Source organism: Ictidomys tridecemlineatus, chromosome 15 (genome assembly GCF_052094955.1).
Source record: "Ictidomys tridecemlineatus isolate mIctTri1 chromosome 15, mIctTri1.hap1, whole genome shotgun sequence".
Classification (NCBI taxonomy): domain Eukaryota; kingdom Metazoa; phylum Chordata; class Mammalia; order Rodentia; family Sciuridae; genus Ictidomys; species Ictidomys tridecemlineatus.
Genome location: NC_135491.1, coordinates 3,712 through 145,912, shown reverse-complemented (window position 1 = coordinate 145,912; position 142,201 = coordinate 3,712). Strand labels below are relative to the sequence as shown.

Genomic DNA, 142,201 nt, shown 5'->3' with positions numbered 1-142,201 from the left:
TGTTAGCCATCCCTTGAGGGAGTACTTTCCATTCATATCTCTGATCAGGACCTTCATGATTTAGTGTAGGGATAGTAAATGCAAAACGTGGACTATCCTCAGGATGAATTGGAATTGAAAAAAAACAATCTTTAATATCTATAACTAAAACATACCAAGTTTTTGGCAAAGCAGACAATTGAGGAATCCCTGATTGAGCAGGTCCCATAATGACCATTTCATTGTTAATGGCTCTTAAATCTTGCAGTAATCTCCATTTACCAGATTTTTTTTGATGACAAAAATGGGAGTATTATGGGGAGATACAGAAGGTTGTATATGTCCTTCCGCTAATTGTTGTTTGACCAGATCATGGGCTACTTGTGTCTTTTCTTTAGTCAAGGGCCACTGAGGAACCCATACTGGTCTTTCTGATTTCCATGTAATTTTTATTGTCTCAGTGGCCCTTTGTGAAAATCCAACCCATGTCTGTCTGTTCCTTGATCTATTTGTATTGGTGCTGCTATACATTGTTCTTGTCTTTCTAATCTTTTTCCTTTCCTAAAACCTTGTCTAGCCATAATAGTGGGTGCATTTTGATTGATATTATTTGTTAATGTCAAACCTAATTGATCTAAGACATCTCGTCCCCATAAATTTACGGGAAGATGATCCAATACATATGGCTGTATAGTTCCTTCACATCCTTCAGGATCCTTCCAATCTAATAGCATTGCACTTCTATCGGGATTAGTCGCCACTCCTAGGCCTCGAAGCGATTGAGTGGCTTGTTGTAATGGCCAATGTTTTGGCCATTCTTGACGAGAGATGATGCTAAGGTCTGCACCTGTATCCAGTAGCCCATTAAATTCATGTCCTTGAATATTTAGTTTTAGCATGGGGCGAGAATCTAAATTTAAAGAAAGCATAGCCCAATCTACACCTGTGGAGCCTAATCCCTTGGAACCTCTTTCTACAGCATGATTGGAAAATTTATCATGTAGGCTTGGTATTATTAGTAACTGTGCTATTCTATCTCCTGGTGAAATTACTGATATACCCTTTGGAGAACTGGCTATAATTTTTATTTCACCTTCATAATCGGAATCAATTACCCCAGGACTTATCAAAAGTCCTTTTAGAGTAGAAGAGCTGCGTCCCAATAATAAGCCTACTGTTCCTTTGGGAAGAGGTCCTTTTACCCCTGTGGGAATGATTTGAACTCCCATCTCTGGAGTTAGTACTGATTTGGTGGAGGCGCAGATGTCCAACCCTGCGCTCCCTCTGGTTTGTCTGATGAGGGATCTGATGTGCTGGGCACTACCTTGATGGGGTTGCTGGGGTTGCTGGGTTCCTCCAGTGCTCCGTATATTTGTGGTTTGGGGCCCCGGAGCATTGGGGCCCCCTGTCCATTTTTTGGCAACGGAGCCCGATGCCTTTGTCCACGATATTGTGGATAAACACCTTGTCCTTGTTCGTTTTTTGATAATGGAGTACCCTCTATGGTGGTTTGAGGATGGCATTCATTAGCCCAATGTCTCCCTCTACGGCATCGTGGGCAAATACCCAGTATTCTACTTGTTTGATACCTAGTTTTGTTAAACCCTCCTCCTATGGGGCAATTCCTTTTAAAATGTCCTGTTTGTTGACAATTGTAGCATGTTCTTGGCCTGGCATCTAAAGCCTGTTTTACTGCAGCTGCCACAATTTGCCCTTGTTCATTAATGTCTCTGGCATCTAAAACCTGTTTTACTGCAGCTGCCACAATTTGCCCTTGTTCATTAATGTCTCTGGCATCTAAAGCTTGTTTTACTGCAGCTGCCACAATTTGCCCTTGTTCATTAATGTCTCTACATAATTTAATATATGTGTTTAAATCTTCCTGTTTCCATGGTCTAATGATATCTCTACACCAACGATTCGCTTGGTCATAAGCCAGTTGTTTTATTAATGGCATTGCTTGTTCTGTATTCCCAAAAACTCTGGTAGCTGTTTGAATAAGCCTATCTACAAATTCAGCATAAGGTTCATTAGCTCCTTGTATTATCTTAGATAATTGACCTTGTAAACCTCCATGTCCTTGTGAAGTCTTCCATGCCCTAACTGCATCTACAGCAATTTGTGAATATACACCAGGATCATATGCATTTTGTTGCTGCCGATCCTCATAAGGTCCCTTTCCTAACAACATATCTAGATTTCTCTGAGGATAACCAGCTGCTGCATTTCGACTAGCCGTCTCCTTGCAAAATTCCTCATTGGCAACCTTCCATAACAGGTATTGTCCTCCATTTAGCACAGCTTTACACATACTAGCCCAATCTGCTGGCGTCATGCTTAAGTTGGTAATGGATTCGACCAAGCTTACAGTGAAGGGTGCTTGAGGACCATAGGTTGTTACAGCCTCTTTTAGCTCCTTCACTGATTTGAAATTTAAACCCTGGTAAGTTCGCTGCCCTCCTACCTCAAATACAGGGCATACTTGAGATCCTGTCTCAGGATCCCAACTATCAACTGCGGGGGTTGGGAGTCTCCTAGCATATGGAGGTGGTGCTGTTGATTGGACACTTATGCCCTCTGGTGATAGAGTGCTGTTAGTAGCAGTCTCCAGTAGAGGTGGCGCTGTTGGTTGAACACTTACGCCCTCTGGTGATAGAATGCTGTTAGTAGCAGTCTCCTGTAGAGGTGGTGCTGTTGGTTGGACACTTACGCTCTCTAATAAAAAGGTCTTATTAGCAGTCTCCTGTTTTAACCTTTCTCCTGATAGATTTTTCTGCTCTAAACTTCCTTCCTCTGTCTCACTATCTCGAAAGACCTTCTCTTTTACTTGAATCTTTTCCTCTTTCTGACTAACTTGAGAGACTTCCTCTTCTACTTGAATCAATATGTCTTCTTCTTCCTCTACCTCTGTCTGAACTGAAGGCTTTGGACTAAGCAAACCAGATACCAATGTCCACAATGACAATGTGCCAACTGGCAGAGTCCCTGGGTTGTTCTTTTCTATTCTTTTTAAATCTTCACCATGATGGTTCCATTGTGATATATCTAACAACTCCTCCTTAAAAAGCCATGGGCTATATTCTTGTATTACATCAACGTATGCTCTGACTGCTCTTGATTTTACTGGGAAGCTTCCTTCCTCTAACAATTTACTTAACACTCTTTCGGTTTGTTTTTTACTAATTGCTGATCCCGTATTTCTACTATAATACAACCCAGCAAGATAACACCAAACCAAACCAAGACAGAATCCAATAACAATGGAACCACACAAAATCATTATAACAGCCTTTCTATCCTCCTGACATATGCATCCGTCCTTTCTCCCTATCTGTTCCTCAGACGCAAATAGTTTTTCCTCAGATGTGAGTGGTTTTTCTTCCCTCTTACTCATCTCCAGGGACAGGAAAGTTAAAACAAAAACAAAGCAAAACAAAAGAGGACACTTAAAATGGCTACCCATCCTCTCGCCCTGCCCTCAGGGGCGAGCAGTTTACTTACCCTCAGTTGCTCCCCGTGGGAGCCACCAAATGCCGAAGTCTGGCTTGGCACAAATCAGGAGCCACTTGTCAAAAAGAAACTAACTTTATTTTTAGAACTACAAACGCCAAACAAAACAGCTCCAGGGAAAAACCCTCAGAGCCCAACTGCCACCACCAGCTTCCACAAGCCTCTCTCCCCCACACCAGCCTCTCAACCTCCCACAATCCTCCTGCTCTTGAGGCCGATTGGCTGGGTTGCGTGGGCAGAGCCAAAGAAGTCACCCAATGAGCAGCTCCGTGGAGGAGCCAATCAGCTAGATGTTGCTGGGGCCGCTGTGAGCCAATCATCAGCTGGCAGTCTGAAGGGCAGGGAAACAGCCCAATGAACATCACCGCAGAGGAGCCAATCAGCTAGATGTTGCTGGGGCCACTGTGAGCCAATCATCAGCCGGCAACTGGAAGTTTGCTGGCAGCTGGATCATCAGCCGGCAGCTGGAAGTTTGCTGGGGCCCCTTTGGCTGTGGCTGTCAACAGCTGCACATATACTGAATGAATCCATAATGTTCAGAAAAGCAAGTTTAAGGCTATGCCATGTCCCAAGTGACTCCATTTTGTGTATTAGAGCAATTCTCAGACATTTTCAGTCTGAGTGACACCATAATATACAGAACAGGGGTTCTAAGCCTGTACCTGACCTGAGTGACTCTATGCAGCCTGTCGTTCAATAGTTCTCAAGATGTGCCTGCATCTTGTAACTCCATAATAGGTAGAACACCATTTCTCAGGCTGCACCTGCCCTAAGTATCTCCATTTTGTATAAAACTGCACTTCCCAGACTGTGCCTGTACTGAGTGTCTTTGAGGTGTACAGAAAAGCAGTTCTCAAAATGCACATGCCTTGAGGACTCCATGGTATACAGAACAAATGTTCTAAGGCTGTGCCTTCCCTGAAGGACTCCATGATATGTAGAATAGCAATTCTCAGTCTGTGCCTTCCCTGTGTAACACCATCATATACTGAACAGTGGTTCTGTAGATGCAGCTTTTCTGAATGACTCCATGGTGTGTAGGAAAGTAGCTTGTCCTGAATGACTCCATGGTGTACAGAACAGCCATTTTTATGCTACACATTTCCTGATGGACTGTATGGTGTGTAGAAAGACAGCTCTCAGGTGACACCTACCCTGAATGACTCCATGTTGTACAGATCAGTATTTCTCAGGCTGCATTTACCTTAGTGACTTTAGGGTGTGTTGAACAACAGTTATCAGGCTGTTGCTTTCCTGAGTGACTTTATGGTGTACAGAACATAGTAATCAGTCTGTGACTGTCTTGAGTTACTCCATTATGTATATTATAGCCGTTCTGAGGCTACGTTTGTCCTGAGTGACTCCATGGTGCATAGAACAGCAGTAATCAGGCCATGTATCTCCCAAATGACTCCATGGTGTATAACCCTGCAGTACTCAGGCTGCACATGCCCTTAATGACTTCATACTATCTAGAAGAGCAGTTCTCAAGTTATTGAGTGTCACTACAGTGTGAAGAAAAGCTATTCTCAGGCTGAGCAGGCCCTGAGTGACTTTGTGGTGTACAGAGCATGTACTGAATGACTCCTTAGTGTACTACAATTCTAAGGCTGTTTTCTGTTCTGAATGACACTATGGTGTGTATTAGAAGAGTTGTCCTATAGTGATGGTTCTGGTGCATCCAGAAAACTGTACAGAATAGGAATGTACAGTTCTGTTGTACAGAAAAGGATGTATAGAATAAGAATTCTAAGCCTGGACTTGCCCTAAGTGACTTCATGGTATTCAGAACAGCAGTTTACAGGCTGTGCCTGCCCCGATTGACTATTCCTTGTGTAGAATAGCAATTCTTTGTTTGTTCCTGCATGGAGTGTCTTCATGATCTATAGAATGGCAGCTTTCAAGATGTAAATGCTGTGAGTGGCTCCATGGTGAAGAGAACAGATCTTCTAAGGCTGTGCCTGCCCTGACTGACTCCATGATTTGTGGAACAATTCTCAGTCTGTGCCTTCCCTGAGTAACACCATCTTATGTAGAACAGAAGTTTTCTGGATGCACCATCTGACTGACTCCGTGCTGTATAGAACAGCAGCTCTCAAGCTGTGCCCACCCTGAATGACTCCATGGTATACAGAAGAGCAGTTCTCATGCTGCACCTTTCCTAATAGACTCCAGTGTGTGTAGAACACCATCTCTTAGGTGACACCTACCTGAGTGACTCCATGGTATACACATCAGCATTTCTCATGCAGCATCTGCCTTAGTGACTCCAGGTTGTGTAGAACAACAGTTCTCAGGCTGTCCCTTTCCTGAGTGACTTTATGGTGTACAGAAGAGCAATAATCAGACTGACTGTCCCGAGTTACTCCATTATGTGTATTACAGTAATTCTGAGGCTGCACCATCCCTGAGTAACTCCATGGTGCATAGAAGAGCAGTTCTCTGGCTGTGCCTACCCTGAGTAACTCAATTATGTGTAGAACAGCAGTTTCAGACTGTCCACCTTCCAAGTGACTCTGTGGTGTACAGACCTGCAGTACTCAGGCTGCGCATGCTCTGAACATCTTTATTCTGTCTAGAAGAGCAGTTCTCAGGCTGCAGCTGCCTTGGCTGTGTTCATAGTGTGTATAAAAAAATTCCCAGGCTTAGCATGCCCTGAATGAAGTCATGTTCAGTCTGTGTACATTTAAATGACTTTATGGTGTACAGAACAACAATTCAAAGGCTGTGTCCTGCCCTGAGTGACACCATGGTGTTTATTAGAGTAGTTTTCTATAATGACAGATATGAGTGTAACCATGATGAACAGAACAGATGTTCTAAGCCTACACTTACCTTAAGTGACTCTATGGTATTTAGAACAGGACTACTCAGGCTACACCAACCTTGAGTGACTCCATGCTATATAGAAAAGCTGGTCTCAGGCAGAGCTATCCTGAGTGACTCCATGGTGTATAGAATAGCATGTTCAGGCTGTGACTCTCCCAAGTGACTACATGGTGTACAGATGTGCTGTACTCAGACTGCACATGTCATGAATGACTTCATACTGTCCTGAAGAGCAGTTCTCAGGCTGCACTTTCCTGAGTGCATCCATGGTGTGTAGAACAGCACATCCCAGACTGTGCCTCTTAGGAGTGACTTCATGGTGTACAAAACAACAGTTCTAAGGTTGTGCATGCCCAGAATAATTGTGTAGCAGTTCTCAGGCTGTGCATCACCCAAATGACTCCATGGTGTTCAGACCTGCAGTACTCAGTGTGCACATGCCCTAAATGACTCCATACTGTCCAGAAGAGCAGTTCACAGGCTTCAGCTTCCCTGAGTGTCTTCATGGTATATAGAAAAGCAGTTCTCATGCTGAGCATGCCATTAGTGACTTCATGTTGTACATAACAGCAGTGTTTAGGCTGCACATGCACTGAATGACTCCATGGTGTACAGAAATACAATTTTGAGGCTGTTTCCTTGTTCTGAGTGACTCCATGGTGTGTATTAGAGCAATTCTCACTTATTGACAGTCTGAGTGACACCATGATGTACAGATGTGACTGCCCAGAGTGACTCTGTGTAGTATTTAGTTAAGTAGTTCTCATGCAGAGCCTGCCTTGAGTAATTCCATGATTTGAAGGACATCATTTCTAAGGCTGCACCTGCCCTAAGTATCTCCATGTTGTATAGAACAGGAGTTCTTAGGCTGTGCCTACCTAGTATCTTGGTGGTATACAGAACAGCAGTTCTCAAGATGTGCATGCCCTGAATGACTCCATGGTGTACAGAACAGATGTTCTAAGGCTGTGCTGCCCTGATTGACTCCATGATATATGGAAAAGCAATTCTAAGTATGTGCCTACCCTGAGTAACTCAATTATGTGTAGAACAGCAGTTTCAGACTGTCCATCTTCCAAGTGAATCCATGGTATACAGACCTGCAGTGACACCATCATAAATAGAACACTATGTCTCCTAATGCACATTCCCTGAGTGACTCAATGGTGTGTAGGACAGTAGCTCTCAAGCTGTGCCTATCCTGAATGATTCCATGTTGTACAGAATGCAGTTCTCATGCTGCACCTTTCCTGATGGACTGCAGGGTGTGTGTGTAAAACAACAGCTCTCTACCCAGAGTGACTTTATGGTGTTCAGAATAGCATATCTCGGGCTGCATCTCCCTAGTGACTCGAGGGTGTGTTGAACAACAGTTCTCAGGATGTAACTTTCCTGAGTGACTTTATGGCATACAGAAGAGCAGCAATCAGACTGTCTTGAATTACTGCATTTTGTGTATGACAGCCTTTCTGAGGCTGTGCCTGCCCTGAGTGACTCCATGGTCTATAGAACAGCAATTCTCAGACTGTACATCTCCCGTGTGATTCCATTGTGTGTATTCCTGCAGTATTCAGGCTGCACAGGCCATGAGTTACTCCATTCTGTCCAGAAGACCAGTTCAAGAGGTACAGTTGCTTTGTGTGTCTCTATAGTGTGTAAAAAAGCAGTTCTTTGCTGAGTATGCCTGAATGACTTCAGGGTGTACAGAGCAACAGTGTTCAGACTGCACATGGACTGAATGACTCCAAATGTAGAGAACAACAATTTAAGGCTGTTCCTGGTTCTACATGACTCCACAGTGAGTATTAGAGCAGATCTCCTATAGTAACTGTGCTGAGTGTCACCTGATATAAAGAATAAGAGTTCAGGGCTGGGGATGTGGCTCAAGTGGTAGCGCGCTCACCTGGCATGCGTGCGGCCCGGGTTCGATCCTCAGCACCACATACCAACCAAGATGTTGTGTCCGCCGAGAACTAAAAATAATAAATATTAAAAATTCTCTCTCTCTCTCCTCTCTCACTCTCTCTTTAAAAAAAAAAAAGAATAAGAGTTCAAAGCCTATACCTGCCCTGAGTAACACCATGATAAATATATCATATCTGCCTCGAGAACTCCATGGTATATAGAACAACAGTTCTCAGGTAGCACCTATCCTTAGTGACTCCACAATTTATGCAACAGCAGCTCTCAAGCTGCGCATACCTTGAGTAACACCATGGTGTAGAGAAAAGCAGTTCTCATGATGCACCCTTCTATCAGACTCCATGGTGTGTAGAACAAAAGCTTTCAGGAGGTACCTAATCTGAGTAACTCCAGGTGTACAGATCAGCATTTCTCAGGCTGCATCTGCCTTAGTGACTCTAGGTATGTTGAACGGCAGTTCTCAGACTGTCTCTTTCCTCAGTGACTTTATGTATACAGAACAGCAGTAATCAGACTGTGATTGTCCTGAGTTATTCCATTATGTGTATTCAGCTGTTCTGAGGCTACACATGCCCTGAAGGACTCCAAGGTGTGTAGAACAGAAGTTCTTAGCTGAGCATCTCCCAAGTGACTCCATGTGTACAGACTTGCAGTATTCAAGATGCACAAGAACTGGGAGACTCCATACTGTCCAGAAAGCAGTTCTTGGGCTGCAGCTTCCTTGAGTTTCTCCATAGTGTTGTAGAAAAGCAGTTCTAAGACTGAGAAGGCCCCGAATGACTTCATGGTGCAAAGAACAGTCATATTCAGTCTGCACATGTACTGAATGGTGTACAGAACAAAAAAATCTAAGGGTGCAACTTGTTCTAATTGACTCATGGTGTGTATTGGAGCAGTTATTTTAGAGTGATGGTTCTGAGTGTCACCATGATGTACACAACAAGAGTTCTAAGCCTGTGCCTGCCTGGAGGGACTCCACAGTATTAAGAACAGCAACTCTCAGGCTCTACCTGCCCTAGGAAACTATGATACATAGAACATTTCTCATGATGACCTGCCCTGAGTGACTCCATGATTTACAAAACAGCAGTCCACAGGCAGAACATACCCTGAATGACTCCATGGTGTGTAGAGCATCAGTTCTTAGGCTGTGCATCTCCCAAGTGGCTCTATGGTGTACAGACCTGCTGCACTCAGGGTGCACATGCCCTGAATGACTCCATACTGTCCTGGAGAGCAGTTCTCAGGCTGTAGCTTTTCTAAGTTTTTCCATGGTGTTTAGAAGAACACTTTGCAGGCTGTGCCTCCTATGAGTGGCTTTGGTGTTCAGAACAGCAGTTCTAATGTTGCACATGCCTGGAGTGACTTCATGGTGTGAAGAACAGCAGTTCAAAGGCTATCCATCTCCCAAGTGACTCCATGGTGTATGGTCCTGCAGTATTCAAAATGCACATGCCCAAAATGACTTTATACTGTCCAGAAGCACAGTGCTCAGGCTGCTGCTGCCCTGAGTGTCTATACAATATATTGAAAACCAGCTCTCAGGCTGAGCATAACCTGAGTGGATTCTTGGTGTACAGGACAGCATTGTTCAGACTGTGCAAGGACTGAATGACTCTATGGTGTACAGAATGGCATTTTGAAGGCTGTGCCCTATCTCAAGTGACTTTATGGTGTTGATCAGAACAGTTCTCATACATTGACTGTCGGAGTGACACCATGATGTGCAGAACAGAAGTTCTAAGCCTGAGTCTGCCCTCAATAACTCTATGTAGTATGTTGTTCATAAGATCTCAGGCTGTGCCTGCCTTGAGTAACTCCATGATATGTAGAACATCATTTCTCAGGCTGCACCTTCCCTGAGTGTGTCCCTGTTGATTTGAACAGCATTCTCAGGCTGTGCCTACCCTACTGTCTTGGTGGTGTACAGAAGAGCACTTCTCAAGATGTGCATGCCCTGAGAGATTCCATAGTGTAGAGAATAAAAGTTCTAAGGTGGCGCCTGTTTTTACTGACTCCATGATATGTGGAACAGCTATTCTCAGTCTGTGCCACCCTGAGTGACACCATCTTATGTAGAACAGCAGATCTCTGGATACACCTTCCCTGAGTGAACTAGTGGTGTGTAGCACAGTAGCTCTCAAGCTGTGATTGACCTGAATGTCTTCATCATGAACAGAACAGCAGTTCTCATGCTGCACCTCTCTTGAGAGACTCCACTGTGTGTGGAAGAGAGCTCCTAAGTGGCGACTACCCTGGTTGACTCCATTGTGTCAACATCAGCATTTCTCAGGCTAAATCTGCCTTAGTGACTCTAGGGTGCATTGAACGGCAATTCTCAAGCTATCCCTTTCCTGAGTGTACAGAACAGCAGTCATAAGATGGTGATGGTCCTGAGTTACTCCATTGTGTGTACAACAGCATTTCTGAGGCTACGCCTGCCTGAAGGACCCCATGCTGCATAGAAAAGTTCTTAGCTGGGCATGTTACTCCATGGTGTGCTGACCTGCAGTCTTCAGGCTACACATGCCCTGAATGACTCCATACTGTACAGAAGAGCAGTTCTCAGGCTGTGGCCACCTTGAGTGTCTCCACAGTGTTTAGTAAAGCAGCTCTCAGGCTGAACATCCTCTGAATGTCATTATGGTGTAGAGAATAGCAGTTTTCCTTCTGCACATATACTGAATGACTTTATGGTGTACAGAACAGCAGTACTAAGGCTGTGTTCTGATTGACTCCATGGTGTGTAGGGCAGTTCTCCTATAGAAACAGTTCTGAGTGTCACCATGGTGTACACAACAGCAGTTCTAAGCCTGCATCTGCTCTGAGTGACTCCATGTATTTAGAATATCAGTTCTCAGGCTGTGCCTTCCCTGAGGGACTCCATGTTGTGAAGGGTGGCAGTTCTCAGGCTGTGCATCTCCCAAGTGACTCAAGGGTGTACAATCCTGCTTCTCTTAGGATGCACCTACCCTGAATGACTCCAAACTGTCCTGAAGAGCAGTTCTTGGGCTGCACCTTTCCTGAGTTTCTCCATGGTGTGTGAAACAGCCCTTTCAGGCTGTGCCTGCATGAGTGACTCCATGATGTATATAACAGCAGTTCAAAGTCTGTGCCTCCCATGAGTGACTCATGATGTACATAACAGCAGTTCAACATCTGTGTTCTGTCCTAATCAATTCCATGTTGTGTATTAGAGCAGTTATTATAGTGTTATGTGCCTGTTCTTTGTGACATCTCGGTGTATAAAATAGTAGTTCAAAACTGTGCCTGCCCTGACTGCCTCCATGATATGTAAATCATCAGTTCTTTGGCTATGCCTTTCATAAGTTACTCCATGGTGGGTAGGCCAGCAGCTCTCAGGGTGTGGCTCCCCTGATTGGCTCCATCTTGTGAACCACAATTCTCTCCCTGTACCTTCCATGAGTAACTCCATGGTGTACACAATGATATTTCTCAGGCCCTGCCTTTCCTGAGTGACTCTAGGGAGTGTAGAACAACAACTCTCAGGTGGTTCCTGCCCTTACTGACTTGATTTTGTACAGAAGAGCATTTCTCAGAATGACCTGTCCTGAGTAACTTTAACATGTGTAGAACAGCAGTTCTCAGCCTGTGCATTTTCTTTGTGACTCCATGGTATACAGACCTGCATTACTCAGGCTTCACAAGCCCTGAGTGACTTCATGGTGTACTGAAGAGCCCATCTCAGGCTGCAGCTACCCTGATGTCTCCATGGTGTGTAGGAAAGAAATTCTCAGGCTGCAACTCCCCTGAGTGATTTCCTGGTGTACAGAACCGCTGTGTTCAGGTGGCACATATACTGAATGACTCCATAGTATACAGAACAGTAGTCCTAAGTCTGTGCCCTGTTCTGAGTGACTCCCTGGTGTGTACTAGAGTGGTTATCATACTGCGCCCTCTCTGAGTGACACCACAGTGTACTGAATGTCAGTTTAAAGGAAGTGCCTACCTTGACTAACTCCATGTATGTAGTACAGCAGTTCTCTGACTGTGCCTACCCTGAGTGACTCAATCTTGTGTAAAATAGCAGTTCTCTGGCTGCACCTTCCCTGAGTGACTCCATTTTGTGTAAAATAGAAGTTCTCTGGCTCCGCCTTCCATGAGTAACTCCATGGTATACAGAATAGCATTTATCAGGCTGCACCTGTTCTTTCTTTTAAAAATTGATTTGATTTTTTAAATACATGACAACAGAATGCACTACAATTCTTATTATACATATAGAGCACAATTTTCTATATCTTTTTATATAAAGTATGTTCATGCTAACTCATGTCTTTATACATGTACTTAGTGGGGGTTTTTGTATTACAACTCTTATTTCACATGTACCACAATTTTTCATCTCTGATTGTATATAAAGTAGGTTGACACCCAATTCGTGTCTTTATACATGTACTTTGGATAATGATGTCTATTATATTCCACCATCCTTGCTAATTACCTGCCTCCTCCCTTCCCCTCCCACCCCTCTTCCCTATCTAGAATTCATCTATTTCTCCCATGCTTCTCCTCCCTACCTCACTATGAGTCAGCTTCCTTATATCAGAGAAATCATTTGACATTTGGTTTTTTGGGGGTTATTGGCTAACTTCACTTAGCATTATCTTCTCCAACACCATCCATTTACCTGCAAATACCATGATTTTATTCTTTTTTAATGATGAGTAAAATTCCATTGTGTATATATGCCATATTTTTATCCATTCTTCCACTGAAGAGCATCTAGGTTAGCTCCAACAACAGTTCAGCTGTTGTGAATTGTGCTGCTATAAACATGATGTGACTGTGTCCCTGTAGAATGCTGTTTTTAAGTCCTTTGGGTATAGTCTGAGGAGAGGGATAGCTGGGTCAAATGGTGGTTCCATTCCCAGATTTCCAAGGAATCTCCATACTGCTTTCCAGATAGGCTGCACCAATTTGCAGTCCCACCAGCAATGTATGAGGGTACCTTTTCCCCACATCCTCACCAACACTTATTGTTGTTTGTCTTCATAATAGCTGCCATTCTGACTGGAGTGAGATGAAATCTTAGAGTAGTTTTGATTTGCATTTCTCTAACTGCTAGAGATGATGAGCATTTTTTCATATATTTGTTGATTGATTGTATATCCTCATCTGAGAAGTGTCTGTTCAGGTCCTTGGCCCACTTGTTGATTGGGTTATTTGGTTTTTCAGTGTTTAGCTTTTTTGAATTTTACCCCTCATACATCTATCTGATGTGTGAGGGGTAAAAATTGCTCCCAGAATGTAGGCTCTCTGTTCACCTCACTGTGGGGAGCCATTTCACATGTGACTGGGCGACTCCCGGTTTGGGTCTGAGGCGTTCTGGCTGTGTCAGAACTTTTCCAGCCCTCTCCTGATGAAAGAAATCGTCCGTGTGGGAGTGTGACTGACCACTGACCCCGGGGGCCCAATCACTGACCCTGACCTTGGAGTGCACCCCCCACCTCAACCTTCATTGGATGGAATTCTCCCTTGTATTTCTTGTTCCCCAATAAAAGGCTACTCCCTGGCGTGCTCGCTCTCTCTCTCTCCTGAGTAATCCTTGCTGCCCTGCCGGGCGGTTAGAGGTAGGAAACAGAGAGGGGAGCCGTCTTGGACCTGGTCATAGAAAAAAGGTAACTGAGTCTGTGTGTTTTATTTCCATCTCTGCTAGCTAACTTTTATGCCAAGAACCTCATTAATGAAACCATTGCACTGGCCGCATGGTGGAATTGGCGCCCACGAGGAGGGCATTCTAGATTAGCTAGATTGAGTGGGAGCGCGCTATAAAGATAAAGATAAAAATAAAGATAAAGGAAGAGGTGACAATTTGGGTCACAAAAGTACCTGGAGATATTGAAGGAAAGAGGCATTAAATTAATTAAAATGGGAAATTCAACTTCTACAGATAAGGAAATGTATCTGACTATTTTACACAGTATAATTAATCAGAAAGGAAAACAGATAAAGAAAACTCAGTTATTACAATTTTTAAAGATTGTAGGTGAATATTGTCCTTGGTTTTGTGAACAAGAGTCTCCAGATTTGGCAGAAATTAGGAAGGAAGTTACAAAAAGTCTGTCTTTCTAATAAATTACCTGGAGGCATAGATAATATTCAGAAAACTTGGACGGCTCTAGAAGTGTGTCTTTTTGAATATATGGGCCAAAGTTCGTGGCCCCCTGAAGACCTGTTAAAAGGCATTCAGAGAGCTATTAGGTCTATTCAAATGGAAAATCCGCCTGAGGCTAAGTTAATTCCCTTTCCTTTAAGCGGTTTAAAAACAAAGGCACTAGGGGCCAAACTGAAAGTAAAAAATGTGAATTTAAACTTGCAGGATCAGGCTAGCCTGCAGGGAGATTATAGAGAGCAACATCATAGAGGAGAAACCTCCGAAGTCTTAGAAAGTCCCCCGGAAGAGGTAGACGATCTTCCTGGGGAGGAAAATCCGGAAGAGATTCCTAGAGGGGCTCAGAGTTCTTCTCCACCATGTGGCTTAGAAGCCCCTTTTTTTTTTTTGAGAGAGAGAAAATTTATTTATTTTAGTTCTCGGCAGACACAACATCTTTGTTGGTATGTGGTGCTGAGGATCGAACCCGGGCCGCACGCATGCCAGGCGAGTGCGCTACCGCTTGAGCCACATCCCCAGCCCCTAGAAGCCCAATTTCAAAATGGTGACAGTGTAGAGTCTGACCATGGCTCGTAGTCTGAGGGAGAAGAATCAGAGGTTGAAATTCAGGACTTACAGAGAAATTTTAACAGGCTGCGTTTAACACCACCTGCCCAGCCTATTCGAATTCGGCCAGTACCTGCTAAAAGGAAAAAATTTAACAGGTTCGCTGGATTAACAATGACTTTTCTTACCCCAGTCCAGCGAGGTATTAAGAAGGCTCAAGAATCAGGGGAGGGTACTAACGGTTTTCAACTTTTTCCAGTTTTTGAGCAAGTTAATGAGCAAGATCAGAGAGTTAGAGTTCATGCTGTAATCCCATTTAAAACCATTAAGGAACTAAAAAGTGCATGTGAGACGTATGGTCCAAATTCCCCTTTTGTACAGAGCCTAATAGAAAATATTTGCTCACAACCCCTTCCTCCTAGCGATTGGATTTCTTTAGCCAGATCTTGTCTGAGCGGGGGAGATTTCTTACTCTGGCAAACTTATTGGACTGGTTTTTGTACTGAACAGGCAGAAAGGAACAAAAGACAGAATATAGAAACGCCAGTAGAAATGTTTCTAGGGACAGGTGATTTTGCTGATTTAGAAAAACAGTTAAGGCTGGGGATGTGGCTCAAGTGGTAGCGCGCTCGCCTGGCATGCATGTGGCCCAGGTTCGATCCTCAGCACCACATACCAACAAAGATGTTGTGTCTGCCGAGAACTAAAAAATAAATATTAAAAATTTAAAAAAACATAGAAAGACAGTTAAATTATGAATTTGTAGTATACAATCAAATAACTGATTGTGTGAAATGTGACTGGAGGCAGATTGTCTCTAAAGACAAATCCAATTTAGTTCTTACCAAAATCAGGCAGGGTGCCAGTGAACCGTATTCAGATTTCGTAGCCTGATTGTACCAGGCTGCAAACAGGTCAATCAGGGACCCGGGGGCGAGTGAGTTCATTGTTAGGCAATTGGCATTTGAAAACGCAAATAAGTACTGTCAAGATGTTCTCAGGCCATACTGTAAAAAAGGGACAATTTCTGAGTTTATCCGCTTATGTTCTGACATAGACTCTGCCCATTTGCAGACAGTAGCCCTATCGGCGGCACTAAAAGAAACCTTGAGGTCACAGGATTTAGGACGAAAGTCCTGCGGGAAATGTTATGTTTGGGGGGGGTGTGGAAATAATCATTTTGCGAGGGAGTGTCGCATGCGCAATTTTAAGTTCAGGGCTTCATCTACTGGCGATAATAGATATTGCAGGACTCAACCCCGCGTGGCGGATCAAGATGGCGCAGATCATCCCACCTTCTTGCCGTCATTTCCTCCTAGCGGGAGGACAAAAAACTTCCGGTCGGCCCCTCCCCGGGCCGAGCAACAATACAGGGAATTCAAGGAGAGGTCACACAGTGTGACCTCTCTGGCGCCAACCAGGACAGCCTTACCGGAACATAGATCGCAGACAGTTTTCTTAGGACCTTCCAGGACAGTTGAATTGAATCCTGAAACAGGGCCAGAACAAATCCCTACTGGGATTTTCGGCCACTTCCTGATAATACTATAGGTTTAATTTTGGGACGTAATAATTTAAAGGGAGCCATTGAGGTGATACCTGGTGTGATAGATTCAAATTTTAAAGGACAATTAAATGTTACTGTAAGGTCCAATTATGCCCTAAGGCTCACTCCAAAGGATACATTTGCCCAATTGATTTTATTGCCTTGTGACTCAGGAAGACACCTGCTGGTAGATTCAGTTTCTAAACCGCCTGACAGAGTATACTGGTCACAGTTAGTACGACAAGAACGCCCTTTATTAGAACTTAAAATTAATAATAAAAATTTCCTAGGAATAGTAGACACAGGGGCTTATATCTCTGTCTTTTCTAGTAGATTCCGGCCTAGGAACTGGCCTTTACATGTAGCACCAGCTAACCTAGAGGGAATAGGACAGGTTTCACAGCCTGCTCAAAGTGCCAACTATCTCCGTTGCGAAGATTCCAATGCGAACAGTGGAGTATTGAAGCCTTATGTGTTAGAGTCTCTACCAGCTAACCTATGGGGAAGAGATATTTTAGCCAAATTGGGATTGTTATTAGTTACTCCAAACTCTATAAGGTCAGTTGAGGAAGTTAATCAGAGGTAATTTCCTGGCGATGATAAGGAGACCCTTCAGGAAGTATCTGTTTACAAACCAGTCTCCACGACAAAGATTAGTAAATGCTCCAAGCCAAAATTTTTACTAGGGGCCCTGAGTACTTCCCCGATCCCTAAGACAGCTAAAAAAATCACCTGGCTCAGAAGAGCCTATATGGATTTCTCAATGGCCCATCTCAGGGGAAAAGCTTAAAATAATTCATAGATTAGTTGAAGAACAACTTCAGGCTGGTCATATTGAACCAACGCTTAGTCCTTGGAACACACCTATTTTTGTTATTAAGAAAAAGTTGGGAAATTGGAGATTGCTACAGGATTTAAGGGTAATAAATCATGCAATTTGGCCTATGGGATCATTACAGCCAGGACTTCCCTCCCCCACAGCCACCCCTTTAGATTATAGCTTGATGGTAATAGATTTAAAAGACTGCTTTTTCTCTATAAGGTTACATCCTGGAGATTGTGAGAGATTTGCCTTCACTGGCCCAGCAATTAATTTTAAGGAACCTGTTAAAAGATATTGCTGGAAAGTACTCCCCCAGGGAATGCGTAATAATCCTACACTGTGCCAAAAATACGTTGACCAGGTGATAGATCCCATAAGAAATAGCTTTCTTGATGCATATATTATTCATTTTATGGATGATATATTATTGGCTCATGCTAATCCAGAGGTACTTTCAGAAATTTTTACTCAGTTAGAGACTTTGCTTACAGCAATGGGTTTATGCATAGCTCCTCAAAAAAATTCAAAAGGTGTCCCCTTTTCATATTTAGGTCAGATAATTCAAGGACGTACAATCCGTCCTCAAAATCTTCAGATAAGAGTTAAGGAGTTACATAACCTTAATGATTTTCAAAAGCTATTAGGAGATATTAATTGGCTAAGGCCATCCTTAAAACTAACTACTTCTGAGTTAAGTCCTTTATTTCAGATATTACAAGGAAATCCTTCTCCAACCTCTCCACGTCAGCTGACCTTAGAAGCTAAAATGGCTTTAAGGAGAGTTGAAAATGCAATTAAAAATGCACAGCTTACTAGAGTTTGTCCTAAAGAAATAATGTATTTATTAATATTTCCAACTGAGCATACCCCAACAGGAGCCATATGGCAAAGATTAGGAGTTATTTATTGAGTGGATTTATTTATCCCACTCACCTCAAAAAACATTAATTCCTTTTCATGATTCCATAGCTCAATTAGTAATTAAGGACAAAACTAAGATATTACAATTAATTGGATCTGAGCCTGATATCAAAATTATTCCATTTTCTGTTCAACAGACTAATTGGCTTTTTCAAACTTCTAGCTCATGGCAGATAGCTTTTTCTGATTTTCCTGGCCAGATAGATAGCCATTATCCTCGTGATAAGATTATACAATTTGCATCATTAACGTCACTTATTTTTCCAAAGATTGTACGTGCACATCCTATAGATGAAGCTTTATCCATGTTCATGGATGGTTCTAACTCAGGTAAAGCAGGTTTTTATAGTCGTGTTCACACAGAGGTAATACAGACTTCTTATACTTCTGCCCAAAGAGCAGAGCTTCAAGCTCTGATTTGTGCCTTAGATTACTTTTCAAATGAGCCTATTAATATTTATTCTGATAGCTTATATGCAGTCGGAGTTACTAAAAATATTGAAACTTCAGTTATTGGGTATACTTCATCACAGGAGTTATTTGAATTATTTCATAATTTACAAAAGACAGTGCTAATGCGAAAGTACCCATGTTTCATAGGACACATACAAGCTCATACTAATCTTCCAGGACCCTTAGTTTCAGGTAATGACAAAACTGATAAATTAGTAGCTTTTTGTCAACAGATGTCTTCATATGACTGTGCACTAGCTTCCCATTCCTTGCATCTTCAAAATGCTTCTAGCTTACATAAAAAAATTAATATTACTAGAGAACAAGCTCGTCAGATTGTAAACCAATGCCCTAAGTGTGTTATTCACACTCCATCTCTGCCATCAGAGGTAAATCCCCATGGATTAAAACTAAATCAAATATGGCAAATGGATGTAACTCATATTCCTCATTTTGGTAAGTAATGTTATGTGCATGTCATAGTGAACACTTATTCTAGATTTATTTTTGCCACAGCATGAACTAAGGAAAATACTCAACATGTAATTTCTCATTGCTTAGAAGGTTTTTCTGTTTTAGGGTGCCCTATGCAGATTAAAACAGATAATGCTCCAGCTTATGTAAGCTCTTCTTTTCAACAATTTTGCCAAGAGTTTAAAATTAATCATAAAACAGGAATTCCTTATAACCCCCAAGGTCAAGCCATTGTGGAACGAGCTCATTTATCTATTAAGCTTCAATTACAAAAATTAAAGAGGGGGAGTACGGTTGTGACTCCCCAAAATAGCCTTAATCATGCCTTGTTTGTTTTAAATTTTTTAAACTGTGATGCAGAAGGTCACACTGCTGTTGAGAGGCAAATGTCTCCCTCAGTAACAGGCCCTTTAGGCAGAGTTTTGTGGAAAGATTTACAGACCGGTGAGTGGAGAGGGCCAGATCCAGTGATTATGTGGGGCAGAGGTCATGCTTGTGTCTTCCCAGAAGGTGCTTTTTGTCCTATTTGGGTGCCTGAACGTGCTATCAGACATGGAAGAGATAGAACCCAGATTCAAGCGACTGAGGATTGACCTGGAGGAGCCCCTATCCAGAAGGAGGAGATTTTGGAAAAGGATAAAGAAAGACCAGATTGAACCAGCAGAAAAGCTGATTTCATGGGAAGACGTGAAGAAGCTAACAACCCAGGCTTCCCGAATACTTTGACACCTAGGAGAGAACAGGACCCCAGTGATGATGTTAGCAACAGTAATTGCCCTACTGGGCTGTCAGGTAAAGGGGAATCAAGTAGACACTTATTGGACATATTTCCCAGACCCACCTCTGGTTCACCCAGCTGTTTGGACTGGAGAATCTATTCCAGTATATACTAATGACTCATTCATGATGGGAGGATTTACAGATACTCATATTACTCCCAAACATGTGACTAGATTTAATTATTCTGGCTACAGTGCCCAATTACCTTTGTGTTGGTCACACGATAAACATGCTGGCTGTCTAAAAGTATCATTCAAAGAAAAGACAGCGATTGGTAGACCTAGACTGACAAATAATTCTATTTATGGGGACTTAAAACCTTATACTAGATCAGTAATTAAGATGGGACTTTCCCATAACAAGCCAGTCATTTCTGCAAAACCTCCACCAATACTCCACTTTCCAAATAGTTCTACAATTGAAATTGGCACCTTTCCTAGATGGATGGATTGTGTAAATACCTTTCCTGTACAACATAAGGTGTCTAAAGATAGTGGGTATATTTTAGACTGGTCTTCAAAAATTGATAAGAGACAATTACGAAGAAATTCTGCTATGACACCTGCAGGATTTGTTAGTAATATTTTGACTTGTAGTAAAGGAGGTGTTCAAAAGGATGTTTGGCATTTAATTGCTGCCTCAGAATTCTTACATTTTACAGATAAACCTTTTCCAAAATTTGTCAGCAAGAACTGTAAAGAGGGATCTTGCTATGGCTTACGAGCCTGTGTCCAATCTCCTTATGTTTTAATTATTGAAAATGTAAAAGTTAAATGGATAGATGACAGATATATTGTTACTTGCAATAAATGTAACCTAACCAATTGTATTACTAGGTATAATGGAGGAAAAGGAGGAAAAGGAGTGCTGATACTTCATCAGCCCTCTTTCGTTTTATGACCTGCTAATATTTCAGAGCCATGTTATGCTGATGCTGGTTTACAAGTCTTACAGCAAATTCATGCCCAGCTAACAAGACCTAAACGTGCTATTGGAGTCATAATTGTTGGTGTTTTGGCGCTAGTCTCTTTTATTGCCTCAACTGTCTCTGTGTCTCTGACATTGTCTCAGAATATTCAGCATGCAAAATTTCTTAATAATTTAGCTCAAAATACTTCCAAGGCTCTGCATAATTAAGTAAATATTGATGAAAGGATTGAAACTAAATTAAACGCCTTAGAGGCGACTGTTACAGACATAGGAAATGAACTTTCAGCCTTAAAATTTAAAGAAAAGCTTAAATGCCACGCTAATTATAAGTATGTGTATGTTACAGCTGCCAAGTACAATGCTTCTCTCTGGGATTGGGAGAAGGTTAAAAACCATTTGTTAGGTATTTGGCAAAATAGTAATAATAGCTTGGATATTCTGGAACTTCATCACCATATCCAAGACATTCAAAATAATACAGCTGATTTTTCGGATCCTTCTTCCTTGGCTAACCAAATATTAAAGGAGTTGAATGGATTCAACCCTGGAAATATTCTTAAACACTCCGCTTGGTACATTATTGGATTATTCTCTTTGCTGTTAATTCTCTTTTGTGTTGTAATCATAGGATGGCGAGTCTTCGGAAGAAGAATACAGAAACTCCAGAGAGTGAACCACCGCCTCATTGTTAAGAAAAGAAAGGGGGGATATGTGGGGAGCCATTCTCACACGTGACGGGGCGACTCCCGTTAAGGGTCTGAGGCGTTCTGGCTGTGTCGGAACTTTCCCGGCCCTCTCCTGATGAGAGAACCCTTCCGTGTGGGGGTGTGACTGACTACTGACCCCGGGGGCCCAATCACTGACCCTGACCTTGGAGTGCGGCCCCCCCTCAACCTTTATTGGATGGAATTCTCCCCTGTAGTTCTTGTTCCCCAATAAAAGGATACTCCCTGGCGTGCTTGCTCTCTCTCTCTCCTGCCTGCCCTGAGTAATCCTTGCTGCCCTGCCGGGCGTTAGAGGTGGGAACCAGAGAGGGAAGCCGTCTTGGACCTGGTCATAGAAAAAAGGTGACTGAGTCTGTGTGTTTTATTTTGATCTCTGCTAGCTAACTTTTATGCCAAGAACCTCATTAATGAAACCATTGCGCTGGCCAATTGGTGGACCTCACAGATTTTTTTTTCTGAGAAGAAACTTTTTAGTTTGAATCTATCCCATTTATTGATTCTTGGTTTTAATTCTTGCACTATAGGAGTCTTATTAAGGAAGTTGCAGCCTAATCCCACATGAAGAAGATTAGGACCTACTTTTTCTTCTATTAGATGTAGAGTCTCTGGTTTAATTCCTAGGTCTTTGATCCATTTTGAGTTAAGTTTTGTGCATGGTGAGAAATAGGGGTTTAATTTCATTTTGTTGCATATGGATTTACAGTTTTCCCAGCACCATTTGTTGAAGATGCTATCTTTTCTCCAGTGCATGTTTTTGGTACCTTTGTCTAATGTAAGATAATCGTAATTTTGTGGATTAGTCTCTGTGTCCTCTATTCTGTACCATTGGTCTACCAGTCTGTTTTGGTGCCAATACCATGATGGTTTTTTTAACTATTGCTCTGTAGTATAGTTTAAGGTCTGGTATAGCAATGCCACCTGCTTTGCTCTTCCTGCTAAAGGATTGCTTTAGCTATCCTGGGTCTGTTATTTTTCCAGATGAATTTCATGATTGCTTTTTCTATTCCTATGAGGAGTGCCATTGGGATTTTAATCAAATTGCATTAAATATTTATAGTGCTTTTGGTAGTATGGTCATTTTGATAATATTAATTCTGCCAATCCAGGAGCAAGGTAGATCTTTCCATCTTCTAAGGTCTTCTTTGATTTCTCTCTTTAGGGTTCATAGTTTTTATTGTATAGATCTTTTACCTCTTTGGTTAAGTTGATCCCAAGTATCTTTTTTTGAGGTTATTGTGAATGAGGTAGTTTTCCTTATTTCCTTCTAAGAGGCTTTTCCACTGATATACAGAAATGCCTTTGATTTATGGGTGTTTATTTTATATCCTGCTACTTTGATGAATTCATTTACTAGTTTTAAAAGTTTTCTGGTGGAGTTTTTTTGGGGGGTGTCTTCTAGGTATAGAATCATATCATCAGCAAATAGAGGCTGCACCTGTTTTGAGTGACTGCAGTGTATACAGAGCAACAGCTCTTAGTAGCACTTGCTTTGACTGACTCAATCATGTACAGAAGAGAATTTCTCTGGCTGCACCTGTCCTAAGTGACTCCAGAGTGTTTGGAACAGTAGTTCTCAGACAGTTTCTCCCATGAGTCATATTATGGTACACAGAAGAGCAGTAGTCAGGTTGTGCCTACCCTAAGCTACTCCACTATGTGTATTACAGGAATTCTGTCTTGTGTCTGCCTCGAGTAACTCTGTGGTGTGTAAAGCAGCAGTCCTCAGGCTGCACCAGTTCTAAATAACTCCACTGTGTACAGAAGAGCAGTCCTTCACCTGTGCCTGCCCTGAGTGACTCCATGGTGTGTACAACAGCATTTCTCAGGCTGCACCTGCCCTGAATAACTCTATGGTTTCAGAACAGCAGTTCTCAGGCTGTGCCTGCCCTGAGTGACTTCATGGTGCATAGAAAAGCAATTCTCAGCCTGCATCTGCTCTGAGTCACTTAAGATGTGTAGAAAGCAGTTCTCAGGCTGCACCTGCCCTGAGTGACTCCATGGTGTATACAATAGCAGCACTTAGGCTCTACCTAATCCTCAGTGACACCATGGCATGTAGAACAGTAGTTCTCTGCTGCATCTGCCCTCAGTGACTTTATGGTGTGCAGAACTCAGTTATTAGGCTACCCATGTCTTGAGTAACTCCATGGTGTTTAGGACATCAGTTTCTTGCTCTACATGTTCTGAGTGAGTTCATGGTGTCCAGCACAGGAGATTGCTTTGTTTCTGTTCTCACGACTAAAAGGCTCAGGGGTCACTCCAGTTAAACTGAGCTAACCGGGCTGCATGAAATAACCACACAAGAGACACAATACCTTTTTCTTTGGGGTCACTGTGACAGCTCTTCTGACCTTAAGGGTCTGCAGAAAGAGAGCTAGAGTACTGCTGACCCCTTTTATTGAGGAGAAGCTATTCAAATGAGGCAAGAGATCAGGTTTCAGGGGGCTGAGTCTATCTTCATGATGTCCACTGTCAGCAGGTTGACTGATACCTGGGTAGGCCACACCCAAGAGCACAGTAAGAGAAGGGGACATATACAAGGCACTTCCATGGAAGATTCTATCCTAAAAAGGGCAAGGGATTATATTATAAAGGAACAGGTGAGTGTAGCTTCACCCATGGGGCTGTAGCAAGACACACCCATGCACGAGACACCGACCCTCGCACCCAAGAAGGGTGGGGAAAGCTCTGCCACATTTCTGCGACTGAGCACCTCAGTACCCAGCCGGGGAGTGTGACACAGTCATGTGTAAGGTTGGTCTCCCACATATTCCCCCTTTCTTAATATATAAAAAAGAGAATGCAACTGAGAAATTCTATCTTTCAGTCACTCGACTCATTGAAACACAAAAGATTTAGTAGAAAACATATCATCGGGCTGGGGATGTGGCTCAAGCTGTAGCGCGCTCGCCTGGCATGCGTGCAGCCCGGGTTCGATCCTCAGCACCACATACCAACAAAGATGTTGTGTCCACCAAAAAACTAAAAAAATTAAATAAATAATAAAAATTCATATTCTCTCTCTCTCTCTCTCTCTCTCTCTCTCTCTCTCTCTCTCTCTCTATCTATAAAAAAAGAAAAGAAAACATATCATCTTCACAACACAATTAGTAGAAAACATATCATCTTTATAACACAATCAAAATAATAATCCAGATTATTATTACTTCGCCAAACACTCATTAGAAGATTTTTAATTTTTCCCCAATTTTATTGGGATGCATTGTGTTTGGCCATAGCAACATAGACATTTTAACTGCCATAGCATTTAGGCCTCTCCATAAACCATAGAGCAAGGGGCTCACTCACATTATTTATTACATTGTCTTCTAGAGCATCATTACTTGGTTCTCATCCTTCCATCAGCACTTATCTGAACATGAAGGATCTTGGAAGTAATTTAAGTCAAACATTAAGTAAATCCATACATTGTAAGTTTTAAGACATAGCCACAAAGTCTGCAATTGAATAAGCAAGGAATAATATTTAAAGTAGTCACTTCAGGGATTATGAGACCAGCAGTTTGCCTAGGTCTGGTTAATTGACATACACCTGTTTTTAAAGCCTGAATATTAACTTCAGCATACTATAGCTCTGAAATATCAGCTGGCAATAACTAATGATACAATAAGTTGTATTCTTACAGATTACAGGGTATTTATCATTTTTTCTCTTAACTCTCACATTTAAGGAGTTAATTAGGTCTGTTAGTAATATAAATACTCTTGGAAAAATCTATTTTAATAATCTTTCCAACAATTGTCCATAAAGGTAAATGTAGTCTTCGTCACTAAAGTCCAGCATAATTGGCTGCCTTGGTGCCGCAGCCCAGCTGGCTGGGCAAAATAACTGGGGGGTGACGAATAAGTTGTGTACGTTGATACAGCAGGAGAAGGAGCCTGTTTATTGTAGGACAACAGAGCTATTTATACATTTTGCACAGCTTATCTTAATTAGCATAAACTAGATACATCAGTCAACCAATAGGGAATTTCCACACTTAATGGCTCACTTTTGTTACTTCTCAAACCACTCCCTCTGGCATTTTTCCAGGCACCATCCAGACTTGTTTGCGAACTCTAACATTCCCCTGGCAAAATACCAGGTGTTATTTTGACTTGTTTACAGACCTTAACATTTCCCCCTTTTGTTTAATTTAAATAACAACCATAGTGGTTTTTACAGAAACACCATAAATAACCTGCTACAAACAGAAAGGGAGGATATAAAATGTCACAATACCAAGCCACTTTATGGCTCCATGCAAGAAGCCCTTGGAAAAATTATACCAGCAATGACACCATTTGCAAAGATACCAAGTTACAATTCATTGTAGTTTACAGTTTGTTATCTCAGTCCAGGTAAAGCAGTGTCTCAATAGGTTAACTCACAGTCCCGGTAAATCACAGTTCAGGTAAGTTCTGCAGGCAGCTAGCTTAAATCACAGTCCAGGTAAGTTCTGCAGGCAGCTAGCTTGATCCGAAGTCTCATCCAGTTTTCAGCTGAAGTTTCCTCCGGTTTTCAGCAGCACTGGAAATTCTTCCACCTTCATCTTTACTGGCTCTGGGATGAAGACAGGAACTCCGTATGGCTAAAGAAAATCCTGTAGCATTCTTCTAAGAAAACAACCTTCTGAACAATTTAGTATATTATCTCAAGGTTTTTTACATTCGAAATAAGCCTTAATAGTGCTCATTACTCTTTAGCTTCCAGGTGTGGGAGAACCATTGTAGTTTAGTTATTGGCATTGAAAATGACCAAACATCAGGGACACTGGTAGAGTTTTCTGCGGCTGTAGCATCCTGGGCAGCCCCAGATGGCCCTGGGGAGAGTCTGGGGAGTGTCCAGACTCAAACTGCTACTGGACACAGGGAGCAAGAGCCTGCAAGACTGTGCCTCCAGGTCAGGTCTAGATTTGGGCTCTTGCAGTGGCATCCCGCTCCCCAGGTGGGGGGCAGGGAAGAGCCCGCTGCCGCTGCTTGGAAAACCTTTGCTGCACCATGACTGGCTCTCGCATGTGGCAGCCACTGCAACAATTCACGCACCCTCTGGTAATGAAAAGTATTTAATAATAGCCTTTTGCTGCAACTTTTTTTTCCTGATAATCCTTCTTCTTCTGAACTGTTTTCTTCTTTCTGACTAGAGTTCCTGGGCTTTTATCAACACATGTCCTAACTATTCTTGGTTCCACTGGGGTGTCTCTTTTCCTTATCAATTTACTTCTCACCCCTTCCATATTTTCATCACAAAGACAATACAATACACTGAGACAAAACAAGACACAAACATACTGTATCAATCTTCTCCATTTTCTTGAAATGGCCATTTTTCCTCTCGCCCTATCTGCCTAGGGACGAGCAGATTGCTCCCGTCCTATCTATGGACGGGCAGCTTTTTGTCATCACTTACCCCCCAGTGTCCCGGGGCTCCCCGTAACGGGCCACCATCTGCTGCAGTCCGTCTGGCTGGGAAAAATAACCGGGGGGTGACGAATAAGTTGTGTACATTGATACAGCAGGAGTAGGAGCCGTTTATTGTAGGACAACAGAGCTATTTATACATTTTGCACAGCTTATCTTAATTAGCATAAACTACATACATCAGTCAACCAATAGGGGATCTCCTCACTTAATGGCTCACTTTTGTTACTTCTCAAACCACTCCCTCTGGCATTTTTCCAGGCACCATCCAGACTTGTTTGCGAACTCTAACATTCCCCTGGCAAAATACCAGGTGTTATTTTGACTTGTTTACAGACCTTTATCTGCTGTCTAGCATACGTTTCTGTCACTAGTGTGGTTAATTTGTTGTTTGGCTACCTCAGCTACCTCAGTCATGGGGGGTAGAGATGTGGAATCAACACACAGATTCCGGGAGCTGCTGAGAACTGGCTGGTGACAAACATCAAGTTGATGTCGAGTAGCTCAGTTTCTTTTTGGAATGTACCCAACTGTTATAGGGTTTGAGTGGGGTGTGCCCATCAATCATACATAAGCAAGGCAATATCCATAAGCCAATCATCTTCTGCCTAATGTAACCACACTGTGAGGAAACTAAATAAGGTTATTCCAACATTTTCTCCCCTTTTTTTATTAAATTCATTGCCAAAAGAGAATGTCCTAACATGATGATGAGAGAAGAAAGGAAAAGGGAAAAGCATAGAAAAAAATGGGAACGAAGAAAGAGAAAAGTATCCAGACATGGCCCATTCCTGTAGCTCAAGTTATTTCCTGCTGTGGTGAGCAGGCACTCGCTGTTGACTAGGTCTGTCATTTACTTGGGTTCTGGATGTGGGGAGCAAAGCAGCCATGGGGGTAGGAACCTCTCTCAGAAGGGGAGAATTAGGCCTTTGCACAGGTGGGGGATGTGAGGTTCTGTGCTTCACCTCTGTTGGCTTCCAAGCTTTCTCTTGATGGCCCCTCTGTGACCGTGCCTGTCTTAGGTTGTCCCTCCCTTGAGGAATCTTACCTGTCATTGACTAATCAGCCATCCTCTGGGGCCAAACAGGGTGATTTGGAGTGTGCAAGGCATTGCCCTGAGAAGGCTCTCTGTCTCCTTGATAGATAATGTCCCCGTGACCTCCACACCAGCATTTACCCTAGGATCAGAAAACTCAGGTTTCTTCTCCATGGAGGGCCCAGTTCACAGCACTGGGCTGGTGAGGCTGTGTTCTGGAAGGAAGGAGACAGGCCATAGACAGACAAACAGTAATATTGTGACAAAGCCGAGAGACACAGATAGATGAAGAGAGCAGTGCTAAGACTCAGGGCATGATCCCTCATAGAGAACTGGCCCTTAGTTGGTGTCACATCTGGTCCATAGCTGCCATCCATAAGGATGTGGAACAATCCATTATTTCAACACTGTCTTTTTCTCAAAAGATACTTCCAGACAGTCTGTTTACCATTGAGTCAATATATAGGTTTAACTGACCATTACAGTCAGGGCAATTAATCTAGTTTCATGGGTGGACTTTCCAGTCCACACTGCAAGACACATTAAAGGTGGACCTGGAAAATGGGTCCATACAAGTCTTTTCATAATTTTTACTTATCTGACAAGTTCATGAAGCTGCATCACTATAAACTCTGTAGCTGGAAATTGACCTTCCTGTGCCAGGTTTCTCAGTTATTATCATGCTGACTGGTTTAAACTCTCCTTTGATATCTGATTTAATTTACTGAATTATGTTCAGTAACATTAAGATTCTCAATATTACAATTTAAGGAAAAAAACCTTAAAATATTTGTAAAATCTAGTGTGCATCTCTGTGGGGTCCTGTATTTCCCCCTTTTTAAAATTTAATAAAATTGAGTAAAGGCTTGGCATAAGTCATAGTATCATTAGTTTAAGTTATAGATAATAGTACAAGTATTTAAATGATAAGAATAGATTTAGTCTTTATTGATTATTGTAATTTTTTAAATGTAGACTAGTTGATCCATCCTAACAATTTAGAAAGAACACTCAATCTCTTTTTGAGAGAAGGTTTTAAAATATCTGTATATTTTAGAATACTACCCTTTAAATAAATATCTCTTAATTGTCTTTAAAAATATGATTAAGGTTATTTTTTAGTGTAGGGAGCAGTATATAAATCTTATTGTATTTTTTATGGACAATAGGTCCAATCAGAGAACTTATATAATATCAATGAATTTTTAAGTTTGTAATCTTTATTGTTTAAAAGTAACATATAACTTTAATTTGGAGAACCTTAGGAGTGCACTCTTTTATGTGACATTACTTGATGTAACTGAAATAAGATCCTTGTGTATACATTTTTATTTCTTATAGTCAGGAATGATAATAAGGATTTTTTGGTCATCACAGGAACATTGTCAGCTTTGTTCCTGTGGTGAGCAAATTTACATCCCCATAACCTCCAAAATTAAAGTTAAATACAAACAAGCATGTTTGATATCTCTTAAATAGAACATTATTTAGTAACACAACTATAGAGAAAATTCAGGTTATTTAACTCAGAACTAACTTAAATTTAGGGCTGCAACATAGAAACCTGTGGAATTAAATTTTGTCTGAAAAAGATATCTTTCGTTAGCATTTACAGGTGGGCATTGCTCTGAACAGCTAGCAATCTGAAACAGGAAGTACAGGTTAGTGGCTGGAAGGCGGGACTAGAAGTCCAGTCTTAATGACTGTGGAAGAACCAATCAGAAGCATCGGAAGTGTGGGAAGTGGGACCAGGAAACCCGCTTTTTCAGCCAGGCACTGCGTGGTTATCATGGTGACGAAAACAACATGGAGTCAGCTGCCCGTTGTTGGGGCAAAAGTTTTTTGAGTTTTCCTAGCCAATTGCATTTTTTTTTTAAATTTTGTCTGCAGTTTCCCCTGCCTGGCCAAGATCCTACTGTGGTAGCAGCTTGTTCTGTCTCTGTGACCTGCAGCTGCAGCCTGTGTACTCCCACATCCTGCACTTTTTTCTGTGGCATGTGGGTGCTCCAAAAGTTTTTTAGCGGCAAATGCCAGCCTTGCCATCAGATCTTAAGTCTGTGTTTGGCATTCAGGTCAAGTCATTTAAAGGTTAAAAGCACTGCTGGCTGCAGGGGCTAGGACCTCATAGCACAGCTAGCAGCAACTAAAGTCACTAGTCCCCAGTGGCTGAGTTACAACCATTCTGATTCATAGGACAATCCTGTAGTAAAATGGTCAGTACACACTTTCTGAGTATTGACAAAACAATAGAAAATTGAAACTTATTTCTTTCCAGGTAAACATCACAATATTTTCTCTCCCTTTTTCTCACTCTCCTAGCACAAACTTCTAGAACATAAAGGCCAAAAAATCTTTGCCTTTATTTTTATGTGGTGCTAAGGATTGAACCCAAGTTCCTCCGGTGCTAGGCAAGTGCTCTACCGCTGAGCCACAATCTTAGGCCCCCCCAAATCTTTTATAAAGATTTATAAAAACAATTTTTAAAAAATCCATAAAAGTTCTCTTTCCATGGAGAGGACTCAACTCAACAACCTAGCCCATCAATCATCTTAATAACTATATTTATTTAGAGTTTCTACAATTATACCCCAATATTAAAAAATTTTAACGTCACAGATTTTCCTTTTGTCTAATTCACTTACTTTCTACAATTCTGCCCACAATACTCTGCAATCCTAAGCATGCTTAACCTCTGGAGAGAACTTTCAACTTTACTAAACTTTTAATATTTAAACTGGAGCCCCCTTAAAAGCCAGCATTTGTTGCTTTTGTCCCAGCAGCTTAAAGACACAGACCTTTCGCCTCACGTTGGGCACCAATTGCCGGGTTTCTGTTCTCGTGATTAAAAGTCTTAGAGGTCACTCCAGTTAAACTGGGCTAACCGGGCTGCATGAAATAACCACACAAGAGACACAATACCTTTTTCTTTGGGGTCACTGTGACAGCTCCTCTGACCTTAAGGGTCTGCAGAAAGAGAGCTAGAGTACTGCTGACTCCTTTTATTGAGGAGAAGCTATTCAAATGAGGCAAGAGATCAGGTTTCAGGGGGCTGAGTCTATCTTCATGATGTTCACTGTCAGCAGGTTGACAGATACCTGGGTAGGCCACACCCAAGGGCACAGTAAGAGAAGGGGACATACACAAGGCACTTCCATGGAAGATTCTATCCTAAACAGGGCAAGGGATTATATTATAAAGGAACAGGTGAGCGTAGCTTCACCCATGGGGCTGTAGCAAGACACACCCATGCACGAGACACCGACCCTCGCACCCAAGAAGGGTGGGGAAAGCTCTGCCACATTTCTGCAACTGAGCACCTCAGTACTCAGCCGGGGAGTGTGACTCAGTCACGTGTAAGGTTGGTCTCCCACAGGAGATCTTAGGCTTCGCCTGCCCAGTTCTCAGGCTTCACCTGCCTTGAGTGACTCCATGGAATATAGAACATTAATTCTCAGTCTGTGCCTGAGAAACTTACTTATATACAAAACAGCAGTTCTCAGACTACACTTGCCCTAAAGGACTCCGTGATGTACAGCACAGTCAGGCTGTGCCTGACCTGAGAGACCCCACAGTGTACCAAACAGCATTTTTGATAGTGCACATGCCCTTGGTGAAGTTCTAAGGCAGCTATCTCCCTGAGTGTTTCAATGGTATGTAGAACATCAGTTCTCAGACTTTGTCTACCATGAGTGACTCCATACTGTACAGAAGAGGAGTTCTTAAGCTGCACCTGCCTGAGTGACTCCATGGTATGTTGAAAAGCAGTTCACAGGCTGCACCTGTTCCAAGGCACTCTGTAGAGTACAAAACAGTAGTTCTCAGGCAGCCCTGCTCTAGGTGACTATATAGTGTACAGAACATCAGTTCTCAGGCTATGCCTTTTCTGGTGATGCATGCTCAGTAGAACAGCTGTTCTCAGGCTGCTCTTGCCTTGAATTACTCTATGATGTACAGAATAGCTGTTCTCAAGATGAGCCTACCCTGAGATCCTCCATGGTGTACAGTATAGTAGATTTTGTATGTGTCTGAGCTAATTAACTCCATGGCTAATAGAAAAGCAGCTCTCAGGTTGTGTCTGTCCCAAGTGACTCCATGGTGTGTAGAACAGGAGTTGTCAGCTGCGCCTCTCCTGAGTGACTCCATCATGTGTTGGAGAGCAGTTCTCAGGCTGGGAATGTTCTCTTTGATTTCATGGTGTACAAAACAGCAGTCATCTGGCTATGCCTGAATGACTCCATGATATGTAAAACATCTTTTCTCAGGCCGAATCCACCCTGAATGTCTCCATGGTTTGTGAAACATCAGTTTTCAGGCTGTGCCTCCCCTAAGTGACTTCATGATGTACAGAACAGCAGTTCTCAGGCTGCACTTTCAGAGTGACTCCATGGTGCACAGAATAGCGCTTCTCAAGTTATGTCTGCCCTGTATGACTCCACTGTGTGTAGAACAGAAGTACTCAGGCTGTGCCTGCCCATAATGACTCCATGTTGTATAGAACAACACTTCTCGGGTTGTGCCTCCCATGAATAAATCCATGGTGTACAGAACAGCAGTTCTCAGGTGTTCCTGCCTGAGTGAATCCATGGTGTGTATTAGAGAAGTTCTGATGCTGCTCCTATTGTGAGTGATGTTTGGATGTGTAGAACACCAGTATTCAGGCTGTGACTTCCCTGAGTGTTTCTATGGTGGGTGGAACAGCATTTTGCATGCTGCATTTACATTGAGTGATTCCATGGTGTATAGAACAGAAGATTTCAGGTACTGCCTACCCTGAGTGACTCCATGGTGTATAGAACAGCAGTTCTCAGGCTGTCCATCCCCTGAGTGACTCCATGGTATACAAACCTGCAGTACTCAGGCTGTGCACGCCCTGAGTGACTCCATGGTGTGTAGAACACAGCTCTCAGGCTGCACTCCCCTGAGTGACTCCAGGGTGAATGGAGCAGTAGTTCTTTTTTTTTTTTCTTTTTTTTTTAATATGTATTTATTTAGTTTTCGGCAGACACAACATCTTTGTTTGTATGTGGTGCTGAGGATCGAACCCGGGCCGCACGCATGCCAGCCGAGTGCGCTACCGCTTGAGCCACTTTCCCAGCCCGGAGCAGTAGTTCTTAACATGCACTGCCCTGAATGAATCCACGGTGTATAGAAAAGCAGTTCTCAAGTGCTCCTGCCCTAAATGACTCAACACTGTGTACACAGCCTTTCTCACTTGGCACCTGACTAGTGACTTTATGTTGACAAAACCAATGTTCTCAGGCTGTACTTGTTCTGTATCACACCATGGTGTACAGGACAGTACTTCTCAGGCTGAGCCTGATCTGAGTTCCTCCATGGTGTACAAAACAGAAGTTTTAAGTGTGCACCTGACCTGGGTTACTACACGGTGTGTAGAAAAGCAGTTCCAAGGCTGCTTCCCCCCTGAGGGACTCAATGGTGTGTAGAACATCAGTTTTATGACTTCACCTGCCCTGAGTGACTCCATGGTGTATAGAAAAGCAGTTCACAGGGTGCATCTTCCTGAGTAACTCCATGGTGTATACAACAGCAGTTTTTAGGCTGCACGTGCCCTGGATGACTCCATGGGGTGATGGACAGTAATTTGAAGTATGTGCCTGCCCTGAGTAACTCCGTGGTGTGTAGGACAGAAGTTCTCAGGCTACACCTTCCCTGAGTTACTCCATTGTATACAAAAGAGCAGTTCTCAGGATGTACCTGGCCTAAATGACACAACAATGTCAGAATAGCAATTTCAGACAGCCCATGACCTTAGTGACTTCATGGTCAGTGGTACAGCAGTTCTCAGGATGCACCTGCATTGAGTGACTCCCATGATGTACAGAATAGCGGTTCTCAGGATGCACCTGCCCTGAGTGACTTAGTTATTTGTATAACAGCAGTTCTCAGGTTGAGCTCACTCTGAGTGACTCCATGGTGTGCAGAACTTTAGTAATTAGGCTGCATGGGCCCTGAGTTACTCCAGAGAGTGTAAGAGATCACTTATAAGACTATACCATTTTTGAGTGTTTCCATGGTGCATAGAACAGCAGTTCTCAGTCTTAACCTGCCCTGAGTGACTCCATGGTATGTAGAACAGCATTTCTCAGGATCTATCTAACCCTGAGTAACTCCAAGGTCTGTAGAATTTTATTTCTCTTGCTATGCCCACCCTGAGTGACTCTATGGTGTACAGAGCAATAGTTCTCAGGTTGCACCTCCCCTGAGTGATTCCAAGGTATATTAAATATAATTTTTTAGGGTGTGCTTGCCCTGTGTGGCTCTATGAAATGTAAAATAGCAGTTCTCAGTTTGTGCCTGGCAAACTTTATTGTGTACCAAAGAGCAGTTCTCAGGCTGCATTTGCTCTGAATGCTTGCATGATGTATAGCACAGCACTTCTCAGGCTGTGCCTCACCTGAGTGACTCCATGGTGTACAGAACAACAGTTTTCAGGATGCATCTTTCCTGAGTGACTCCATGGCATGTAGAAAAGAAGTTTACAGGCTACACCTGACCAGAGTGACTCCATTGAATACAGAACCATAGTTCTCAGGCACCCCTGCCCTGAACAACTCCAGGGTGTACAGAACATCACTTCTCAGGCTGTGTCTGCCTGATTGACTCCATGGGGTGTAGGAAAGCAATTCTCAAAATGCATCTGCCCTGAATAACCCCATAGTTTAGATAACAGAAGTTCATAGGCTGTGCCTGCCTGAGTGATTCCATGGTATACAGAATATCCATTCTTAAGTTGCACCTGCACTAAGTGACTCCATGTGTGTAGAACAGCAGTGTTCAGGCAGTACCTAACCCTGAGTGACTCTTGTTTTGTAGAATATCAATTCTCAGGCTTCTTACATCCCAAAACACTCCATGTTGTACAGAACAGAGGTTCTGAGGCTGTGACTGCCCTGAGTGATTACATGGTGTGTCAGACATGAGTTCTTATGCTACATCTGTCCTGAGTAACTCCATGGTAGAACAGCAGTTCTTGGGCTATGCCTGCCCTGAGTGACTTCATGCTGTATTAAGCAGTATATCTCAGGCTGTTTGTGCCCTGTTGTTTGTGAGTGACTCCATAGAATGTAGATAATCAGCTCTCAGGCCATGGTACCCTGAGTGACTCCAAGTATGTAGAATAGCAGCTCTCAAGCTGTACCTGCTCTGAGTTACTCCATGGTGTGTAGAACAGCAGATCTCCAATTGTACATGACCCAAGTGACTAAATTTTGTGTAGAACAGCAGTTTTCACTCTGATTCTGCCTGGGTGACTCCATGGTGTACAAAACATCTGTTCTCATGTAACACCTTCCCAAAGTGTCACCATATTTTCTAGACTAGCAGCTCTCAGGCTGCACCTGCATCGAGTGACTCCATGGTATATAGAACAGCAGCTCTGAGATTGCATCTCCCCTGAGTGACTCCAGGGTGTGCAGAACAGCACTTCTCAGGCTGTGCCTGACCTGAGTGACTATCATGGTGTGTAGGACAGCAGTTCTCAGGCTGTGCCTGACTGGATTGGTTCCATAATGTGTAGAACAGCAGTACTCAGGCTGTGATTGAACCCAAGTGACTTCCTGGTATGTAGAACAGCAGTGCTTAGCTACACCTGCCCTGAGTGGCTCCATGGTTTATAAAACAATAGCTATCAGGCTGCACCTTTCCTGAGTGACTCCAGGGTGTACAAAATAGCAGATCTCAGGCTGCCTCTGTCTGAGTGACTCCATGGTGTACAGAACAGTTGTTCTCAGGGTTCACCTGTGCTGAGTGACTCCATGGCGTGTAGAACAGAAGTTCTTTGAACACCTTAAATGACCCGATGGTGTACAAAACAACACTTCTCAGGCTGCATCTTCCCTGAGTGACTCCATGGTGTGTAGAACAGCAGTGCTCAGGTAGTACCTAACCCTTAGTGACTTCATGGTTGTGTAAGCTTCACACACCCTGAATAACTCCATCATGTATAGAGCAGAGGTTCTCATGCTGCACCTGCCATAGGTGACTCCATGGTGTGTAGGACAGTAGTTCTCAGGCTACACCAGCTCTGAGTTACTCAATAGTGTAGAGAGCAGCAGTTCTCAGGATGTGTCTGCCCTAAGTGACATCACATGTGTAGAACAGCAGTTCTCAGACAACCTGTGACCTGAGTGACTCCATGGTCAATAGTGTAGCAGTTATCAGGCTTAACCTGTCCCAATTGACTTCATGGTGTGTAGAATAGCAGTTCTCAGACTGGACCTGCCCTGAATGACTCCAAGGTTTACAGAACAACACTTCTCAGGCTGTGCCTGCCCTGAGTGACTTCATGGTATACAGAACAGAGGTTCTCATACTGCCTTGTTCTGAGTGTCTCCATGATGTATAGGACAGCAGTTTCATGCTATGCCTGCCTGAGTGACTCCATGGTGTACATAACAGCAGTTTTCAGGATGCACCTGCCCTGAATGACTTTATGGTGTACAGAAAAGCAGCTGTCTGGATGTGCCTGGCCTGAGTGACACCATGGTGTATAGGACAGCTATTTTCAGGTTTTACCTGTGCTGAGTGACTCCATGGTGTACAGAACAGCAGTTCTGAGGCAGCACTGGCCCTGAGTGACTCAATTGTGTGTATAAAAGCACTTCACAGGCTAACCTCACACTGAGTGACTCCATGGTGTATAGAACTCTAGTAATTAGGCTACATGGGTCCTGAGTTACTCCTTGGGTGTAGGAGAACACTAATAGGGCTACATTATCTTTTAGTGACTCCATGGTGTATAGAACAGCAGTTCTTGGGCTGCATCAGGTTGACTTCATAGTGTATAGAACAGCAGCTCTCAGGCTGTGCCTGCCATGAGAGATCCATAGTATGTAGAACAGCAGCTCTAAGGTTGCATCTCCCCTGAGTAACTTCAGGGTTTACAGAACAGCAGTTCTTAGTCTGCTCCTAGCCTGAGTGACTCCATGGTGTGTAAAACATCTGATCTCAGACTGTGCCTTCCCTGAGTGAGTCAATGGTACATAAATGCACTTCTCAGGCTGCGCTTGCCTCAGTGACTCCATCATGTACAGAGCAGGAATACTGAGGATGTACCTGTCCTGAGTGACCCCACGTTGTTCAGAATAGCAGTGCTCAGCCTATAACTAAGCCTGAGCTACTCTATGGTGTGTAGCAATGGAGGTTGCTGGCTGTGTTTACACTGAGTGACTCCATGGTTTAGAGAACAGCAGTTATCAGCCTGCACTTGCACTGAGTGACCCCATGATGTACAGAACAGTAATTCTGAGGCTGTACTGGCCCCAAGTGACTCAATTTTGTATATAAAAGCAGTTCTCAGGCTGATCTCACACTGAGTGACTCCATGGTATACAGAACTCTAGTAATTAGTCTACATGGTCCCTGAGATACTTCATGGGTGTATCAGGCTACACCATTTTTTAGTGACTCCATGGTGTACAAAACAGCAGTTCTCAGGGTGCATCAGGCTGACTCCATAGTGTGTAGAACCACACCTCTCAGGTTTTGCCTGCCCTGAGAGATCTATAGTGTGTAGAACAGCACCTCTAAGACTGCACCTCCTCTGAGTGACTCCAGGGTGGACAGAATAGCAGTCTCAGGCTTTTTCTGCCTTGAATATCTCCATGGTGTGTAGAAAACCATTTCTCTATGGTGTTTAGAATAGCAGTTCTGTTGCTGTGTCCACCCTGAGTGACACTATAATTTTCAGAGCAGCAGTTCTCAGGCTGCCCCTGCCCTGAGTAACTCCATTTTGTGTAGAACAGAAAAGCTCAGGCTGTACCTAACCCTGAGTGACTCCATGGTGTGTAGAACAGCAGTTGTTTGGTTGTGCCTGCCCTCAGTTACTATATGGTGTACAGAACAGCAGTTCACAGGATGCCCCTGTAATGAGTGACTCCATGCTGTGTAGGACGGCAGTCTGTATCCACCTGTTCTAAGTGACTGTTCTGCTCCACCTGTTCATGGTGCACAGAACAGCAGTTCTCAAGCTGAACATTCCCAGAGTGACTTCATGTTTTCTAGAACAGCAGCTCTCAGGCTGTACCTGCCCCAGTGACTCCATATTGTAGAGAACACCAGTTCTCAGACTGTGCCAGCCTTGAGTGATTCTATGGTGTGTAGAACAGCAGCTCTCAGGCTGCAACTCCCCTGAATGACACCAGGGTGTACATAGTAACATAGAACCTGCCCTGAATGACTTCATTCTTGTAGAACAGCAGTTTCCCATCTGTGTACTCCCCTCCCTGAGTGACTTCAAGGTGTGTAGAAAAGTAGTTCTCAGGTTTTATCTGACCCAAGTGACTCTGTGATGTGTAGAATAGCAGTCCTCAGGCTTTATCTGCCCCTATTGACTCCATGTTGTATAGAATAGCCATTTTCAGGCTGCACCTGCCCTGAGTGACTTCATGCTGTACTGAACAGTAGCTCTCTGGCTGTCTTTCCCTGAGTGTCTCCATAGAGTGTATAATATCAGTCCTCAGTCCATTGTGCCCTGAGTGACTCTAAATGTGTAGATCATTAGCTCTCAGGCTGTGCCTGCCCTGATTGATGCTAGGGTGTACAGACAGCAGTTCTCAGGCTGCTTCTACTCTGAGTGACTCCATGGTGTGTAGGACAGAAATTTCAGACTCAGCCAGCCCTGAATGACTCCATGATGTTCAGAACAGATCTCAGGCTGTGCATGCATAGAATGACTCCATGATATGTAGAACAGCAGTTCTCTGGCTGCTCCTTCCCTGAGTGACTCCATTTTGTAGTGAACAGCAGTTCTCAGGTTGTGCCTGCCTGAATAACTGCATGGTATACAGAAGAGCACCTCTCAAGTTGCCCCTGCTCTGAGTGACTCCATTGTGTGTAAAACAGCAGTGCTCAAGCTGTACCTCCACTGAGTTACTCCAAGGTGTACAGAACAGCCATTCTTAGGATGTGCTCTTCCTCAGTGACTCCATGGTGTACAAAACAGTGGTTCTTAGGCTGCTTCTGCCCTGGGTGCCTTCATGATGTTTAGGACAGCAGTCTCAGGCTACACATGCCCTGTTTGACTCCATAGTGCACAGAATAGTATTTCTCAAGCTACACCTACCCTAAGTGACTCTATGGTATATAGAACAGCATTTCTCAGGCTCCACCTCCCCTGAGTGACTTCAGGGTGTACAGAACAGCAGATGTCAGGCTGTGCCTGCCTTGAGTGACTTCATGGTATATAGAACAACATTTCTTAGGCTCTCTCTAATCCTGAGCAACTCTAAGGTGTGTAAAACAGCAGTTCTCTGGCTGTGCCCACACTGAGTGACTCTATGGTGTACAGAGCTGTCAGGGTTCTGTGTTTGGTACTGGGTGTCTGATAGCTTCATGACTGTGGCATGCTTGGTGGCAAAGGACATTACTGTACAAAAGAATAGAATGTCTGGCTTTTGGGAAGTTTCAGTGCAAAGGGACAGAATGCCTGGCTACTAGGAAATGCCTGGCTACTAGGAAATGCCTGGCTACTAGGAAATGCCTTGCATAAGGAAGCTCTGTGCTAGAGTCTTATCAGCTTTGACCTTGGTCTCAGGCATAGAGCTCCTGGGAATAAAGAAACTTGTTATTAGACAACTACAGTGTTTCACCAAGCTCTGGTGCTCCTGAACCTACCCACTAACAGTAACTTTAAACAATGGACTTTCTTGAGAGCTACACAAATCTCCTAACATTTCCGCAGCCCGGCTAGCTGGGCAAACTAACTGGGGGGTGACAAACAACTTGTGTATATTGATACAGCAGGAGTGGGAGCCGTTTATTGTAGGACAGGAGGGGTATATATACATTCCACACAGCTTATCTTAATTAACATAAACTACATACAGCAGTCAACCTATAAGGAATCTCCACACTTAATGGCTCACTGGCGTTACTTCACAAACCACTCCCTCTGGCAAAATGCCAGGCGCCATCTTGACTTGTTTACAGACCCTAACATAACATTGCATATTTTAACTATAGAATGAAAATATGGAAAAATCAACCTTACTGATACACTAAACAATCATGTGGTGATGACACTAATTACCTAATAGAACCAAAAAGTATAAATAAACATGGCCACTTGGATGAGCAGCCATTTTTCCTGTCTCTGCATCTTGTCTCTGTGTCTCTTCTTATTTTCCTTATACAGAGCAGCAGTTCTCCAGATGCTTCTGCTCTGAGTGACTCCATGGTGTGTAGGACAGAAATCTCAGGCTCAGCCAGTCCTGAATGACTCCATGGTGTCAAGAGGAGATGTCAGACTATGTCTGCCCTGAGTGCCTCTATTGCATAGAGAACAGCAGTTCTCAGGCTGTGCCTGCCTGAATACCTCCTTAGTGTACAGAGCAGCACAACTCAGGCTGTCCCTGCCCTGAGTGACTCCACTGGTGTAGAACAACAGTGCTCAAGCTGTACCTAAACCTGAGTGCCTCAATGGTGTATAGAACAACAGTTCTCTGGCTGTGCTCTCCCTCAGTGTCTCCGTGGTGTACAGAACATTGGTTCTCAGGCTCCCCCCGTCCTGAGAGGCTCCATGATGTTTAGGACAGAAGTCTTAAGCTGTGCATCCCTTGAGTGACTACATAATGCACAGAATAGCAGTTCTCTGGCTGTGCCTGCCCTGAGTGACTCCATGGTATGTACAACAGCAGTTGAAGGCTCCTCCCGCAGTGACTCAATGGTGTATAGAACAGCAGTTCTCAGGCTTCACCTTCCCTGAAAGACTCCATGGTGTACAGGACAGTAGTTCTAAGCCTGTGCCTACCCTGAGTGACTCTGTGGTGTGTATAAAAGCAGGCTATGCATGAACCGAGTGACTCCATGGTGTACAGAACAATAGCTCTTGGGGTGTGCCTGCACTGTGACTCCATGGTGTGTAGAACACCACTTCTCTAGCTGCTTTCTCCCTGAGAGTGTCAATGGTGTATAGAGCAGCTGGTCTCAGGCTTCACCCACCCTGAGTGACTCCATGGTGTACATAACAGAAGTTCTCAGTTTATTGCAATCCTTAGAATCTCCATAATGCACAGAACATATTTTCCCAGGCTGCTCCTGACCAGAGTAACTCCGTGGTATAGAATAACACTTCTCAGGCTGCACTGTGACTGACTCCAAGGTATGTAGAAAAGCCATTCTCAGGCTGTCCCTAACCCTGTGTGACTCCAAGGCGTGTAGAACAGCACTTCTGTGGCTGTGTCTGCCTTCAGTGACTATGTGGTGTAGAGAGCAGCAGTTCTCAGGCTGCACCTGCCCCGAGTGACTCCATGCTGTGTAGGACAGCAGTCTTAGGCTCCAACTGTTCTGAGTGACTCCATGGTATACAGAACAGCAGTTCTCAGGCTGGGCCTACCCTGAGTGACTTCATGGTGTACAACACAGCAGCTCTCACTCTGCGCTTGCATGGGTGATTCCATGGGGTACAGAACAGCAGTTCTCAGGCTGGGCCTACCCTGAGTGACTTCATGGTGTACAACACAGCAGCTCTCACTCTGCGCTTGCATGGGTGACTCCATGGGGTACAGAGCAGCAGTTCTCAGGCTGTGCCTGCCCTGAATCACTTCATGGTGTGTAGAACATCAGTTCTCAGGCTTCTCCCTGCTCTGAATGATTTCACCTTATGAATCAGTAGTTTACTATGAGCTACTCCTTTTGAGTTTAAGAATTCAAATGTGTTGACACATTTTCTTAGTACTAGTAAACAACAACAATCTGTCTGGCATAGGCACAAACTGATAAAGACATTGATCATGTTAATGATTATGACCACTCATGAGCTTATCAAATTAATCAGAAGGACACGGACGCATGGGCATATGAAATTCACGTCGGTGAAATCAAGCCCATCATCTTTGTCTGTTGGTGTTATTGGGTATTGAACCCAGGGGTGCTTACCACTGACCCACCTTTCAGCACTTTTTATTAAAACGGGATCTCACTAAGTTGCTTTGGAGCCTCACTAAATTGCTGAGGCTGACCTCCATCTTGTGACCCTTCTGCCTCAGGCTCCAGAGCTGCTGGGATTACAGGCGTGGGCCACCACACCCAACCCCATGAGTTTACTGAACATGTCAGGCTACCAAATAATGCAGCCTCCTCACTCAAGATCCATAAAAGAAAGAGCACACTGAGACTGGATAGGAGGTACCCTGATCCCGTCACCTGGACACTCATCATGAGCCTTGCTCAGGAAAATCTCCACAGTGACAATCTTGAATCTCTGTCCTCGGACTTTAGCACAGTAGAGTTCCTCCTGCCCATGAAAACTACACAAGTTCCACACTGAGAGGACACTGTGAAGCTGCTTAGGGTGGGGACATTGGCCTAGAGTAAGCGCTGGTGCTTTGACAGCTGTGCTCCCTGAACAGTCCTTGGGCTGGTGCCTGGTGTTATGGGACCAACTCCAGGGACTCTGCTTTCATGTCTGCTCTTGGCCTTTGCTCCAGGTCAGCTTCCTGAAGCCCATGGCTGCCTCGGCCCTCCCTTAGCCTTTGTGTAACCCACCTATCATTGTGCAAAGTGAGATGTGTGGCTCAAGTGCTGTAGATGTTAGAGATCACGATGCCTGTGATGACCAGGTCAGTGACTGCCCTGATAAATCGGTGTGGCCTGAGAATCTGTGGTTAATCAGTAACTTCTGACACTGTGGAAAGAAACGCATGCTTCATCTAGGGTAACAACGTAGCAGGCTCACAAGAACAGCACCATCATAAGACCAACTGATAAACTGACTCATGGTGATTAAAAAAAAATCACCACCTGTCGCCAGGTGTGGTGGTGCATGAGTGTGATCCCAGCAGCTCAGGAAGCTTAGGTGGGAGGATGGCAAGTTTGAGACCAGCCTCAGCAACTTGGCAAGACTGGGTGTCAAAATAAAAAAATAGAAAGGGCTGGGATGTGGCTCAGTGGTAAAGCACCCCTGGGTTCAATCCCTGTATCTGACCACCTGCGGCGGCTCTGCATTTGTGTCTGCCTGGCCTCCCGGAGCCCTGGGACGCCCTTGTGCCCACTTAGCATTTCTGTAACCTGTGCAGCTCATGTGTGGTGGGTGACCTGCATGAGTGTTCTGGATATCAGAGATCCTGTTTGGCATGGAACACGAGAACATGAGATCGCCATAGTCCTGGCCAAGGGGCCGGTGTCCTGTCCAGTGGGCATTAGGGACTTCAGGGGGGGAATGGGTGTCACATTCATCAGCCAGGATGGCCCTAAGAGAGCCACACACAATGCATGACTTGGCCAAAGTTTGTCTTCTCGCAGTTCTGAAGCCTGGAAGTCCAACATCAGACCTCGGCACCCGGCCTTTCCCTGGGGTTCCATTCCTCTGGGGCTTACCAGTGGCCCTCTGGAGTCTCAAGAACATCATCCCTGCACAGACACCTTTAAGAGGAGAGGAAATCACTTCCAAACAACTAAAAGGAGTATCCTGTGTGTCAGGAACACGTAACATGAGTCAGCATGGTAAGCTACTACATGCTAAAATGTTCTTGTGGTGGTGGGTGTAGGGATTCCTGTGAATTTGTATAAGATTAAATCCCTATTGATTGAACAGGAATCCTATCTAGACCTTAGATTAAGAGAGAAGAGATGAGATTACTAGAGGAGGAACTTGAGAATTATCCAAATGATCAACTTAGGGTGGAACCATCTGGGCTGATCCTATAAAACCCAGCCTCAGCCCAGCCACGACTCATCTCTTGGATGGATTCTTGGTCATTGAGACTCTCTTCCGACATGGCACAAGACAGCTCTTCGAACAGTAAGTTCACAGCCCACCTGACAGATTATCCTGGTTTGGGGAGGAAATTGGGCCTGTTAGAAGTTGTGGGAATTCTGTTGGTTAAGTATTTGAATATCCATCCTGGGGAAAGAAAAAAAAAAGGCTTCCCTGATGTAGTGTTAGGAAGATAGGCCATTTGCCGAGCATGGTGGTGCACACCTGTGATCCCAGCAATTTGGGAGGCTGAGGCAAGAGGACCATGAGTTCAAAGCCAGTCTCAGCAACTTAGGGAGGCCCTCAGCCACTCAGGAGACCCTGTCTCTGAATAAAATACAAAAAAGGGCTGGGGATGTGGCTCAGAGGTTAAGGCCCCTGGGTTCAATCCCTGATATTAAAAAAAAAATTCCATTTTCTGCGCATTTGAGCATTGGGGTTTTAGGAAGGTGTAAATATTCAAGAGTCCAACAGGACAAACTTGCTTCAGGAAGGAGGAAAGGAAAAGCAAAGGGAGACAGACTCAGTAAAGGAGGGATCTGTGGGGCCTCTCTGAGCTAGGCTCCGAGCATCGGTTCAGAGCCGCTTCCAGAGCTCTTCTCCTGGACTTTGGTGTGTCCATCTGAGGGCCTCCTGGTCTCACAGATGTCTCAGACCACGGTGTGCCCAGCCGAGCGCCCCATCTTCTCACCCAACCCATGCTGCAGCCTGCCCCAGCTGGTGTGATGCGATTGCACTGTTGGTGGATGGTCACAGCCTTCGGTGACTGCCTGTGTCACCGAATGAAAGCTCCTGTCCCTACCACTGTCCATCTAACTTGGCTCCCTGGAGGGTCTGTGACCTCATATCCTGTCCCTGTGTCCTTCTCCAGACTTTCTCTGGGTCTTTACATTGGCTGTGTCCCTTCTGGAAATGGGTGACTCCCAGATGTCACCACCGCTGTCAATCATCAGACCTTTCCACACGTCATTTTCTCAGTGATCCTATTCCTTTTCTGGTGTGTGTGGTGGGGACTGGGTGTTGAGCCCAGGGGTGCTCGACCCCTGAGCCACCTCCCTAGCCCTGATGGTATTTGAGACAAGAGTCCCACCAAGTGGCTTAGGGTCTTGCTAAGTTGCCCAAGCTGCCCTCAAACTTGCCATCTTCTTGCCTCAGCCTCCAGAATCGCTGGGATGGCGGGCGTGCACCACCTCACCAGCTGAATGCAGTATATTGTAGATGGATCTATCTTGCTAACTAATTTTCCCCCATGAGTTTGGTCTAATGCATAAAATTCTATCATGCACCACGCTTTGTTTATATTCCCTTGGTGATGGCCCACTTAAATTTTGCCAACTGTTTGCTATTACAACATTCTCCTAAATGCATCACGGAGAGCCAGCCACCATGGCCCACACCTGTAATCCCATCGGCTGGGGAGGCTGAGGCAGGAGGATCACAAGTTCAAAGCCAGCCTCAGCAACTTAGCAAGATTCTGTCTCAAAAAATAAAAAGGGCTGGGGGAGTGGCTCAGTGGCCCAGTGCTCATGGTTCAACCCCCAGTACCAAAAATAAATAAATAAACAAATGGGTGGGTGCAGTCAAGACCCCCCCCCCCCAGATGCAAATGATGCAAATGAGGCACAAGATGGGTGTGACCTGTGAGGGGTTTTTTGCTGTTGTTGTTTTTTTTGAGAGGGGTCTCTGCCGCCCTCTAGGGGTTGCCCAGCTGGTGTTCCAGGCTGGTCTTGAACTCTGGGCTGGACAAAGCCTCCCTTGGCCTCCTGAGTGCACAGGGCCACGGGGGGTGGGGGGGGCGCCCCTCCCCAGGGCTTCCCCCTGCAGGACCCCTGCAGAGGGCTAGGAACCTGTGGTGTCAGACCCGTCATTTTCCCTGGGCGGCACTCAGCCTCGGTTCACAGGGCGATATCAGGCGCCACACATTGTCGCGGGGACCCTGAGCCCAGAGGGGCCAGGTGCCTGGTTTCATGCTGACTCTGCCTGGTGTCCTTGCCCTGGACTCCAGGCCCAGGCTGTCCACTAGGATTTCCCCAGCCAGGCAGAGGGCCGCCCTGTGGGAGGAGGGAATGCAGACAGGACCCAGGCATCTCGGCTCTGAATCAGGCCAAGGAAGAGAGAAAGGAGGCTGAAGTGGACGCGGTGACCGTAGGAGGGAGGGGGCAGTGCGACGATGGAGCAGCCGGGCAGCTGGGCTGGGGGCACCGTGTGGAGCCCTGTGGAACAGCAGGCCTGGTAAGGGCTAAGCTGGGCAGGGCATCGCCACGGCTCCCCGCAGGGGCCTGGGCCCATGTCAGGGTGGGCCTCCCTCTGTGAGGCGCAGTGGGCAGGGGGTGGTGGCCAGCATTGGAGGGTCAAATAAAAATGCTGCCAGGCGTGCCCCCAAAACTCCAGTAGCCCAGCAATGCTTCGCCTCAGTTCACTGCGTCCCTTTAGGTTACAAACAGTATGCTCCAAAGACTCCAGATTTGGCTACTTCAAGGAGATATCCTGTATCCAAAGTTACATGATGTGGTGTTTTTCCTTTTGGAGATTCTGGGCAAAGTATGGAATCCTTTTAGTCCTCTTTTGGGGTGCTGGGGGCTCGATCCAGGGCCTTGCACCTGCGAGGCCAGGACCTCACCACTAAGCAGCATCCCCAACCCCTGGAACTCCTTTTGTGATTAATTTTGTGCACGTAACATTTTTTTGGAATATTTTGGAAGTTGACCTAGTTTGCCTGCGATGGTGAGTGATAAGGACAGACCAGGGGTCTTGACTGGAAAACCTGGAATGGCTTAATGGCACCTGCCACAGGCTTTGCTTCTGGGTTCAGTTCTTCATCCCCAGATGGACCCGTCGCGCATCCTCTTAACCCATTGCTTATGATCTACACAAAAATATCGCAACCGTTCTCTATGGGGCTTGAAAAGCGGGACCCTGCGTGTCCGGTTGCAGCATTTGGGTCAGTTGGAGAAGCTGGAAGATCAGCTGTGTTGGCGGGCGTGGTGGGGAGGGCAGGAAGCCCCTCCCTGCTGGGGAGAGAAGCTGAGAGGCAGGACCGGCCGTCTCTCGAGGTAAGCTTACCCACTTGATGGTGCTTATTTCCTGATCTTTCCACAGGGCCCATGCCTGGGAGCAGTAGGCGCGATCGCACTAAGTTCACCAAAGAGCAGCTGAAAATCCTCATCGACACCTTTAACCAGATGCCATACCCAAATTATGCTACCAAACAAAAACTTGCCGTGGAAGTCAACACTGATGAGTCGAGAATCCAGGTGAGTTACAAATCCTCTCCTTCCTTCCTTCCTTCCTTCCTTCCTTCCTTCCTTCCTTCCTTCCTTCCTTCCTTTCTTCCTTCCTTCCTTTCTTTCTTTCTTCTTTCTTTCTAGTACTGGATTGAACCCAAGGGAGCTCTACTACTGAGCTACATCCTCAGCCCTTTCTAGTTTGATCAGGGTTCTTGCTTAATAACCCAGGCAGGCCTCAAACTTGCCGTCCTCCAGCCTCAGCCTCCTGAGTCACTGAAGTTACAAATTCTGTATCTCCAAAACTGGAATTGGAAAGGAAGAAAGGAAAATCACTGTGATGGCACAGGTTCCAAGCAGTGTGCTGAGGGCTGTGGGTAAGCCCAGAGAGCTGTTGCCCTTGGTCTGGCATGGTCGTGTACCACCACAGTTGCCGCAACTCAGAAGGCTGAGGCAGGAGGGTCACAAGCTCAAGGTCTCGGCAACTTAGAAAGACCCTGTCTCGAAATAAAAGATAAAAAGGGCTGGGGATGTGATTCAATAGCACAGCATCCCTGGGTTCCATCCACAATATCACCGAAAAGAAAAAAGGAATGGAGAAATGAAAGGAGACAAAGCAAAGCATGCAAAAACAGACACTCTTTCTCTCCTAAGATGGCCTAAAGTGCATCATCTGATCCAGATGGCTACGTGGAGGGAAGTCCAGCTTGGTTGTGGGGTCACAGCCCACCGTGGAGCTGCTGTTCTTCAGGGTCTTGCTTTCTTTTCTCCATAGGTTTGGTTTCAGAATCGCAGAGCTAGACACAGACTCCAGGAAAGGCCAGAACCTAAGGAGGCTTTGGAATCAAGCCAAGGCCCTGGGCGAGACCAACTTCCAGGACGGATTCGAAGTAAGCAGCCTGTGCAGATGTGTCTCCACAGGGGAGCCAGCTGCTGCCAGGAGCAGGGACACAGCAGGCCTGCACTGTGGGCCGTGGACACTCCTGCAGGCCAGCTGCCGGGGAGGCCGGCCCTGTCTCACACACACACAAAAGCAAGCAGGAGGGATGCAGCCGGGTGGTAGCCGGGGTCCGGCAAGGCCCTGGAGGTTCTGCCCTGCCCGTGGGTCACCGTGGCCCCTGCTAATCCTCTCCCACCCACCCTAGGTGAGGAGGCCCGACGGTGCCGCACCACCTACAGCCCCTCTCAGCTGCACACCCTCACCAGGGCCTTCAGGAACAACCCCTACCCCGGGATCCATTGCAGGGAACAGCTTGCGAAGGAAGTCGGAGTTCCTGAGTCGAGAGTCCAGGTGAGTGATGAGGCCTGCGGCTGTCCCAGAGGGGAGACGTGCAGGAGGACAGCCATGCCAGCCTGGCCACTCCACTCCCCTGCCAGGCCCCCAGGGCCAGCTGCCTGGTTCTGCCCCCCACCCCCTGCCCTCGGGGCTGGTCCCTCAGCCCCTGCTGGTAGTTCTTCTTTTTACCCAGCCCCACCCCAGACCTTTTCTAAATTTTATTTCTGTAGGTAGTCTTGATAAGGATCAAACTTGTGGTCCTCCTGCCTCGGCTTCCAGAGCAGCCGGGACTGCGGTGTGCACCACCGTGCCTTGCCCACTTGCCCAGGACACGCTCGGCGAGGGGAGGCGGCGGCCGTGGAGCCAGGGCTCCAGGCCTCGGGAAGGACTGCACCTGCGATGGGGGCCCTGGGGGCTTTCAGGACAAGAGCCTGTCACCAGATTGGGACAGGCCTGGATGCCAGGTTCAGAATTGGAGTTTTATTTTCAGGCTTAAGAAGCTTTCACAATGTTACAGGAATGGGCAGTGATGATCTGTGATTAGGCCTGCAAGGAATCGCCTGTCCCTCTGGTTTGCCTTAAGAAGCAACTGCAAATTCATATGGTGTCCACTGTCTCCATCAAAACCCTTTGATTTACTCACTTAGATTTGGTTTCAAAATAGAAGATCTAGATTACGTGTGCAGAAAAAAGAAGCACCCGATGCAACCTTCCAACACGGCCAGGGACCAGATCCCTCCCGCGGAGTTCAAGGTAGGTGGCATGTGGGTCCAGCACAGCACAAGGCAGGGGCCCCCTGTGGGTCCAAGCCTCCTGAGGGTGGGGCCAGCCACTCCCCCCGGGAGGCGGAGGACACCCCCACCCCAGAATCAGGAGGTTGACACAGACCCTAAAAGTTCTTTCCACGTCTGGGGAGCTTCCAAGGAATTCACTGCCCACGTTTACCATGAGCCTAGCAACCCCATTTTTTAATGAATTTTGGCCTGGGTGTGGCGGTGCACGCCTGTAATCCCAGCCACCTGCAAGACTGAGGCCAGAGGATTGCAAGTACTTGACCAGCCTCAGGAGCTTGGCGAGAGGCAGGCTGCGAGGTGGCGTGCTGAGGCGGTCACAGGCTCCATGTTGGATGTGGAAGAGCCAGGCTGACCTTCACGTCTGATGGTGAACGGGCCCCTGTCTCTCCTCCCCTGTCTCTCCTCCTGAGGTCTGGGAGGCACCTCTGAACATGGCACACCGGGAGCCTCGCCTTGCAGGAACCTTCCGGATCTCAGCCACAACGGCCAGGTGGACGCTGAGCAGCTTCCTTCACCCACTGAAGAGCGCCGTGCTGGTCCCGCCTGACAGGCACTGCTGGTGTGCCTCGTCCTCCGCCCTCTCCACCTCCGTTAACCGCCTCTGGAGATGTAAAAGGTGTTTCAGTGAAGACAGGAGCAAGGACAACGCCCGAGAGCCAGGAAGGCAGGAAGCCTGCCTGGGAAGATCCTGGGGGTCTTGCTCAGGCCAGAGCAGAGCTCAACTCTGACCTCGGGTGGCCCAGGGTCCTGCCACCAGGGAGGGGTCTGGAGATGCACTTGCAGTACCTCAAGCCCACAGAAGTCCAACGGCACCGGCACCGGATCTCGGTGGACACAGGCAAACCCAGCTGCGTGGCATCGCCAACATGGCCCCGGGCTGTCAGTCCTCCTGGGAGTGCCCCCTACTGCTGGGCCCTCCAGCCAAACATAAACCGCCTTGGTCATTTCTCAGTCCTCACAGTGAGGAGCTGAGGCAAACTCATCTACTCATGTTAAAACCATAAAATGAAAATTTGAAGAATGAAATATGTACACCATCGGGAAGAAGCGCCTCACTCACCATTTTTTTTTAGTTAAAAATATAAAGATTGAACATGGTTATGGAGGAGCGTGTGATTTCATTTTTTTTTAAAGAGAGAGTGAGAGAGAGAGAGAGAGAATTTTTAATATTTATTTTTTAGTTCTCGGCGGACACAACATCTTTGTTGGTATGTGCTGCTGAGCATCGAACCCGGGCTGCACGCATGCCAGGCGAGCGCGCTACCGCCTGAACCACATCCCCAGCCCGAGTGTGTGATTTCAATACGTAGACATTGTGCCATGTTCCAATCAGGGCAACGTCTCTCTGCTTAAACTTTATGGTTTTTGTGCTGAAATGTGCACTATCTTTCCTAGTTTTTTAAGTAGACAAAGCATTATATTTTATTATCAATTATCACCTGTGATTGTCCTACTGTGTCACAGAACACCAGAACTCACCTCCTAACTGGCTCAGCATGCACTGGCCAGCCTACCCACCCACTCCCTTCCCTCCCCAGCCTCAGCTGTCCACCATTCTACTCAACGTGTGTGTGTGTGTGTGTGTGTGTGTGTGTGTTACAGGAACTGAACCCAGGGGTGCTTAGCCCCTGAGCCACATCACCACTCCTTTCTATTTTTTAAAATTGTCTCACTAAGTTGCGGAGGCTGACCTTGAATTGTGATCCTCCTGCCTCAGCCTCCCAAGTAGCTGGGTTTACAGGCGTGTGCATCATACCCAGCTCTACTCTCAACTTTTATGAGGTCAACTTTTTGAGATCCACATGAGTGTGGTCATGAGTAGTTTCTCAGAGCCTAGTTTCTTTCACGTATATAATGACCTCTAGTCCCATCCATGCTGTTTCAAATGGCAGGATTCCCTCCTTTTGTTTGGCTGAAATAGCATCCCACTGTATGATCTACCCCATTCTCTCCATTGCCCCATCAACTGGTGGGCCAGAGGCTGGTTTGGTTTCCTGGCTGCTGGGCACAGTGCCGCAAGGAACACAGAAGGGCAGGTGTCTCTTCAACGAACTGATTCAGCTTTATTTGCACATACCCTTGGTAGTGTGGTTGCTGGAATACGTGGAAGCTCTATTTTTATTTTAAGGAAATGCCACAGTTTTCCATAAGGGCTGTGTGTTACATTCCTACCCACAGTGGACAGGGGCTCCTTTTTCCCACTCCCCTGTCAGCACTGGTCATCTTTTGGCTGCCCTGGCATCTTTGTGAGATTCTGTTCCCCTCAAAATAATAAAGCTTGGGATACAGATCAGTGGTGGAGTGTTTATTGGCAAATGGGAAACCCTCAGTTCAATCCCCAGCACAGCAAAATAAATGAAAATACCTAGAAATAAATTTGATCAAAGAGGTAAAATATCTCTGTAAGAACACTATAAAACATTGAATGAAATCGTGAAGATTACAAAAAAGGAAAGATATACCATTTTCATGCATTGAGAGAATCCATACTGTGAAAATGATCTAGATGTTCACCGCAGTCTTTCAATGACAGTTTTCATAGAAAGAGAAACAACCCTGAAGCTTGTGTGGAACCACAAAAAATAAATGATGAAAGTGGTTTTGTTTTGGGGAGGGGGCATATCAGGGATTGACTTCGGGGGAACTGAACCACTGAGCCACATCCCCAACCCATTTCTGTATTTTATTTAGGGACAGAGTCTCAATGAGTTGCTTACAACCTTGCTAACTTGCTGAGGCTGGCTTTGAACTTGTGATCTCCCTGCCTCAGCCTACTAAGCATTGGGATTATAGGTGTGCACTGCTGCACATGACCTCAAACTAACCTTGAGCAAAAACATCACAATCATCACTTTGCTTGTATTAAAAATATGCCTCAAAACACGGCCTCGCTATGTTTCCCAGGATGGTCTTGAACCGGGGCTAAAGTAACTCTGGCCTCAGCCTCCCAGGTTGCTGGGACTACAGGTGCATGGCACCACACCTGGTCCTGGGGCCTGAACCCAGGGTCTTGTGCATGCTACACGCTCACCATACCACTGAGTTACAGTCCCAGCCTATAATGTGTGTGACGGGAGTGTATGTGTGTGGGGGGAGGTTGTTTACTTTTCATACTGGGTGTTGAATACAGAGGTGCTTTACACTGAGAAACATCCCCTGTTTGTTTTATATTTTTTAGTTGTAGTTCAACACCATACTTCATTTTGTTTTTGTATGAGGTGCTGAGGATGGAACCCAGTGCATTGCACATGCAAGTCGAGTGCTCTGTCCCTGAGCCACGTCCAAAGGCCTCCTTTCAGCAGTTTTTTAAATTTATTTCAAAGGAGAGTCTTGCAGAAATTCTGAGATGGGACTTGAAATTGGGATCCCATATCCTCAGCCTTCACAGACACTGGGATTACAGGTGTGTGCACATATATCCAGACTCCAATGTCCTTTAGAGAATGAAAAACGCTTGATATTGTTACGAACATTTATAATTCGGGATTAAAGAATGCCACATTGAGAGGAAGACTCACTGAATGATGGATTCTTGTTGTTTTGCAGAGCTGGGAATTGACACAGGGTCCGTGTATGCTGGCAAGACTCTCACACGGAACTATACGTGGAGACCTGAAAGAGAATTTTAAAATGTAAATCTACATAACATTCAGCAATAAGAGGGAACAGTTGTCCAACTCAGGTTAGAAATGCTCTGGAATGAAGTATACAGTGTTCCTGTCACAACTGCTCTGAGTGAAGTGTAAGGTGTTCATGTGTGAACTGCACTAAGGTCAAGTGTAAGGTGTTCATGTCCGAACTGCTCTGAGGTGAGGTGTAAGGTGTTGATGTCAGAACTGCTCTGAGGTGATGTGTAAGGTGTTCATGTCAGAACTGCTCTGAGGTGAGGTGTAAGGTATTCAAGTTACCAACTGCTGTGAGTTGAGGTGTAAGGTGTTCATGTCAGAACTGCTCGGGGGTGAGGTGTAAAATGTTCATGTTGGAACTGCGCTGAGGTGACGTGTAAGGTGTTGATGTCAGAACTGCCCTAGGGTGAGGTGTAAGGTGTTCATGTTAAAAGTGCTCTGGGATGAGGTGTAAGGTGTTAATGTTACAACTTCTCAGGGGTGAAATGTAAAGTGTTCACGTTAGAACTACTCTGGGGTGAGGTGTAAGGTGTTCATGTCTAAACTATTCTAAGGTGAGGTGTAAGGTGTTCATTTCAGAACTGCTCTGAGGTGAGGTATAAGGTGTTCATGTCAGAACTTCTCTGGAGTGAGCTGCAAGGTGTTCAGGTTAGAACTGCTCTGGGGTGAGGTGTAAAATATTCATGTCAGAACTTCTCTGGGGTGAAGTGTAAGGTGTTCTTGTCAGAACTGCTATGGGCTGAGGTGTAATGATTTCATGTCACAACTGCTCTGATCTGACGTGTAATGTTTTTAATTCATTACAGTTCTGGGGTGAGCTGTAAGGTGTTCATGTCAGAACTGCTCTGAGGTGAGGTGTAAAGTGTGCATTTGTGAACTGCTCTGGGGTGAGGTGTAAAGTGTGCATTTGTGAACTGCTCTGGGGTGAGGTGTAACGTGTTCATGTCAGAACTGCTCTGAGGTAAGGTATAAAGTGTTCATGTCAGAACTGCTCTGGGGAGAGGTGTAATGTGATCATGTCTGAACTGCTCTGAGGTGAGGTGTAAGGTGTTCCTGTCTGAATTGCTCTGGGGAGAGTTGTAAGTTTATCATACCTGAACTTCTCTAATGTGAAATGTAATGTGTTCACGTCAGAACTTTTCTGAGGAAAGGTGTAAGGTGTTCATGTCGGAACTTCTCTGGAGTGAGCTGTAAGGTGTTCATGTTAGAACTGCTCTGGGGTGAGGTGTAAGGTGATCATGTCTGAACTGCTTTGGGGTGAGGTGTAAAGTGATCATGTCTAAACTGTTCTGAGGTGAGGTGTAAGGTGTTCATGTCAGAACTTGTTGGGGTGAGGTGTAAGGTGTTCATGTAAGAACTGCTCTGAACTGAGGTGTAAGGTGATCATGTCAGAATTTTCTTGTGGTGAGGTGTATGGTGTTCATGTCAGAAATTCTGTGGGGTGAGGTGTAAGGTGTTAGGTTTGAATTGCTCTGGGGTGAGTTGTCAGATGTTCATGTCATTATAGCTCTGGTGTGATGTGTATGGTGTTCATGTCTGAACGGCTCTGTGGTGAGGTGTAAGATGTTCATGTTAGAACTGGTCTGAGGTGAGGGGTAAGGTGTTCATGCCTTAACTGCTCTGGAGTGAAGTGTAAAGTGTTCATGTCAGAATTGCTCTGGGGAAAGGTATAAGGTTTTCATGTCAGAACTGCTCTGAGGTGAGGCGTAAGGTGTTCATGTGAGAACCACTCTGGGGTGAGGTGTAAGGTGTTCATGTCAGAACTGCTCTGGGGTGAGGTGTAAGGTGTTCATGTTAGAACTGCTCTGGGGTGAGGTATAAGGTGTTCATGTAAAACTGCTCTGGGATGAGGTGTAAGGTGTTTATGTTAGAACTGCTCTAAGGTCAGGTGTAAGATGTTCATTTCAGAACTGCTCTGAGGTGAGGAATAAGGTGCTCATATCAGAACTTCTCTGGAGTGAGGTGTAAAATGTTCATGTCAGAACTGCTCTGGGGTGATGTGTAAGGTGTTCATGTGTGAACTGCTCTAACGTGAGGTGTAAAGTGTTCATATCAGAACTGCTCTGAGGTGAGGTGTAGGGGGTTCCTGTCAGAACTGCTCTGGGGTGAGGTGTAAAATATTCGTGTCAGAAATTCTCTGGGGTGAAGTTTAAGGTGTCCTTATCAGAACTGCTATGGGCTGAGGTGTAATGATAATCATGTCACAACTGCTCTGATATGTTTTTAATTCATTACAGTTCTGGGGTGAGGTTTAAGGTGTTTATGTCAGAACTGCTCTGGGTGAGGTGTAAGGTGTTCATGTCTGAACTGCTCTGAGGTGAGGTGTAAAGTATTCATGTTAAAAGTGCTCTCAGGTGAGGTGTAAGTTGTTCATGTCAGACATTTCTGTGGTGAGGTGTATGATGTTCATGTCAGAACTACACTGAGGTGAGGTGTATGCTGTTCATGTCAGAACTACTCTGAGGTGAAGTGTAAGGTGTTCATATCAGAACTGTTCTGAGGTGAGGTGTAATGTGCTCATGTCAGAACTGCTCTGAGGTGAGGTGTAATATGTACATGTGTAAACTGCTAAAAGGTGAGGTGTAAGGTGAGTTGTAAGGTGCTCATGTTAGAACTGCTCTGAGGTGAGGTGTAAGGTGTTCATGGCAGAAATGATCTGAGGTCAGTTGTAAGGTGTTCATGTCAGAACAGCTGTGAGGTGAGGTATAAGGTGATCATGTGAGAACTGCTCTGGTGTGAGGTGTAAGCTATTCATTTCAGAACTGTTCTGGGGTGAGGTTAAGGTGTTCATGTCAGAACTGCTCTGAGGTCAGGTGTAATGTGACCATGTCTGAACTGCTCTGGTGTGAGGTGTAAGCTATTCATTTCAGAACTGTTCTGGGGTGAGGTGAAAGATATTCATGTCAGAACTTCTCTGGGGTCAGGTGTAATGTGACCATGTCTGAACTGCTCTGAGGTGAGGTGTAAAGTGTTCATGTTAAAACTGATCTGAGGTGAGGTGTAAGGTGTTCCTGTCTGAAGTGCTCTGGGGAGAGTTTTAAGTTTATCATGTCTGAACTTCTCTAATGTGAAATCTAAGGTGTTCATGTCAGAAGTTTTCTGAGGAGAGGTGTAAGGTGTTCATGTTAGAACTGCTCTGGAATGAAGTATACAGTGTTCATGTTAGAACTGCTCTAAGATGAGGTGTATGGTGTTCATGTCAGAACTGCTCTGGGGTGAGGTGTAAGGAGTTCATGGCAGAAATGATCTGAGGTGAGTTGTAAGGTGTTCGTGTCAGATCTGCTCTTAGGTGAGGTGTAAGGTGTTCATCTCAGAACTGCTCTGGGGTGAGGTGTAAGGTGATCATGTTAGAAATGCTCTGGGGTGAGGTGTAAGTTGTTCATGCAAGAATTACTCTGAAGTAAGGTGTATGGTGTACATGTCAAAAGTTCTTTGGAGTGAGGTGTAAGGTGATCATGACTGAAGTGCTCTGGGGTGAGGTGTATGGTGTTCATATTCGAACTGATCTGAGGTGAAGGGTAAGGTGTTCATGTCAGAATTGTCTAGGGTGAGGTGTAAGGTGTTCATGTCAGAGCTTCTCTGAGGTGAGGTGTAAAGTGATCATGTGAAAACTTCTCTAGGGTGAGGTGTATGGTGTTCATGTGAGAACTGCTCTCATGTGAGGTGTATGGTGTTCATTTCAGAGCTGATCTGAGGTGAGGTGTATCCTGTTCACGTCTGAACTTGTCTGGGGTGAGGTGTAAGGTGTTCATGTCAGAACTGCTCTGAAGTGAGGTGTATGGTGATCATGTCAGAACTTCTCTGGGGTGAGGTGTATGGTGTTCATATCAGAACACATCTGGGGTGAGGTGTAAGGTGTAAGCTGTTCACGTCAGAACTCCTCTGAGGTGAGGTGTAAAGTGTTCATGTCAGAACTGCTCTGCGGTGAGGTGTATGGTGTTCATTTCAGAACTCCTCTGGGGTGAGGTGTCAGGTGTTCATGTAAGAACTGCACTGTGGTGAGGTCTAAGGTGTTCATGGAAGAACAGCTGTGAGGTGAGGTGTAAGGTGATCATGTCAGAACTGTTCTGGGGTGAGGTGTAAGGTGTTCATGTTAGAATGCTCTGGGGTGAGATGTAAGGTGTTCATGTGTGAACTGCTCTGGGGTGAGGTGTAAGGTGTTCATGTCTCAACTGCTCTGAGGTGAAGTGTAAAGTGTTCATGTTAAAGCTGATCTGACGTGAGGTGTAGGTGTTCCTGTCTGAAGTGCTCTGGGGTGAGTTGTAATTTTTTCATGTCTGAACTTCTCTAATGTGAAATCTAAGGTGCTCATATCAGAACTTTTCTGAGGAGAAGTGTAAGGTGTTCATGTCAGAACTACTCTGGGTGAGGTATAAGGTGTTCATGTCAGAACTGCTCTGGGGTGAGGTGTAAGGTGTTCATGTCAGAACTGTTCTGAGGTGAGGTGTAAGGTGATCATGTCAGAACTGCTCTGAGGTGAGGTGTAAGGTGATCATGTCAGAACTGCTCTGAGCTGAGGTGTAAGGTGTTCATGTAAGAACTGCTCTGAGCTGAGGTGTAAGGTGATCATGTGAGAACGTCTCTGGGGTGAGGTTTTAGGTGTTCGTGTCAGAACTGTTCTGGTGTGAAGTGTAAGGTGATCATGTCAGAACTGCAGTAAGCTGAGCTGTAAGGTGATCATGTCAGAATTTCCTTGGGGTGAGGTGTATGGTGTTCATGTGAGAAATTCTGTGGGTTGAGGTGTAAGGTGTTAGGTTTGAATTGCTCTGGGGTGATGTGTATGGTGTTCATGTCCGAATGGCTCTGTGGTGAGGTGTAAGATGTTCATCTTAGAACTGCTCTGAGGTGAGGTGTATGGTGTTCATGCCTTAACTGCTATGGGGTGAGGTATAAAGTGTTCATGTGTGAACTGTTCTGTGGTGAGGTGTGAAGTGTTCATGTCAGAATGTCTCTGAGGTGAGATGTAAGGAGGTCATGTCAGAACTGCTCTGGGGTGAGGTGTAAGGTGTTCATGTCAGAACTGTTCTGGGGTGAGGTATAAGGTGTTTATGTCAGAATGCTCTGGAGTGAGGTGTAAGATGTTCATGTCTGCACTGCTCTGAGGTGAGGTGTAAAGTGTGCATTTGTGAACTGCTCTGGCGTGAGGTGTAAGGTGTTAATGTCAGAACTGCTCTGAGGTAGGGTGTGAGGTGTTCATGTCTGAACTGCTCTGAGGTGAGGTGTAAAGTGTTCATGTTAAAACTGCTCTGAGGTGAGGTGTAAGGTGTTTTTTGTCTGAACTGTTGTGGAAAGAGTTGTAAGTTTATCATGTCTGAACTTCTCTAATGTGAAATGTAAGGTGTTCATGTCAGAACTTTTCTGAGGAGAGGTGTAAGGTGTCCATGTCAGAACTGCTCTGGGGTGAGGTGTAAGGTGATCATGTCTGAACTGCTCTGGGGTGAGGTGTAAAGTGATCATGTCTGAACTGCTCTGTGGTGAAATGTAAGGTGTTTTTTTCACAACAGCCCTGAGGAGAGGTTTTAAGGTGTTCATGTGAGAACTGCTCTGAGCTGCTGTGTAAGGTGATCATGTCAGAACTGCTCTAAGGTGAGTTGTAAGGTGATCATGTCAGAATTTCTCTGGGATGAGGTGTATGGTGTTCATGTGAGAAATTCTGTGGGGTGAGGTAAGGTGTTAGGTTTGAATTGCTCTGGGGTGAGGTGTAAGGTGTTCATGATAGAACAGCTCTGGTGTGATGTGTACGGTGTTCATGTCCGAAGGGCTCTATGGTGAGGTGTAAGGTATTCATGTTAGAACTGCTCTGAGTTGAGGCATAAGGTGTTCATGTCTGAACTGTTCTGGGGTGAGGTGTTAGGTGTTCATGTCTGAACTGCTCTGAGGTGAGGTGTAAGGTGTTCCTGTGTGAAATGCTCTGGGGTGAGGTGTAAGGTATTCATGTCTGAACTGCTTTGAGGTGAGGTGTAAGGTGTTCCTGTGTGAACTGGTCTGAGGTGAGGTGTAAGGTGTTCATTTTAAACAGCTCTGACGTGAAGTGTAAGGTGATCATGTCAGAAATTCTCTGGGGTGAGGTGTAAGGTGTTCATGTAAGAACTGCTGTTAAGTGAGGTGTATGGTGTTCATGTCAGAACTGCTCTCGGGTGAGGTGTAAGGTTACCATGTCCGAACTGCTCTGGGGTGAGGTGTAAGGAGATTATGTCCGAACTGGTCTGAGGTGAGGTGTAAATTGTTCATGTCAGAACAGCTCTGGGGGGAGGTGTACACTGTTCATGTTCGAACTGACATGAGGTGAGGTGTAAGGTGTTCATGCCAGAAGTCCTCTGAAGTAATGTGTATGGTGTTCATGTCAGAGCTTATATGGGGTGAGGTGTAAGGTGTTTATGTGTTTACTGCTCTTGGGTGAGGAGTAAGGTGTTCATGTTAGAACTACTATAAGGTGAGTTGTAAGGTTTTCATGTTATAACTGCTCTGGGGTGAGGTGTAAGGTGGTTATGTCTGTAATGGTCTGGGGTGAGGTGTAAGATGATCATGTCTGAACTGCTTTGGGGTGAAGTGTAAGGTGATCATGTCTGATGTGCTCTGGGGTGAGCTGTAAGGTGATCATGTCTTAACTGCTCTAATGTGAATTGTACGGTGCTCATGTCAGAACTGCTCTGAGGTGAGATGTAAAGTGTTCATGTCTGAACTGCTCTGAGGTGAGGTGTAAGGTGTTCACGTAAGAAGATCTTTGGAGTGAGGTGTATGGTGATCATGTGTGAACTGCTCAGGGTGAGGTGTAAGGTGTTCATGTCAGATCTGGTCTGAGGTGAGGTTTAATGTGTTCATGTTAGAATTGCTCTGGGGTGAGGTATAAGGTGTTCATGTAGGAACGGCTCTGAGGTATGGTGTAAAGTGTTCATGTTAGAACTGTTCTGGGGTGAGGTGTAAGGTGTTCATGTCTAATTACTCTGGGGTGAGGTGTAAGTTGTTCATATCAGAACTTCTCTGAGGTGAGTTGTAACGTGTTCATGTGTGAACTGCTCTGGGTGAGGTGTAAGGTGTTCATGTCAGAACTGCCCTTAGCTGAGGTGTAAGATGTTCATGTCAGAACTTGTCTGGGGGTGAGGTGTAAAGTATTCATGTCAGAACTTCTCTGAGATGAGGTGTAATTTGATCATGTGGAACTTCTTTAGGGTGAGGTGTATGCTGTTCATGTGAGAATTCCTCTTATATGAGGTGTATGGTTTTAATGACAGAACTTCTTTCGGGTGAGGTGTAAGGTGTTCATGTCAGAACTTCTCTGGGGTGAGGTGTAAGGTGTTCATGTCACAACTTCTCTGAGGTGAGGTGTAAGGTGTTCATGTCTGAATTGTTCTCAGGTGACAGATAAGGTGTTCATGTCACAACTGCTCTGGAGTTAGGTGTAAGGTGATCATGTTAGAACTGCTCTGGGGTGAGGTGTAAGTTGTTCATGCCAGAAATACTCTGAAGTAATGTGTATGGTGTTCATGTCAGCAGTTCTTTGGAGTGAGGTGTAAGGTGATCCTGTCTGAAGTGCTCTGGGGTGAGGTGTATGGTGTTCATATTCGAACTGATCTGAGGTGAGTTGTAACGTGTTCATGTGTGAACTGCTCTGGGTGAGGTGTAAGGTGTTCATGTCAGAACTGCTCTGAGGTGAAGGGTAGGGTATTCATGTCAGAATTGTCTAGGGTGAGGTGTAAGGTGTTCATGTCAAAGCTTCTCTGAGTTGAGGTGTAAAGTGATCATGTGAGGACTTCTCTAGGGTGAGGTGTATGGTGTTCATGTGAGAACTACTCTCATGTGAGGTGTATGGTGTTCATTTCAGAGCTGATCTGAGGTGAGGTGTATCCTGTTCAGGTCAGAACTTGTCTGGGGTGAGGTGTAAGGTGTTCATGTCAGAACTGCTCTGAGGTAAGGTGTATGGTGATCATGTCAGAACTTCTCTGGGGTGAGGTGTATGGTGTTCATATCAGAACACATCTGGGGTGAGGTGTAAGGTGTAAGGTATTCATGTCAGAACTGCTCTGAGGTGAGGTGTAAAGTGTTCATGTCAGAACTGCTCTGCAGTGAGGTGTATGGTGTTCCTTTCAGAACTCCTCTGGGGTGAGGTGTAAGGTGTTTATGTCTTACCTGCTCCGAGGTGAGGAGTAATGTGTTCAAGTTAGAACTGCTCTGAGTTGAGGTGTATGGTGATCATATCTGAACATCTCTGAGGTGAGGTGTAAGGTGGTCCTGTCAGAACTACTACGAGGTGAAGTGTTAGGTGTTCATATCAAAACTGCTCTGAAGTGAGGTGTAAGGTGTTCATGTTAAAAGTGCTCTGAGGTGAGGTGTATGGTGTTCGTGTCTGAACTGCTCTTAGGTGAGGTGTAAGGTGATTATGTCTGAACTGTTCTTGGTTGAAGTGTAAGGTGATCATGTTAGAACTGCTCGGGGTTAGGTGTAAGGTGTTCATGTCAGAACTGCTCTGGGGTGAGGTGTAAGGTGTTAATGATAGAACTGCTGTAAGTTGAGGTGTAAATGTTCATGTCAGAAGTTCTCTGAGGTAAGGTGTAACCTGTTCATGTCAGAACTTCTCTGAGGTGAGGTGTAAGGTGTTCATGTTAAAACTGCTCTGATGTGAGGTGTAAGGTGATCATTTCAGAAGTTCTCTTGGGGAGGTGTAAGGTGATCATGTCATAACTGCTCTGTGGTGATGTGTAAGTTGATCATGTCTAAACTGTTCTGGGGTGAGGTGTAAGGTGATCAATTCTGAACTGATCTGAGATGAGTTTTAAGATTTTCATATCAGAACTGCTCTGAGGTGAGGTGTAAGGTATTAATGTCAAAACTGCTCCGATGTGAGGTGTAAGGTGTTCACGTTAAAAATGCTCTGAGGTGAGGTGTAAGGTGTTCCTGTCAGAACTGCTCTGGGGTAAGGTGTAAGGTGATCATGTCAGAACTGATCTAGGTTGAGGTGTAAGGTGTTCATGACAGCCTTCTGGTGAGGTGTAAGGTGTTCATGTCAGAACTACTATGAAGTGAGGTGTATGGTGTTCATGTCAGAACTTGTCTGGGGTGAGGTGTAAGTTGTTCATGCCAGAACTGCTCTGAGGCGAGGTGCATGGTGTTCATGTTAAAACTGCTCTGAGGTGAGGTGTAAGGTGAACACTTCAGAACTTCTGGAATGAGGTTATGGTGTTTATGTCAGAACTTCCCTGAAGTGTGGTGTAAGGTGTTCATGTCAAAACTTCTCTGAGGTGAGGTGTAAGGTTTTCATGTCAGAACTGCTCTGGGGTGAGGTGTAAGGTGATCATGTCTGAACTGCTCTGAGATGAAGTGTAAGGTGCTCATGTTAAAACTGCTCTTAGGTGAGGTGTAATGTGTTCATGTCAGAACTTCTCTGGGGTGAGGTGTAAAGTGTTCCTTTCTGATCTGCTCTGAGGTGAGGTGTAAGGTGTTCTTGTCAGAACTGCTCTGAAGTGAGGTTAAGGTGTTTTTGTCAAAACTGCCCTGCGGTAAGGTGTAAGGTGATCATGTCAGAACATCTCTGGGCTGAGGTGAAAGGTGATCACGTCTGAATTGCTCTGGGCTGAGGTATAAGGTGTTCATGTCAGAACTTGTCTGTGGTGAGGAGTAAGATGTTCATGTGAGAACTGCTGTGAGGTGAGGTGAAAGGTGATCATGTCAGAACTGCTCTGAGGTCAGTTGTAAGGTTTTCATGTCAGAACTTCTCTGGATTTAGGTGTAAAATGTTCATGTCAGAACTACTGTGGGGAAAGGTGTAAGGTGGTCATGTTAAAACTGCTCTGGGGTGGGGTGTCAGGTGATCATGTCAGAACTGCTCTGGGATTAGTTGTATGGTGTTCATTTTAGAACTGCTCTGAGGTGACGTGTAAGGTGGTCTTGACAGAACTGCTCTGGGTGATATGGAAGGTGTCCATGTCGAAACTGGTCTGGGTTAGGTGTTAGGTGTTTATGTCAGAACTGCTCTGGGGGAAGGTGTAAAGTGTTCATGTTAGAACTGCACTAGTGTGAGGTGTATGGTGTTCATGTTAGAACTGCTTTCCTTTGAGGTGTAAGGTGTTCATGTCAGAACAGCTCTGGTGTGAGGTGTAAGGTGTTCATGTGGAAACAGCTCTAATGTGACATGTAAGATGTTCATGTTAGAATTGCTCTGGGGTGAGGTATAAGGTGTTCATGTCAGAACTCCTCTGGGGTGATGTGTAAAATGTTTTTGTCAGAACTTCTCTGAGGTGAGGTGTAAGGTGCTCATGTCAGAACTTCTTTGAGGTGAGGTGTAAGGTGCTCATGTTGAAACTACTCTGCAGTGAGGTATAAGGTGTTCATGTCTGAACTGCTCTGGGGTAAAATGAAAGGTGATCATGTAAGAACCGCTCTGAGGTGACGTGTAAGGTGTTCATTGCAGCATTGCTTTGGGGTGAGGTGAAGGGTGTTCATGTCAGAACTGCTCTGGGGTGAAGTGTAAGATGTTCATGTTAGAACTGCTCTGGGGTGAGGTGTAAGGAGTTCATGTCAGAACTGCTCTGGGCTGAGGTGTAACATGATCAAGTCCCAACTGCTCGTAGGTGAGGTGTAAGGTGTTCATATCTGAACTGCACTGAGGTGAAGTGAAAGGTGACCATGTCTGAACTGCTCTGGGGTGAGGGGTAATGTGTTCATGTCAGAACTGCTCTGAGGTGAACTGTAAGGTGTACATGTCACAACTGGTCTGAGGTGAGGTGTAAGGTGTTCTATGTAAAACTGCTCTGAAGTGAGGTGCAAGGTGATCATGTCAGAATTGATCTGGGGTGAGGTGTAAGGTGTTTCTGTCTGAAATGCTGTGGGGTGAGGTGTAAGGTGTTCATGTCAGAACTGCTCTGAGATGAGGTGTAAGGTGTTTCTGTCTGAAATGCTGTGGGGTGAGGTGAAGGGTGTTCATGTCAGAAGGGCTCTGGGGTGAGATGTAAGGTGATCATGTCAGAATTTCTCTGGGATGAGGTGCACGGTGTTCATGTGATAAATTCTGTGTGTGAGGTTTAAGGTGTTAGGTTTTAATTGCTCTGGGGTGAGGTGTAAGGTGTTCATGATAGAACAGCTCTGGTGTGATGTGTACAGTGTTCATGTTCAAAGGGCTCTATGGTGAGGTGTAAGGTGTTCATGTCTTAACTGCTATGGGGTGAGGTGTAAGGTGTTCCTGTGTGAACTGCACTGGGAGACGTGTGAGGTGTTCATATCAGAACTGCCCTTAGCTGAGGTGTAAGATGTTCATGTCAGAACTTATCTGGGGTAAGGTGTATGCTGTTCATGTGAGAACTGCTCTCATATGAGGTGTAGGGTTTTAATGTCAGAACTTCTTTGGGGTGAGGTGTAAGGTGTTCATATCAAAACATTTCTTGGGTGAGGTGTGAGGTGTAATGTGTTCATGTCACAACTACTCTGCGGTGAGGTGTAACTTGATCATGTCAGAACTGCTCTGGGTGAGGTGTAAGGTGTTCATGTGAGAACGTTTCTGGTGTGAGGTGTATGGTGTTCATTTCAGAACTGCCCTGAGGTGAGGTGTACGGTGTTCATGTCAGAACTTCTTTGGAATGAGGTGTAAGGTGTTCACGTCACAACTGCTCTGAGGTGAGGTGTAAGGTGTTCATGTCAGAAGTGTTCTCAGGTGACATGTAAGGTGTTCATGTCAAAACTGCTCTGGGGTTAGGTGTAAGGTGATCATGTTAGAACTGCTCTGAAGTGAGGTACAAGGGGATCATGTCAGAACTGCTCTGAGGTGAGGTATAAGGTGTTTATGTCTCAATTGCTCTGGGCTGAGGTGTAAGGTTATTATATAAAAACGTTTCTGGGGTGTGGTATATGGTGTTCATATCAGAACTGCTCTGAGATGAGGTGTATGGTGTTTTTGTAAGAACTGCTCTGGGTTGAGGTGTAAGGTGTTCATGTCTAAACTGCTCATGGCTGAGGTGTAAGGTGATCATATCAGAACTTTTCTGGGGTGAGGTATATGGTGTTTTTGTCAGAACTGCTCTTAAGTGAGGTGTAAGGTGTTCATGTCTGATCTGCTCTGGGGTGAGGTGTAAGATTTTCTTCTCAGAGCTGCTCTGGGGTGAGGTGTAAGGTTTTCTTCTCAGAACTGCTCTGAGGTGAGTTGAAGGGTGTTCATATCAGAACTGCTATTGGTTGAGGTGTAAGGTCTTCATGTCAGAACTGCTTCGAGGTGAGGTGTAAGGTGTTCATATTAAACCTGCTCTGAGGTGAGCTTTAAGGTGATCATGTCTGAATTGCTCTGGGATGGGATGAGGTGTAAGGTCTTCATGTCAGAACTGCTTCGAGGTGAGGTGTAAGGTGTTCATGTCAGAACTTCTCTGAGGTGAAGGGTAAGGTGTTCATGTCAGAATTGTCTAGGGTGAGGTGTAAGGTGTTCATGTCAGAGCTTCTCTGAGGTGAGGTGTAAAGTGATCATGTGAGAACTTCTCTGGGGTGATGTGTATGGTGTTCATGTGAGAACTGCTCTCATGTGAGGTGTATGGTGTTCATTCCAGAGCTGACCTGAGGTGAGGTATATTGTGTTCACGTCAGAATTTGTCTGGGGTGAGGTTTAAGGTGTTCATGTCAGAACTGCTCTGAGGTAAGGTGTATGGTGATCATGTCAGAACTTCTCTGGGGTGAGGTGTATGGTGTTCATATCAGAACACATCTGGGGTGAGGTGTAAGGTGTAAGGTATTCATGTCAGTACGGCTCTGAGGTGAGGTGTAAAGTGTTCATGTCAGAACTGCTCTGCAGTGAGGTGTATGGTGTTCATTTCAGAACTCCTCTGGGGTGAGGTGTAAAGTGTTCATGTCAGAACTGCTCTGGGGTGAGGTGTATGGTGTTCATGTCAGAAATTCTATCAGGTGAGGTGTAAGGTGTTCATATCAGAACTGCTCTGAGGTGAGGTCTAAGGTGTTCATGTCAGAACAGCTGTGAGGTGAGGTGTAAGGTGATCATGTCAGAACTGCTCTGGTGTGAAGTGTAAGGTGTTCATGTCAGAACTGTTCTGGTGTGAGGTGTAAGGTGTTCATGTTAGAATGCTCTGGGGTGAGGTATAAGGTGTTCATGTCTGAACTGCTCTGAGGTGAGGTGTAATGTGTGTAATTGTGAACTGCTCTGGGGTGAGGTGTAAGGTGTTCATGTCAGAACTGCTCTGAGGTAAGGTGTAAGGTGTTCATGCCTTAACTGCTATGGGGTGAAGTGTTAGGTGTTCATGTCTGAACTGCTCTGATGTGAGGTATAAGGTGTTCCTGTGTGAACTGCTCTGAGGTGAGGTGTAAGGTGATCATGTCAGAAATTCTCTGGGGTGAGGTGTATGGTGTTCATGTCAGAACTGCTGTGAGGTGAGGTGTAAGGTGTTCATGTCAGAACTGCTGTTAAGTGAGGTGTATGGTGTTCATGTCAGAACTGCTCTCGGGTGAGGTGTAAGGTTATCGTGTCCGAACTGCTCTGGAGTGAGGTGTAAGGAGATTATGTCTGAACTGGTCTTTGGTGAGGTGTATGATGATCCAGTCAGAACTGCTCTGGGGGGGAGGTGTAAAGTGTTCATGTCAGAAGTCCTCTGAAGTAATGTGTATGGTGTTCATGTCAGAGCTTATATGGGGTGAGGTGTAAGGTGTTTATGTGTTTACTGCTCTTGGGTGAGGAGTAAGGTGTTCATGTTAGAACTACTATAAGGTGAGTTGTAAGGTTTTCATGTTAGAACTGCTCTGGGGTGAGGTGTAAGGTGTTTATGTCTGAACTGGTCTGGGGTGAGGTTTAAGGTATTCATGTCAGAACTGCTCTGGGGTGAGGTGTAAGATGATCATGTCTGAACTGCTCTGGGGTGAAGTGTAAGGTGATCATGTCTGATGTGCTCTGGGGTGAGCTGTAAGGTGATCATGTCTTAACTACTCTAATGTGAATTGTAAGGTTTTCATGTCTGAACTGCTCTGGGGTGAGGTGTATGGTGATCATGTGTGAACTGCTCGGGGTGAGGTGTAAGGTGTTCATGTCATAACTGGTCTGAGGTGAGGTGTAAAATGTTTATGTGTGAACTGCTCTGGGGTGAGGTGTAAGGTGTTCATGTCATAACTGGTCTGAGGTGAGGTGTAAAATGTTTATGTGTGAACTGCTCTGGGGTGAGGTGTAAGGTGTTCATGTGAGAATGTCTCTGAGGTGAGGTGTATGGTGTTCATTTCAAAACCTCTCTGAGTTGAGGTGTACGGTGTTCATATCAGAACTTCTCTGGGGTGAGGTGTAAGGTGTTCATGCCAGAAATACTCTGAAGTAAGGTGTATGGTGTTCATGTCAGAAGTTCTTTGGAGTGAGGTGTAAGGTGATCATGTCTGAAGTGCTCTGGGGTGAAGTGTATGGTGTTCATATTCAAACTGATCTGAGGTAAGTTGTAATGTGTTCATGTGTGAACTGCTATGGGTGAGGTGTAAGGTGTTCATGTCAGAACTGCTCTGAGGTGAGGTGTAAAGTGTTCATGTCAGAACTGCTCTGAGGTGAGGTGTAAAGTGTTCATGTCAGAACTGCTCTGCAGTGAGGTGTATGGTGTTCATGTCTTACCTGCTCCAAGGTGAGGAGTAATGTGTTCAAGTTAGAACTGCTCTGAGGTGAGGTGTAAGGTGTTCATGTCTGAACTGCTCTAGGGTGAGGTGTAAAGTGTTCATGTCTGAAATTCTCTGAGGTGAGGTCTAAGGTGTTCATGTCTGAACTGCTCTGGGGTGAGGTGTAAAGTGTTCATGTCAGAAATTTTCTCGGGTGAGGTGTAAGGTGATCATGTCAGAACTGCTCTGGGTGATGTGTAACGTGATCATGGCAGAACTTCTCTGGGGTGAGGTGTATGATATTCAAGTTAGAAATTCTCTGGGGAGATGTGTAAGGTGTTTATTTCTGATCTGCTCTGATGTGAGGTGTAAGGTTTTCATGTAAGAACTGCTCTGAAGTGAGATGTAAAGTGATCACGTCAGAACTGCTCTTAGGTGAGGTTAAGGGTTCATGTCCCAACTGAGCTGGGGTGAGATGGAAGGTTATCATGTCCGAAATGCTCTGGGGTGAGGTGTAAGGTGTTCATGTCAGAACTGCTCTGGGGTGAGGTGTAAGGTGACTATGTCAGAACTGCTCTGAGGTGAGGTGTAAGATGTTCATGCCAGAATTTCTCTGAAGTAATGTGTATAGTGTTCATGTTAGAGCTTATTTGGGGTGAGGTCTAAGGTGTTTATGTGTGAACTGTTCTGGGATCAGGTGAAATGTGTTCATGTCAGACTTCTCTGAGGTGAGATGAAAGGTGTTCATGGCAGAGCTGCTCTGAAGTTAGGTGTAATGTGATCATGTCAGAACTGCTCTGAGGAGAGGTATAATATGATCATGTCAGAACTGCTCTGAGGTGAGTTGTAAGGTGCTCATGTCAGAACTGCTCTGGGGTGAGGTGTAATGTGTTCATGTCAGAACTGCTCTGAGGTGAGGTCTAAGGTGTTCATGTTAAAACTGCTCTGAGGTGAGGTATAAGGTGTTCATGTATGAACTGCTCTGGGGTGAGTTTTAAGGTGTTCATGGGTGAAATGCTCTTTTGATGAGGTGTAAGGTGTTCATGTCAGAATTGCTCTGAGGTGAGGTGTAAGGTGTTCATGTCAGAACTGCTCTAAGGTGAGGTGTAAGGTGTTCATATTAAAACTCCTCTGAGTTGAGGTGTATGGTGATCATGTCTGAACATCTCTGAGGTGAGGTGTAAGGTGTTCCTGTCAGAACTACTACGAGGTGAAGTGTTAGGTGTTTATATCAAAATTGCTCTGAACTGAGGTGTAAGGTGTTCATGTTAAAAGTGCTCTGAGGTGAGGTGTAAGGTGTTCATGGTAAAAGTGCTCTGAGGTGAGGTGTATGATGTTCATGTCTGAACTGCTCTTGGGTGAGGTGTAAGGTGATTATGTCTGAACTGTTCTTGGTTGAAGTGTAAGGTGATCATGTCTGAACTGCTCTGAGGTGAGGTGTAAGGTGTTCATGTTAAAACTGCTCTGAGGTGAAGTGTAAGGTGATCATTTCAGAAGTTCTCTTGGGGGAGGTGTATGGTGTTCATGTCAGAAGTTCTCTTATGTGAGGTGTAAGGTGATCATGTCATAACTGCTCTGTGGTGATGTGTAAGTTGATCATGTCTAAACTGTTCTGGGGTGAGGTGTAAGGTGATCAATTCTGAACTGATCTGAGGTGAGGTGTACGGTATTAATGTCAAAACTGCTCTGATGTGAGGTTTAAGGTGTTCATGTTAAAAATGCTCTGAGGTGAGGTGTAAGGTGTTCCTGTCAGAACTGCTCTGGGGTGAGGTGTAAGGGGATCATGTCAGAACTGCTCTGGGGTGAGGTGTGAGGTGATCATGTCTGAACTGCTCTAATGTGAACTGTAAGGTGTTCATGTAAGAACTTCTCTGAGATAAGGTGTATGGTGTTCATATCAGAACTGCTCTGAAGTGAGATGTAAGGTATTAACCTTAAAATTTCTCTGAGGTGAGGTGTAAGGTGTTTTTGTCAAAACTGCCCTGCGGTAAGGTGTAAGGTGTTCATGTCAGAATATCTCTGGGCTGAGGTGAAAGGTGATCACGTCTGAATTGCTCTGGGGTTAGGTGTAAGGTGTTTGTGTCCGAACTCCTCTGAGGTGAGGTGTAAAATGTTCATGTCAGAACTACTCTGATGTGAGTGTATGGTGTTCATGTCAGAACTTGTCTGGGGTGAGGTGTAAAATGTTCATGTTAGAACTGCTCTGAGATGAAGTGTAAGTTGTTCATGTCAGAACTGTTCTGAAGTGAGGTGTAAGGTGTTCATGCCAGAACTGCTCTGAGGAGAGGTGTAACGTGATCACTTCAGAACTTCTCTGGGGTGAGGTTATGGTGTTCATGTCAGAACTGCCCTGAAGTGAGGTGTAAGATGTTCATGTCATAACTTCTCAGAGGTGAAGTGTAAGGTGTTCATTTCAGAACTGCTCTGGTGTTAGGTATAAGGTGATCACGTCTTAACTGCTCTGGGGTGAGGTGTAAGGTAATCATGTCTAAACTGCTCTGAGATGAAGTGTAAGGTGTTCATGTTAAAACTTCTCTGAGGTGAAGTGTAAGGTGATCATGCCAGAACTGCTCTGAGGTGAGGTGTAAAGTGTTCATGTTAAAATTGCTTTGAGGTGAGGTGTACAGTGAGCATGTCAGAACTTTTCTGGGGTGAGGTGTATGGTGTTCATGTAAGAACTTGTTTGTGGTGAAATGTATGGTGTTCATGTCAGAAGTGCTCTGGTGTGAGCTGTAAGTTGACCATGTCAGAATTGCTCTGAGGTGAGGTGTATGTTGATCATGTCTGAACTGCTCTGAGGTGAAGTGGAAGGATGTCATGTCAGAACTTCTCTGGGGTGTGGTGGAACGATGTCTTGTCAGAACTTCTCTGGGGTGACGTGTATGGTGTTCATATGAAAAGAGCTCTGAGGTGAGGTCTATGGTGTTCATGTAAGAACTTCTCGGAGGTGAGGTGTAAGGTGATCATGTCAGAAGTGCTCTGGGGTGAGGTGTAAGGTGATCATGTCTGAACAGCTCTGGGGTGAGGTGTAAGGTGTTCATGTGAGAACTGCTCTGAGGTGAGGTTTAAGGTGTTCATGTCAGAACTGCTCTGAGGTGAGGTGTAAGGTGTTCAAGTTAAACGGTTCTTAGGTGGGGTGTAATCTGATCATGTCAGAACTTCTCTGGGATGAGGTGTAAGGTGTTCATGTGAGAACTGCTCTGAGGTGAGGTGTAAGTTGTTCATGTCCGAACTGCTCTGAGGTGAGGTGAAAGCTGTTCATGTGAGAACTGCTCTGAGGTGAGATTTAAGGTGATCATGTCAGAACATCTCTGGGGTGAGGTGTATGGTGTTCATGTCAGAACTGCTCTGAGGTGAGGTGTAAAATGTTCATGTCAGACTTCTCTGTGGTAAGGTGTATGGTGTTCATGTCAGAACTTTTCTGGGGTGAGGTGTAAGATGGTCATGCCAGAACTGCTCTGAGGTGAGGTGTAATTTGTTCATACAGAACTGCTCTGAGGTGTGGTGTAAGGTGTTCATGTCAGTACTTCTCTGAGGTGAGGTGTAGTGTATTCATGTCAGAACTGTTCTGGGGTGAGGTGTATGGTGTTCATGTCAGACTACACTGGGTTGAGGTGTAAGGTTATCATGTCAGAAGTGCTCTGTGGTGAGGTATATGGTGTTCATATCAGAACAACTCTGAGGTGAGGTTTATTGTGTTTATGTCAGTACTTCTCTGGTGTGAGGTGTAATGTGTTCATTTCTTATCTGCTCTTATGTTAGGTGTAAGGTGTTCATGTCAGAACTGCTCTGAGGTTATTTGTATTGTGTTCATGTCAGAAATGCTTTGAGGTGAGGTGTAAGGTGATCATGTCTGAACTGCTCTGGGTTGAGTCGTAAGGTGTTCATGTGAAAACTGCTCTGGGTTTAGGTTTAAAATGTTCATGTTATAAATGCTCTGAGGTGAGGTGTAAGGTGTTCATGTCAGAACTGCTCTGAGGTGAGGTGTAAGGTGTTCATGTCAGAACTGTTTTGGGGTGTGGTTCTAGGTGTTCATGTCAGAACTGCTCTGGGGTGATGTATATGGTGTTCATGTCAGAACTGCTCTGAGGTGAGGTGTAAGGTGTTCATGTCAGAGCTGCTCTGGGGTGAGGTATATACAGGCTTTGTATTGGCTCAAAACGAAGTTGGGCTATGAATATGGGACAGCCGCAGTCTGGACACAGAAGTAACGTCTACCTCACTGGCTGTGAAGCCTCAGAATCTGTAGGATGGTATGTGGCCAAGGGGAGACCCTATTTCTTGAGAGCCCCTGATTGTCCCCCAGGCCTTGGGAATGTGTACAGGACAAGTGGGTCGTCAAGGCTGCAGCCACTCTGCCACAAGGTCTTGCAAGAGCAGAACGTGAGCCGGGTGTGCAGGCTGTGCCTGTGATCCCCGCATCTCAGGAGGGTGTGGAAGTGGAGTGCAAGCTGGTGTGCTTCCTCACCAAGGTAGTGAGAGCTGCACTCAAAAATAAAATGTATGGTGGTGTCGCTCAGTGGTTGGGCCTTCAATCCCTGGTCCCCAAAACAAGTGGAATGTTCTACCTGGGCCAGGTGGTCCTCTTCTCTCTTCCCTGAGACTTGCGAGGCTGAGGCAGGAGGATCCCACTTTCAAGGCCGCCTGGGCAATTTAGCAAGACTCTCAGCAACCTGGAGACTCTCTCAAAAAAAAAAAAAATAAGAAAGGCTGGGGACGTGGCTCAGTGGTTCAAAGCCCTTGTGACAAACGAACAGATGCCCAGTGGAGCAGAGTACGGGCTGAATCAAATCTACCGTAGACTGCTTTGGGCAGCAGGGAATTTCTTACTTGATGTTTTTGTAGTTGTCGATGGACAACATGCCTTTATGTTATTTGATTATTTCTGTGTGGTGCTGGGGACAGAACCTGGTGCCTTACACATGCCAGGCCAGGGCTCTGCCGCTGAGTCCCAGCCCAGGCCCTCATTTTCATTTTTATATAAAAGTTTTTAATAGTTTAACTCAAAACTTTGTTCTCTCTCTCTCTCTCTGTCTCCTGGGATTGAGTCCAGCGGTGCTGGACCACTGAGCCACACTGCATCTTTTTATTTTGAGACAGGGTTGTGCTGAGGCTAGTGTCAACCTGGTGATCCTGAGATCAGAGACCTGAACCACCATCTCCATCTTGTTTTCTGATTTTTTTACGTAAAAAATTAATGTCGATGAGGTTAAAAAATACAGTATCTCTTGAGTTTTTCACTTTGCCTGAACTTAATTTCAGTGGATTCTCCATCATCTGGATAGATCCTGGTTTTCTCCGTTACTATTTCCTCTTTTTTATTTGAATTTGTTAGGCTGAAGCACCTTTGCTGGGAGGTTCGCTGGCACCAAACCCAAGCAGCCTGAGCCAAGGCCCTGCACGCTGCTGACTCTTTCAGTTGAAGATGCAGATCTCTGCTTCCTGGCTTTCTTCCCAGGACTTTTTATTTCATTTATTCAGCAGCGTTAGGACTTGTTTAAAGACAGGCCTCTCTAATGTCCCAGGGTGGCTCAGAGCTGGAGACCTCGGGGACTCAGCCTCCCAGCAGCAGGGACCACAGATGTGTGCACCGGGGCCACTTCAACTGGGGCACCACCCCGAGCCCCAGCCCAGCCCTCGGAGCCAGGGATGGATTTAAATGCCCAAGGGAAATAGGTGGGATGGATTTTAAGACCAATCCCAGCTCCGAGCCAGGTGCGGTGGGGCAGGCCTCTAATCCCAGCCCCGGGAGGCTGAGGCCGGAGGATGGAGTTTGGGGCCAGCCCGGGGAATTTAGCCGACCCTGTCTCAAAGTAAGTCAACAGGCCTGGGACGGTAGCCCCGGCAGAGCCCCGCCAGGCTCGGGAAACCGGAACTCTGGGGAGTTTTTGTTTGGGGAAATTGAGGGAAGAATTGGGCTGGGAGGGGCTGACGGGATCGGGCGGGCTGGGGCCGGATCAGGGTGGGACGCAGGGGGAGGGTCTGGTGGCTGGTCTGGAGGGTCGGCTGCTCGGTGAGCGCACTCACTTCTCTCCAGCCTCCGTGGAGGCTGCTCTCCTTCCCCAGCCCCGGGCCCGCCTTCCGGAGAGCCCCGCGGTTCCGCCAGGTTTTCTGTTTTGTGGTTTGGGTGCGGATTGACCCCAGGGCGCTCGGCGGCAGGGCCAGTCCCCAGCCCCATTTTGTACTTCCTTTAGAGACAGGGTCTCACTGAGTTGCTCAGGGCCTCGCTGAATTGCTGAGGCCGGGTTTGAGCTTAAGATCCTCCTGCCTCAGCCTCCCCAGCCGCATGCGCCAAGGCGCCGGCTTCTTTTCTCTTCACTACTGGGTCGCCCGGCTGCCCGGGATGGCCTCGACTGCAGTCCTCCCTCCCTAGCCTCCGGTCACAGGGGTGGGGGGTCCCAGGCCTGCACCCCGGGCCTGCAAATCTGCGCTTGGCCAGGAGCCGTCTTCCGTCCCACTCGGGCGCCCACCCGGGCTCCGTGCTCGGTGCCCGCCGCCGGCTGCGGTCCAGACTTCGGCCCCCGCGGGGTCTCTGCTCCCGCTGCCCCCGGTCTTTGCCGGGCTCCGCTCGGCCTCCGCGGTTCCGCTGGGCCTCTCCTCCCACGGCAGCCGGTCCCCCCCAGGCCCGGCTCACTCTGTCGCTCGGTCTTGCAGGAGACTCTCCCTCGGAGCCTGGACCGTCCTGCGGCCGTCGAAGCCGGCGGGCCCACGTCTGCCGTCCTGTGGCCTCCGCTGGGCCTTCCCAGGTGAGAGCCTCCGTTTTCTGATCCACCTTCTGGGTTCCTGGTCTGTTGTGTGTGTGACCCCCCCGTGTTCCCCGGGGACGCAGCGGGGCGGGCTGGCACCCTTCCTAGCTGGGCGTGGCTGGGAATGCCTGGAATGACTGAGGGGAGGCTGGGAGGCTGGGAAGGGAGGATCGCCAGTTTAAGTCCAGCCCCAGCGACTTAAGGAGACCCTGGGTCAAAATACAACGGACAAAGGGGTGGGATGCAGCTGGTGGTAAGAGCACCCCAACGTTCAACCCCCGCACACAAAAAATGTTTTTAAAGGTATTTTTATGTTTTCTGTTTGTTCTTTGTTTCTTTCTGATTTTTGTTTGATTTTCGAATTGTGTTTTTAAGGTCATTGATTTCCAGGACCCAAGGTTGCTCTTAGCAGTTTCGTTTTTAGATTTCTGGAGATTAGATATGTCCGTTGATTTTTAAATTTTTTACTTATTTCTACTTCTTTTAAAAATGTATTTATTGGTATCGGGGATTGAACCCAGGGGTGCTCTACCACTGAGCCACACCCCCAACCCTTTTTATTTTTATTTAGAGACAGGGGCCAAGTTGCTGAGGCTGGCCTTGAATTTGTGATCCTCCTGCCTCAGCCTCCTGAGTCCCTGGGATTACAGGTGTGGTGACCACGCCTGGCTCTAAAGCCTTTCTTAGGTGTCAGCTCGGATCCTGGGGAGGAGTCCCTGGCGCCCTCCGGGTGGGGCTGGTGCGAGGGAGCAGGTCTTCCTGGGTCTTGGGTTTGCAGCCTGCCTCTCGTCCTGCCGTTACCGAGCCTTTTGAGAGCTGTTCTGTTTTCTTTGGCTGCTTCTCCCTGCACCTTAATGACTGGGGCATTAACCCCGGCTGGCCTCCCCCGTGGGGGGCAGTGCCCAGCGCTGACCCTGCGTTTCGCCTTGAACCGCGGCCTGTCGTCCACTCCAAGTCCTTGACGGGAGTCTCCTGTGCCCCTGGAACTCCAGGGGACTTTGGGCCTCGGCTGCAGAGTCTGCCTCCGTGGCCATGAGTTACTGTGGCATGCGGTGGCGGTCTCCAGTGCAGGGGGCTCTGCTGTAAGGATTCCAGATTGTGCTGCTGTCAGGGGGAAGGTGTGAGCATTGAGAATAAGAAATCACCTTTGGGGGAGCCGGGAGCGGGCCCTGTTGGGGATGGAGTGCCCAGAGGAGGCATCGAGGCTGGACAGCAGCTGCTAGAGTTCCTCGTGTGTCCCCTCTCCAAGAAGCCACTCAGACATAAAGGAAGGGACGATGTGGCCATGCTGGCAGTCCCCAACTCGGGAGGCTCAGGCAGGAGCCCAGGAGTTGGGGACCAGCCTGGGCCACTTAGCAAGACCCCATCTCAGAATGAAATTCATAAAAGCGCAGATGGCCACGCTGAGCCCCGTGAGGTTTGCAGGGAGGAAGTGTCCTTGATGTAGCTGGGTTTAGGACACTGGGACTTAACTGAAGGGCTTTCTTTTGTTGCTATCTCCTTTTGTCTTGTTTTTGTGGGGTGTTTTGGGGTTTTTTTGGCCTGGGGGCAACTGGGGAACTAGGGATTGAACCCAGGGGTGCCCTACCCCTGGGCTACATTTCCAGCCTTTTTTATTTTGAGACAGGGTCTCACTAAATTGCCAAGACTGGCCTTAAACTTGCCGTCCTCCTGACTCAGCCTCTCAAGCCACTGGGATCACAGGCATGGCCACTGTGCCCGGCTCATTCCATAAAATTTTAATGCATTGCTGCATTTTATTAGAAGAGGAAACCAGGCCCAGAAAGGTGGAGAAGCCTGCCCCAGGTCACCCAATTAGTAAGCAAAGGAGCCAGGTGCAGTGGCACGCACCTGTCATCCCATCAGCTGGGGAGGCTGAGGCAGGAGGATCCCGAAAGCCAGCCTCAGCAAAAGCGAGGTGCTGAGCAGCTCAGTGAGACTCCAAATAAGATACAAAATAGGGCTGGGAATGTGGTTCCGTGTCAAGTGTCCCTGGGTTCAATCCCTGATACCAAAGAACAAAGAAGTGGAGTTTGAATCTGAATCCAGACAGAGATGCGTCCTAGTGCAGCCCGGCGGGCGGGCGGGGGTCCCGGGCTTTGACCCCCCTGGAGCCGCTTTTCCTGCTTGAGGCCCCAGACCCTGTTGGCAGCTCCCGCCCCGGCCCTTCCAGCGTCCAGAGGCTCCGGGACCCTTCTCAGGTGGCCTGCCCGGGAAGGTCCCGTTGCCCGAGTGCTCTTCCTCAGTCCCCTGAGATGGACACGGGCCACTACGCCCCAGTTTTCAATTCTGGGAATATTTTGATGAGATGGACAGAGCTGCACTAGAGTCGGTTGGAAGTCCTCTAGAGCTTGTGCCTTGCACTGATGTCTGTGACCGTTTTCCTGCACAGTCACGTTGAGTGTTACGTGCTCCACTCAGGTTTGGGGTCTCGTTTGTTTGGGTGCTGGGGGTGGAATGCAGGGTGCTCTATCACTGAGCTGCGCCCTTAGCCCTTTCAGTATGTTTGTCTGGGGACAGGGTCTTGCTAAGTGGCCGAAATCGAACTTGAACTCGCGATCCTCCGGCCTCAGCCTCCTGAGCCCCCGGGGTGACAGGTGGGCGCCCCCACGCTGGGTTTAGGTCAGTGATTCTTCCACGGTGCTCCCTAGGGGGCATCTGCGTGGTGACAAGTGGTTTCCACGCTGGCGGCCTGTAGGGGTGTAGGCAGGGTCACTGCTCAGCATTCTACAGTGGACAAGACAGTCCCTCACTACAGAATAGCCCCACCCAAAATCCCGGTAGAAGTCCTTGTTCACGCCAATTGAAAACACCTTCCTTCCGTATCCTCAATTACGGATTCTTTCTCTTTATTTTTTTTCTATTAAAATACATGAATGAATGAAAATGCAGTTAACCTGTTAGTGAGTGACACTTAGGAGAGATTCCAGACCACCAGTTCTCTCATTCCTACAGGAAAGGCCTGGTTTCCCTCTCCCGGCCTGTAATTCTCCATGGTGAGCAGGAGGCCCTGGCCTCACCCCCTGGGCCTCAGGGACGCCCACCCTTTCTGCCACGCCCCTGCAGAGCCAGCCTCAGGTCCCTCGGCCACACTGCCCTCACCCTCCAAAGACGAGACCCAACCCCCTGAGCCTTGAGCTCCCGAGGCAGGCGCGGTGGCTTCTGTTCTCCCCCGCCTTGCTGTCCGCTTCCTGCCGCTGGACCTGGCCTCCTGTGTGCAGTGGAGGCCCTGAGCCTCTGCTCCCTGGGTGTGGCCTCGGCTCCTGGGGGCCCAGGTGGAAGGCGCTGGCCCTGGGCGCTGTCTGCAGGGAGCCCAGAGTGACCCTGTGTTCAGTGGCTGCTTTATGTCTCCCTCAGGGCCTCCTTCCCCAGACGGTCTCAGCCTGAAGAGGCCAGGACATGAGCGCGTCCCAGGTGAGTCCTGGTCAACCCGGCCGTCTGGTCAGCGCCTCGGCTGCTTCCTCTCGCGCCTGGGCCTTCTCCCGCTTGACTCCTTCCTACCAAAACTCCACACCTCTGGCCGCCGCCTGCCCGGCCAGACTGGCCCTTTGCTGAGGGCCAGGTGTGAAGTGTCCCCGTCCAGCCTGCAGCTGCTGGCCCCTGGCTGTGTCTTGGCATCTGAAGCGAGTCCCAGGCACCCAGGCAGGAGGCAGGTTCTTCCCGGTGTTGGGATCTGACCTTGGCAGAAGCCCACGGACACTCGGTGCCACCGTGGAGGCTCTGCCAGGGGCACAGCATGTGCCAGCTCCTAGGTGAAAGGAAAGCGAGGAACGGAGGTGGGCGCGAGAGAAATGAAAGACAGAGACCAGGCAGAGACACAGAGAAAGGAGGGCCACCCGCCCCTCCAGGAGAGAGGCAGGACAGGGCTGGGGTTCTGGGGGCAGGCTCGGGGGTCAGAGCTGGAGGGCCCCATGTGGAGGTGAAGGCTGCGGTTGGTATGGGGGGGTGAGCTTTGTCACTTACGATGGCCGCCCAGACCTGAGCAAGGACCTTCCTGGGCCACGCTGAAGGACCGGCTCTGCGACCAGGCAGGGCCATGACATGCTGATTGGAACAGGAAGCGGAGCGGGAGGTGGCGGGGTGCCCGGGAGGGGCAGGCGGCAGGAGGGCGGCAGACCTGGCCTGATGGAGACCCTTCTGTGTCCTGGGTGCCAGGCCGCGAGGCCCCGTGGCGTCCTTATGCAGGAGGGGAATCTGCCACCAGGAGGGCTGACCTTCGAGGACATCGCCGTGAACTTCACCCGGGACGAGTGGCAGGAGCTGAGCCCTGAACAGAGACGTCTGTACCAGGAGGTGACACTGGAGAACTACCGCAACCTGGTCTCCCTGGGTGAGTGGGCAGATGGGAGCTCACACACCTCACACAACACACCCAGACGTCGTACCCACACACACTCGTGACCACACAACACACCCAGACGTCGTACCCACACACACTCGTGACCACACAACACACCCAGACGTCGTACCCACACAACACACCCAGACGTCGTACCCACACAACACACCCAGACGTCGTACCCACACACACGCTCGTGACCACACAACACACCCAGACGTCGTACCCACACACACGCTCGTGACCACACAACACACACAGACGTCGTACCCACACACACTCGTGACCACACAACACACACAGACGTCGTACCCACACACACACTCGTGATCACACAACACACCCAGACGTCGTACCCACACACACTCGTGACCACACAACACACACAGACGTCGTACCCACACACACTCGTGACCACACAACACACACAGACGTCGTACCCACACACACTCGTGACCACACAACACACACAGACGTCGTACCCACACACACTCGTGACCACACAACACACCCAGACGTCGTACCCACACACACTCGTGACCACACAACACACCCAGACGTCGTACCCACACACACTCGTGATCACACAACACACCCAGACGTCGTACCCACACACACTCGTGACCACACAACACACACAGACGTCGTACCCACACACACTCGTGATCACACAACACACAGACGTCATACCCAACACACACTCGTGACCACACAACACACACAGACGTCGTACCCACACACACTCGTGACCACACAACACACACAGACGTCGTACCCACACACACTCGTGACCACACAACACACACAGACGTCGTACCCACACACACACTCGTGATCACACAACACACCCAGACGTCGTACCCACACACACTCGTGACCACACAACACACACAGACGTCGTACCCACACACACTCGTGACCACACAACACACCCAGACGTCGTACCCACACACACTCGTGACCACACAACACACCCAGACGTCGTACCCACACACACTCGTGATCACACAACACACCCAGACGTCGTACCCACACACACTCGTGACCACACAACACACACAGACGTCGTACCCACACACACGCTCGTGATCACACAACATACACAGACGTCGTACCCACACACACTCGTGACCACACAACACACACAGACGTCGTACCCAATACACTCATGACCACACAACACACACAGACGTCGTACCCAACACACTCGTGACCACACAACACACACAGACGTCGTACCCACACACACTCGTGATCACACAACACACACAGACGTCGTACCCACACACTCGTGATCACACAACACACACAGACATCGTACCCAACACACTCGTGACCACACAACACAGACGTCGTACCCACACACACGCTCGTGATCACACAACACACACAGACGTCGTGACCACACACACACTCGTGATCACAGAACACACCCAGACGTCGTACCCACACACACTCGTGACCACACAACACACACAGACGTCGTACCCAACACACTCGTGACCACACAACACACACAGACGTCGTACCCAACACACTCGTGACCACACAACACACACAGACGTCGTGACCACACACACTCGTGACCACACAACACACCCAGATGTCGTACCCACACACACTCGTGATTACACAACACACCCAGATGTCGTACCCACACACACTCGTGATCACACAACACACAGACGTCATACCCAACACACACTCGTGACCACACAACACACCCAGACGTCGTACCCACACACACTCGTGATTACACAACACACCCAGATGTCATACCCACACACACTCGTGATCACACAACACACAGACGTCATACCCAACACACACTCGTGATTACACAACACACACAGACGTCGTACCCACACACACACTCGTGATCACACAACACACACAAACTCACTCATGACCACACAAGGCTCACACTCAACACAAGGTCACAATTCACAAAACTTACAAACTACTTTCATAATCACACAACATACACAAAAGTCGTACACAGGCTCACGTAATCACAACACTAACACAAATTCACATTCATAATCACAACACTAACACTCATATAACACAATACTCTCACACTCACACAAGCTCACAATTGCACAAAACTTACAAAACTCATAGCAGACTCACTCATGATCATATAACACAACTCATACACATAAACACACAGAAATTCATAGTCACACAATATTCACATATTCACATTCTTGCACAAACTACACTCCTAATCACACAACACTCACAATTCATACACACAAACACAGGTTCACACACATCATCACACAACACTTACCCTCACACTTACAGTCTTGTACAAACGCACACACACACACTCACACAGTCACACACACCCTCACGTTTTCACACGCAAAAGCAAGCCTAAGCCCTGTGCTCTTCTCTCCAGGAGGAGAGGAGACCCTCAAGCCCGACGTGATCCTGAGGCTCGAGAGAGGCCAGGGGCCGTGGTCAGCGGAGGAGGCTGGGGCGCAGAGCAGCGGTGCAGGTAAGTGACAGGTGGCCACCGGTGCAGGGCTGGTAGGTGACCGGTGGCCGCCTGCGGGCTGGTTGTGTAGCGGCGTCCTCGTCACCTGCACAGCTCCATTCCCCGTGTCCCGGGCTCTCCTCTGGCTGCTGTGACTCCGTTGTGTGTTGTGTCCTTCGAGATGGACCAGCGGCCTCAGAGGCTGAGCTGGGCGCTTGCCCCACCAAGTCTCCGGGCTCGGGACCCCTGCACCAGGGTGTGTTCGTTCCAGGTCCCTGGCATTAGACGGATGTGGGTATGGACTTAGAGGCTTTACTGGAGTTTCTCAAGACGCACTCACATTTCTTCAGGGTCTCTGTACTTCTGTTTCCTGCCCGGATTTCTCCAGTTCTAGTTCTCAGACTCCCTACCTTGGGTTTTCCTTTATATTGGGACCGATTAAAGACACAAGAAATCTAGACCCAGGGGAACAAGCCAATTCAAAAGTGCAGAATATTAAAAAACAGCGATTTGTAAACTTGGAAGTTCACTCTTGGCCAGCCTCGGTGCCCGACTGGTAGCCAGAGGTGGGCAGGGCCGAGCGAGGCCGAACTCTGGCTGCTGACGCTGGAGCTGCACCCCCAGCCCCTGGCCCTCGGGGTTTGGTGGAACACTGTTTGGCAGCCCTGGGGACTGACCAGGCGTGCTCCCAGCTGCACCCCACCCTCCCCTCTTTGTGGCAGGAGGATTGAACCCGCGCTGAGCCACATCCCCAGGCCTATTCACTTTGAGACAGGGCTTCGCCAATCCTGCCTCGGCCTCCGGAGCTGGGGACCACCGTGCCATCCCACGCCAGCACCCCGCGGTGGAGCACGGCTCTGGCTGTCCTGGGTGACCGCAGGGTGTCTCCTGCCCCGGTCCCGACGTCGGTGGGAGCCAGAGGGGCCACCGGGATGGGTGCTTCCTCCCGGGCACGGAGAGGAAAGCTTCAAGGGAACTTCTGTATTCCCCTTTAGGAAAAGCCTGCGACGTCCGAGGGCAGGTTCGGCGGCCGCGGACCACGCCGAGGGCTCTCCGGAGAGAAGCTGTTCGCAGCGACAGGGCAGCGCTGACCCGGGGCCGGCGGCGAGGCTCGCGGCACCAGGAGAGGGTGCTGCCCAGCGCCGACGAGGCTCCCCGGAGACGCAGGCTCCCCGAGCGCGGCCCGGCCCGGCGCGGACGGCCTCGGAAAGGCGGTGTGGCCCGGGAAGACGGCGCTCGGAATGGCCCCCCTGAAGGCCATAGGGCTGGGAAGTTACGTGGCCACCCACCGTTCCAGGCTGTGGACAAGCCCTTCGGCCGCGACGCCTGTGGAGAGTCGGCCTGCGGCCAGTGTGTGCGCCCGCGCCGGCCCGCGCCGGCCGCCGGGGAGAGGCGCTACCCGTGCGCCGAGTGCGGCAAGGCCTACAAGCAGAAGCCCAACCTCGTCCAGCACCAGGCCACGCACGCCCAGCAGAGGCCCTACAGCTGCAGGGTCTGCGGCAAGGCCTTCGCCTGGCAGTCGGCCCGCATCAACCACGAGAAGATCCACAGCGCCGAGAGGGCCTACGGGTGCGGCGCGTGCGGCAAGGCCTTCAAGCTCAAGTCGGCCCTGGCGCAGCACCAGCGGGTGCACGCGGGCCAGAGGCCGCACCGCTGCGCCCACTGCGCCAAGGCCTTCGTGTTCAGGTCGGACCTGCTGCGACACCACAGGACGCACACCGGGGAGAAGCCCTACCAGTGCTCCGTGTGCGGGCGGGCCTTCGCCCAGAAGTCCAACGTCGTGGACCACGAGCGCATCCACGCGGGCGAGCGCGCCTTCGCGTGCGAGGACTGCGGCCGCACCTTCAAGCAGAGGAAGAACCTGCTGCAGCACCGCGGCCTGCACACCGGGCAGAAGGCCCACGCGTGCGACCGCTGCGGGAGGGCCTTCCTGCAGAAGTCCAACCTGCGCACCCACCGGCTGACGCACCTCGGGGAGAAGGCGCACCGCTGCGCCGAGTGCGGCAAGGCCTTCAGCCGCAAGCTGGGCCTCCGCCTGCACGGGAAGACGCACAGCGGGCAGAAGCCGCACGTGTGCCCCCGGTGCGGGAGGGCCTTCGCCGACAGGTCCTACCTCGTGAGGCACCAGAGGAGGGTGCACCCCGGAGAGGAGCCCGCCAGGGACCAGGGCAGCCTGGGCCGCGCCCCGAGCCCCAGGGGGCCCGCCGTTTGACGGCCTCGCAGAGGGCAATGAGGCTTCTCCTTGGGAACTCATCTGGTTTATGCAGACTTCGTTAGTTGTCTTTCTTTTTTAGTTGTTGATGGACCTTTATTTATTTCCTTATTTATATGTGGAGCTGGGGGTGGACCCAGCACCTCACAGGTAGGAGGCCAGCGCTGTGCCGCGGAGCCCCAACCCCAGCCCCTGTTAGTTGTTTTGGTTTGTTTATTTTGGGGTCGTTTTTGTTTTGGTTTGGTTTTTGGTACTGGGGATTTAACCCAGGGGCACTTAACCACTGAGCCACATCCCCAGCCTTTTTTTTTTTTAAGAATTTAACCTTTATTTTACTTACTGGTTTGTATATGGTTCTGAGGCTCAAACCCAGAACTTCACCTGTGCAAGGCGAATGCTCTACCACTGATGGACAGCTGTAGCCACCCCCCCCCAGAACTTTTCATTTTTTATTTTGAAATTGGGTCTCACTAAGTGGCTGAGGCTGGCTTTGAACTTTCGATCCTCCTGTCTCAGCCTCATGAGCCCCTGATTACAGGGTGGTTCACCTGCCAGCATTTATTGAGGACCTCGTGTGTAACAACCCTTGTAAATACCAAATGCACAGTAATAAACAGAACGTGCCAACCCTTTGTGGAATGTGTTCTCATGACTGATGGAGGATAATCAGCACACGAGAATGTAACCAGAGGGTCGTGTCAAAGGTTCCCCGGCTCCTACGTGTGCTCTGGAGCTCTTCTGTTAAGCGAATGACATCAATTTAGAAGCCGAGGTGGTTCAGTTGCCCCTCAGAAGCACAGAAGTTGGGAAAGCAGGAGGCAGGAAGTGGTCTAACTGGGTCTCACCCCTCCCCACCTCCTGGGCACTCATCTCACTAGGTTGGCAGGAGGAGAACCCTGAGCTTCCCATTTCCTGGCACCCACCCTGTCACAGGCAGGAGAAAGGGTTAAAGGGGGCAGACAGGAAACCTGGGCTCCTCCGGGCTCAGGGCTGAGAAACTGGGCACCAGCCAGGCCCATCACGGCCAGGCAGACTCCCGCGTAACCAGAGAGGGAAGAACTGACCGTGAGACACCCACTGCCTGGCGCCAGACCCCACCAGAGAAGTGGGTGTGCACGGTGGCTGTTGGCCCCAAGAGCACAGGAGAGCTTGGGGACACCGGGGGCTGGTGACCACAGCCTGCGTCACCCCTGGGCCCCTCTCTGGGGAGCCCCGCTTCCTTTCTGTTAAACCCTGTCACTTTGCTGTCCCCTTGTGTCCATGGACTCCCTCCATTCCTGAGGTGAGGAGCCTGACCCCACGCCGTGACTCACAGGAGGGTCCCTGGGTTTCTGCTCAGGTCTCCCACACAGGCCTACAGAGCCGAGGCCACAGGGGGACCCCTGGGTGCAAGGTGGCCAGGAAGGAGCACTTTGAGGACAGAGACCTGAGCGGTCTTCGTGACTCGGGGAGGGGAACTAAAAGGCAGACAAAGGGGCCTTGGTGGGCTCATCTCTCTGCAGATGCCCGTCAGCGGGGACAAGAGCACCTTCCTGCCTGAGCAAGGAGACCGTCCTCTGCAGATGGACCGCCCACCCTCTTCCCAGCTGCTCTGAATTCCTCCTTCCTTCCTCCAGGGTGCGGGTGGCAGCCAGCACGTCAGGCAAGCACAGCAGCGCTGAGGTACGTCCCCAACCGGAGGACTGTCCCTTCTGTGGCCCCGCCACTAAATACCAAGAAACAGCACCAAATCCATCACAGCAAGGGAGAGGGGTTAGGACGGGTGAGTGTCACCAGGAGAAGGCACAGAGGGAGACGGCGCTGAGAGGGCCGTGGTGGCCACAGCTCCGCCCGTCCCGCCTCCTTGCTCTTGGCCAGTGACTTCTGCTGGGTGGGGCTCTCCTGGGCTCCGAGGACTGAGCCCTGCTTTTCTTGATCCTTCCCTCCATGGCACCGTCCCTGGGCTCTGGGGGGACAGGAGGCCCCAGGGGATCCTCTCCATCCAGGTGTGGGTCACTGTGTACCTTCTGGCCTCAGGAGGCCTACAACTGGGTGGGGTCGCTGTGAAGTGACCACAGTGGGTGGGACCCCTCCAGCCCCTCTCCCCTGCTGGTGGATTGTCCATCCCTCGTCTCCCCTGGGCAGTGTCTGTCCAGAGTCCCTCTTACAAGGTGGTGCTGGATCAGGGCCGCGCTCATGGCCATGACCTCTGACTGGGAAGGCCCCAGCACGTTCTGAGGTGTCAGTGGTCAGGACTCCGCCTGCGGACAGGCCGCATGGGACAGGCAGCCGCCTTCCCTTTGGGCGACACTTGGGTCACAGGAGCAGGGATGGGTTAGAACGGGAGTGTCCCCACCCCTCCCATCCCTGAGCTCCTGGACCAGGGTCCATGGCTGGGCACTGCTGGGTGGGCCTGTGTGGGTCGAGTCCAGACCCCACACCTCATAAGTGGCACCAGGGACTGTCCGTGGCCACCCTGCCTTCCTTGACCCCAGGTGGCTGACCAGGCGGGCTGTGGATCCTGTGAGCATGTCCACTGCCTCGACCGTCACCTCCCTAGTCACAGAGGATGGTGTGGCATGCTGTGATGGGGCAGGGGCTGTCCATGGGTGCCGGGCTCCAGGGCTGCTCTGCACGGCCTCCAGTGCTACCGCTGGGCACCACCACCTGCCCAGGAGCCCCACCAAGAGTGCCCGCGGCTCCCCGGGTGCCGTGCTGCAGCAGGGGGAGAAGCGCAGGCAGAGTGTCGGAGGTGGAGGGATGAGGTGGGGACCTGGAGGGCGGACGGGGCGGAACCCAGTCAGGCTGTGTACGAAGGTCAAGTTGAATCGAGTGGTCAGTGCATTCTCAGGTGCTGCCCTCGAAGCCCTTTCTCTAACCTCTGTGTGACCTGATCAGTTGGAATGAACTAACCGGGGAGGGTGCGCCTGGCTCGGAGTGTCCCGGGGCGCTGCTGTGTCAGAGGACCTGGTCGAGCACTGGGGTCAGGCTGCGGCTCTCCGTACCCCTGCCTCAGGTGAGGCTCTGTGAGGCCAAACGCACTCGGAGAAGGTAGGGGCGAGGCAGGCCAGCTGCACAGACACCCGCGGCTGATGAGGTATGCTTATTTTAATTATTGATGTAATTCACCAATTCTGGTATATACAGTATATGAACAAATTTATTTCATTGTGTGAGTCTTATAAGAAAATACACCAAAATATCACGAGTGGAATCATGGTACATCTCTGTTTCCTTTTAAAAAACAATTTTCTTATTTTCCTCTTAAATGTTAAAACTGATATTTTAAAAAAGCCTCACACACATGTTCATGTGCCCCTGAGCGCTTTCCCTTCCTGCCCTCCCTGGCTGGTCTGGTCCTACAGTCTCTGCTCATCTGGTCCCTCCCGCCAGGTCCACTCAGGGGCGGCTCGCTGTTTCCCAGTGCTCCTGGGAAGAGAGCCGAGCAGCAGGTGACTCCAGGGAACTGGAACCCTGGGCCACAGAATCCCTGACCCTGTGTTGACAGAATAAGCCCAATGAGTAGATAAAAATACTTTTAAAACGTTACACCACATCAAAATGAGATGGAAAAAAAGGTATATTTGGTTCCATAATATAGTGAAATAACAAAAGTCTGAATCAAACTACAGAGAAAGAACTTCTGAAAACATCCGATATCCTTCAACACTCTGCCACCCCAACATGCCCGCAGCTCCCAGGAGGCTGAGCAAAGTTCACTAGTGATGAGCCAAGGCCCATGGAGAACTCAGCCAATGGTGCACTCATCTGCTGGGTTTTTATTTTAATAAGTTTACAAAAGAATGATATGAATAAACTTATATTGGGCTGGGGATGTGGCTCAAGCGGTAGTGCGCTCGCCTGGCATGCGTGCAGCCCGGGTTCGATCCTCAGCACCACATGCAAACAAAGATGTTGTGTCTGCCGAAAACTAAAAAATAAATATTAAAAAAAAAAGAAACCAAAAAATACAACAAAAATCCTTTTCTCAACGGGAACAATACATATGTACAATGGCAAAACGAGCGTGATGCTCCCCACACTGAAGAGCGCTTCTCTACCTTTTCGGGCACCGCCTCTCCAAATGCTGGGCTTATTTCCCATTCTGAATCAGCCATTCTAGACGTGGATCTCAAATTTTGCATTTCTTTCTTCTTCTCCTGGTACTGGGGATTGAACCCAGGTGTGTTTTACCACTGAGATCCATCCCCACTAATTTTTATTTTTATTTTGAGACAGTGTCTTGCTGAGTTGCTGAGGCTGGCCTTGAACCTCTGATCCTCCTGCCTCAGCCTCCCTAGTCACTGGGATGACAGTCATGTACCCGTGCCTCACTTCAGATTTTGTATTTCTGATCAGTCCCTTGCTGCTACTAGGTTGCTGGTTCAGGAAGGACCTTTTCACAGCATCCCATTAAAACCTGAGAAGCCATGGGTGCCGTGGCACAACATCTGTAATCTCAGTGACCTGGGAGGTTGAGGCAGGAGGATAGCAAGTTCAAAGCCAACCTCAGCAACTTAGCAAGACAGTCTCTAAATAAAAAATAAAGAGTGCTGGGGATGGGGCTCAGAGTTTAAGTGCCCAGGACTCCATTCTCAGTACCAAAAACAACAACAACAAAAAAGCACAACTCAAGTGGCACCATTTCTGACCTGTAGGAGAGGAGGGCGCATCTCTCCGGAGCTATGAGATCCAGGTTTGTGTCCTCGGAAGAACATTTCACTTTTCGTCGTGTGTTCCTACATTCTGGCCCAGCTCAGTGTTCTCCCTCCTGAGAGGAAGTGGGACTGAGGAGGCCACAGGCAAGTTGGCTTACGTCACAAGTTGTCCCAAGGGGTCTCTTCTGAGTCAGCCCAAGGGGTCATCTCTGTCTGGGCGCTAAGTTTCTGGGAACTCGCTGTCTTTTCCAACGATTCCTCAAAAATCTCATTGTGCATGTAAAAAAACAGGTACCCCGTGCGCTTCCTGGCCTCCCACATGGCGGCCTCTGGGATCTGCGACACCTTCAGGTCATTGTACAGGAACCAGGCCTGCTGTTGAAAGTCGAACACGTCACTGATGTAGTGGCCCGAGTCGTGGGAGCTCCCGACATGGCTGACCACGCTGACCAGCCTGTAAGCCGGAGGAGGACCTCCCGACCCCACAGCGTCTGGTGCCCGGGCCTGGGCCATAGGGTCCTGGTTTTCAGGACCCCTGTCAGAACCCAACGCACCACAGACGTCTTGGTCGGCTTCCGGAAGTCTGGCTTCTGTGGGTCCACTCATGTCCTTCTCTGGACATCCCTGGACACCCGCGGAGTTGGTTTTCTCACTGTTCTGAAGTTCTGGGTTTCCAGGCACCTCTGCAGGCACTGAGCTGGGGGTGCTGACTGGCTCTCCTCTGTCCTCATGAGGCAGGGGGCGGCCTTCCTCGGTCACCGCGGAGTCTGCTGTTGCCTGTCCCCGCTCAGGTGCCCTGCGTCCGGGGTCGGTCAGCTCCGACTCCAGGCCTCCCTGCCGCTGGGTCCTGCCTGCTCCTCCACATGTGCTCTGGACTCCTCGGGGCCCCCGGGATGCGGAGCTCTGCGTCTCGGATGGCAAGGACGGGCTGGGGACCGCAGAAAGCGTCTCTTGAGAGACTGTGTGCAGGACGTTGGCGTCCCCTGCAGGCGCCCTTCTGACCACGGGGAGTGGCGGCTTGGTGTCTGCGCTGCACTGAGACGACAGAACCAAGGACGGGGAGACGAGGACCCGCTGGTCATTCTTCACCAGCAGCCAGGCGTCGTCGAAGCTGTATCGTTTGAGGTGGACAATGAGGACCCGGGGCAGCCTGCCGAACCAGCTCCTGCGCACGGAGCGCCTGTGCTGGCACCGCTCACACCGGTACTGCAGCTCCTCGGCTGCAAAGAAGAGGTCCAGGGCAGTCTGGACAGACAGAGGCAGGGGTTCTGTCCCGCGCTGCAGGTCCAGGGACAGGTGGTTGCTGGGCTCTGTCTTGAGGACCACCCAGCCACACACTTGGCACGTGATGGAAATCTGCATCTCAAACTCAAAATTAGCACTAACAGGGCAGTGGGAGGCTTCGGAGGCAGGGCTGCCAGCGCACAGCTCTGGGGCTGGGTCCCCGCCAGCCTCCCCGCCAGCGCTCCAGGTGGCCTTTACATCCTCAAACTCGCCCTTGAGCTGCTGTAAACACTGGCCTAAAAATTCGTGCGCGTCGTTCTGCTGGCTTCCCTGAAAGGCCTCCGCAGCTGCTGAAATGGCACCTTTGATGCTCAGGAGCAGCTCCTGCTTGGTCTCCACCTTGCAGAAATCTTTCAGAACCAGCAGCCAGCTCAGGGGCGTGAGGAGGGCCCCCGAGGGCGCTGTCCCCCAGGAGACGCTCTGCAGGAGCAAGCCCTGGGCGAAGGTCGGGACGGCCAGCAGCGCCTGGAGCACGGCGTTCATGTAGCAGGTGTTCCCCAGGTTGGGGAGGCCGCGCCATGCCCACCCTGGCTCCGCAGGGGTGTCGGGGGCGGCCGGGGCTTCCTGCCACCCCGCGTTGTCCCCGTCTGACTCCGGTGGAGACCCCAGACTTGTTCTGTCGGAGGGCGTCTGGGTGGCAAGCGCCGCCTCGCGCGGGTCAGGCCCCGGGGTGGGGCTGGTCCCGGCTGAAGGCCCAGCGTCCTCCGAGTTTCCTTCGTCGTCCTCCGAGTTTCCTTCGTCGTCTAAGCTCAGGGGCCGCTCCCCGTGGCTTCCTGCAAACTTCCAGGGCTGGGCCCGGCATTTCTTGCTGGGCGCCAGGTCATCTTCTCCCAGCGCGTCCTGGCTCCTCTTCATCCTCTTTCTACCTTCACATTCTAGTGACCCTTTCTTCCCAAGAGGCGGTGGCTCTGACATCAGCCAGGGCCTCTTCTGAGAAGGAGGGTTCACTGCTGCCTTGGGTAGCAAAGGACCCCCAAAGTGGCTTGAGGTTGTGAAACAGGATTTTGTCGGCTACCAGATCCCTGTTCTCGAGGACAGACCACTCTCCAGTGCCATGGGATTTCGAAATCTGTTTTGATGAAAAATGTCCAGAAATGTCTTTGATGGTTCAACACCTATGTAGGTGATTTGCCAATGAATACTAAGGTCACGTCCTGCCACGTCATACCTCCAGTGAGCACACTGGCCATGTCACTGCTCAGCTGGGAAACCCACGCACTCTCGGGGTCTGCAAGTGACTCCCTCCAGCGAGTCAATGACGGCTCCTCTCCACTTCCTGGTCCCCGTCCTCTTGCTCCAGATTTGTGTTTGTCTTTGGAGGAAGCATCCTTTCTTTATAAATGAAACACTGTACCCTAAAGACAAAAGGCACACACCCTCATTTTAACCACCGTGTTCCAGCCATGACGCTTGGCGTAAGTCCCTATGGAACACCATTTGCTATGGGTCCCCTCAAGTCCCAAGTGAAAGCCGCTTTTTCTAAGCCCTGCCAGCCTCAGAACACGTCTGCCCTCCTTTGGCCATTTTTAGTGGTTAAAATGGACCCTTGTGCTGGTGCGGAAGGTACGTCACCTCCTGACAGACCTGAGAGTGCAGGGTCTGACAGGCCCAGAGCACTCACACAGCAGGTCTGAGGACTGGCCTCCTGGGGGCACAGAGGGCCACTCAGCAAGCAGCAGGGGGACACAGGTGGATGTGGTGGAGAGCACACGAAGGTGCAAAGGAAGAAGAAGGCAGAAGATGAGACAGAGGGGCTCAAGGACACCGTAGTCCCCAGGGAGGAGCAAACCAGACCCACAGTGAGCTGTCACCACAGCTGCTCTGACGGCCTGTATGGAGAAGTCAAGAGATGCTCAGTGTCTCCCAAGGAACCTCCATACTGCTTTCCCGAGTGGTTGCAAAACTGGGAATGGAGCCCCATTTGACCCAGCTGTCCCTCTCCTCGGTCTATACCCAAAGGACTTAAAGGCAGCACACTTGAGGGACACAGCCACATCAATGTTTATAGCAGCACAGTTCACCACAGCTAAACTGTGGAGCCCACCTAGATGCCCTTCAGTAGATGGATGGATAAAGAGACTGTGGTATATCGACACAGTGGAATGTTCCTCAGCAATAAAAGAGAATAACACGATGGCATTTGCAGGTAAGTGGATGGAGCTGGAGAGTATCATGCTGAGCTTAGTAAGTCAATCCCCAAAACACAAAGGCCAAATGTTCTCTGATAAGTGGATGCTGATCCATGTGGGGGAGGCGTGGGAAAAACGGAGAAACTGGGCACAGGGAATGGCGGGATGGGAGGGGAACGGGGCAGGAAAGGTGGTGGAATGAGATGACACCCTCACCCAGGTACACGTCGGACTGCACATGTGGTGGGACGCTCCGTTGTGTACAACCAGAGAAATGAAAAGTCCTGCTGCACTTGTGTAAAACGAATCAAAATGCATTCTGCTGTCATCTATGCCTAATTAGAATAAATCAATTAATTAAAAAAAGAGATCCTCAGTGTGGATGAGGACCTGGAGAGAAGGGACCCTGGTGCTGTGGTGGACTGCAGACTGACATGGCCATCCCAGAAGGGTTCCCAGTCTGAACCCCCAACAGACAGGTGCACGCCCGACTCCACTGTTCCTTTTTTCCTCTTCCCTCCCCACCCTTTGTTTCTTTTTCTTTCTTCAGCTACAGAGATTTTTATCACAGGGGAGACTACCAGGGAGCTAGTCAAAGCCCTTTTTATTTTTGAGACAGAGTCCCACTAAACTTTCAAGACTGGCCTCAAATTTGCAATCCTCTCACCTCAGCCTCCCAAGTTGCGGAACTTACAGGCACGGCCCCTGTGCCCAGCTTGTCCTCTATTTTCTACAATACCCAAGAAAGGAGCTGGCCTAACTGTCCATCAACAGACGAATCGATAAGGAAATCCAGGTTGTTGTGAATATTATCAGGCCTTCACACAGAAGGAGCCCTGCCACTTGTGAGCCCAAGAACAACTTCAGAGGCTGCTGTGGAAGAGAAGCTAGTCAGATAGAGGGTGAAAGCACCGAGTCATCTCACAGACAGGCAGAACCAAACTGGTAGGAGCAGAGAGTGGAGTGGTGGTCCAGGACTGGGGGTGAGGGAGATGGGGCGGAGGCAAAAGGGGACCCATGCTCATTTCTAAGGTGAACAAGTTCTGGATCTCCAAGGTGCAGCCCGGTCACGCCTATTGATGATGACACATTGCGCCTTGAAGTCTGAGTCTGAGTAGACATTATGTGCTCTCACACACACCCACAAGAGGTGACCGCGTAGCGATGGACAGAGGCACCATCTTGCCTGGGGAAATCATTCCCTTCTACAGTGCACTCACCCATCAACCAGATGCACAGCCTATGCCCACACGCAGCGCCTGCCTGTCGGCTGCCCAACCACAAAGCCGGGGAGTGGAAAACACAGTGGGATGAACTTCAGGAGACGTGGGAGCCGCTGCACGGGCAGGGTGAGGCGGGAGCATCTGTTGTGCCCAGTGCAAAGCAGCCTGAGCAACAGCCGCATCCACAGAAGAGGGCGCAAAGAGAAAAGGGTTCACCTCTTACGCCTGAAGCTGCCTCTGGGTCCCGCAGCCCTCAGCAGTGCCAGGATCTGAAGCCATGGAGGCTGGGAGGTGGCAGAGGGAGCAGTGTGCCCTGAGTGGGCGTTCAGGATCAGACACTCCCAGTGCTCAGTTGCTCAGTGAGATCCTATCTCCAGATAAAATGCAAAATGGGGCTGGGGACACACTCAGTGTTTGAGTGCCCCTGAGTTCAATCCCCAGTACCAAAACAAACAAACGAAAACCCAAAAACAAAAAAATCACAGATGTGTAGTTTCCCAGGGCATAAATGTAGCCTTCAATCATTTGAGTCCTCCTCAACCTGACCACTCACTCTGTAAGCCAGCATTTTTCTCTTTAGCGCAATGCGGTCTTCACTCTTAGCCCCTCAACGTTCTAGCACCCGCAATGAGACAGACTTAGCGCCTCACTGCCCGCAAGTCCACTGCAAGGGTTGCAAGTACCACATGTCCATCACTTGACCTGTGACTACCAGCTTTTCCTGACGTTGCAGAAGGGTCAACGTGTGAAGGGAAACTAGGACACTGCTGGGAAATCAGGGAGGGAAGTAACTGGTGGGCATGGAGGGTCAACCTCAGGGACAGGAAAGAAAGAGGAGGCGAGGTGAGGGGCTGGGTGACCACTAGGATGGAGAGAGAGGAATGGAGATGGGGTGGGGGGAGAGGAGAGAAGGAGGGAGGGAGAGGAGGGAGAGAAGAGAGGAAGGGGAGAGGGAAAGAGAGAGGGAGGGAGGGAGAGAGGCGGTGGAGGAAGGAGGAGGAGCACAGAAGCACCTGGAAGGGGACACGTATCCCCAAACTGAAAGCAGTTTCAGAAAGTTTCAGAAAATCCTCTCTGGAAAAAATTTTAAAAAGGGGTGGTGGGCATGGGTCTCTGAAGTCAAAGAGAGAACAGTAATAAATAAATAGAGTAATAAATCAAAAATAATCATCGGGGCTGGGGATGTGGCTCAAGCGGTAGCGCGCTCGCCTGGCATGCGTGTGGCCTGGGTTCGATCCCCAGCACCACATACAAAGATGTTGTGTCCCCCGAAAACTAAAAAATAAATATAAAAAAATTCTCTCTCTCTCTCTCTCTCAAAAAAAAAAAAATCCTCTGAGGAGGCAGCACAGGGTGTGGCGCACTCCAGGCGCCCTGGGGCTGGTGTGCCAAGCCCAGGGGAGGAGGCCGGTGGTCTCCACGGGATTATCTCTGAATGCATTTCTGAATGCCCCTCCCTGATCACACAGAGGAGATTACAACCCAGGGAGCAGCCCTATAGATTTTCTCAGAACCCTGCCTCACTAGCTCCTCTGGCAATGTTCAATTGCTTGAGAAAACTTACACTTTATGAGGTTCTAACTTAAAAGCTAATCATAATTTTGTTTATCCTGGCATTCTCAGCATCTTTAGTATTTTTTCTTGTTTCAAAGAAGCAGGAGAAAAGATGTATGAAGACCAGATGTTACAATCCAACTGACAGAGTTCAAAGCCTCGCTTCAGCACTTCCTGCTTCTGCAACACCCAACTCCTTGCTGGGGCTTGGTTTCTGATATGTCAGAAAGTTGTGGTGATGAGCACAGCTCCTTGTTAGGTAATAATGTTGCAGGTAATTGTTTCACCACCACAGGGTCTTGTGTGTGTGGCCAAGGCTGTCCTCAAATTGAGATCCTCCTGCCTCAGCCTCCCAAGGCGCTACAATTACAGACGTGAACACTAATTCCTGTGTTAAATGTGAGCTCCTTTCTGAAAAGGCCAATATCCAGTCACAGAAAACTAACCCAAATCAAAACCAACCTAAGGCGTCCTGATCCACAACTCACACACGTAATGGGTGAAATAAGAAACCCCCCTCACCACAATATCTGACATCCCACCAACCCAACAAGCAAACTCCACCGTCTGAGGAAACTTACAGTTTGAAGAGCCGCGGCGCAGGGAGGATGGAGGAGGGCTCTGATCAGGTCTGGCGGGAATCCTGGGTATTCATCAGCCCGGCGCTCCACCCTTTTCTAAAACACACCTCTTTTGACTAAATCCCGTCCTAGAGCCAGGCCCAGGGTCCGCTCTCCATATTTCCTTTAACCCACTGTGTGCCAGGTACACTTTGGAGAGAGCTTACTTCCAGCAGAAGGGCCAACCCAGAGTTGTCCTGTTTCTTTAATATTCTTTGATCTTAAAATTCCCTTGACCTTTCTTGTGCCTTTCTTTTGCCCCCCTCTCCTGCTCTTTGTCACCACTGAGCTGCGTCCCCCTTCATCGCCTGGATTGTGGGGCCCCAGTCTCCCACCTTCCTAGCCTTTCTTTCTCTTTATGACACTGGTATCTTTGAAGAATATACTCGTGTGTGTGTGGGTGTGTGTGTGTGTGTTTTACTGAGGCTGAACTCAGGGGTTCCCTTCCACTGAGCCCATTCCACTTCTTTTTGGTTTTTGAGTTAGGTTCCCACTGATTTTCCCCAGGATTACGTCGAGTTCAGGCACATTGGGCTGGAGGATCCCAAAGGAGGGTCTGTCTTCTGAGAATATCATTTCCAGACACAGATGACATTAATTTGTCCTTTTTAAAGGATCATGTACTTAAAAAGTATTTGTTTCCACTATGCAAATGACACTTTTCTTGGGTGATTATATATCTGTATGGAAATCATTTAAGATTGAAAATATGCCATTTCTCACCAGATTATCCACCAGTAGAAAGATTATTTAAATAGCATCACTTAGCAAAACAACCTTACTACCTACCATTTTACATTGCTTTTAGTTGGTTGGTTGGTTGGTTGGTTTGGGGGGATTGGCTTACATCCACCATTTCTGTGGGCTACACCCCATGTCTTTATTTCCTGGGCTAAATGGATCCATAGTTAAGATTCACAGCTACTTCCAGATCAGAGTTTGAAAGTGTGGGCCAGTTTTTTCTTGTTACAAAGAAGCAGGAGAAAGTCTGCATAGTACTCGAGTGTAAATTCCATAGCCCCGGGGTATTATATTTTCATCTTTGTCAGTAAGTTAGCTGAAAGATACCTCCTTTGTAATTCAAGTTAGCTCGAACATTTCTCTCCATTTTGGGGAACACACACACACACACATACACTCACACAGACACATTGGTGACTAATTCATGCTTTTACTATGTATCTGCTGAAGTGTAAGTTGACCTTCATTAATCTAAAATAATTCTTTTAAAGTGAAGGACATCACTAGGTGCAGTGATGTCATCTCAGCAGCTCAAGAGGCTGCGGAAAGGCAATCCTAAATTAGAGGCCAGCCTGATCTACTTACCGAGCCCTGTCTCAAAAATAGAAATGACTGGGGGTGTGGCACGCTCAGGGGTAAAGCACCCGGGTTCATCCCCGGTGTGTGGTGGGTGTTGGGGAGAGCCCGTCCGAGCCAATGTAGGCCACAGGAGCTGCACCCCAGGCCTCTCCCATGGCCCGGGCGGGACTCGGACTCTCCCCCTCCTTGCCTCGGCCTCCACGCGGCGTTGTCCACGTTCCCTACCGAGGTGCCTACAGTGGTCCCAGCTGACACTGGTGACTTCAGACCACCTTACAGTTCCAAGGTGGCTTCTTTCCCACTTCTACTGGGTGCAGTTCATTTTGAAGGACACAAGAGGCGCCGGAGCTGTCAGGAGCCCCATGTGGGTCCTGGAACTGGGGTCTCACCCAGGGCCCTGCCAAGTCCCACCCGCACACAGAGGTCAACGCAGGGGCCCCCCTCCACGGAAGGAGGGACCCCACAGTGGGGTGCGGGTGACGACGTCATCGGCTTGCCCCCGAGGGCTGGGAGAACCCGGTGCTGCTTCACCCTGGGGTGGCCCGTCGGGTCCCCGTGTCTTGCGTGTGCTCCCGCGGGGGGAGGGGGGCTGCACACTCGGGCGCCACCTCGCACACGTGTTTCCCCTCTCAACGCGAGTGACCCGCACTGTGCGAGGCCAGCCGCCTGCCCTCGGGGCTCGCCGCCCGCGGCTGCCCTGCCGCCCGGTGCGGGACTCTCTACCCGTGGGCTCACCCCTCACCGCGGGGCACCGCACCCAGCGGGCGGCTTCCCACGGGGCCTTCCCGGGCCCACAGGCCGCAGCGCGCGGAGGCGCCTGGGAAATGAGGCCTGGCCCCGCCCCTCCGCCGCGCGGCCTCCTGGGCCGGTGCCCTGACTTCCGGCCGCCGCCGGCGGGCACGCATGCGCACCGACCCAGCTGGCCTCGGCCCCTGGGGCTTGGGGGTCCGACGGCAGCCCAGCGCCGTCCTGTCCATCTTCTGGGGTGTGCGGCCGGTGACTGCTGCGCCGTGGATGCCAGGAGTTAATGACTAGCTGTCCACGTGGCCAAAGAGTGGGCAGCACCAGGCTTCGAGCCTCAGGCCTGGGGACAGACCCTGGAATGCCCTCCACCTCGGGTGGAAGGGAGCGACTTCTGGGATCTGGTGGTTCTTTTCTCCTTTGCGCTGTTTGCTGTGTGACAGTATTTTAATAAGATTAATCTTTAGAAAACATGATTCCTCTTAAAATGTAAAAGAGGGAAGTTGGTCTGCCAAGATGATCACTGATGGTGGAGGCTGATGAGTTATTTTACTCCTTGCGCTTTTAGAACATTTGTGAGCCCTCAGATGCCGAATACAGGTAACAAAGTGGGACAGCCTGCCCCGCCCCCACCAAGCCTCGGCACTGATTCAAATCAGGTGGTCGGAGCTGTTAGGTGCAGGACAGGCTGAGTAAGCTGTCTGCAGGGCAGGCCAAACAAAGTTAGCTGCAGGGTGACCTGGCCTCTCAAACCCTCTGTCTGGCTCTTTATCATCTGATTGCTTCAAGCCCAAACGCCCAAGCCCCCGGCTCAAGGCTGAACACTTAACCCCCTTGTGTGCCAACAAGGCAGCTTGCAGACCCAGAGACCCCATTAGATTTGGGCTATAGAAACTACCTCCTGCCGGGCCTCTCTCTCTCGCTCGCGCTCTCTCTCTCTCTCTCTCTCTCTCTCTCTCCTTCTCTTTCTCTCTTTTCTCCTCTGTTGCACTGCTGCAATAAAGCTCTCTTGGTTGCTCTGAGTGTTGTGGTCACTTTTCTTTCATTGGTGCCGAAACCCGGGAGAGGGTTAAAACCATTGTTGGGTCCCTCTTCCTTCGGAAGTGCCACTCACCAGACGGCCTGAACCCATTTTCTCGACCCCAGAACTCCATCCACCACCGGCCTTCGATTGGTGAGTTTCTCCTTCCTGGAGTCCTAAACCCAATGGTGGTGTCAGGAGGATTTGACCTTGATCGTCTGGCAAACCTCTCTGCCCACCTGCGGGGAGGAAAATACCCCACCACAGCCTTCAAGGCCATGGTGGCCCTCAGGGACTCCTTCCTTGGGCAGATTAGACTCTTGGTTCAAAATTATTCCCTTCCCTTCCCAGCTGGTAGCTTACTACCATAGGCTTTGTAGGTCTCCCTCAAAGGACTGTGTAACCTCTGGGGACACATAACAGAGAACCAAACATCACACCCACCCAGACCTTCACGGTCTCGGTGGCTCTCCTAAAGTCCTTGTCCTCACCTCAAGACTCGGCCGCTAGAGAGACGCTTATCCTCCCCTACCTCTCTCTTGCCCTGCCTCTCTATGTCTCCTCTTTCCGGCCCTGGGAGTCATGGGTACTGTGTCCTCTCTGCCAGTCGACTCTCCCCTACAGTGCCTCTTGGATAACCTCAAAACCCTCTCCTTGACACCAGACATCAAACCCAAAAATTGATCAAATATAGCACTCAGGCCTGGCCCACTTAACCCTTAGAAAATCAAAGCAGATGGTCCCCTTTTGGGTCCCTGGGTCCCTCCATTCTGAGGGATCTCTACAATTACTGTGAGCATTCGAAAAAATGGGTAGAGATCACTTTCTTCTTGTTCTGATCCAATCCTGCTCTCTGCACCTCTTGCAAACCTCTACAAGTTCTTCCAGCTTGCAAACCAACTCCCCCAACCACGATCCCCAACTTTCTCCTCCTCCGGACTCATCCACTACTTTTGACCCTTCTAATAAATCTCCATCCTATCGCCTGCCTCCATCCTATCGCCTGGCTGAATAAGTCCTCACCCTCAGCCATCTGCCCCCAGACTCTCGGCCGTCACTCCCACCTCAGTAGCCTGCTTTCTCCCCTCTAATCACTAGATCAAAAATGTACACCACCGCCCTTCCTCAGACCGTTGCCCCCTTGCTGAGGTAGCAGTTACTGAAGGAATCCCTCCACCCACTCACTCCTCTCTTCTACTGTTAGCACCCACACCGGGTCCCACCAGGTCCTCTTACCAGCTAACCCAAAGCTCAAACCAGCTGAGGAGAGCCCTCAGACCCCTATCCAAGATGTAATGAAAATAGCCTTAAAGTTGTTTGTTATCACTGAAAACAGGTTACTAAGAATTAAAGTCCCTCACAGGCTTTTTGGGTTACTCACTCCTGTCCTCCCCTCTGCTCTACCTGTTCTACTGCTCAAGTTTCCTTGCTAGGAAAATCCCAAACCCCTTTCCCATTATTCTTTACATCTCCTTCCTCATTCTCAGATCCACCCTAGATGCTCTCAGCCCCGCCTTCCCGTCTTCCCCCTCCCTACCAGGCCCACAGAAAAGTCTTCACTGACCTTCTCCAGAATCTTCACCATGGCTGATTTTAGAACTTTCACAAAAGGATCTCTACAAAAGAGTTTATTGAAGATAAATTTCCACTTTTCATGTTGTCCTGTTCTACTTGACCATGTCTGAAAAAATCAGCACTCCAGGTGCTGGACACCCCCTTACTAGTTTTTCACAAAATATGTGAACAAGGCCTCTGGCCTTGAGCTGGGCTTCACAGTGATGCCTACATTTCTAAGATAAGGGAGTTACCAACTGGGCTCCATGGTAACAGCTGGCAGGGGGAGGAAAGAAAGGGGAGAAAAACTCTCCCCCTCCCAGGTGTCCTTGAAGGGTTAACTTGCCCAGAACAGAGAAAAAAACAAAAAACAAAAAACTGCTTTTCATGAACTTCTGCAGACTGTGAACTTCTGAGCCCCTCCCCTTACATGTTGGGTGCAAAATTCTGAAACTACCTAAACTCAGGGTTCCGGGATTAATTGATAACAGCAGAAGCAGTGCCCTCTGAATCAGGCTGCAACCAAATATAACTGTTTCCCTGTCTTTGGTGCTATCTTAGGTGCCTTGCCTTGTCCATCCCTACAACGGTATAATTCTATATACTTAAACATTGTTCATGTTTTTATGAAATGGTCAACAGATGTGATTAATTGAGTGCTGCAAATAACAAAATATCTCTTATTAAAATGGAATAATTTACCTAAATTCAGAAATTTACAAGGATTGTTTCAAAGTGGGAATAAAGAAGGAGTTAAAAGATGGGAAATAGAAATTAGAAGGTTCTAAGTATGGATTTAATAGAAGGAAAAGGTGTTTCTGGATAAGAGAGTCTATATGATTAAGTACATAAGAGGGTTTAAGCAAGTGACAAAGAAGGTCTGTGTGCGTTGCCTATATAGGTTTGAGTAAGTGATAAAGAAGGTCTATATATGTTGGTTATATATGTAAGTTTTTTTTAGCAAGTAATCTTGAAGGAATTAAGGATTAAACAACTATGGTTAAACAACAACTGTTATTTTTCGATATTGTAATGTGTTATTTCTTTAAGAGCTAAAGTTGACTAATATAAAAACATCAATGTAATTGTGGTACTATTACTCTTCTTTGTATATTAAATGTGTTCATATTTTCCAGGTATATAAGTCTTTAAGATAGAAACTTTAAAAAAATACATTATATCAAGCTGGTATTCTCCAAAAGGTTGCATGGTAATTTTAGGCTTATAAAAATAACATATTGGAGATTTATTTATATCATTTAATGTTCTATCACTGGACCTGTTATCAATAAGATTAATATAAAGTTTTATACACTGGGTACAATTTAAATGTAATATCATATTGTGTTAGGTAGTATTCATGTGACCTTGAACAACAATATATGTAAACTTTATAAAATAATATTTCAAAACAAAGATCAGCTTCAATACTAGAGCACTTTACCTAAGATTTATAAAGAGCCCTGGCTTACCTGAGATAAGGCTGTGCCTCCCATCTTACTACATGTCAGAATGACTCCAAAGTAGGCCAGACTTCAGCTAAAGCCCAGTACTCTTAATTTAAGGTGAAACAGACTTTGCTGGATGTTTAAGATCAAGACTTAAACTTAAATTAAAATGGCCAAGAAAACAATATCTGGCTCTGGCCCTCTGAGTCAGTCTGAATCCAGGGAACAGGGGACTTCTCTAAAGAGCTTTGCAACTCTGGGGCACATAACCTCCTGATCAGGGAGATTAAGGAGACCACTGGAGAGTGAAAAGCCAATCAGTGCACTTGCTGTGAATAGGAGGGTCATCGGAGAAGGGAGACATCCCTGATGCTTCCAAGGGAAGTTACATGGTCAAGCAAGACCTGGACCCATCCTAGCGCAGATGGCACTAGCAGAACTGAGAAGCTGCTCTCAGGTTCCCCCACGAGTGACCCCTGTGGGAACTCGGCTGACTCTTAACAATAGATAGAAACAAAGTCAATTTTGACCAGCTTGATCTTAAACACCTACCAAAAACAGGTAAGATAAAACACAGTCATTCCTGGGAGTAATGAAGGACAAGAACAGCTAGAAAAGAGGAGACAGCAACTAGCCAACAGGCTCCATGGGGAATGTTCAGTCAAGTATGGCCTCGGTTCCTCCCCCTTGCAGGACCTCTATTAGTCCTCTTTATGTTCCTCCTAATAGGACCATGACTATTAAATTGCCTTCAGAAGTTCCTGCAAGATCAGATACACAAATTCACCAACCAGTCAATCAACTGCTTCTTTAAGACTACCAGCCCTGATGCCCAAGACGGAGACCTAGGACTCATGACCAACTCCTCTGGCTCCAGAGACTCTGCCCCCACAAAAAACCCTCTCTAGCGCCTTTGCCAGATTTTACAACCCTCTTTCACTTCCTAGGAATGAGAACTACTCTCCAGCAGGTCCACCTGCTTGTTCTGTCTGCTCTACAGCATCCCCACAAGGAAGCATCAAACCTACACTCCCCACACCTCAGATGAGGAGCCACCAGCCAGGCGAAGACTGGCAGATCAACTTCATTCATGTATCTAGGCACAAAAAGCTTCGCTACCTACTTACTCTGGTTGATACTTTTTCAGGTTGGATAGAAGCCTTCCCTACATCCAGGGAAATTACTGACACCGTGGCCTCCATCCTCATTGAGGAGATTATTCCCAGGTTCAGACTTCCCACCTCCACCCAGTCAGAAAACGTTCACTTCTCAGGGAACATGCAGACCGGTGCCCTCCTGTGCCATTCACTGCCTCAATCCCAGCACAACCACCAACTGAATTGGACCCTCTTCAACTGGGTGACTCAGTCTTATTCAGGAACTGCATTCTCAATCATTGGAACCTCGCTGGACGGGAACCCCTACAGTCATACGTACTACCCCATGGTGACCAAGCTCTTAGACGCTCTCCCTGGTACTATGTCTCCTGCCTAAAAAGGCACCTGTTCCAAATGTCCAGTCCTGGACTTCCACCACGACCACCAAACTCAAAATTTCTCGCCAACCCTCTCCTTCTTTTACTAATCATTATTCTCTCTCAAGTTTCTATCCCGACCACAGATGGTGCTTCTACATCCAAGCAACATGGCACCAGGAGGACACCACCTGCTCTCAGTTTATGGGTCAAGGCGATTGCCCTTCCATTGGCTACAATTGGGCTGTCACCCTTAACATTACTGGATTCATCCAAGCCACCAAGCCACCTCTGATACTTCCTAGAGTCCCTACCACTGGACCAATGGCTGATACCAAGAATCTCCTCTGCCCAGGACTGGTTTGATGCCATCGACGACTTGTGGCTTCAAGGAACCTTTATGGACTTTACCCCTACCACAGTAGTTATCCATAGCCACTGGGTGTTATTTCTGGCTGCCCTGGTGTTCTCAGACCTGTCCCCTGAACATTCCTCCACTTTCCCTTCTAGGCCCAACACCGCCCACCATTAAGCAGGAAGTAGCCAGAGGACTTTACATGGTCCCCCTTGTCACTTAGAAAACAAAACAGGAGGAATGTTAGGTGCAGGACAGGCTGAGTAAGCTGTCTGCAGGGCATGCCAAACAAAGTCAGCTGCAGGGTGACCTGGCCACTCAAACCCTCTGTCTGGCTCTTTATCACCTGTTTGCTTCAAGCCCAAATGCCCAAGCCCCTGCTCAAGGCCAAACACTTAACCCCCTTGTGTGCCAACAAGGCAGCTTGCAGACCCAGAGACCCCATTAGATTTGGGCTATAAAAACCCCCTCCTGCTGGGCCCCTCTCTCTCTTGCTCTATCTCTCTTGCTCTCTCTTGCTTTCTCTGTCTCTCTCTTGCGTGTGCTTCCTCTCTCTCTCTCTCTCTCTCTCTCTCTCTCTCTCTCTCTCTCTCTGTTTCTCTCTCTCTCTCTTTCTCTCTTTTCTCCTCTGTTGCACTGCTGCAATAAAGCTCTCTTGGTTGCTCTGAGTGTTGTGGTCACTTTCCTTTCAGGAGCCGTGGCGCTCCCTGGGACCGCGGGAGGTGCGGAGAGGCCTGGGCCTGCAGCCTCCCAGAGTTGGGAGGCTGGTCTAGCTAGTCCTGCAGGAAGGGAGCAGGAGAGGATGTGGTCAGGACCATGGACAGGTCTCCTCCCGCAAGTAGGGCTCAGATTCCACCCAGTGACTCTGGGATTTGGAGGGCCAAAGTCTGATCACCCAGTAACTGAAAAATCAACGGAACAACTGAGCATTAAGCTGAATTATGCTGTAGACCAAGTCAGAGACCCGCAGCAAGGTCACGGCGTGGAGAAGCACACGGAGGAGCTCCCTAAACAGACTGCTCTGAAAAGAGAGAAAGCTGAGAACAGTGAGATCTATTGAAGTTTAAATATTGTCGCACACTGGAATCTGCTAAGAGATTGGAGTCCGGGTGCTCCCCCACACGCACACACCTGCACAAAGAAGACTGGGTTGGTTGTTGGATATGACGATGGACATGACGGCAGCCCTCACTTGACTATGCGTCCCAAGTTCCTGTGGAGTTGAGTCTTGATAAATGCCTTGTAAATTGACAAGTATGGTCCGTAAAAAAATGCATGCAACACACCTAGCCTCCAAACGCTGTAGCTTAGCAGCGCAGCATGATGGACAGTGTATGTCATTCACCCTGGTCGTCATGTGGCTGACCAGAATCAGGAGGGGTATACCACATACCACTAGCCCAGGAGGAGATCAAAATTCAAAACTGAGGGGTGGTTTTGATTGAATGCAAGTGGCTTTTGCATTATCTGAATTGAAAAATCATGTCAAGCCATTTTAAGCTGGAGAGCATTTGTCCATCAAAATACCATGTGTGAATCTTAATCATCTACAATAATAAATTTACTAGAAAAAATAAAGACCAGGGGCAGGTTTTATTTAAGATAATGAAGGAGAGCCATGAAATGATGATCCTCTATGGTGCTTAATGAATGCTGGCTCTCAGAAGGGACAAGGTACATGGGGCAAAAGTGATGGATAGATACATACCCGCCGAAGGATGTGTGTCTGAAAATTTATTTCCATAAGCAACAGTGGAAAGTTTCGCAAGTGACTGATTCTGTATTCCATTTCAGGAGGAGACTGGAAAGTAGGACGGCAAGTTGAGATGCACCAAGGAACTAAGGAGAGGCCACTGGATTGGAATGGTGGACTCCATCCCGGAGAGAAAGCCCACTAAGCAGGGAGCTCTGTGCAGACCTCACAGAGCACAGCAGGCTGCATGGCTTGCCGGTGCTGCAGACGCCTGCCCTAGCCCAGAAAGCAGCACAGGGCTCAAGCAAGCACAGGAGAGAGCAGTGGAATCAAGAGACCCCCCACAGGACGCTTGGGGCCATGGCCACCCCAGGGCGGCATGCTCTCTCAGGCAAAGTTAGTTCATAAGTAGAAACTCTCCAAGATGGCGGTCAAAGGAAAACCCCCCAATAAGATAACAGTTGTTTGCCACCCTTTTCAAGCATCAGGTGGTGTGTGCCTGGGACTGGCCTCTCCACAGTGGGCAGTGACACCACAGTGGCTGCTGTGTCAAAGGAATTATTAGGTCCTTTGTGACCTTATGCATGCAGTCGTCCTGCAGCACTCCTGGCCAGAAACTAGGAGTCACCGCAGTGATGGGGGCTGGGCTCAGCTTTGTGGTGCAACACTTGCCTCCCACATGCGGGCCCAGGGTTCGCCCCCAGCACGGCAGATAAGTAAAATAAAATGCAGCCTCAGTCAAAGACATGTGGGGATCTCTCAGAAAGGAGATTTTAAGTGTGCTCTCCACACAAGTACAAGTATGTGGGGGTAGTGCGTGTGCAAAACAGCTTGATGTGGCAGTTCCATGACCTGCATATAGATCACGCTCTGCACCACAAACACAAACAATTTTTATTCATCAATAAATACTGAAACACGAAGAAGACCAAAATGCCTTATTCTACTTTATTACTTGGCTTCTACCACCATCTAGTGGCAACATGTAGCCACTGCCACGGAAATTCCTGGAAAGGCCCCTCTGGCCAGAGGGTAACGGGAAGGCAGTGGGATCACGTCAGGAACGCCATCACTGCCCGTCTTGAACGCAGTTGTTAAGGCTTAGAAATGCACGTGGTGCCCAGTGCAGTGGCACACGCCTAAATCCCAGGGACTCGGGAGGCTGAGGCAAGATAAGTTCCAGGCCAGCCTCAGCAACTTACCAAGACCCTATTACAAAACACAAAACAAAAAGGGTGTAACTCAGTGGTGGCTCACCCCTGGGATCAATCCCCAGTACAGAAAGAAAAAACAGGCACCAGAACATGTTCCCTGGGTTTTCAAAACTTTTTAAACACTTCCCTGAGCAGGGGCACAGGGAGGCAGAGAGGGAGATTTCTGATCTAGCACAGAAGGTTCTCAAGATAAGTTTTTGTTTTTGTTTTTTAAAGAGAGAGTGAGAGAGGAGAGAGAGAGAGAGAGAGAGAGAGAGAGAGAGAGAGAGAGAGAGAGAGAGAGAGAGAGAGAATTTTTTTAATATTTATTTATTTAGTTCTCAGTGGACACAACATCTTTGTTGGTATGTGGTACTGAGGATCGAACCCGGGCCGCATGCATGCCAGGCGAGCACACTACCGCTTGAGCCACATCCCCAGCCCTAAGTTCTTTTTTTGATTTTTTTATTTTTTGATGACTTTCATTTTATTCATTTATTTACATGTGGTGCTCAACCCAGGGCCTCACACGTGTGAGCAAGCACTGCGCCCTGAGCCACAGCCCCAGCCCCTGGGTAAGTTCTCACATCTTGTACCCTGTAACTCAGAGGGGAGGCCAGCCTGGGGTCCAAGAGTTGGCTGAGAGTTCTACAAGCTTCTTTGGGGTCCGTGGATGGTTCCGTTCTGCAGAGCAAGTGTAAGCCACTCTCCCCAACTCAAGTGAACCAGGACCCTCCAAAAGGTGTATCTCAGAAGGCAGTATTTGAATTTCTCTTCAAAGACCGAGATTTCCATGGGTGACCCTCAGGTCAGCCTTCCTTCATGGCTCTCAACAGCAGTGGCCTTCAGAGCGGGGAGGGTCTCCCAGTTCTCACATTGGACACAGGGATCTGGTGCCTATTTCAACACATCACGTCTTAGCATATAAATGTTTACAATTTTTATTGATCAACCAAAACTGAGTTCTCAGGAAAACGGGATCGGGGAGCAGGCAGAGCCTAAGACGGCCTGCCTTGACTTGATTGGCTGGTGGGAGGAAAACCTGTGGCCAAGGTGAGGTGTGGGTTAATAAAGCCAGTGACGTGCAGGGGTCCAGTGTGGTCCTTGTCTTCAAGGACATCCGACAGGGTAGAAAATAATGTCCAGAGAGAAACACAAATGCAAAGTAGCCCCCGCAGAGAGGCAGCCTAGGGAGGGGACAGCAGCCACCTGCAGGTGCCCCCCCCCCCAGAGCTGGGTTCCTGGGGGTCAGCCAGGACTCTCCACGCAGGTTCCTGGGTACCAAAGGAGTCAAGTGTGCAGCGCTGGAGGGGAGCCTGGTGCCAGGGGAGCCCCAGGGCAGTCAGGGCTTGGATTGCACCGCTCCCACACAGCAGGAAGTGGGACATTTTCCAACTCTCACCCCAGAGTCCCAGACGTGCCGGTGCCCACTCAGGCTGCCCTGACTCACAGCCAGGGGCTGGGTAAGGAGGACGGGAGCCCCCTTCTCTCAGGGACCCCTGGAACCGTAAGCCGAGGCTCCTCTAGACGGGGCCCAGGGACCCAAACTAACCCCCTCCCACTAGAGACCCCAGGGCGGGTCTGGGGCTGGAGCCGGCCGAAGGCTGGCTGCAATTTGGTCTGTGTGGCCTTGGGAAAGGATAAACAATCGTCCTGAGCGTAAAATGTGGGGAATTTCTCTTCAAAGACCGAGATTTCCAAGGGTGGTTTGGTGACCCTCAGGTCAGCCTTCCTACATGGCTCCCAGCAGCAGTGGCCTTCAGAGGGGGGAGGGTCTCCCAGTTCACCGTCCCACCCCCTGCCCTGTCCACTTACCTTCTGAAGTCTGCCGACTTGGGGCAGGCAGACCCTGGATGCAGGAGACACAGTGGTCCCTCCACTAGCCCACCCACCGGGATCGGGTGGGTGTCGCGCTGCAGAGGCCCTAGCATTTGCGCGCGCGACCTGCAGACCTCCTCCGGCACCTCCAGATGGTCATACCCACGTGCGTGGGTAGCCACGGCACAGTACTGTTTAGGAACAGTGTCAGGGAACCGTCGGTCCGTGTTCAGTGCCAGGCCATTGTTCCCCAAGGTCGGCGGAATCTCGGGTGAAACCTGTGGATATGGAGGCCCCTCCGCGGGGGAAGTGCCAGGCCTGGTGGGGAGCCTGGGCCGCCCCACTGCGGCTCCAGAGGGTCCCCTCCACGTGGCTTAGCGTCATTATATTTTTAAATAAAAAGTTAGAGGGACGCCAGAGCTACCATTTAGGATCGCTGGGGTCAAATCCTCCCCCCAGGATGGGGAGGAAGCCGAGTTAGGAGGTGCACCCCCTTATTTGGTGTCCTGGGGTCGGTGCTTGTGGCGGGAGCCTGGGTGTCGGCGGGGAGGGAGTCACTCCCGAGGGCTGCGGGGACTTTTCTGATTCAGTTTCTAGCGAGGGAGGCTGGGGGCGGACTCCGCTGGCCGCGCGCCCCTGGGTGGAGGCCGGCGGGGACGGTGCGGGGCGCTGGGCGGGAGGCTCCGGCAGGGCCCAGGCAAGGCCCTGGCCAGCGGCCACGCGGAGCCTGGGGGCTTGCGGACGGAGAGGGCCTGCGTTTCTCCCGCAGCCCTGGTGCGGGGCGCTGAGAGGGGCTCTATTCCCGCGTCCCCGGCGGTGCGCATCGCGCGTGTCGCCATCCGTGCGGTCAGTCAGGTCGAGGAACCGCGACCAGAGTTAAAGGGCGGGTCCCCGAGGCCCGCCACGCAGTCCCTGGGCCCGATGGGTGGGAATTTCGGTGGCAGCTTCTGTCCCCAGGCCCGCGGGAGCGGCCGGAGGTGAGGTCCCGCTGCGCTGGACTCGCACCGCGGAGGCCCCGGCCACCGGAGCGGGACGCGGCGGGGAAACGTCCGAACGTCCGGCCGCTCGGTGCCCGGGTCTGCCTGCGGGCCGCGGGCTTGGCCGGATCCCATGGGTCGGGGAGTCTGACGGGGAAGAGCGGACCCGGGGGACCTGACCCTGGGCGACCCGGGCCGGGACCCAGAGACGCCCCGCGCAGCTGTCCTGGCGGAGGAGGGGGGGGGGCCAGGGCAGTGAGGCGGGGACACGTGAGGGGACAGGAGAGGGCAGGGGACGAGGCTGCGGACAGTCTTCAAACCTGGGGTCCTGAAGCCAGGCACAGGACCCTGGCTGGGGTCCCACTGCCCCGAGGCCTGCGGAGGCCGGCCCGGGAGGCAGGGTGGGGGCCGGCCCAGGGCACAGAGTCCGAGTGTCCGGGACTGTGGGGTGGACGGTAACCCAGGAGCTGCAGGGGTCCTCGGGCGGTGTCAAGGCTCACCGCAGCCCGCAGCCCGAGGGGTGCAGCAGGTGCTGGCCAGCTCCATTTACTTGCCAGGCTGTGTGGCCATCAGAGCGCACTGTCCCTGTGTGTGTCACTGGACGCACACGCCTGCGTTTGTTGATTTTTTTTTTAAATATTTATTTATTTATTTATTAAATATTTATTTATTTTTTAGTTCTCAGCGGACACAACATCTTTGTTGGTATGTGGTGTTGAGGATCGAACCCGGGCCACACGCATACCAGGCGAGCACGCTACCGCTTGAGCCACATCCCCATCCCCACGTTTGTTGATTTTTAATGTTCACAGTTTATTGTGCACTGGAGACTCCTTCAGGAGTCGGGGTGCTCAGAACAGGGCTCCCCCTCTGGCACTGGTGATGAGGTGGGTTAGCGCTGATGGCCACCAAGGCCTGGCTGGGGACAGCGACTGCAGCCCTGCCTGTGGCCTGACTGGTTCTGTTCTCAGGCCCTGGGCTTGGTCTGCATTTTACTGTGTCGACTTGTGTTTGTTTCTATGGAGCTGGGGTCGGAACCCAGGGCCTGCCTTGGTCGTGCTAGGCCAGCCTGACCGCTGAGCTGGCAGCTACCCTGGGCGGCTCCGGGGAGGGTTCTTTTGTTGTGTAGAGTGTATTTTGACATATCATACGTGCGTGGAGTGTAACTTCCCATTTCTGTGGTTGTACATGATGTGGAGTTTCACTGGTCTGTGTTCATATGGGAACTTAGGAAAGGGATCCATTCTACTGTCTTCCCACCCCCCCCCGACCCTCCCCCACTTCCCCAGTCCCATCAGGTAAATCTACCCTTCTCCCTCCCCCTCCTATTGTGAGCCAGCTTCCACATATCAGAGAACATTTGGACTTTGGGGAATTGGCTTATTTCAGTGAGCATGATAGCCTCCAGTTCCAACCTTTTACTGGCAAACACCATGATTTCATTTTTTATGGCTGAGTGATATCCCATTGTGTATAGGTACCACATTTTCTTTATCCATTCATCTGTCGAAGGGCACCTAGGTTGGTTCCATAGCTAGCTATTGTGAATTGAGCTGCTATAAACATTGATGTGGCTGTATCACTATTGGGTGCTGATTTTACATCCTTTGGGTATAAATCGAGGAGGGATGACTGGGCAAATTGGTGGTTCCGTTCCAAGTTTTCTGAGGAATCTCCTCACTTCTTTCCAGCGCAGTGACACCAGTTTGCAGTGTGTGAGTGTGCCTCTCCCCACGTCCTCGCCCACATTTATCGTTACTTGTATTCTTCATGGAGGGCTCTGAACAGGAGCGTGTCTGGCTCTGTGGCCGGTCCCGGGTGCCAAGGGCAGCTCCGCCAGGAGGGAGGTCCGACAGTTTCAGGAAAGAGCTCTTGGTGGCTTGGCCCCTGGCAGTGGCATAGGGCCTGGTGAGAGCTGTTGACATTTTACGAGTATTTTGACCTGACCTGCTGGTGGCCGCTGGGCGGAGGGAGATGGCCAGTAGGGACAGCTCCAGGGTTCTGGGGCCTGGCAGAGTGAGGTGGCCTCGTGGGACATGGCGGTGGGGTGGGTGGGTCTCAGTGGCCCAAACTCAGATTTCCCTTGAGAGTCCTGCACGACACCCAGGTGCAGTGAACAGAATGAGGGTGGCTAGTCGGGGACCAGGGACGGGTCCTCAGGGACTGTCTGCGCACCTTTCCCCCCAGCTTACTGAGGCAAGGGCTCACTGGCTACGTCCCTGGAGCCCACATCTAACGGCACTGTGTCCTCTGGCATCAGGCGGGGCTGAGGGAGGCGCCTGGTTCCCCGGGCGCCCAGGCGACCTCGGACGCCAGAGTGGGGGACGGTGGGGGCAACCTCAAGCCCGTCTCCTCGGGGGGGGGGAGAGAGGGGACTTTGTAGGGAGGACTTGTCACATTTGTGTGCAGAGAGCAAACAGCGAGTGTAGCAGATGCGGAGCTCATTATGCCCACTCCCTCTGGTGAACCGCACGCGGGCTCCTGGGACAGGGCTTAGCAGGCGATCCGCAGGCAGGTGGATCTCCGTGATCCAATTACAATGATCACACCGCCATGTGGATCACGAGTGATTAATTATCTGCTCCACGGTAGTACCTGTGACTTATGGACCTACTTCTGTGTGTATTCATGTGTATTTTGATAGTTAACACAAATCTGTGAGTGCGTGTGTCATCCATGGGATTTAATCACACACTCATGTAATTTAGAGGCATTAAATTGATAACGACATCAAGGCCACATACACACTAGCGCCACATTTTATTAAATTTTTTATTTATTTACTTACTTTTTTAAAGAGAGAGGGTGGATCGGGGAACGGGAAGCGCCTGGCCCTGGCTGGCGAGGCCGGGCGGTTCCGCGCGCTCCGAGCTGGACCCCGTGGTCGACACGTGTGAAGGAATGAAGCCTGCAGATCATAAACCTGCATCTCGTCAGCTCCCAGATCCTGGATGACAAGTGGCGGGGGCAGAATGGGATGATTTACAGAGCAGATGCTGTCCGACAAGTGAGACGCTGAGCAGACGCAGAGCCGGCCGCGCTGCTGGGCGTCTGGGGACCCTGCTCCGGCCTTAATCACGCAGGAGGCACCTAACTCCTGGAGTCCAGCCGGCCTTGAGCTCAGTGGAAAACCGGGCTGGGGGGTCTGGCTGCTCTTCTGCCTCCCACGCGCTTCCCACGCCCAGCCCCCTCCCCCTGCCGGCCCCCTCCCCGGGTGCACTGGAGCCCCCCCCCCCAGGTGTGGTGAGGTGTGCATTCCAGGCCCTCCATACCTGTCCTCCCAGGTGAGGACTAGCAGGACCCCTCGGGCCCCCCACGGGCCTCTGCATCCCATCCATCTGCAAGTCCCTGGGCTCAGCTCCTGGTCTCCAGGTGTCTGGTTCTCACAAATATGGTGTCTCCCTGGACCCTCCAGACCACCCTGCTGTGGGCCGCGAGGTCAGCCTGGTTCTCCAGGGAGACCAGTCGTGAGGAGGACGTGGACGCAGGAGGAGGGAGGCAGGGGTTTAGAGAGCTGGCTCCTGGGGCTGCGGGCTGCCAGGTCCCAGCCTCTCACAGTGCCTCCCGCCTGCAGGTTCAGCAGGATTTCTGCTTTAGAGTCTTGAGCCAGACTCTTCCTTCCTTGGGAACCACCATTTTTACTCCGAAGCCTGTCCTCTGGTTGGGTGAGGCCCACCAGGCCACGGAGGGTCGTCTTTTCCCAGATCGTAAACATTCATCACGTCTAGAAAACACCTTCGTCCTGGCCCCCAGAGGGGTGTCTGGCAAAGCCACAGCCCAGCCGGTGGACACAGGAAGCTAACCATGTACAAGATGGCCTCTGGCCTTCCAAAGACCTGGACTGGCCGTGGGGCAGGGGAGGCAGGCTCTCCCGGGCCAGATCCGGTGGCCTGGCTCAGGAGGACCCCAGCGCCTGCTCTGGGCGTTGGTCCCTCAGAGGCAGTGTCCCGAGGCAGTTCGGGAAGACAGGAGGCTGGGCTTTCTGAACCTGTTGTGTTTGTTGTCAGTTTTAAAGTTGATTTATTTTCACTTGAGATCATTTCAGGGATGTAATGTGCCTATCTGCAGGGGAAGTATGCTGCTGGCCAGGGCGCCACCGCCCGCCTCCTCAGACGCCCTCCTCCCTCCGCCAGGCTGCCAACTGCAGCCTCCTCTGCCCCAGCCTCAGGGACCGGCCTCCTCTGCCCCAGCCTCAGGGACCGGCCACTGCCCCTCCCTCTATGAAGTCACTTGCTGGCTTCCACACCTGAGTGAGGACATGCGGTTTTCATTTCTCTGCGCCTGGCTTATTTAATCAACAACGTGTCCTCCTTTCTGGGGGCATCTGTGTGGGGTGCAGTGCCGGTGGGCCCAGGAAGCCCCTGTTGGCAGGGTCCACGGTGCCCGGGGACCAAGCGTCCTCTGCCGTTGACCAGCCTTCCAGGTGGGCCTGTCATATTATGGTCAGCCGTCCATTTTGCTTATTTGTTCAAAGTTCTTGACATCAACTTTCACACAAAAATAATATCCCCCCCCCCCGGGGGGCTGGGGATGTGGCTCAAGCGGTAGCGCGCTCGCCTAGCATGCGTGCGGCCGGGGTTCGATCCCGAGCACCACATACCAACAAAGATGTTGTGTCCGCCGAGAACTAAGAAATAAATATTAAAAATTCTCTCTCTCTCTCTCTTTAAAAAATAATAATTTCCCCCAGATGTGATAGCGGTAAGTCCAGGGGAGGCGGCCTGCTCTGAGGTTCAAGGTGCGGCCAATCACAACCCACGTGGGAGCTGCTCGTGGGCACCGGGGCGCTGTCCCCAGGCCTGCACCAGACTGGCCGTGTCTCACGTTCGCAGTGGCCCTGCACGCCCACAGAGAGCGCGTGCCCCCACGTGCGCTGCCCAGGCACACACAGGGATTCTGGGCACACGGGAGGACGGACGCGAGGCCAGGAAAGTGACTTCCCAGAGGGAGGGCAGCGGCTGGTCGCTGAGGCTGGGGCCAGAGGAGGCTGCATATCCGTGAACAGCGGCTCTGCTCGGGCGTCAGGAAAACACACGCGCAAATACCTGACTCCCTTCACGCTCCAGGGCCCATTCTTCTGATAGGGTCCAGTCAGGCCTGCCCAGGGCCCACCCAATGGCCTTCTCTGAGCTCAGTCACCTCCAGAGAGGCCCAGTCTCCACATGTGGTCACACGCTGAGCCTGGCAGGTGAGGACTCAGCCAAGTAACTTGGCCCAGAGCACAGGACAGACGGCTCACGACAGCCGGCCCAGTGACGGTGGCCACCCCTGTGACCCCGCAGCTCTGGAGGCGGAGGCAGGGGGATCACGAGTTCAGCCTCAGCAACTCAGCCAGGCCCTGAGCAGCTCAGGGAGACCCTGTCCCTAAATAAAATACAAACAAGGGCGGGGATGGGCTCAATGTCCAGTAAGCCCCTTAGAGTGCCTGCACACGTCACGGAGACCCCTTCAGCCAGCCGACTTCAGCGGACACTTCTGTGACCTGACCCCTCAACAGGACCCTGAGAAGAAAAAGGGACAGATAGATCAGGAGCAAGACTGGACAGGTCAGTTCCCGCCTCCTGCCCCTGCAGCCCCGTCTGGGGAGAAGCAGGCTGGGCCCACGCCCCATGCACACACCCGCTGTCCGTCGCCGTCTCTTGACACAGGCATGTGTCCGATGACCTGCCCGCTGCAGGCAGGTGACCAGCATGCTGAGGGCCCGCGAGGCTTTCTGAGGCCTGGTGCTCAGGTGGGTCTCTGCTCACTGTGGGGCCTGTGATTGGCCATCGGCTGTGGCCGCCGTGAGCGGGGGTGGCTCTGACCCTGCGGGTGACGGGCCCCAACTTGCTGACGAGGCCCAGCGTGGCAGGACAGCGCCGTGCCTTCTGCAGCCCGGAAGAGGGCCAGCAACGAAAGCCCGTGTCTGCCGGGCGCCGTCACTCAGCACCACCGCTGTGCCCGGCCTGAGCCACCAGGAGCCGGCCAGCTGCACGTTCCAAGGCCCCGCGGCTTGAGAGCCTGGGGGAGGGCCGAGCCCTCAGTGGGGGAGGAGGACCCTCAAGGGGCCTGGTCCTGTCCCTCACAGGTGCTGCTGTCCACCCCGGGGGCCCACCCGACTTCCGTGGCTGGGGAAACCACGTGCTTTGTTTTCTTAGGGCTGGGCCCCGAGGCTGGCCACGAGGAGACTCGGGGGTCTGCACGTCCCTTAGCGAGCAGCTGGTCTGCTCAGGGACTTCATGGGTGGCCAGTCTGCCTCCGTCCACCCCAGTCTGCCACCCAGAGAATGCTGCGCCCTGTGTACACCAGGCTGTGAGTGTGCCTGCATGCAGGAGTGTGCGCATGTGTGTGCCTGTGTGTATGTGTGTGTGCCTGTGTGTGCATGTGTGTGCCTGTGTGTGCATGTGTGTGCATGTGTGTGCCTGCGTGCACGAGTATGCACATGTGTGTGCCTGTGTGTATGTGTGTGTGCCTGTGTGTATGTGTGTGTGCCTGTGTGTATGTGTGTGTGCCTGTGTGTGCATGTGTGTGCCTGTGTGTTCGTGTGTGCCTGTGTGTTCGTGTGTGCACATGTGTGTGCATGTGTGTATGGCGTGTGCCTGTGTGTACGAGTGTGTGCATGTGTGTGCCTATGAGTATGCCTATGTGTACGTGTATGTGCATGTGTGTACCTGTGTGTTCCTGTGTGTGTCTGCGTATGTGTCTGCGTATGTGTGTGCCTGTGTGTGCCTGTGTGTGTGTGCCTTGTGTGCCTGTTTGTGCTTGTGTGTGCCTGTGTGTGTGCCTGTGTGTGCGTGTGTGCACCCTCCACCCACTACATCCACACCCACAGCCACGTCACGTGGATGTTGTCACCACGTCTCTCTCTTCACTGTCTCCTCGGATAGGACCCCAACTCCAAGAGAACAGAGACAGCGTCCGTCTGGGATGCCCACCACCCACCTTGGATGCCCACTGCCCAGAGCAGGGTCTGCCCAACAGGAAGTGCCCAGCAAGGGCTTATTGAGTGGGTGAGTCAGACAGATGACCACTTGGGGACAAGAGCTGTCTGTGCGGTTGGTGTCGGGGCCTCTGAGAAGCAGGAACCTGTGCTCCAACCCGGTCTGCAAAGGTGCAGGTGGCCGGGTCTGACCCTTCTGCAGAAACACCATTTTTAAATGTCACGTTGTAAGTGGGAAAGTGCTCCGCCAGGTCCCCGGTGTGGGCCCCAGGCGGGGGCACGTCAGGACCTGCTCCCCGCTGGCCCCTGACATCCCCTGCTCGGCGCGTCCGGGAACATCTGCTGGCGTCAGTGTGCGGTTGGCTGTCTGTTGCCGTGGAAACTGCCTCGGAGCGGGAGGAGGCCAGACGCTGGAGGATGGAACTTTCCAGACTCTACGGGGTCAGAATCCAGCCCGCCATGTAAATGGTCCCAACAAATATCTGTGGGGGAGTTGATTAAGATGGGGAGGTGAGAAAGTGGCTTATTTTTCTGAGCCTCAGTTTTCTCTGGTGAAAATGGGGAAACACAGGAGATGTACACAGTGCGAGTACGTTTCCCGCTCCTTGGGCATCGCGGGCACCGCGCCTGCCACTGGGTGCCCCAGGCCGCCCCGTCTCGGGTGGGGAGGGGAGGGAGGAGGGCAGAGTCCGGCCTCCCCGCACCCCTCCGCCCACCCTGCTGTGTTCTGTGCACAGACGTCCCGTGACCTGGAGGGGTCTCCTTGGTTCCCCCCCCCAGCAGGCAGCCAGCTCCTGGCCCCCTGCTGTCCCCTCGTCCCCTCCCAGTGCCAGCCCGGGGGACGGAGTGGGATCAGCATGTGATCTACACGCTCAGGACACCTGGGGGAAGAGCCACCCCAGTGTCCCCTCATGACCAGGGAGCCTGCAGACACAGAGGCTGGCCGCGGGTCCCAGATGGACAGGTGGACACCTAGGGGCTACCTGGGGTGTGCAGAGCTTCTGACGGGTGGACTGACCTGGGGATGGGGAGCGGTGGGAGGGTGGCCGTGGAGGGCGAGGCACTGGGAGGGCAGCGGCGGCGTCCCCAGCCCAGAGCCCACGCGGGAGAACTTCCTCCAACAGAGTCCAGGGAAGTGGCTGGGGCAGGACTCCTGGGGTGAAGGACCCCTGAGGGGCAGAGTGTCGGCCGGGACTCCCACAGGCCCCTGGGACCAACGGTGGCCGTTTTGTCTCCCTGAAGACGCCCTTGTGCTCGTCAGGACGTGGGCCACCGCACGCTCACCAGGACGGCCGACTTTGGAGAGGGCCCAGAGCTGGAGGGTGTGAGAGTGTCCTTCCGTGGCCCTGCAGCCTGGCCCCCCAGCCTGGCCCCCCAGCCTGGCCTCAGTGTTCCCACGGTGCAGAGTGACATGGCCCAAGGAGGAAGAGTCCCCTCAGGCCCTGAGCCTGCCGATGACGAGCCTGGGCCTGGGGACAACAGGGAGTGTGAGACGTGGCCAAGGGCAGTGACTTTGCTGAGGGGCAGCAGCACCCGGGGCTCCCACCATGGGGTCAAGCTTTGCTAGAGCCTCTGCTGCTTCAAGAGAAACCGGAGACCCCCCTCCTGAGGATTCCATGGGCCGCGACCCTGGTGGGTGCCACTGGTGGACGCTGGGACAGCCACAGAGCCTGTCCCCTTCCACTCAGGGGTTCCACTCCCAGGAACCTGGCAACAGGGGCTCTTGGGACGCTGGAACAGCAACCCGCTCCCTAGAAGGGAGGATGGACGTGCCTGGACATCCTCGGGGGCAGCGGGCGGCTCCCGGCTGCAGTGGGGAGCGCACCCGCGGGTGCTGGCTCGGGGGCTCTCCCCACCCTGCCTGGCCCACCGCCATGGTCCTGCTGGCCGCCAGGATTTGTGGGTCCCGGCTCCCAGTCCTTGGGAAAGTTCCCACCGCCGTGGAGCTGAGGAAATGGGGGCGCCGAGGCCCCGGGCCGGGCGCCAGCTGGGGTGGGCAGCTCCCCTGGCGCCTGGCTGGCCCCCACCGTGTCCACCTGAAGTAAGACGTGCAGCGTGGAGAAGAGGGGGCGGACCGCCGCGTCTGGGATTACTCATCATGGAGACGTCTGGATGTGGCTTCCAGGAAGGAGAAGATTCTTCAAATTAAAATCAAATTTAGTTCAGCACAGCACAGGGGTGCGGCTGCCCCCAGGCCCCCTGCCGGCCAGTCTCACACCTCCTGGGGGCACTGTGTGTGGCCGCAGGGAGCCTGCAGACACAGAGGCTGGACGTGTGGACACTAGGGGCCGCCTGGGGCGTGCATGAAGGAGCCGGCGTGGCGGGGGAGGCTCGTGGGGCCTCCCGTCCACCCGTGTCCCGGGGACAGCCCCTGCTCCAGGTCGAGGAGAATCGGTGGCCATGCAGTGGTGCCCACGGGCTGCCCGGCTGCTCCCCACAGGGTCCACCGGCAGGTGAGCTGGACTCTGTCCTGGGGACGGCGCAGATGCCACTGACGTCCCTCCCCTCTGAGAGACCCCTCTGCCGAGCTGCTGATTGCACATTGCAGGACGAGCGGCCCCCCACCCCCACCTGGCTACTTGGGAGGTCCTGATCCCCCTGTGGTCCTCCTCAGGGCCCTCGCCTGGCGACCGGTTTCCATGGGAACCGCAGCCAGACAGAGAGGAGGAGGCTGCGGCGAGCAGGAGGGATGGGAGCCTGGAATTTTCCAGGCTCGGGACTCAGACTGTAGACGTGCCTGGACTCGCCACGCGGCCTCTGTGGAGATCTGGGGACCCACATAGGGGCTGCAGACCAGGGGCTTCCCTCCTGCTCCCCCAGGCCGCGGGGACCCTAACTGGCCGGCTGCAGCATCCCCACTGCGGAGGCCAACACCCACCAGACCTGCAGCCCTGGCTGCCCCCGGGGAAGGGCTCCTGAGCTCCCACCTGCCCCAGGCTCAGCCTCCACTTCCCAGGTTGCTGTGCCACTTTCCCTGAACCTCGCCCTCTCTGTGCTCAGCATAAGTGGCTTCTAGGGCAGCCTGGGGCTGTCTCATCTATCTCACAGAGCCTTGCACACAGTAGGCCCTCAGTGTCGATAACTGGGCTGAAGGATGGAGGAGGAAGCCGCACTCTCCAGTCACACCACCGCCCACAGGAGGTGGGGGACACTCACTGCCCACGGGAGGTGAGGACAGTCACTGCCCACAGGAGGTGAGGACAGTCACTGCCCACAGGAGGTGAGGACACTCACTGCCCACAGGAGGTGGGGGACAGTCACTGCCCACAGGAGGTGGGGGACAGTCACTGCCCACAGGAGGTGGGGGACATCACTGCCCACAGGAGGTGGGGGACAGTCACTGCCCACAGGAGGTGAGGACAGTCACTGCTCACAGGAGGTGAGGACACTCACTGCCCACAGGAGGTGGGGGACAGTCACTGCCCACAGGAGGTGGGGGACAGTCACTGCCCACAGGAGGTGGGGGACAGTCACTGCCCACGGGAGGTGAGGACAGTCACTGCCCATGGGAGGTGAGGACAGTCACTGCCCACAGGAGGTGGGGACAGTCACTGCCCACAGGAGGTGGGAGACAGTCACTGCCCACAGGAGGTGAGGACACTCACTGCCCACAGGAGGTGAGGACACTCACTGCCCACAGGAGGTGGGGGACAGTCACTGCCCACAGGAGGTGGGGGACAGTCACTGCCCACAGGAGGTGAGGACAGTCACACCACTGCCCACGGGAGGTGGGGGACAGCCACACCACTGCCCACGGGAGGTGGGGGACAGTCACACCACTGCCCACGGGAGGTGGGGGACAGTCACTGCCCACAGGAGGTGAGGACAGTCACACCACCGCCCACAGGAGGTGGGGGACAGTCACTGCCCACAGGAGGTGAGGACAGTCACACCACTGTCCACAGGAGGTGGGGGACAGTCACTGCCCACAGGAGTTTGGGACAGTCACACCACTGCCCAAGGAGGTGGGGGACACTCACTGCCCACAGGAGGTGGGGGACAGTCACTGCCCACAGGAGGTGGGGGACAGTCACTGCCCACAGGAGGTGAGGGACACTCACTGCCCACAGGAGGTGGGGGACAGTCACTGCCCACAGGAGGTGAGGACAGTCACTGCCCACAGGAGGTGGGGGACAGTCACTGCCCACAGGAGGTGGGGGACAGTCACTGTCCACAGGAGGTGGGGACAGTCACTGCCCACAGGAGGTGGGAGACAGTCACTGCCCACAGGAGGTGAGGACACTCACTGCCCACAGGAGGTGAGGACAGTCACTGCCCACAGGAGGTGAAGACACTCACTGCCCACAGGAGGTGGGGGACAGTCACTGCCCACAGGAGGTGGGGGACAGTCACTGCCCACAGGAGGTGAGGACAGTCACACCACTGCCCACGGGAGGTGGGGGACAGCCACACCACTGCCCACGGGAGGTGGGGGACAGTCACTGCCCACAGGAGGTGAGGACAGTCACACCACCGCCCACAGGAGGTGAGGACAGTCACACCACTGTCCACAGGAGGTGGGGGACAATCACTGCCCACAGGAGGTGGGGGGACAGTCACTGCCCACAGGAGGTGAGGACAGTCACTGCCCACGGGAGGTGAGGACAGTCATTGCCCACAGGAGGTGGGGGACAGTCACTGCCCACGGGAGGTGGGGGACAGTCACTGCCCACGGGAGGTGAGGACAGTCACTGCCCACAGGAGGTCGGGGGACAGTCACTGCCCACAGGAGGTGAGGGACAGTCACTGCCCACGGGAGGTGGGGACAGTCACTGCCCACGGGAGGTGGGGGACAGTCACTGCCCACGGGAGGTGGGGGACAGTCACTGCCCACGGGAGGTGAGGACAGTCACTGCCCACGGGAGGTGGGGGACAGTCACTGCCCGCGGGAGGTGGGGGACAGTCACTGCCCACGGGAGGTGGGGGACAGTCACTGCCCACGGGAGGTGAGGACAGTCACTGCCCACGGGAGGTGAGGACAGTCACTGCCCACGGGAGGTGGGGGACAGTCACTGCCCACGGGAGGTGGGGGACAGTCACTGCCCACGGGAGGTGGGGGACAGTCACTGCCCACGGGAGGTGGGGGACAGTCACTGCCCACGGGAGGTGGGGGACAGTCACTGCCCACGGGAGGTGAGGACAGTCACTGCCCACGGGAGGTGAGGATAGTCACTGCCCACGGGAGGTGGGGGACAGTCACTGCCCACGGGAGGTGGGGGACAGTCACTGCCCACGGGAGGTGAGGGACAGTCACTGCCCACGGGAGGTGAGGACAGTCACTGCCCACGGGAGGTGAGGACAGTCACTGCCCACGGGAGGTGAGGGACAGTCACTGCCCACGGGAGGTGAGGGACAGTCACTGCCCACGGGAGGTGGGGGACAGTCACTGCCCACGGGAGGTGGGGGACAGTCACTGCCCACGGGAGGTGAGGACAGTCACTGCCCACGGGAGGTGAGGACAGTCACTGCCCACGGGAGGTGAGGGACAGTCACTGCCCACGGGAGGTGGGGGACAGTCACTGCCCACGGGAGGTGAGGATAGTCACTGCCCACGGGAGGTGGGAGACAGTCACTGCCCACGGGAGGTGGGGGACAGTCACTGCCCACGGGAGGTGGGGGACAGTCACTGCCCACGGGAGGTGGGGGACAGTCACTGCCCACGGGAGGTGAGGATAGTCACTGCCCACGGGAGGTGGGGGACAGTCACTGCCCACGGGAGGTGAGCACAGTCACTGCCCACGGGAGGTGGGGACAGTCACTGCCCACGGGAGGTGGGGGACAGTCACTGCCCACAGGAGGTGAGGGACAGTCACTGCCCACGGGAGGTGAGCACAGTCACTGCCCACAGGAGGTGGGGACAGTCACTGCCCACGGGAGGTGAGGGACAGTCACTGCCCACGGGAGGTGAGCACAGTCACTGCCCACGGGAGGTGGGGGACAGTCACTGCCCACGGGAGGTGAGCACAGTCACTGCCCACAGGAGGTGGGGACAGTCACTGCCCACGGGAGGTGAGCACAGTCACTGCCCACGGGAGGTGAGCACAGTCACTGCCCACGGGAGGTGAGCACAGTCACTGCCCACGGGAGGTGGGGGACAGTCACTGCCCACGGGAGGTGGGGGACAGTCACTGCCCACGGGAGGTGAGGGACAGTCACTGCCCACGGGAGGTGAGGGACAGTCACTGCCCACGGGAGGTGGGGGACAGTCACTGCCCACGGGAGGTGGGGGACAGTCACTGCCCACGGGAGGTGAGCACAGTCACTGCCCACAGGAGGTGAGGGACAGTCACTGCCCACGGGAGGTGAGCACAGTCACTGCCCACAGGAGGTGGGGACAGTCACTGCCCACGGGAGGTGGGGGAGGCAGCTTATTTTCTGGATCCTTCTCCTCTGAGAGGCACCGTCATGGTCCTGGCTCCCACTGGATGGAGGCCTCAACCCAGGACACAGCGGTGCACGTCCACCCGAGGCCGGTCACCGTGGGGGGCACACCGCCTCCTGTCTGCCAGCAGCTTGGCCTGGACTTGGTCAGGCCGGCCACCGATGGCCAGTCACGCAGCTTTCCTGTGTCTCGTGTCCTCCGCCTCCGTTCACAGTGTCACGCGGTCAGGACTGGAAGGGACGTGCGGCCGGCAGGGTGTGACCCTGGCTGCCGGCTAGGAGCCCGCCGGGTGTCCCATGCCGTCCCATCTTGGAGACATGGGGTTTCCTGTATCCAGTCAATCATCTCAGTGGACGCCGCCACCCGGGTGCACCTGGCAGCGACTGCAGACCCTGTGTCCTAAATGGGGGTGGGAAACTGGCACGGCCAGGTGGAGGCCAGGGTGCCGTCCATGTCCCCGAGTGCACAGGACAACAGCTGGGGTCTGCAGGAAGCCCACCCCACGGCAGCAGTGCAGCAGTGGGCACGGGCCACCTGGTCCCGAGGGCACTGCCCTGGGTGGGCCAGGGCCATTGTGGGGGTGGGCTGGCCGCGGGCCAGAGGGCTCCTGCGCAGGGCCACTTTGACTCTGTCCCACTCTGTCCCCTGCTCTTTTGCCTGTCCACCTTCAGCGGGGACAAAGCCAGAGGGCCCTGCCAGATGCAGCCCCTGAGGTGGCCTGCGGCCCCGAGCGTGAGGACTGAGTGGCCCACGGGCAGCGTCCAGCCCCAGGCCTGCACTCCCACACAGAGGACCTGGCCAGGGGGCGCAGAGGGAGAACAGGGCCCGCGGCCTTCCAAGGTCCAGGATCTGCACTGAGAAGTGAGGTCAGCCACAGGTGAGGCTGCGTCCTGCTGGGCCACTCGGGTCCAGCGGGCTTCGGCAGGGCCCCTCCGTGGGCCTAGGGCACTGTGGACGCGTGGCCAGCAGAGGGCGCCTGGAGTTGCTCTTGGGTCTGTGCGCAGAGTCCTGTCCAGTCTCTGCCTGGACTCCCACTGGCCTGCCCTGTTCTCCTGGCAGGCAGCTTGGATGCGTGACTGGCCGGGCCCCCCTACCATGGTCCCCTGGGCACACAGCTGGTACCCAGTGGGCAGGGGCTCAAGGACAAGGCCTGGCCACCTACCCTTCCCGTCAGCACCCGAGAAGTTGCCAGACACACAGCAAATCCAGGGACTGGAGAGAGTGTGGGCACAGACGGGCTCTCGGCCTCTGAGCTGGCCTCCGTCCACCCCAGAGTACCCACCTGGCTTGTCTCCTGGGGGGGCCAGCGAGTTCCAGCTCCCTCCCTCTCCTGAGACCAGAGGGACTCCAGGTGGACAGACTCCAGGGGGACAGACTCCAGGGGGACGGACGGCACAGCCTCCTCCAGCGCCCCAGCCTCTTCCCTGCAGCCTCACCTCCATGTGCAGCTGGAGGCGCCCTGTGAGCTGTCCCCTGGCCCAGGAGGCCATGCCCCACCCTGACCTGGTCCCCAGGTATCTCGACTCTGCAGTTCCAGTTTGTCCAGGAGTGGGGGCAGCACCGGGTGACGGAGCAGCTGTGTGGCAAGAGCGTCCACCCAGCACGGGCCGGTGTGCTCTTCATGACCCTCACAGAAACACGAGAGGGACTTGTGGGGGACTGGTCGTGAAATTGGTGGCCATCCACGAACGAGCGCTCCTGGTCGTGAAATCGGTGGCCATCCACGAACGGAGCGCTCCGTGGCCGTGAACAAGGATTTCAGTGTCTTTTTTTTAATATTATTTTTAGTTGTCGATGGACCTTTATTTATTGATATGTGGTGCTGAGAATCGAACTCAGGGCCTCCCGCGTCCAGGGAAGCGCTCCACATCTGAGCCACAACCCAGCCCTGATGTGGCTCTGACACGCGAGTCACCGAGACACGGTGTTCAAGGTGACAGCAGAAGCCCGAGGCTGGGCGGAGAGAGGCACACGGGACCCTGGCGCCGCCCAGCACCCTCTGCCAGGGGAGATGGGGAAGGAGGAGGGGGACTTCCTGTCCAGGGAGCAGAGGTGAGGGTCCCGGAGGGAGGAGAGACCTCAGCAGGGTCAAGGGGACTTTCCGGGTGGCCCTCAAGGAAGAAAGGGACCGTTTCCTTGGATTGAACCCGGGTGCTCTATCCCTGAGCCGCGTCCCCGCCCCCTTCAGCACACTCCACTTGGGGACAGGGCCTGAGGCTGGCTTTGAACCTGTGGCCCTCAGCCCCCCGGGGTCTCAGGGGTCACAGGCGTGCCCACCATGCCGGCCACTGTCGTTTCTGAGGGCTGCGTTGGGGTCCAGTCCGCGTGTGCCACCGTCCGTCATCTGGTCACCCGTCGGCATCCACTTCTCTGGAGCCTCTCCTGGGCAGACACCGCGTCCCCACCTCCCTGAGTTCCGGAAAAGGGTCAGTGACCCGCAGGGGCTTGAAGGACCAGACCGTGGCGCACCTCGCCCCCGGGGCCACAGGCGGGTTCACTAGCGCAGCTCGGTGGGCCAGGGGACGTCCACGCTGGTGGCCTCCCCAGGGCCGTCTGGCTTGGTTCCAAAGGTGGCTCTGCTCAGACTCTGAGAAGCAGATACTGAAACGTGTCATCGTAGGATTCGCTTCAGAAGAACGTGTGCTGTCGGGTCAGAACCAGCGGCTGGGGACCGGGGACAGCTGTGGGGACGAGGTGTGTGCCGGGCGCCAGGGCGGCTCCTGAACACCTCCCCCACGGACCTCCTCTGCCCCACGTCGAGGTGGTCCTGCCCCAGGGACGGGCCCGCAGCCCCCAGGCCCACCCCTGGGCCCTGGAGCAGACGGGAAGAGCCAGCTGAGTCCCCAGGGTCCAGTCTCCAAAGAGGAGGGAGACTTCTCCTGACCAGCCGCACCCTGCGCCCCCGGGTGCCCCCTCCCCACGCGTTTCACACAAAGCGCCTGCGGGCGGCCACCGCGGGCCCTCAGCTGCCTGCCCCGCGGCTGCAGAGGGGTCTTTGCACAGCACCCCCCACCGGGCAGCTGCTGGGCGGGGCCTGGCCTGGTGTTGAGCTCTGTGTCTTGGGTACCTCCAAGCTCCGCTGCACCTCGACTCCCGGGGACTCGGGAACAAAAGCCACCGAGCCCTGGAGTGGGACCTGAAGGCCCCCTTTCCCGGGGGCGGACATACCGAAACCATTTGTCAGAGGGTCAGCTTTCCTACAGCTAATCTCCCCGACAGCTGGGCGGGTGCTGTGTCCAACTGCTTCCCACAGCGGCTGCCGGGATGGCTGCCCGGGCCGGCCGCAGCTGCTGCAGCGCTGGGGAAGGCCGCCTGGGCCAGGCCGCAGCGCCCCACCCTGCAGCGCCCGCACCCTGGGCTCGGGCCGTGGCCCTGCCTGGGTCGGCCAGCGGGTTGCTGCGGTGTGACATGCAAGCGGTGCAGAGATGGCCCTGTGTGGCCTCCTGTGCTCCCCGCCTCGTGGCCAGCAGTGCTTCCCCGAGGACTGAGAGGCCTGCTCACGTGGGAGCGGGGCCTGGCCTGGCCTGGTCCCCACCCCTGCTCTGTCCTGCAGTCGCCTGGCAGAGGGTCCTGGGCCTGCGCCCGGTCCCCGGTGCCTCTCACCCCTTCTGCTTCAAACACAGAACCACCCCCATCCCGGGGCTGGCTACTGTCACTGAACATCACGCCTCGGTGACAGACGATCCCACATCATAAGGACATTTGAAATCGTCGTTCATGGCCACGGAGCGCTCCGTTCGTGGATGGCCACCGATTTCACGACCAGTCCCCCCACGAGTCCCTCTCGTGTTTCTGTGAGGGACATGAAGAGCACACCGGCCCGTGCTGCGTGGACGCTCTTGCCACACGGCTGCTCCGTCCCCGGTGCTGCCCCCACTCCTGGATGCACTCTGAGAGTGCAACTGCAGAGCGAGGTCTTTCACAATCGCAGGTTCAAGGCTCTGCGTCTGCAGGTCGAGCGGCTGTGTGCAGACCCAAGGCCGCGCGCGCTGCCGTCTGGGTAAACACTGACCCGCCGCCCTCCGCTCCACAGAGAATGTGCTGGTAATTTTCCTTCCCCTGGGGCTCTCCCGGGGGGGTCCGCGTTTCACGGTCAGTTCTTGGGAGGCCCCGAGAGCTGGAGGCCCGCGTGGCGCGAGACCAGAGCCGGGGTCCGTGGAGGGCGCCCAGCTCCCACCGGGTGCAGCCGGGGTGGGAGCCCGCGGGCGGCCGAGGTCTGGGCAGACGCGGTGCCCTGGTCTGGGCGCGGCGTGGGGCCGGGTGGTGTGGAAGGGGGTTGGTGGACGTGGTGAGCAGGCAGGACGGGGAGCAGCAGCCGGGGTCCAGCAAGGTCAGAGCCCTGAGGGCACGTGGGCGTCTCCTGAACAAAATGGCTCGTGGTATTCACCACAAGGAGAGCCCGTAGGTGGGACCGGAGCCCTCGGCCCGTCTGCCTGACCCCGCTGGGCCCTGGGCTCTGGGGCCTCCCTCGACCGGTGTGACCTCTGTGGCCTCACGAGAGATGGGACAGTGGCGCTGTCACTCCTGTGGGCGGGCAGCACCCCTGTTCCCGTCCACCTGCACCTCAGAGGTGTCACCTGCCAGATGTGATCAAGGGGACTGGGATCCATCGGCACGGCCCAGTCAGGCCCAAGACCCCGAGGGAGTGGCCAGGGGTGACGGAGACGGACGGGACCAGGCGTCCACAGGCCGCGGTGCCAGGCGCTGCCAGCAGGCGGCAGAAGCAGGAGAGGGCAGGGGACAGACTCGCCCTGGGAGGCCACCCTGGGCACCGTGGCGCCTGGGCGCCCTGACTCCACAGCGCCAGCCCCAGGACTGTCCTCCGAGTGGCCCGGCGGGGGCAGGTGGGTGCCGCAGCCTTGGGAAGCTGAGGCTGCTGAGCGGGCGGATGAGGCCAGCTCCTGCTGCCCGGGGCTGGACCTGGGCCGTGCTGGGCGTGGTGTCCGTGATCCCTGGGTGAACGTCTTCACAGAAGGGCGACCCCCGGGAGGCCCAGCCATCCGTCTTCATCCCTGGCTGCTGTAGTGGGCCTCAGGCTGCTGACCACACAAGGCTCACTTCTTGCTCTAGGGAGACCGGACAGGAGAGGCCCCCGGCTCACTGCTCTTCCACGAGGCTCTGCCCCCGTCCCAGGCAGTGGAGACCACCTGGGCTGGAGATGCCTGGGCAGCGGCCTGTGAAGAGGCCTGCGGTGGACCTTGAATGCCACTAGCGTGGACGCCCTGGCCCCAGACCTCTCCACACCGGCCACTCACCACACCCGGGGCTGCACCAGGCTGCACGGGGCCAGGAGCCACAGTGGAGCCACAGGAAGGCCCTGGACGGGGTCAGAGCCTGAGGCCTGCCCAGGCCTGCCCGGCTCACGCTGGCCGGAGGGCTTGCTGGGGCAGGGCTGGCCGCCCAGGGGTCCCGGGCCCCTGAGCCTCCGGCAGGTCATGCAGGGCCGGGGCAAGCGGGCGTGGCCTGGCCGCCCTGGGCTTTACCACCTGGACCAGCGGAGTCACCCTGGCAAAGCACCAGTGTCACGGCTGGACTCGGGGACCTGGGACTCTCGTGGCCTCCATTATTTCCTTTGGTTTTATTTTGTGTTCTGAGACCCACCTTCTCTCTTACTTGGCGACCATGTGGCCGAGCGCTAGGTACCGTGTGATATTCAGGTCCACACACGGAGGCTCCAGTCTGGGTGGCTGGCGCACACAGGACCTCACGTTCACCACTGGGCTGTGGGAAGAGCGTTTTGAAAACAGCGTGGTATCATTGGGGGGGGGTTGGAATCGAACCCACGGACACTTCACCACGGAGCCACCTCCCCAGCCCTTTTTATTTTTTATTTTGAGACAGGGTCTTGCTAAGTTGCTGGGACCTCGCTAAATAGCTGAGGCTGGCCTTGAACTTGCGATCCTCCTGCCTGAGCCTCCAAGTTGCTGGGATCACAAGTGCGAGCCATCTACTCTTTCTTTTTAAAAGCTGAATCGTGTTCTGCTGTGTGTCTGCACCACATTTTAAGTCCATTCCTCTGCACACGGACACAGGGTCATTCAGGAGGGGACAGGGGTCCTCTGCTCCCTGCAGTTCTTCTGGGGCTCTTCAGCTAGAGCTGATTTTGGGGAAAATAAATCAAACTTCTATTACGTCTATGTGTCCGTGAGGTCTTCACAAGACAGTGAGTCTGAAGACACTCCCCAAGTGGGGTCCACCCAGACCCAGAGCCGGGGTCTGAGGAGCCGAGGGCAGGGCTGTGCCTGGGCAGGAGCTGGGGCAGGAGCTGGGGCAGGAGCTGGGGCAGGTCAGTCGCAGCCCTGAGGACCCGTCTCTGTGGCCAGGTCCTCTTCCAGCCGGCACAGGAGGACCAGCCTCCCAAGAGCAGCGGCACAGCCTGGGGCTGCAGGTGGCCAGGGCCTGAGGTCCCGGCCTGGGCTCTCGCGGAGCTGACCGTCGGCCCTCGGGCACGGTTCTCTGCTACCCCTTCTCTGACGAGGAAGCCAGCCTCCGTCTGTCACCTAGGAGACCCTGGGTCACTGTGGGCCCAGCTGGGAACCCAAGGCCACCCCCACCTCTTCCCTCACCCTGGAGAACCGCATTCCCCAGGGTCTGGCCAGGGCGTGGCCATCCTCCAGGTGCTCCTAAGTGCCCGCTGGTGCAGGGGGCCGGAGCGCCTCCACGCAGCGCCTCCACACGGCGCTCTTCACAAGGAGGAGCACCCCACCGAGCGCTGGGCGGCCTGGGGGCTCCTCTTCCCTGTTGGAAGGTTGGGTCCACGTTGTTATATTGGTACCAGCCACACCGCCCCATGGGCCTTCTGTCCTGTAGACCCTGGCCTCCCCTCCTCTGCCCAGCCTGAGGGAGGAAGACCACCCCTCAGATCACTAGGAAGGAGGAGATGCTCCTATTTATCTCACGATCGCCGTTTACTTCTGCGGGAGACGCGTACCGTCTTCACTGGATTGTTTGTTTTTTGGAGTTCTTTATATATGAAGGCAGGGTCTCATTCTTATATGGGTTGCGATGGGTGTTTTTGGTATGTCGATGGCTTTTAAGTGACTCCTAGACAGGCTTATTTTTCTCGAGAATTAAAACACTTGTTTTCATTTGTTTTAATGATCATGTCTGCCTTGAATTTTTCTGAAAACATTTTTGGCAGAAGCCATAGGGCTAGACTCCAACTTAATATTGTGTAAGAAAATAAGAATTTCTGCCTACACTGCACTACAGCGGCCTCGCGCTCTAGCATCTTGGCACAGGCACCGAATTCCTTAGCAAGACCCTGAAAGTTCAAGAAATAAAACCAACAATCAGTAGGGGGTGGCATCAGATTGGAAGGTTCTGCACCACAAGGGGACAGTGAGGAGCCTGGGGAGGGCCTGGGGGGACGGCTGCACCAGCTCCCCCACCCAGGGAGGCCCAGAGAGCCCAGGCCCAGAGCAGGAGTGAGACTGGCCCAGTCAGCAGAGGAAGGGGCGGGCGGCACAGGGGCCCCAAGGTGTGACGGAGCGTCAACGTCCGCAGCAGTCGGGGACAGCGTCTCCAAACTTGAGGGGGCAGAGTGAACCAGGCAAACTTTCCCCGTCCACACGTGACCACGCGGCCCGTGTGACCACGCCCCGTGCACCCCCACGGGAGGGAAGGTGCACACCCGTGTGCGGGATGTCAGGATGCACCGGTGACGTGAGGGCCTGAAGGGACAGTGGGAACCGGCCTTCGGGTCACCTCACTCCGGTCAGAACGGCCATGGGGACAGAAGGAATGGCAAAGAATGTTGGCGAGGACGGGGGTGGGGGACGGCCCCTGTACCTTGTTGGTGGGCCACGCGCTCTGGAAAGCACCCAGGGATCGGACCCCCGTGACCCGTCCCACTTCTGAGTCCTGATCCAAAAAGTGGAGATCAGCACCGGACGGCGGAACAGCCACGGCAGGATGTCACAGCCGCACACCTCACAGTGGACAGGACGTGACCCCGGCAGGACGCCAGCACCAACCGAAGAAATGGTACAGAAAGTGTGTGTGCGTGCGCGTGTGTACACGTGTGTGCGTGTGTGTATGAGTGTGTACATGTGTTGCGTGTGTGCATGTCTGTATGCGTGAGTATGAGTGTGGCATGAGTGTGCATGTGTGCACATGTGTGTGCGCGTGTGTTTACGTGTGTGTGCATGAGTATGAGTGTGTGCATGTGTGCATGTGTGCACGTGTGTGCACGTGTGTGCATGTGTGTGCGCGCACGTGTGTACGTGTGTGTGCATGAGTATGAGTGTGTGCATGTGTGCATGTGTGCACATGTGTGCACGTGTGTGCATGTGTGCACGTGTGTGCATGTGTGTGCGCGTGTGTGCATGAGTATGAGTGTGGCATGAGTGTGCATGTGTGCACATGTGTGCACGTGTGTGCATGTGTGCACGTGTGTGCATGTGTGTGCGCGTGTGTGCATGAGTATGAGTGTGGCATGAGTGTGCACGTGTGTGCATGTGTGTGTGCGTGTGTGTGTGTGTGTGCGTGTGTGCACGTGTGCGTGTGCGGTTTCGCTCTGCCATTTAAGAGGAGAGGAGCCGCGTCCCTTGCTGGTGAGTGGAGGGACCGGGCAACGTCCTGCTGGTGAACAAGCCAGACTCAGAAGGTCCAGGCGAATGTCCCCGTCACCTGAGGAGGCTGGGGGGAAACCAGGGCGTCCTGCAGACGGGAGGGGGCTGGGGAGCGGGGCAGGAGAGGGGAGGACGCAGAGTGGGTGTCCAGGCGCACATTCATGAGTGCACGGGAGGCCAGCAGGGAGCTGAGGGCAGCAGGGAGAGGTGGCACTGGGGACGATGGTGGGCCTGTGCTGTCCTGTGAGCTCCGGCCGCAGGCCCCTGTGGGGCATGGTCAGTGGGGGAGCGGGAGGCGCGTGGTCCTGGGCCCTGGCTTGGGCCGTTTGGAGTTTTAGCAAGATGAGGACAGCAGCTGGGGAGGGCGGGTCTGCCCGCTCCTGCTCGCCTCCTGCCCACTACCCCCCGTCCTCCAGAGCTGTCCCGGGCTGTCTCCGTGGGCCTCTTTCTGACCATGACCCTTTCTTACAGCAGAAGGGCGTTGGGTGGGGAGCCTCTAGGACGTGGCCTGCCCAGCACCGGGCCCTGGGGACCCTGCCGCAGCTCCGCCCACCTCACTGAGCGTGGCCAGCGCTGGCGTGAGCCCTGGGACGATGGACCCCGTCGGGCCCCACTGAGGGCAGAGGAGGGAACGAGGACTTGAGGTGCGTGGGCCTCGTCCAGTGGCCACGACCCGTGTTCTGTGCACAGGAAGCCGTGTCCTTGCTGGGCTTTGCAGGAGGCCAGAACCAGCCCAGTCTCTGCAGCCTCGGGAGTCGGGCTGCAGAGGTGGCCACGTGCCCCTCGCCGTGGGCTGGTCCACACGTCCTTCCTGCCCATCTCTGAAAAGGGCGAGCCCCTTCCCCGGAGTGCCCGGGCCAGCGGCAGGGCAGCAGGGTGGGACCCAGGGGACTCCCCAACCCAGCAGACGGGAGGTCCCCAGGCCACAGGAAACGCAGGGGGCTGACCAGCGGGGCAGGGGGAGAGCGGTCACGACCCGGCGACACCCTGCGTGTGCAAGCTCTGTGCACACTTGGGGTGTGTTTTGTATTTCATATGAAAACGGTTATGGAAAATTTTCAAAATGTGAGCCACCTCTCACTTACAGAAAGACAGTCCTGTGACATTGGGAGGAAAAAGCGGGTGAATAATGGCCTCGCGCTGGAGGGGCCTCTGCTGGGGGCTGCGGCAGGACACGGGCTGGTGACTCACCCTGTGATCACCCAGGAACATCAGCAGGTGGGGGGCAGAGCCTCTGAGTCACCGCGGAGCGGCCTGGGGCGGGTTTGGAGACACGACATTTGTCATTTAAATGTCAAAGCCTTCGCTGGAATGCCGCGGCAGACAGCAATTACCAGGCGAGCGTGCCCGCCCACCTGCGCCAGGAGAGGGCGTGGGAGCAGCCCAGGAAGTCACGCTGCCTCACGCAGCTCCGTGGCCCTGCCACCTGGGTCCTCGGCCTGCCCCGGGCTGCGGAGGTGTGCCGTCCCTAACCAGCCATGACACAGGACTCTGTTAAGTTGCCGCCGGCCTCCCTAAGTTGCTGAGGCTGGCGCGGAACTTGCCATCCTCCTGCCTCAGCCTCCCCAGCGGCTGGGATGACAGGCGTGCGCCACCCGGTCCGCCTCGGTGCTCATGTCCTTAACGGCGGATTTTGGAAGGGACAGGTGTCCTTCCATGTTCCCAACTTGCTTTTTGAAACGGTGCCCAGGAAATACCTGCCCACTCCCACCTCATGAGGGTGTCCTTTCAAAGTCCTCTGGAAGGCCCCGACCGACAGCCAGGTCTGCAGTGCGTCCAGCACCGCCCGCCGGGTGGCTGGTGCCCTCGGGGCTGGCTGCCTGCGTCCTCTGGGCCCTGGGCTGCCCTGCTGTCTCCAGGGCTGGCCCTGCCCAGCGGGTCCTAACCCAATGGGAAGCCCCCGATCTGTCCTCTCTGTTCCAGTGGCTGAGTTGCTGGGGTCTGAGGGACGGTCACTTACTGCAGAAAGCGGTGCTGGGTGTGACCTGCTGTGGAGGCCAGCGTGGGCAGAATGACCGGCCAGCACCGCCGTTCACGCCACAGGAGCCCTAACTCGCGGCTCCCCGGTCTCAGGTCCCACGGCCGTGGCCTGCGGTCAGGTCTGCCCTGGGGACCAGGTGTCGGTGGGGCTGGCCCTGGTTTCCTGATGGACCGTGGAGGGTCAGGTCCACATCGTGTCCGTCTCCCTCACAGTCAGACGTCAAAGCACCTCGCCCACGGCTCCTCCCCTCCTTCCCGGACCCAGGCTCACAGTCGGGTGGGCAGAAACGCGGCCTGGTGACCTTCACGGGCCGCCCCCGTGAGTGGCTGTCCCGCGTCTCTGTGGGCTCACCCTGAGGACGGTACGGAAGTGACAGCAGACAGAAACGGGGTCCTCCCCCCTCCCGGTGGCAGTGCCGGGTGGCAGATCTGCCCCACGCCCCAGAGACGCTGCCCACGCGCAGCCGCGCAGAATCCCGCCTCGCCTCCCGCACACACGGGTGAGACCACGCAGGGCCGCGCAGTGCCACTGCCCTTGACCCGTGACGATGCCGTCAGGTGCGGACCTTGTGCAGGTCGGTGCCGTCCATCCCCGCGGGGCTCTCTATCAGGACGTGGGACCCGCTCGCCCCTTTCTCTCTGTGGGGAGCCTTCCGCAGCGCGAGGACCCGGGACGTGGGGTCAGCTGTCCTCCGAGGACAGGGGGCTCCTTTGCTGCCTTGTCCCCGGGTCCCAGGAGGCTGCATGAAGTCCCTCGTGCGCCCTGTGTGAGGGGAACCTGGGCCACCGCAGGGTCCTTCTGGAAGGGACGCCGTGGAGCCGGCGCAGACCAGCTGTCACAGACCTGCATCTGTGATCGGCGCTGACCAGCCCCTGGGTTCAGGCCGGAGGACAGTGGGCCTGTGGAGAGGACCCCCGGCCTCTGGCAGTGACCAGTGCCCAGGCAGAAGCAGGGAGCTGGACGGGCTCAGACACTGAGGAGGACCCCAGACTGGAGAGTGGCAGAGGCCTGCCTGGCTGCGGAGGGCGTGGCTGCATCCCCAGCACCACAGGCAAAGCACAGCGAGGGTGGAGGCCCGGGGCGGAGGCTGGAGGGGCCTCTCAGGCAGAGGTCTCCACAAGTTGTCAAACTGCTTGTTTAGCAACTTGAAAGGGATTTTTAGCAAATTTAAAACTAAGAACATTTAAACGATTGTAACGCACTTTTACAGTCTCACTCCTCGGGGACCACAGTACCCTGTCGGGAGTCACTAGACCAGTGTCGTGTGCAATTTCATTAATTTTCTCCATGAACATTTATTGAGCACTTAGTGTGTGCAGGGGCCAGGTTAGGGACAGCTGCATTCTGGAGCTGGGAGAGGCAGGCTTCAGTGACAGCCTCGTCCCTGGCCTCCACCTCCCCACCACCTTGTGGTTTCCATGGGAACCACCCAAGGTGCCCCCCTGCTCTCCGGTGTCCAGTGCTGGGGTGGAAGGTTGGTGAGAGGCCTCCTCACGTGGTCTGGCTTTACTGGGCCACTGCAGTGGGCGTCTCTGCGGAGACCTGGAGAGCCACGGGCCGGGTGCTGCTTCGCCACACACTGGGTGGCTGGCTCGGGTCGCCTGGAGGCTGGGGCTGGAGGCCCGGCAAGGTGTGGCTGGCCGGTCCCTCCCCAGGGCCCTCGTGTTGCCTGTCTCCACTGGATCCCCCCCCCACTGTGGGTGACTAGGCTCCCTCCCAGGACCCCACCTCAACCATTTCCCTCTGACATCACCACCTGGATGACCTTGAGGGGCCACCTGGATGACCTTGAGGGGCCGGATCCGCCCGTGGCAAAGTCCTGCAGAGGCTCAGTGTCCCTGCCGCGGGGACCTGCTGGGTCACAGGACCTCTGCGTCCACCTCAGCCACTCACGGCTTCCCGTAGGTGACGGGCACCGCTGGACACAGACCACGACAGACTCGTTCACGTGCCCTGGGACCTGACCGTCCACCGTCCCTTGCTAGTGAAACAGTCCCCCAGGGCCGAGGACCCGCTGCTTGGGACACTTTGAGTTTTGACCTGGCATTTTGGAGCTGTCCCATCCACAGAGTCAACTTGTGTCACGAGCCACCGTCCAAATCACATGTCATCGCATCCGACGGGCCCGGACGGGAAATCAGCCAGCACCTGCGGCTCCCACGCTTCTAGACGTCCCCGCAGCTGCCCGTCACCGGCCACCCAGGGGACAGAGACCTCACCTCCCCAGGTTGTCTTCTCCCCTCCCAGAGGACAGTGTCTGCAGGGACCAGGGACCAGGGCCAGAGAGGAGCCGGAGCCAGAGCCTGGCCACAGGGATCCTGGTCCTCAGTGACGCTACTGGGGACCGAGTCACCAACAGACATCAGGTCCTCGGGCAAGCCCAGAGGAGGCACACAGCACAGCACACCACACAGCACACCACACAGCACACCACACCACACCACAGAGCACACATCACACACCACACCACAGAGTACACATCACACACCACACACCACACACAGCACACCACACACCACAGAGCACACTACACCACACCACACAGCACAGAGCACACCACACACTACACCACATACTGCACCACACCACACACCACACACAGCACAGAGCACACATCACACACTACACCACACCACACAGCACAGAGCACACATCACACACCACACCACACACCACACAGCACACCACACCACACACAGCACAGAGCACACCACACACTACACCACACCACAGAGCACAGCACACACCACACACAGCACATCACACACCACACCACACACCACACACAGCACAGAGCACACCACACCACACCACACACTACACCACACACCACAGAGCACAGCACACACCACACACAGCACAGAGCACACATCACACACTACACCACACCACACACCACACAGCACACCACACAGCACAGAGCACACATCACACACCACACCACACACCACACAGCACACCACACAGCACAGAGCACACCACACACCACACTACACCACACCACACAGCACACACAACGCACACAGACCCCGCCCCTGTGCTGCGTGACCCTGGATTCTGCGGAGCGGCCTTCAGAGGCTGGGGAGGGCCACGGGTGCTGACCGCGGAGACTGGACCCCGCTCCCCATCGCCGGGCGCCTGAGGTACTTCATCTTGTTCTGTTGGGCCCTGGACGGAGAGCGGGGGCTTCACCACGGAGACACACCCGTTAGGGCGGGGGCTGCCCTGGAACCTGGCTCCTCCCGGCTCGGCCTCCCGGGTCACGGCCACCGTCTCAGGCTCCGATCTCACTTTACACGTGGGTCACCCCCGGCCTCTGAGTCCTCCTGGCCCCCACCAGAGTGGACGGGGGAGTCCTCCCTCCCGGGGGCTTTCTGGGCCTTTAAAGATACAAACAGTCGTCAATGCTGCTGAGACCGGGTGTCCGTCAAGTAGTGACCAGGACACGCACACACACACGCACACACGCACACACATGCACACGTACACATGCACACACACACGCACACACACGTGAGCACACACACACGCACACACATGCATACACACACGCACACACGTGCACACACGCACACACACGCACACGCACACACACACGTGAGCACACACACGCACACACATGCACACACGTGCACATGCACACATGCACACGCACACACACGTGAGCACACACACGCACACACATGCATACACACACGCACACGTGCACACACGCACACACACGCACACGCGCACACACACGGCGCAGCGCCTCCTTTTACAAGCTTAAAGCCACCAGTTCCAAGAAGAGCGCTGCCAGCTGTTGCCCCACCAGCCAGACACCCCCATGGGCCCTCCCAGAGACCACTGAGGAGCACCCACTGCGTCTGCAGGGTGCCCAGGCCACAGGAACCCGAGAAGGACCAAGACGGAGTGCTGGCAGGTTTCACGTGGACAGGGTGAAAGGTGGCAGGCCTGTGGGGACAGCAGTGTCACTGGAGTGTCCCCTGGGGGATTGGCTGGGCTGCGTGGCCATGTCACTCAGGCAGGTGGTGGGAGGGCCCAGCCACGAGGCTGGCAGCCCAGTACTGTGAACCGACACCCGTCAGCAGACCTGAGGCTCAGGTGTACCCACAGGTGGCCCACGGCTGCTGGGAGCTGCCCGCTCACCTCCGCTCTGAACCCCAGCTCCCTCCCCTTCAATCAGGGGCACCGCGGGGGGGCAGTGCCACCGGGTGCTTCTGAAGCCCCTGAGTGCTGTTCTTGTTTCGCATTATTTGTTCTTGTTTCGGGTTAGGCCCCCTCTCAGAGGCCTTTGCTCACACACGGTGCTTCCCTGGTGAGCGGTCACCTGCGGTCACCCCAAGCATGACCTTCCTGGTGGGCAGTGCAGGCAGGACACAAGGGGCTTCTGGAATCCAGAACGGATTCTCACAAAAAAGGGGCTTCTTGTCTGTGATACGCGTCCAGCCAATCGGTCATTCTTCAGACGTCCACGAGGCCCCCCGTGTGTCCATCCAGGTGTCCACCAACAGTCATGTCCTTCAGCAATCCATCCCCAAGTTCTCCACCCACGATCCCCCACCAAGGCAGGAGGGGCCGCCCCGAGAGCCGAGAGCGCCTTCGCGAGAAGCCAAGGCCCAGCTCCGCCTAGTCCACCTCCACGGCTCCCCTCCTGCCCCGGCCTCCCTCAGCAGGACGGCCATGCTCCCCCTCCAGGGCCCAGGGAGGCGCCCTCTGTTCCCGCAGGCGGCCCAGCCCCTCCAGGGACCCCCAGCCCTCAGCTCGGGGAGCCCAGCGCCCCCTGTTTGAAGGGAAGCTGCTGAGGAGCGCAGGGAGCAAAGCGGGACCCTGTGGCCGACTGTCCAACCCGACGGGGCCTCGCAGGTGTTTTCAGAAGGGACACAGGGAAGGCTAGACCACCAGCCCCTGGACAGGAAGTGGCCCTCTGTCCAGAGTCCTGCTTCCTGGGTGCAGACCAGGGCACAGCAACAGAGGGTAGCACAGTGACCACGCCTGGCCTCACGTCCACCGGTTCTCTACCCGCACACTGGGACTGTCACCAAACAGGTGGCATCAGCAGCCGTCATGGAGCTGAGAGTGGACTCCTGTCCCAGCCCAAGCCCCCCGAGCCCCAAGATGGCTCCTTCTCCTCTCTGCAGAGGCAGAACCGTGACGCAGTTCAAATGCACAGCACACGCGCCGGCAGGGCTGACGCCGGGCCGCGGCCACGGCCTGGCGGTGGCGCGAGGCTGACGTCCACCCTGCTCGCTCCCGGCCCAGGAGCCCCCACTGCTGCAGTGACAGAGGCGGGCTCAGGCCGCTGCCATGGCAACCGCAGCAGGAGGGGGACAGGCGGGCTGGAGAAGAGGCCCGGAGCCCCTCTGGGGACAGAACGTCCTCCCCCGCACAGTCGCGTGGTGTGCACACCCACCACCCAGCCCAGCACACAGTAGGCCCTTCACGAGCTGAGGGCACAGTAGGCGCCCACCCACCAGGGAGGCGCGACTCCAGCACCCTGGGGTCCCCTGGCCTGCGCTGTGGCTCAGGCTGGGCAGGCGTCTGACCCCAAGCCTGAGGTCCCGAGATGGCCGGACGCCTGGCCCCTCTCCAGGGGACTCTAGGAGGAGCAGAGATGGGGACGAGTGGGCGCTGAGGCTCTCCCCAGGCGCCCTGCACCCTCTGCACACGTCTCAGCACGGCCTGCACCCCCACTTCCCCAGGGGGCCGAGGCGAGACCCCAGGCCCAGGGCCGGCCCTGCAGCTGAGCCGCGTGGGCAGAGGGTTCCTCAGAGGGGTCCTGGGCTGAGGCTGCTGGGGGCTAAGCAGGACCAGCTTCCTGTTCTGCAAGAGCAGGGCCAAGGCCGCGGGCCTCTGGTCAGAGGACAGGGGCCTCCCGGGGGCCGGGCCGGGGTCTGGGCCCTTCTGCCTCCATCTTCACGTCCTCAGGGCCCTGGGCTTGGTGAGCCGCAGCTGCCATCTTGAAACTTGGAAATCTCAGCTTTGAGTTTGTGGTTTGGACCTGGAGTCTCTGGGTCACAGGACCAGGCACCTTGGAACCCTGTCACCTCAGCCACCTGCCCCCGGGGGAGCTCGGGCTGCTCCCTCAGGGTCTGGCCATTGTGCCTTCTGCAGACCGCCAGGTGCTTGCTGGGAACACACCTGCCTTGGACAGCTGCTCAGGATGCGCGTGCCCAGGCTGCCCCGGCAGCCGCGCAGACCTCGCCCGGAGCATGCATGTTTGGGAGGGGCCCCTCCAGGCCTCTGAGCGGGGTTTGTGTCCACTCCCCGCTGCCCCCTCCCAGGAGAGGTCACATCAGGCCCAGGACTCAGGTGCGTGCACCTCCCCCGTTCAGTCAGGGCTCCTGCCATGAGGCCTCCCCTCCGCCATCCTCACAGGACCAGCTGCACAATACGCCTGTCCCACAAGAAAGTTGCAGGACCCTGTCCCAAAAGGCAGACGACCACCTGTCACGTGGGTTTGTCTGGGTGTCCCCCTGGCTCAGGATGTAGGAAGGAAGTGCTGGCCCCTGACCCAGCCCTACCCACAGCTGCACCCAGGACCAGCTGGGGCAGAGGACAGCTGGGGCCCCGGGTGGCAGAAGAGAGGACAGGCCCTGACCTGGCCCCGGGGGCGGGGGTGGAGCCGGGGAACAGCCTGCAGGAGCAGCACAGACCCAGAGGACCCTCCCCTCTGACCAGGACTTGGCTTCCAGAACCTTCAAGTTGGAACTACTGAGGACGTGAAGATGGAGGCAGAAGGGCCCAGACCCCGGCCCGGCCCCCAGGAGGCCCCTGTCCTCTGACCAGAGGCCCACGGCCTTGGCCCTGCTCTTGCAGAACAGGAAGCTGGTCCTGCTTAGCCCCCAGCAGCCTCAGCCCAGGGCCCCTCTGAGGAACCCTCTGCCCACGCGGCTCAGCTGCAGGGCCGGCCCTGGGCCTGGGGTCTCGCCTCGGCCCCCTGGGGAAGTGGGGGTGCAGGCCGTGCTGAGACGTGTGCAGAGGGTGCAGGGCGCCTGGGGAGAGCCTCAGCGCCCACTCGTCCCCATCTCTGCTCCTCCTAGAGTCCCCTGGAGAGGGGCCAGGCGTCCGGCCATCTCGGGACCTCAGGCTTGGGGTCAGACGCCTGCCCAGCCTGAGCCACAGCGCAGGCCAGGGGACCCCAGGGTGCTGGAGTCGCGCCTCCCTGGTGGGTGGGCGCCTACTGTGCCCTCAGCTCGTGAAGGGCCTACTGTGTGCTGGGCTGGGTGGTGGGTGTGCACACCACGCGACTGTGCGGGGGAGGACGTTCTGTCCCCAGAGGGGCTCCGGGCCTCTTCTCCAGCCCGCCTGTCCCCCTCCTGCTGCGGTTGCCATGGCAGCGGCCTGAGCCCGCCTCTGTCACTGCAGCAGTGGGGGCTCCTGGGCCGGGAGCGAGCAGGGTGGACGTCAGCCTCGCGCCACCGCCAGGCCGTGGCCGCGGCCCGGCGTCAGCCCTGCCGGCGCGTGTGCTGTGCATTTGAACTGCGTCACGGTTCTGCCTCTGCAGAGAGGAGAAGGAGCCATCTTGGGGCTCGGGGGGCTTGGGCTGGGACAGGAGTCCACTCTCAGCTCCGTGACGGCTGCTTTGTCTGAAGCTGCAGATGAAATGAGCACTCTTTTTCTTCTCTGAGGGTCAATTCTGAAAGCTCTAAGTCCCCCTCCTTCCTGTCCACCTGAGTGCACCAGCCAGGGCACAGGTGGCTTGGGACACGCCCACTCTCAGCACAAAGTGGGTGGCTGGACCTCGCTGCCCCCTGCAGCCCAGCACCTCTGGGCTGAGGTCACTTTGTCAGGCCCCATCTTTGTGATTAGCAGGTGACACTGTGGGTGCTCTCTGCCCCCCTGGCCCCTCTCCCAGTGACCATAGCGTATTCCTGGTCACTGTGGCGTCCACACAGACGGTGCCCTGGGGTCCGAGGGCCTCGCCTCCCAGTGCGGACAGTGCTGGTGTGGGGGCTTTGGGGCCAGCTGGTCAGTTGGAACCTGGCGTCCCCAGTTCCAGTGCACCAGCTGCAGCCAGCCTTCCCCGGGTGGTGGGCACCCTCTGCCGGCATCTCTCTCCAGCCCTGCGGGGTCCCCGTCCTCACCAGCACCTCCATCCTCACCACCATCCCGCCCTGCCCAGGTCAGCAGGTGAGAAAGGGCAGGATTCCTTTCCCTCCTCACTCTGCCCTCAGGGAGGGTCGGCCCTCGGGGAGGTGTGTGCGCGAGTGCCCGTGGCTGCCGCCATGCGTCACAAGATCTAGCGCAACCTTTTGGAGTCTCTGTGCCAAAAACTGTTTGCAAAACAGACGGGAATAGGGGGTCAGAAGGGTTAGTTTGTGTCTCTGGTCACACGCTCTGGGACACCAGCACACCGGCGGCCCTCAGAGATCTGCCAAGGCAGGCACAGCCCGCTGGCTGGGTCTGCAGCCCAATGTGCCAGGCGCTGGGTGTGCAAGGAGCCAGCCTGGGCCTCCCTGGCCCGCGTTTCCCGGGGCAGCCGCCCGCGATCCATGGCTTACTCTCTGCAGGCTCAGGTGCCTGCGATCATCCATGGCCCCAAACTATTAAATAGAAAATTCCAGAAATCAACAATTCTTAAGGTTTCTCCCCCCTTTGGGTGTGAGCACTGAACCCACCGCTCTGCCCGGGCCACATGCCCAACCTGTTTTATTTTTGTTTTTTGAGACAGGGGCTCGCCAAGTTGTGCAGGCTGGCCCTGAACCTGTGGCCCTCCTGCCTCCTGAGTAGCTGGGGTCACGGCGTGGTGGCCACCGTTCCCGGCTGATCCATGACCATTCTGAAAAGAGTCACGGAAGTCTGCGCTGCCTGCTCGTCCCCCAGATGCCACGTCTGTGTGCAGCTCCTCCACCTGGTACCTGCAACCCACCTGGGGTCTTGGCAGCCATCTTGGACACCAGGTCCAGTGTCCTGGTGCAGGAGGGCTCCTCACCGTCACAGCGGAGGTCTGGGGACGCACCTCCAGGGAGAGAGGGGCCTTCTGTGTCAACAGGGGCAGCGTAGGACACGGACGAGAGAGGGAACGCAGAGCAGGGACGAGGGACAGGGGGCCCGGGCTGTTGACAACCCCACGGTGGTCCCTGAACCATCCAGGGGAAACGGCTGGGAGGCCTGGGCACCAAGGGACAGCTGCACGCGGGAAATGCCCCAGACAGCCGCAATGACCTGGGAAGGGGCTCGGGACAGGGTGGGCATGAGCCAGAGGGAAGAGGGCAGGGGACAGGCAGGGACCAGGGGACGTCCAAGGAGGTAGAGAGGAGAGGCCTGAGCAGAGGAGGGGACACAGCAGGGGGCAGTGGAACTGAGAAACTCAGAGGTCAGTGAGGACGTAAGTGAGGTCAGGAGGGTCCTGGGTCAGTGAGGACGTGGGTGAGGATGGAGGAGGGTCCTGGGTCAGTGAGGACGTGGGTGAGGATGGAGGGTCCTGGGTCAGTGAGGACGTGGGTGAGGATGGAGGAGGGTCCTGGGTCAGTGAGGACGTGGGTGAGGATGGAGGGTCCTGGGGTCAGTGAGGACGTGGGTGAGGATGGAGGAGGGTCCTGGGTCAGTGAGGACGTGGGTGAGGATGGAGGAGGGTCCTGGGTCAGTGAGGACGTGGGTGAGGATGGAGGAGGGTCCTGGGTCAGTGAGGACGTGGGTGAGGATGGAGGAGGGTCCTGGGTCAGTGAGGACGTGGGTGAGGATGGAGGAGGGTCCTGGGTCAGTGAGGACGTGGGTGAGGATGGAGGGTCCTGGGTCAGTGAGGACGTGGGTGAGGATGGAGGAGGGTCCTGGGGTCAGTGAGGACGTGGGTGAGGATGGAGGGTCCTGGGTCAGTGAGGACGTGGGTGAGGATGGAGGAGGGTCCTGGGTCAGTGAGGACGTGGGTGAGGATGGAGGGTCCTGGGTCAGTGAGGACGTGGGTGAGGATGGAGGAGGGTCCTGGGGTCAGTGAGGACGTGGGTGAGGATGGAGGGTCCTGGGTCAGTGAGGACGTGGGTGAGGATGGAGGAGGGTCCTGGGTCAGTGAGGATGTGGGTGAGGTCAGGAGGGTCCTGGGTCAGTGAGGACGTGGGTGAGGATGGAGGAGGGTCCTGGGTCAGTGAGGACGTGGGTGAGGATGGAGGGTCCTGGGTCAGTGAGGACGTGGGTGAGGATGGAGGAGGGTCCTGGGGTCAGTGAGGACGTGGGTGAGGATGGAGGAGGGTCCTGGGGTCAGTGAGGACGTGGGTGAGGATGGAGGAGGGTCCTGGGTCAGTGAGGACGTGGGTGAGGATGGAGGGTCCTGGGGTCAGTGAGGACGTGGGTGAGGATGGAGGAGGGTCCTGGGT

General features: G+C 51.9%; 3 protein-coding genes and 1 long non-coding RNA gene across 5 annotated transcripts; 3 read left to right on the top strand and 1 right to left on the bottom strand.

Annotated features, from left to right (window-relative positions):
* The first annotated feature begins 43,766 nt into the window (after positions 1-43,766).
* Duxa (double homeobox A) lies at positions 43,767-49,587 on the top strand. Its single transcript, XM_078033279.1, has 6 exons — positions 43,767-43,791; positions 46,846-47,000; positions 47,746-47,860; positions 48,116-48,261; positions 48,894-48,999; positions 49,451-49,587. The coding sequence occupies exons 1-6, from the start codon at positions 43,767-43,769 to the stop codon at positions 49,585-49,587; spliced, it is 684 nt and encodes a 227-aa protein (XP_077889405.1).
* A 224-nt stretch (positions 49,588-49,811) lies between these two features.
* On the top strand, positions 49,812-83,593 carry LOC144371078 (uncharacterized). Its single transcript, XM_078033278.1, has 8 exons — positions 49,812-50,000; positions 71,239-71,300; positions 71,517-71,682; positions 73,597-73,956; positions 78,112-78,286; positions 80,703-80,801; positions 80,962-81,044; positions 81,661-83,593. Exons 1-8 carry the CDS (start codon positions 49,812-49,814, stop codon positions 82,990-82,992), a joined length of 2,466 nt encoding a protein of 821 aa, XP_077889404.1. The 3' UTR covers positions 82,993-83,593.
* Positions 83,594-86,533: 2,940 nt separating this feature from the next.
* LOC101978367 (ubiquitin carboxyl-terminal hydrolase 29) lies at positions 86,534-107,880 on the bottom strand. Its single transcript, XM_078033277.1, is given in 5 exon segments — positions 86,534-89,765; positions 89,797-89,966; positions 89,969-90,095; positions 107,131-107,334; positions 107,767-107,880. Coding segments are annotated over 5 exon segments (2,592 nt in total). The 3' UTR covers positions 86,534-87,788.
* A 16,818-nt stretch (positions 107,881-124,698) lies between these two features.
* On the top strand, positions 124,699-127,465 carry LOC120888149 (uncharacterized). Of its 2 annotated transcripts, none has more exons than XR_013430553.1 (2): positions 124,699-125,378; positions 126,405-127,465. It is a non-coding gene; the product is annotated as an uncharacterized LOC120888149 (long non-coding RNA). The 2 variants fall into 2 exon arrangements; XR_005731636.2 differs by lacking the exon at positions 124,699-125,378 and adding an exon at positions 125,385-126,178.
* Positions 127,466-142,201: the final 14,736 nt, after the last annotated feature.

Coding starts and splice junctions, on each gene's coding strand:
- Duxa (XM_078033279.1), top strand. CDS start 43,767: ATGGCACAAGACAGCTCTTCGAACA. Junction 43,792..46,845: donor ACAAGACAGCTCTTCGAACA/GTAAGTTCACAG, acceptor ATCTTTCCACAG/GGCCCATGCCTGGGAGCAGT. Junction 47,861..48,115: donor ACTTCCAGGACGGATTCGAA/GTAAGCAGCCTG, acceptor CACCCACCCTAG/GTGAGGAGGCCCGACGGTGC.
- LOC144371078 (XM_078033278.1), top strand. CDS start 49,812: ATGCACTTGCAGTACCTCAAGCCCACAGAAGTCCAACGGCACCGGCAC. Junction 78,287..80,702: donor CCGCAACCTGGTCTCCCTGG/GTGAGTGGGCAG, acceptor TCTTCTCTCCAG/GAGGAGAGGAGACCCTCAAG. Junction 80,802..80,961: donor GGCGCAGAGCAGCGGTGCAG/GTAAGTGACAGG, acceptor GTGTCCTTCGAG/ATGGACCAGCGGCCTCAGAG.